General features: G+C 46.3%; 1 protein-coding gene and 1 long non-coding RNA gene across 10 annotated transcripts; one reads left to right on the top strand and one right to left on the bottom strand.

Moving 5' to 3' along the window:
* Positions 1–6,472: 6,472 nt before the first annotated feature.
* LOC143835717 (uncharacterized) lies at positions 6,473–31,595 on the top strand. The gene is made up of 3 exons (XR_013230325.1): positions 6,473–6,499; positions 7,572–7,673; positions 31,501–31,595. It is a non-coding gene; the product is annotated as an uncharacterized LOC143835717 (long non-coding RNA).
* FOXD2 (forkhead box D2) lies at positions 30,505–112,506 on the bottom strand. Of its 9 annotated transcripts, none has more exons than XR_013230321.1 (5): positions 107,481–108,069; positions 106,369–106,567; positions 63,978–64,055; positions 61,829–61,903; positions 44,278–44,551 (listed from the first exon to the last, which is right to left on the bottom strand). XR_013230321.1 is itself a non-coding variant. In XM_077333819.1 (5 exons), the coding sequence occupies exon 1, from the start codon at positions 112,110–112,112 to the stop codon at positions 110,772–110,774; it is 1,341 nt and encodes a 446-aa protein (XP_077189934.1). In that variant the 5' UTR covers positions 112,113–112,506; the 3' UTR covers positions 44,278–44,551; positions 61,829–61,903; positions 63,978–64,055; positions 106,369–106,567; positions 110,695–110,771. The 9 variants fall into 9 exon arrangements, 5 of the variants coding, with proteins under 5 accessions (XP_077189939.1, XP_077189934.1, XP_077189937.1 ...); XM_077333819.1 differs by lacking the exon at positions 107,481–108,069 and adding an exon at positions 110,695–112,506; XR_013230323.1 differs by lacking the exons at positions 106,369–106,567; positions 107,481–108,069 and adding an exon at positions 79,565–79,633.
* Between the last annotated feature and the right edge of the window lie 31,673 nt (positions 112,507–144,179).

Below are 144,179 nucleotides of genomic sequence, written 5' to 3' on the forward strand. Positions count from 1 at the left end.
TATAAGTTCTGCATGAAGACATGATATACTTTGATTTTGTTACAGTTCACTGATGAAGTAAAATAAGAAAATGAGGTTTTATACCTAGGAACCCGTTCTGTTGTTTGAATAAAATTTTTGCCATTGCCAGCTTGAAATTTTTTTTTTTTGTCTACTTATCTGGGAAGTTGTAGCAGATTTCTACATAGTTATGTTTAAAGTTAGTTCCTAAATACTGTATATTTATAAATCTTCTTCTGAGCCTGGCCCCAGAGGGTGGATGAAAGCATCTGTAACCGCTCTGCAAGAGCAGTATAAATAAAGTGCTAAGGGCCCTTGGGGTGGGCCCTGTCCATGATGGGGAAGGGCGCCCATTGGCTCCTTGCCCCCTGACTGACAAACAGAGGGCCCAGATTGGGCCCTCTGCTTGTCAGTTCCTGGACAGACAAGTCAGGAGGCGCAAAGCACCTCCCGACCCGCCCACCCCCCAACCTCAGCTGCCTTTGGCCAACAGCTGCCATTATGCGGCTGTCCGCCAATGAGGCAGGTAGGCAGATGGCCGCCCTAACCTGCCATGCAGCCCTGGGGGGGGGGCTCGGAGCAACCAGAGGACCCTTTGTCTCCCCCCACCCTCCCTTATGTCTGTCTCTCAATCTGCTCTGCGCCCACACTCTGCCACCGCTTTTCTCCCCCAAACATGCCCTCAAACACTCTGCTTTCCCGCCACCCACCCTTCTCTCCTCCCAACTCTTTCCCCATGGCATCCCCTCACTATTTAACCCAGCAATCCACCCCCGCTTTGCCCCCACACTCCGCCGCAACTTTCCCGCCCCCAAACAGGCAGCCACCCAGCCTTCTCTTCCCCAAACTCTTTCCCCGTGCCCCCCCAACTCGCTATTCAACTCTGCTGCCACAGCTTCACCCACGCGCTCCACTGCCACTTTCCTGCCCCAAAACACACAGCCGCCCACCCTTCTCTCCCCCAAACTCTTTCCCTGAGGCCCCCCACCTCGCTATTCAACTCCGCCACTGCCTCTTCGCCCCCATGCTCCGCCATCGCTTTCCCACCCTCAAACACGCTGCCACCCACCCTTCTCTCCCCCAAACTCTTTCCCCGTGGGACCCCCTCGCAACTCGACCCCCACACACCCGCCCCATGGACCCTTCCCTCCTTCCATCCCCCTGCCCCCTCCACCTTTCATTGCACCTCCCTGCCTGACTCCCTGCCTGGCTGCCTGCCTTCCTTCCTGCTTATTCTCCTTTCCCCCCTTCTCGCTCTCTCACTTTCTCTCCTTCTCTCTCTCACGCTTTCTCCATTTCTCAATGCCTGCCTGCCTGCCTGCCTTCCCTCTGGCCTGGGGGGGGGGTCTCCCCCATCCACCCACTACCTGCTAACGCCCGCTGTATTTTTCATACAGCGGGCTTAATTTCTAGTCTGTACAATAAATCTACAATGGCACTGTATTCTGCTAAAGAGGTCTACACTATCTGGACCAGCAATTTCCATAAGCTACACTTTTCTTTCCTTTTATTTAGTTTGTTTATTAGATATGATGGATAGTTTTTTATATAAAGATCTAAGGCAACATCTCTCCCTGTTATAATAGATATTAACCAACGTCTGGTTATTTTAACAATATAAAATATCCAAACTTTTATATCTGCAATAAAAAACGTATATGGAAATACTATATGGAAATATTTTTAGAAACACAAGAGCAAAAAGACTAATGGCAACTGGACTATACGAACAAAACAAAATGAAGGTAGAAGAAACTGATAAAGATCAAAAAATGAAAACTGATAAAGAAAAAAATGAAATTAGCTTTTGCTAATGTTGCTGAATTAAATACAGCCATTTGAGAGAGAAATTCAGAAGAACATTCAAAGCCTTGAATAAAAAGGTATGAGGAAGTAGATTTTGAACTAATATATATTGTTTTTTATTATGACATGTATAAAAGATTTTCTTTTGAACTTGGGTGTACTAAAATAGCCATAACTGCTTTCCAGAGATGACAAGAGATGTAATGTAGAATATGTGGTGACAATAAGCTTAATAATATAGTTGTAGAGTGCATCAGTTGTGAAGTTTGCAGCTTGGAGTGTTTGAGGTGAGGACTGGTTTATTTTATGGAGAATGTTATGGAGATTGTAATTAAAGGGATTTTTAGGAGAGGTTTTTTTCTGTTCTATACACTAGGTTATTGATGTATATGTCTCATTTTATGATCCTTTTTCTTCTGTATCCCTTTTGTTCCATTGTCTTGTTTTTCAAAAAAGAAAATGAGCAAAAATACATGATTGAACAATTGAGTGATGTACATGAATGTGTGAATCAGTTCTGGGTTCCATTCATTGTTTCATATGCAGACCAATTACTCTACTTTCTTTGGAGAGGGATAATGGAGCAAATATTATATATGGAATAATTGACCCTGTGAAAAATTTCTGTGATGGAAGACTAAAAGCTTTCCTATCCTTAATTCTCAAGTACAATTATTGTGTTGTTTCCTTCATAGTATTCAACTCATCCCTGTTCAATCTGCTCCAGAACAAAATTTTGAGAATTTTGACCACAGATTAAAGGGTCCACCAACACTATACTGCCTTCCACTGTGTAAACAGTGTAAAGAAATCTCTGAGGCCACAGAATGTGAGGGAAGGGTATTTTGATCCTCCCCCTCAAACAAACCCTCTTAGCAGCCAGGTTCACCTCAACTCTTCTTATTCCCTGGCCTATTGTCAGGTACCTCCTTTTATACACTTCCCCTTCCTACCCCTTAACTTCCCTTGCTTCCAATTGGCCCTCCCCCTCTTTATATCTGGCTTGGTAGCTTGTTATTAACAGTGTGCCATAACACCTGCCTATGCTTCGTCCTTTCAATGGGTTGTGCTCTTCCTGACATGAACTCCCAGCTGTGGGAGAGAGCACAGTCAGCTGCTTTGCTTTGAACTGATGGGGAGTTCACCCACCTTCCTTTCTACCAGACTGTCTGTTGAGCTGGGTGCCGTTAGTGTGGGAAGGAGACAGCCTTCTCCTCCCTGGGGCTTTTTTGGGAGATAACTGGCCAAAGAGGTTTCTTCAAATACTTCTGCTAACCTTGTCTGTGTCCTTGGTTTCTCCAGCAGCTTCCCAGATTGCTGCACCATTGAGACAGTTACTATCGGGTTGGTTCTTTCTTGCTTTCTTGTGGTCTGCTGATATTTCCCTTCTAATTGTCTTACTCTTGAGGTTTTTGGTGAACTGAGCCATGCCTCATGGTTCCCACAGTCAATGTGACTGTCAGAGCCTTCAGCAGAATTTCTGACATTTCCTCTCCACATCCAGGTAAGTGGAATTTGTCCAGGAGTTGGTGCTTTGTTGGGATGGGGTTTGGAGTTGTTCTGAGACCCTCTCATGATGCAGGGAATTACCTCTGACCCTGGACAGCTATAAAAAGGTTTTATGGCCTCTTTCTTTCCTTTGAATAATCAGTATCTGCATGTGAAGGGTCAATGTCATCAAACAAGGAGTCTATGTGTGAAGCAGTGATCCTTGACTACCATATTGCATACTTAACAGCTGAAAGGCAATTGTTATACAACCTGAGAGGATTGTGTTTAGCAATCTGAGTTTATTGTCATTTCTTCAATGAAGATTCAACACTTTCCAGATATTTTACCTTGTGGGGAGAATAGTAGATATTTGATAGAGAAATTAGAGCTCCTAAGTTCAAGGGCATGTTTACTGTTTCCACCAGAGTGTACATATTTTACACAAATAACAAACTACGTCTCTGAAAAGAAAGGAAAAAAGAAAACACTTTATTCAGAAATGAATATACCCCAAGGTCATGTAAAATAATATAGATGAAATTTGTACAGTAGTTCAACACATTAAAGGCCTAAGGAAACAGGTTACTGAGAGCCCTCCAAACCTCATATACTTTAATAACTTACAACAGAGAAGGATGCAGTAGCTTTGTCTGTTAAGCTCTGATCTCGTGAGGTATAGCAGGTACCTGCCTACCCTTTCTGACAGTTGTGGAGCCTTTTCAACTTGCCTCAAAGGGAGAAGATGGTCTGATAAACAGCTATGATGTTCTAACACAAACATTTTCCCATCACCAGCACAAATATAAACAGGATTTGTTTGTGTGTGTTTTTTTGCATGTCATAAAATCAAGAAATGCATTTGACCTGATGTTATGGCTCCCAGGGACAACATGCAGCAAAAATGACAACAATATTGTGATTACATGGTAGCTGGACAATGCATTCCCACCAGCATTTTAGCACTGGTTCTCTAGAGAAGTTCTTCCACTGTAGCAGGCCTCTTACCAAATTCAGTGGCATCTGAATTCAGTTTTTCCCTTCTCTGAAGATCACAGAACCAAGTTAGAAACATTCTGAAATTACTTCTCATCATTGGCAACATTGCGGGCCGTTCCGCATTCGTCCAAAATAGCACAATGGTTACTAATTGAAATCACTACAGTTTTGCCGTTATGCACAACGTCGTTGACAATCTGCAACACTCCTGAAACCGATCCGCAAAAAGCGCTTCGTTGTAGCGCTTTCAGGGAAATCCCAAAAAGTGGATTCACCCTCCGGAAAGCGCTACACTCCTGCAACCAATCTGCAACACTAGCGGGAAAGTTCTGTGCATTACCATTTTTGCGGTTTCTGCCAAGTCCCTCCCCCTGGCTCTCTCCTCTGATCTTCCAGCGAAGCGATCGCCATTTTTTTTTCTCCGAGCGAGCAGAGATCAACGCACTGGCAAGCCTTCATTTACCTAGTGAGGCTTCCCCGGCTGCAGTCCCTCTGTTTAAAGTCACCAAGCACAAGCATCGCAGAGGTCCGTTTGCTGGTTTATTTTCACTTTATTTTTCACACTGTTTTCGGCCGAAAATCACGCCCGTGATGTGGGGGGGGGTTTCACTTGGGGGGAGCGTGGCAACAATGAAACGGCAGCTCAAACATCACCTGCTAGCTGGATGGGTCTCTCCGTTGCAACGAATCAACGCATATTCGTTGCAACAGGTGTTTTTTTTTTTTAACCTTCCTTAAAGGGAAAGGGGCTGTTTGGGAGCATGATAACAGCCGCCCATTGGCTGGTTGACGGCCAGGGGCGGGACACAGCTCAGCAATAGCGCTTCCTTTCTAGCGATTTTTGCCGAGACCGGAACCCTGTGGGAAACGATAGAAACGCAACTGGATTCCACTACAAAGGAAGGTATGCATAACGACGAATTCTTCCTATCCTCTTATAGTCAGCTATGAAAGCACAGTAAAATATCTGTCCTCACATTTTCTTCAGTTTACATTTTATTCCAATACTCAATAAATCCCTTCATTGTTCACATAATCTCTTTGTGTAAGAGATCTGCTTTCTTAACACATGCCAGTTTTGTCCACCAGCATACTAAATCATCACATTCTGAGCCAAAGTTGTACTGAAGATACTCAGGAGGCGTTTATATCTAAGTATTTCCATAAAAGCATTCTTGCTGCCAGAAGAAGCCCCGAAGACTCACCGAAGGGGCCTTTGCTGCCACGGGTGAGAGAGCGGCAGAGGACGCTGGCTGGGGGAAAGAACTCCCAGTCCCAGCACCCCTTGTGTGGCACGCTTGGTGCAACACAGAAGGGGGCGGGGCCAAACGAGCGGGCTAAAAGGAGCGGCCTGAGGCGTTTCGGCCTCTTCCCGCTCCTTTGGCCCCAGAGAATGCGAAACCCTCCCACTCTCCCTGTTTTTGGTTGAAATACACTTATGTTTAAAAGAAAAGAAAAGAAAAGGGACAGGAGGGGAAGAGTGGATATGTTATATTATTGTTGTGTTGCAATTTATTGTCACAGCCGGCGGAATTGGGGCATGGGAAATGGTCAAGGATGGGGCGGCTAAGCTTGCGCGCTGGCCTCCCCTAGGTTTGGGGGTTCCCTTAAGGAACTGTGTGGATGCTAAAGCCTGATTGAAGGATAGCATTTCTGGGAGGCAGGATAACCCAACAGAGGCGGACGCCCAGTAGGGTTATTCCATTTTGCCTCCTCCCAATTTCAGCCTGCCATCGTGTCTGGACCATGTGGCCTGCAGGGCCAAGGTGTCCTGTGGAGGGGCAGGCTGCATCGGGCTGCCTTGTGGTCGGCTGACCACAAGAGGAATAGACCTTTTCCATGCTTGCCATGCTCACATTGTGAATAAAGGCTGTGGTCAAAATTTAATGACAAGTTATGTGTCAGTGTCCTTATTAAGCAATCTAAAACCCTGCAAAGCAACAAAATTTCTCAACCAGTATGTTTCTTTTTCGAGTTGTCTTCTGTTTGCTAGAACAAAGTCAGCATTGAATGGCAAGTTATCTTATTTTTCACAATCTTGTGGATAATATCACAAATCTCCTGCTAGTACCTTATTTTAACTTTTGACTTCTGGTTGAACTAAGAGGAAACTCTTTTCTTTTTTTTTTGTCTAACATTGATTTTCTGTTCTTTTGCAGACTGTGCCACTTCATATGCATCATTAACCAAGTCTCTGTGACCTGCAGTAAGTATTTTTAATATCACAAGTACAGTCAAGAAAATTTCAAATTATGATAAAGAAGATGCCAAATTGTGCAATATGTTTTGCATTTGTATAGTTGTAAATGTAAAGAGCCCCGTCTTATCCCCACACAAACACACACAATCCCCACTTGGATATGTATAATTTGAAAAGACATTTTGTGTGGTTGGGAGGTGGGAAATCCCTCCTTTAATCGGGATCAAAATGGGGAAAGCTGGGCTGCACTTGAAGTGCCATTTCAGAAAAGTGGGCATGAATGGTCTGCTTTGTGTCCTTAGCTTTGATAGATCAGTTTCTACACTGATAGACTTGTTAATCTTTCCAGTGTTGCTTTTTCAAAAAAGACAAACAGAATGGATAAATGCAGAAGGCCAACCACATCCCCTCCCATAGGAAGTCTCCCCGCATGGGCAGTTCTTCCAGTTAAAGAAAACAGCAATCTTTATTTACAGGGTAAATCATTTTGACTTATCTAGAAAGGGTTGCTCATAGCTGAGTGACAGTTTCCCCCTGTTGCACAGTAAATGGCTGACTGGGAAAATGTTTTCTTTCCCACCATGCAGAAACAACCAACCAAAAGGGGAGAGGGGGAGGGATAGACTACATTTTTATAATAGACTGTTAATGTGCTCCAAACTGACAATTATAAAGACCTGTGTTTGCCACTCCAGGCAGGCAACCCATTGCAAGAAATCTGAAGCTCTACAGGGATTACTGGCTAAGTACATTGACTAGACTTTAGATCTTTCCATTTTAAAGAGTACAGGACCCTTTAAGGCTATTGCCCATGAAACTGTGCTGTTCCATTAAAACCAAAAAACACACAGCTATTATGTACAGGATTTCTTTCCACAACCACATCCAGTTGTGTCAGTTTTTAGCTTAAGAAATTGTTATGGAGTGAGAGCTTATTAAATATCCTAAAATACCAGAGCAAATACATATATTTCCATACTTACTAATGTGATGGCTGCTTAATCCATCAGATCCATTAAAAACAGTGTAACCTGAATCTGGGTTGACTAGGGACTTAAAACTTTATTTTTATTGTCAGGGCTCAGTCCAGAGCATATGAAGCCAGCATTCACATTAGAAGGAGGATATGGCAAATACTGTCTGTCTCTTCCATCTACCCATCTTCCAACTTACCATTTTGGTAAGTAGCACTGCTACTAATCAGACCTCTTCCTTGTGTCTCTCCTGGCATATGTCCAGACTATGCTACAAACTGAGGAGCTAAATGGAGTTAAGGGCTTTATATAATAGGCAGCAAAGGATATGTACTGCAACCATTAACACAAAGAGAAAGAAGCAGACGAGAGCCAGCCAGATGAGATGCAAAGATCAGTAATGAGGGAAGATCTGATTTTGTGGGGAAGAGAAAAAAACTGCTGGAGCAGAACAAAGTAGAGCATGGGAGGGGACAGAGTTTAGCCTGTATATGCCATTAAAAAAATAGAACCTTACACTCTACCTTAGACATGAACCAGTAGATTCATACATAAAGATGTCCATATCTATTTTATTCATGTCCATTACTTTATTTTTTGCATTACCAACCATTTATTGTGATTGGTAGCATAACCAGGTTATATTGACCAGGGCTTGTGCCCTGGGTGCCACTTGGGAGGGTGCAGGAGAATTCCCCATGCCTTCAACTGGCTGTTGACACTGGCTGTCTCCAGCGCCTGTCATCACTGGCTGTCATCACTGGCTGTCATCATCATCAATGCCATTGAGCAACAGCCAGTCACCCTGGGAAATGGTGGGCCACTGTTATCACATAGGCAGCAGGGGTTTCTCCCAACTCATGGCCTCCCTTGGGTAGTCAGCGCTCCAAGTGCCTGCTGCAGGGTTGGCTGGCAAGTGCAGGACCACTCTGTGCCCATCTCTGAGGAGGAGGGAGAACCAGTGAGCAGGCTCCCTCATGACAGGCCAATCAGGTCTCCTTCCCTATCAGAATTGTGGAGACAGAAATAAGTGGCACATTATCCCAGAAATCAGAGGTAAGGCATGCCCCCAGTCCTGCCCTCTGCATCACCAAGCCCTGCCCACCTGCCCCAGGTGTCCAATAGACTAGGTTACTGTGTGTGATCAGTCCATAAATGGGAATTCTTAAAGCTTCTGTCTGTGTGAAATTTGATTGACAGGACAGAACCCTTTGGAGAAAGGATACAATAGTAATGATTATTTTTATTTGATTTTATTATTGAATGTATAGACCGCCACTCTGAATGCAGCCGGCTTGTGGCAGTTTACATAAGATATAAAAACAGCTTAAAACCCGGTTATCTTAACTGGAAGGGGATGGGGTGGCAAATGTAGTTCACTGATCAACAAGGTAAGTCTGCTTCCTGGCAAGTCATATCAAATGGATAATTAATTTCAATATTTGTCATATATGTTTCCGGCTTTTTCTCTACCTTTCTTCCAAAGAGTCTTGCAGTTTATCTCATTATACCTTCATAGCAAACCTTAGGACAGACTGGTGGTGGTGGAGGCTGATGAGACAGCAATGTTGAAAGACAGTGACAGCTAAGGTTGCAAACTCTGTGTCGCAAAATTCCTGGAGATTTGGAGGTGGAGGCTAAAAAGAGTGTGGTATGGGGAGGGGCTTCAGTCCACGATCCAAAGCAGCCGTTTTCTCCATGGGAATTGATCTGTATTGCCTGGAGACCAGTTGTCATTCCAGGAAATTTTCAAGCTCCACCCTACGGTTGGCAAGTGTAGCGCCAGCTCAGACTTGTCCCTGACTTTCTTACAAACTCAGTATACATCACTGCCTGTATTGCTGCTCCATTAACATACTGACAAGCCACTTTCAATGATGACTACAAGTCCCCAAATGAAAAGACTATCTCACTAGTATGTAGTTCAATAAGTAGTTCCTCCTTCAATGGCAATGGAGCTGTGATAAACTCATTTGATAGAGCTGCACAACATCTACAACAAATATATATCTTAATAATTTAACTTCCCATTCAAACAAATGTTTCCAGAAACAGTTCTGATTTCTAAAATGCAGGTCAAACATATAAGTGTTAATGGGCTTCTCTGTGGGTTTTTCTGCAATTTCACCTCTGGTCAGGTATGTGCACAGGTGGGTTTTTTTATTAGAAAAAGCCTAATGGAATTCCCATAATCTTTAAACCGCCCGTGGCGCCATGGGCGCCACGGACTAAATAATTCGTTAAGGCCTGCCGAGGCGGGATGTGTCCGTGATGAGGAAGGGTCCGGATTGGACCCTTCCTCACGACAGACAATCGGAGGGACCAATCGGCAGGCGCAAAGCGCCTGCCGATTGGTCCCTCCGAGTCCCAGCTCCAGGAACTGCGAGCCGCGCGCAGCGCGGCTCGCAGTTCCTCCCGGCCACCGACCCAGTTCCTCCCGGCCACCGACCCAGGGAGCCCCCGGCAGTCGCGCGAAGCGCGGCTGCCGGGGGTTCCTTGCCTGGCGGCCTGGCGCGGTGAGAGGCGCGAAGCGCCTCTCGCCGCGTCAGCCCGCCGCCAATAATAGAACCTCGCCAGCCAACCAACCAACCCTCCCCAGACCCCTTCCCAACCCGCCGCCGCTTCCCGAGACAACAAAACCCACCCAGCCACACACTCCAACACCCACCCGCCGCCACCCAACCACCCAACCCTCCCCAGACCCCTTCCCAACCCGCCGCCGCTTCCTGAGACAACAAAACCCACCCAGCCACACACTCCAACACCCACCCGCCGCCACCCAACCCCCCAAACCCTCCCCAGACCCCTGCGCTACCTCCCGCCGCTTCCCAACAAAAAACAACCCACCCCGCCTCCCACCCGCAGCCCGCTCACCCGCCCACCCTCCGCAAACCCCTTCCCGACACGCCACAACGCCCCAAAAACCATCTGCCGCCTCTACCCCAGCCCCTGTCCCCACACTTCTTAACCCCACACCAACTCACCCTTCCCCCGGCCGCTCCCTGCTCCGCACTCACCTTCTGCCGGGCCTCCTGCTCCCTCTCCCTTTCTTCCCTTTGTCCTGCTCGCCACGCCGCCAGCCAGCGCGGCTTGCCCGCTGGCCGGCAGCCCACGTGAATGAACCAGGCATGCGCGGACTCACGCGCATGCCTGGTTGCTTGCCCCGACGCGCCGCCCCTGCCCCTAGCTCCAGCACGCATGCCCAGACTCCCGAGCATGCGTGCTTCCCTTCCCCATCGCCTGCACCACCGGACCTCCAAACCGCGCCGCTTACCAGCCTGTCCCCACCAGCTGCTCTGCGAGCTCCCAGGTACGGAGCCCTGGCACTATGCCTGCTCTCTGCCCATTTTTATAAATGGGCTTTTTTTTCTAGTTTTATAATAACAAAGTAACAGGATGAAATTTGAGACATGGGCCCTTCCTACAGATCTCTACAACAGGTAAGAAAATAAACTGGAATCTGTTTGAATTTTTTTAAATGATTTTGCTTTGACCAGCAATGGTGTAATTTCTGTTAGTAGTCAATCCTGTAAGGACAACCCATTAAAGGTGTTAGAAGCTGCAAGTTTTACTGTCACATTTGGTTGGACTATGAAGAATTACAGAAGCATGTTGGTACTAATTAAATGTGTTCAATGGAAAAGTGTTTTATGTATGCTTCCACTTTCATTTTTTCCTATGTTGCTTTTTTGCAATAGTCACTTAAGGACCTATATGCCCAGGCTAATTTCTAGACATTGGCTGTGATCCAGTGAAAAGCTATGCAGGTGGAGGAGATGACCAGCCATCTAGCCAACTTCTTCAGCTTTATTCAACCATTCCCATTGTCAAAGAGGCAGGCAGTTACCAAAGATATTTGTCTCATTAGCAGTGGAGTCACTACAGCAGACACAGCAGGCCTAATTCTGCCTGCAAACATGATTCTCCACAAAGGTCATCTAGCTTGCCTTTGGATGCCCTGATAAACACAGTTCAAGGTCATCCCATCTACCAAGCTTCTTTCTCTATGCCAATCAGATGGCTAGATATTTTATATAATCTTTAAATACTTTAATCTGGTAATTGAAGCTGAGAACAGACAAAGCAGATCTTTGTACAAACCTGAAAAGGGCCCCAGATAAACGTGAAACAAAAAAATGGGGCAGAGTTTTAAAAGTTGAACATTATTTTTTTTTAAAGCATCTGTAGTTTTCAGTAATAAATTCCAGGTGGGGATCACCCAGATTAAAACTGCTCTCCAAATGACATAGATCAGTTTCCCCAGAGAAAATGGCTGCTTTGGAGGATAGACTGTATAGTATTATACCCTGCTGAGGTATCTTCTCTCCGCCTTCCCAAGGCTCCACCCCCAAATCTCCAAGAATTTCCCAACCTGGGGCTGGCAACCCTAATGGGGGAATTAATCTTTATAGCTGGGAGATCTGTTGTGATTCCAGACATTTCCAGGCCCTAAATACAGTTTGGCAACCCTAGAAGGGGATAAGGAAGCAGGAAAGGGGGAGGAATTATGGCATTTTAGAAAAAGGAAAGAGGAAATGGGGGGGGGAGAGAAATGAGATGCCTCTCACAAATCCTTGCAGGTTCCCATTTGTATTAGATATAATAGTCCTGGGGATTGTGGAGAGACACCAGCATTCATTCTTCCCATACCCAAACAGATGTCTGGCATTGTCAAAATTGAATGCAACAACCATCTGTTAGAGGTGGTATGCATGGCATTGATCCAACAAGGATGCCCCAGTCAACAATCCCAAAAGCTTAGCACATGATTCTTTAATCCTGAAGATTCCTTAATGTTCATTTATTTCAGACAGACCAGCAAAGTGTCTTCTAGAACCATATAACTAACCATTTTATTACATGGCATAAAATTTTCATGAGTCAGATGCATATAGTGGGACACAACTGACAGTCTGAAATATATGTAGGTTAAAAAATTGTCCATGTGAAGGGTAATAAAATTAGAAAATCAAGCAACACAGAAAATAGATATTACTATGTAGAGCAGTGGTCCGCAACCTTCTTGAGGCTGCGGACCACGCGGCGGGGAGGACGATCAAATGGGAGAAGCATTAAGACTTCTGTTCTAACAGCCTTTGATGGAATGATTGGCTGTTAAGTGGTCAAGGAATCTGCGTTTTCTGGCTCTTCGAAGGTGGTGAAAGTAAAAGACATTCTCAGCATACTATTTTGTTTTTTTAATATAGCATGTACTATTTTTATTTATGAAGAATTTATTTTATTTTGTACCACATTAGTAATGTATAAACATTAGTGAATATTTCTTTAAATGCATGCTGTACCTTGATAGCCTTCATAAACATCCGCTTGCTTGCTTGAAAACAATGTCAAAAAAGGTGTTTGATCTGAAGTCATAAGCACTGCAAAAAATGGAATTACAAAATTTAGGAAACAGTATAGTGAGACCAAGATCACATTTAAAAATAGTGTTAGATTACAGCCCTTTATAAAGCCATCCTGTGCTCCATTATATTACAACCTTATTCCCTTTATGGATATGCAATCATATATCCCAGGATCAAGATTAAATAATTCCTTAATTGTTTTTCAAAGTGGTTAAGCAAGTGTGCAGAATTGAGCACTAACTGGAATCAGTCTGTGCAATCTTACTTTTGACACAGGTCTTCTGCTTTAGGTGGATTTCAAATGAGATGGGGCCCAAAGGAATTTGCATCATGTTCAGGACTGCAGCTCCAACCTAGACATGCACTATTAGGTCCTGATGGGGCTCTGTCTTGAACTGCTGTTTCAGTTGCTGCTGTCAGACACACAAGCACTCACCACAGCAAAACATGCTTTGTGGGCTGCATCATCCCAAGAGTAGTTGGCGAGAATCTATACAGAAACCACTCAGCCTTAGCAAAGACAAATATACACTGTAACTGGCTGTGTGCTGGCTACCCTGGGTAAACTCCATGGAAAAACAGTCCTTATGCGGATGTTAATTCCCTTCCTAACCTCTTCCTTTTGTTGAAATATTAAACAAAAATAGCTTCTTTTATGTCTGAGCCAGTAGGAGCAGATTCATTGCCAACAGAGTTCTACAGGCATGAATCAGGTGATGGAAAGATCAGGTTAGCCTAAGGCTGAGAATGCACTAGCAGAACTCCCTCACAGATCTTTGTGTTTTCTTTCCATTAGCTTGGTCCTTTGTTTACCATATGCTTCACACACCTATCATTGTTCATCCTCTTTTATATTATATAAATATATTTGCCACCAAGTTGCAGCTGACCTATGGTGACCCTGTAAGCTTTTGAAGGCAAGAGACATTCAGTGGTGGTAGCCTCTGTATAGCCACCCTGGTATTCCTCTGTGGCCTCCCATCCAAATACTGGCTAGGGCTGACCCTGCTGACCTTCTGAAAACTGGACAAGATCAGGCTAGCCTTACTTATGGACTTTTCCTTCTGGGCATTTCTCTTTAATTGGAAAAAAGTCAGCCAACTGCAAACTAGATGTATCATATTTGTGTGAACTTTTCTATATATTGCTAATTTCCAAAGGTACACAACATCTGGAAAAATCATTATAATCTCTAAGTTGTGATATTACACATGTTGTACTCATACCTTGGACACCAACAAAATTTTCAAGATATAAGTCAACGCTGAGAGTCAACGCTGCTTCTAAGTAAAAGTTATGAGTCTCAAAAGCTTATTATCCCCAAATCTTGTTGGTCTCTAAGGTGCTGCTGAACCTGAATCTAGCTCTTCAACCACAGACTAAGATGCCTGAAACTCTTTTGCCCTTAGATTGCTCAGAAATAGGTGCAAATAGTGCTTTGAAAAGTATGTTTGGTTTTGTTTTGTGGGACAACACATTGCCTTTGTCCTGGAGACTACTTGACTCTTTGAGCTGTATTTGGAACACATCTTCCTACAGGGAGGCCAAATTTTGAAAGAGGGAACTTTGACGGCAGATAAATGGGAACTTCCCATAATAAAGTCTGGAAGCTACTGAACTCTGTGAGTTTCACGGAAGATGCATTTTATGTGCCATATTAGACTGCATGCCAATCAATTACAGCATGGCCTGTATAAACACATCATGTGAATTTTGACAAGGAGCTGGGGTGAAGCAGGGTGTCAGGGTAAAACAGAGGATAATAAAACCACTTTAAGATTTATTTCTCTAAATTGGAAACTTCATGCTTACACCTGACTAAATCATCAGCCTGAAACTTTAGCTTGACTCCCACAGCAAAAGTCTGAAACTTTATCCCATCTTTGTTTAACAGAGGCCAATCAAGGCAGCCTAATGAATTCTGCAGATGGCAACCCCAGGCCTCATTTGGCGGTGTAAATTCTACTGGGCTTTATCAGACTTGTCTTAGAATGTACCCATCTTATTTTTAAGTCCTCCTGGAGGAACTTAAAGGTCTAACTCACATATATATATTTTCACCTTCCAGCCTGGCAGTAACTGCAGCATCTTGCTTGTCAAAGCTTCATGTGGAACTGCAGACATGGTGTTTGTTATTCTCCATTAGCTGCAGCCTTCATAAATTCTGACAAATATTAAACAAGCATGGCAGGTGGTCAACAAATGGGCTGTGTAGACAGCAAATTGCTTTTCTGGAAGCTGCAGCACACCCTCTTGAAACTCCATCACTAGGCCTTGTCTTATTTTTGTCAGGATAATCCCAATTGTCATTTTACCAAGAGTCAGCAATTCTCCTCCTGAAGTGCAAGTTGTCTTTTTTCTCTCTCCTATCTCTTTAAAGTGTACCATAAGGAGTTGGTTAAAACACAATAAATCAACAGTGAAATGTGGGTAACAACCTTCTCAGAAAAATCAACATGAATTGCGTTCCTGTTGGGAGTCTTCTGACAGCCCTGTTGAAGTCTTAGTACTTGTAGCCAGATTTCTACAAGCAGCAGGGAGCACCCCCCCCCTCTTATTTTCCTTTCTCTCTTCCTTTTCTTTGCTGTTTTGCTATGCTTGAAAATCAGTAAGCAGGGCCTTGACCCTGCCATAACTTTTAGGTATCATTCACAAGCCCTTTGAATCTCTTTCACTCTAAGTCTTTTAAAACACACACAAAACACTCTGCAGGGGAAAAAACAATCTTGATTCAAGATGTGTTAAACTTGTTTCCAACAATATTCCCTGACAGGCAAAATCAAATTAAAAGATGAATGTGTGGCGTGTGTAGAGTTTGCAGCTCTGGAGACTGCAGAAAATGTAAGGGAGTTGGGGTTAGCTGAGGTAGAAGTGAAGCAGGAAATACTTAAAAAGAAACCATCTGGTGCAAGAAGGTGCTAGAGATTAATTTGTGAAATTACATTCATGTAGAAATAATTAATAAACAAAACTGTTTCCCAGGGTTTTTTTTTTTTTTTTTGGCTGTGCTATAATTTTTCCCTTTTGGCTCTTGTTTTCAAGCACTAGGCTGTTTTGTGCAGTCCTTTTTGTGCTACAGGTTTTCCCTTCAACTGACTCCTCAGGCTGTCTAAATTGGGTGATTAAAATTTCGGACGGCCTCCAGTTTCCCCTCAGGACTGTATTTAATATCTGTAAAACTGCCACTTTGTCTTGCCAAGGTAAACATCATCGCATTCAGTTCAAAGGTGAGCAGGCTTAAATGTTTCCCTTTGCCTGAAAGGAATCTGTCTTGGGACTCTGCACACCAGGCCTGAGGGAGGCGAGGGAGCGGACCAGCTCCACAGCATGGTGGCCAGCGCTGCATCTGTGTACACAATGCTCACTTCTCCCACACAAATACTAAAAATTTCTCATTAAAAATTATTGCTATGTCAACATGTGGGGCCACCAGCCCCTGATCTGGAAAAGAAGTTCTGGGGTTGGATGGATGGGTGTTCTCCTCCCCTTCTTTCCCTTTTGTTCCTTCTCTGGGAAAGCAGCTCAGTAGGAGGGAAGAAAAAAGGATGTAAGACTGTGGATCTCTCCCCCTTCATGCAGGATAATATTCCACCCCACTTACTTGTTATTATTCATTTATTTTAAAAGCTTGTACCCCAAACAGTTCCAAACACATAGAAATACAAAGAATCAATATCAAACAAATGTCAGAGGCCCGGGATAAGTAAAAAATACAATCAAATTGGAAAATATCCATTATAGTCAAAAAAAGTGAACATGGGAATCCTCCAAAAGATGGAAATTTAAAAGATACGTCTAGAAGCAAGGACACATGGTACCAAACTGGCCTCCAGCACAGTCTCTGTCCGGCTGCTGAAAAGGCCCTGGTCCCCATGTCCCTTGTACTTTGTACATCAGAGAAATATGGATTATGGCATCCATAGAAGATCTTAATAAGCAGATGGTTATAATAACTTGAGGCATTTTTAATCTCATGCATAAATATTAAATGTTTATTTTTTTCATGTTTTATCATTTGTCTTAATCAAAATAAGGTAAATAAAGGCCTACAGGCCTCATGGCAACCCCAGTTTATTCCAACTCCTTGCCACAATAGCTAACAGACATAGGGCCTTTTCGCACAGGGATCTTTGTTGCAAATTGTTTGCGGAATGAAAAATCGCCATTTAAAATAGTGGAATTCGTCGTTATGCATACCTGCCTTTGTAGTGGAATCAGTTGCGTTTTTTAGCGTTTCCCACAGGCTTCCGGTCTCGGCAGAAATCGCTAGAAAGGAAGCGCTATTGCCAAGCTCGTCCCGCCCCTGGCCGTCAAGCAGCCAATGGGCAGCCGTTAGCATGCTCCCAAACAGCCCCTTTCCCTTTAAGAAAGGTTTTTTTTTTAAAAAAAACGACCCATAGCAATGAATCTAGGTAGATTCGTTGCTACAGAGAGACCCATCCAGCTGCCTAATGTGAGCTGTCGTTTGATTGTATGATCATTTGCACGCTGCCTCGAGTGATAAAAAAAAAAATCCCCCCCCCTCTCACGGGCACGATTTTCGGCTGAATTTATTTGTAAAAAATAAAGGGACTTTATTTCAGCAAACGGGCTTTTCAGTTGTTTGTGCTTAGTGACTAAAGGTGAAGGACTGAAGCCAGGGAAGCCTCTAAACAGAAAGAGGCTCGCCGGTGCGTTTATCCCCGCTCGCTCAGAGAAAAAAAAATGGCGATCGCTTCGCCGGAAGTTTGGAGGAGAGAGCCAGGGGGAGGGACTTTGAAGAACCAGCAACAATGGTAACGCACAGATCTTTAGCGCTACTGTTGCAGATTGGTTGCAGGAGTGTATCGCTATCCGGAGGGTGAATCCACTTTTCTGGATTCCCCTGAAAGCGCCACAACGAAGCGCTTTTTGCTGATTGGTTTCAGGATTGTTGCAGATTGTCTACGACGTCGTGGGTTATGTCAAATTAGTAGCGTTTCCAAATAGCAACCATTCTGCTACTTTGAAGCCGTGCGAAATGGCCCATAGTTTTAACTGTTATGAGGCTTTGAAAGCATAATGATCTATCTTCGAGCAAACCTCTCTAAAACAAAATAATCTAGTCATGATGGTGATTATGATGATGTAGTTCCCATGTTTTTAAAGAAAACAAGATGAAATTTGTTGAATTTTTTTACTTGGCAGTTTTGCTTAAAACAGGTACCTAATCCTGCACAAATTATCTTCTCTTGCCCTGACTGTGAGAAGGTTGTATGCAATGAGACAGTGTCATGAAATAGCCATCATCACTGACAGAACTAAGCTTAGCTTGCAAACATACTGAGCCAAATGACACTGTTGTTGTTTTTACTCAGCTTGCTTTCCACACAACAGCTGTAGTAATGTCATATTAAAAGCCTGTAGGGGGCAATTCATTTCATGCCATTGTCTCAAGCTGAATCAGGCCCTTGCAAACTTTTAAAATGACATTCCACACAGCTGCCATGTGGCTGCGGGAAAAGTTAGTAGGATTCAGGAAAACAAAACATATTATAGTCTTGAGTCAGTTCAGCCAGTTAGTTCCTATCCTCTTTGCCATGACCAATAGATTGAACTGCAAATATAACATTTTCAAGTTTGAACTGCAAATATAACATTTTCAAGTTAAAATTATAGTCCTTCTGACAGAGACAAATCAATTTGGTATGAAAGCTGATTTATCACTGTAGGGTCTGTTAGAATCTGGGAGATAAAATAGCCTGCCACACTATTAAAATATTAAAGATGTAACCATCAGCTGATATGCAGTACATTTTAATTTACCTGATTTCTGATCCATCTAAATATGTTTATCAGAAGTTCACACCTGCCCACAGGAGAGATCAAGTGTAGACTCATTTCCAGATGACACATGGAATCTACTTGCCTGACACCTGGATACATCATGTACATTGTACTAGTTCCTGTATAGCTTTCTGCCATTATGTTTCCCCTGTAAAAGTAGTTGATTGCAGTGTCTGTTGTGGGGAGAGGAATGGGAAGGCAACAGTAAGCTGCTTTGAGCCTCCTTCGGGTAGGGAAAAGCGGCGTATAAGAACCAACTCTTCTTCTTCTTCTTCTACAATTTAATATTGTAGAAGAAAGGGTCAAACATTCCCACCTTCAAAGCCATGGCCACTTCCCCAGCTGCTGCTGCTCATCCTTTAACATGATCTGCTCATCCCTTAACATGATCTGTTCATAGATCTCTCTGTTTCACCAGTCATTAATGGATGACTATAATTATAAACTTTTGTGTGGAGAAATGCACTCTGCTTTGGGCTATATCACACTACATCGCATGCCCACATTTATTCCAACAAGATTAATGTTTGGACAGGAAATATGACAGCAGTTAGTTCTAAGCACCCACAATCCATTGATGGCTCTCACAAGCATACAGTACTTATGGCTTAGTTTATTTCTAACCAGCAGAGAGCAAATAAAGGACCTTTATACCCAGATAGGGATGTGACAACTGGGAGGTAACCAAGGTTTGGAAATGCCAAATGTTAGATTATATCACTTCCTGGAAACGACAGGAAGGGAAGAGTTGACCCATGGTGGCAGAAAGCCAGAGGATTAAATTCCCTGGATATGAGGGGGGGGGAGTCCATTTTAAAAAGTCTGTTCTGAAGGAGCTCTCACACTTGGACTCCATCTTGATGGCTGTCATTAGCATGGGGAATTAACATAGACAGTCCAGATAAACACTCATGGTAATGAATGCCTGATAGAATGCTGTAAGAGTAAAAAGCCTACCCTAGAATAACAATAGTAAGGCTTTGTTTTGCAAAGAATAGAAGATTGCATATATGCATTTTTACTTTGTAATCTCGCTTGATCCATTGCTGCACAAGAATGTGTGTGTCTTATTATTTTGAATGCTGGAAGGAAGGTGGTTTGTCAACAGATCACCTGGGAGTGCACAAATGAGGTTAATATCTCTTAAGGCTAGTCAGAGCAAAAGCATGAGGCATATGCACTAGGTAAAGCCTAGAATGCTGGGAGTGCCAGTCCTCTTAACATGAAATACTCTAATCTACCAGCTAGTGACTGGACAGATACTCAGAGAGAAGTAAAGTGCCCTTCTGGCAGTTGGGTCACTGCTGAACAGAGACCCAAAATGAGCACTGAGTGTCTGTACCACCTGGGACATCTAACCTAGAGGCATTTTTGTTTCCTACACCCTAGACTCTGATGTAGTACTATATTAATTGGGTGAAAATAATACCCAGAAATGTTTTCAGACTTGTAAAATAAAATTCCATTTAACATTTTTCCCCAGACTGGATTTTTTTTTCATTTCCCCATAATTGATGGAACTGAGCTGAATATTTTCTATTTAAAAAAATCAGCTATTTAAAGGCATGTTACTGTGCCAGAGCTAAGGGATGGGAAGGGCTCTGGAAAGACAAATGGGAATGTTCAGAGTGGTGAATAGTAGCTGCTTATACTTGGAGTTATCTCAAAAGATAGCTTCATTGTGGGAGGTCAATTACATCATTAAATGTTCGTTTGATCCATTATACCTCCATTCCATGATGCTGTGAGCTCGTTCCAGGTAACATAAAATTTGAATGATCTTGATGTAATATAATATGTCAATAAGTTACAAAAAAACTTAACTTACTTTGAGGTCAGGGTCTCACACAGAGTTAAATTCAAATAGTGGATATTTAATCCAAATTATAGGCCTTTGCAACAGCTGGGTTTATGCCTCTAATACCTTTTAAGTGCCACTTTTACTGTACCTTTTATTAGCAAAAGTTAAACATATATAAACTTCACAAACACAGAAATAAATAAATATGTCTCTAACCTACATGTAGACCATTATTCTCATATGCTAAGGAACAGAATAGAATGTTTGAATATAATAACATATGCCAATATATTTTTTTCTGAGATCACAGTATTACTCTTTCAACACCCATATTAATGATTTCCAAAGGAAAGACCACTGTGAAAATACATTCCTGGCTGCCTTATATACCATACATCTCCTGTATAACAGGAGCCACTGGAAAAACCCAGCGTGGAAAGACCACACATTTCTAATCCAATACTTAAACTTATGTCTACACATGATCCGGAGCATGCTCACGCACACATTCTCCTTCAGTCCTACATTGTGTGTTTCCACATGTGTATCTGTAAATTATATAATCCCTTTTCTTCCCTGAAATAGTATATGAAGCTGTGCAGCCAATTCTTTTAACATCTTGAAAGGCTTAACAAACATTTTTTCTAAATGCCAAAAGATTCGGGGCAAACCAAACCACCTTTAGCAGACTATTCTATAGAGCAGGAGTGGCCAAACTGTAGGTCTTCAGATACTGGCATGGGTTCATGGGAATTGTAGTCCATGAACATCTGGAGAGCCACAGTTTGACCATATCTGCTATCGAGTCATGACTGTCACCAAAAATGCCTGATATCAGGCAGTGGCAGTTTGTGCCATCCAGCATAAAATGATAAGAAAGTCTTGCTGAGAGGAATGAAGAGGATACATGGTTTCATACTGGGTCTTTCAGATAGGTTGACCTGGACCATAACTGGTAAAAAAAAAAACAGTCTAAATTTAATCCAGAAAGAATTTAAGCAAAGGTGATTTACCCCAGTCAAAAAATGACCAGCCATGTTTTGGACTAGTTGTAGTTTTCAGATAAACTTCAAAGGTAGCCCTGGATAAAACAGGTTACAACAGTCCACTCTTGAAGTTAAGGGTCAACTTAAATAGAACTGCTTACTGCAAAGATAGAGGGGGGGAAAGAATCCAGAAACTGGCTGCTATCTAATGCACAGGACAGAAAGGCCAGGCTGGCAGCAGCAGGGCAGCAGGGCTAATCCCTGCATGCACACAATGACACCATCCTGGGCCCCTCCTGACCCAGGCCAAATTCAGGGCCTTGGATGGCCCACAGCAAGGGAACATGGATTCCTCCACGTTCCCTTTGTTGCCATGGTCGCCATCAGAGGCTAGTACGGGGCGGGCCCGTGCACACAGGAAAAGCCTGGCTTGGAAGGCCCAGTTCCTCACAATGCTATGGTGGCCTGGGAGGGACCTGATCAGCCCCACCTGGCTCTGCAGCATTGCATGGTGCCATGGAGTCGACTGGGGCTTTGTGCTCACTTTTGCAGGAACTTGGGATCACAGTCTCCCTCAACCCCACCTTCCTGTAAAATGAACCCCCGCGGCCACCACCACCACCTCGCAGTGGAACCATTCCACTATGGTGGTGTTCCCCAATGGAAAATTTTTTTTGGCGTGGGGCTGGTCTGTCACCAAAGCAGCACACCAATGTGCGCCACTTTATTGTGTACCCCATAAACACCGCCATTGCTGTGCATAATCAGTGTAATGTCTAGCTGATGAGAGCAATTAAACTCTTGGCAAGCTGGCTTAATGTTGGAGCAGGAAACGGGATTTTAGAGTAAACAAAGGTTTAGGATGAGATTGAGAAAAGTCTGCAGCCACTATTTAGCAATACAATGATTGGGAGGGGGAGAATGTCAGGAAGGGTGGATGGTCATTGTCTCGATGAAGATTTGTGTGTGACGCACAGTTTCCATGTAAAAAGGCATATTCTCGGAACTGAGTCAGTTGGCTACTGGTACTCCCAGAGTGCCCTGGGGTGGTGTCCAGCTTCCCTTGCCTAGACCAGTGTGGGTATCAGTGGCAGGACACATAGCACCAGTCCATCCATGTAGGCTCTTGCCCATGATAACATTCCTTCCTGTTTTAACTATTGCTTTTGTTTTCTACTAAATTTTTCAAAAGCTTGTTCTATTGTTTTTGATTGCTTGCCATTTTGAGGATCTTCAGCTGGGTACAAAGGCAACATAAAAATATTTTAAATGCATAAATATGAGGATTTGAGACTAAAGAACCAGGAGCAGAGGTTCCCACTTGGTGAAATGTCCCTAATGAAGAGTTCCTGTTATGTCATCAGTCTGATTCCACTCCATATTCCCATATGCAGAAACAAGATAAATGCTACACTGATCACTCTCAACTCGATGATCTCAAGGATTGGGCAATGTAAATATAATCCTGTACCCTTAACACATTCTTCAGTGGAAATCCTTGATAATCCCTCTGAAATCAGTGGTACAACAGATACACATAGACAGCTGTGTTAGGTCAGCACTTAGAAATGGAAATATTTCTGCTCCTAAGAGCAGTTGAAAATGTATTTGTATTATAAATATAGGGAGGTACAGTTTCAATCTGAATTTTATGGGGAACTGGCTTTGAATGGCTGCATTTTCATGGTTGGACAAACAGAAATTAAATACCATTGAGGCTGAAAAGCTGTTTAAAAATGACTATAGAGAGTTGCTTCATGTTTATATATAGTGAACTGCAGTATGAATGGAACATGGGTAATATCTAGACAAACAACAATATGCAAAACATTGGCAGAAGATCGGGTTTGGTGCTAGAAGTAAAAAAGAAACATACCTTCAATTCAGAAATATGTAAACAGTGTTTAGGAAATATTTTTCTAGATAACAGTATTATTTTTATTTATTTATTTTGCATTTATGTTGTTGTTAGGTATGAAGTAGTGTTCGACCCATCGCGACCCCATGGACAATGATCCTCCAGGCCTTCCTGTCCTCTACCTTTCCTCAAAGTCCATTTAATTTTGCACCTACTGCTTCAGTAGTTAGACTAAAAGATGTGCATTTGTCTATAAATGTTATCTGTGCCTTGAACATCAACGACATCTAAGTATCTCCAGAGAATATTATCTGCTGTCTCTTCTCAGTTAAGTCTTCCAGGAGCAAATTAATATACATAGTACCTACCATATATAGAAAATAGCATAAACCAGGGCTCCTAAACGTGGTGCCTGTAGATGCCAACTAACACTTTATTCTGGGTTCACCAAGTATTTTTAGAAAAATGGGCAGGGCTAGGTAAAACTTTGGCCAAGCTAGGCTCATAATTGAGCATTAAAGGCTTGATGGTCTTGGCACATTTTTAATATGTTGCTTTGGATGCTGCTGCTGCCATAGTAAAAGGAACTTTGCTGTGTGATTAGAGGTTAACTGCAGCAGCCATTTTGTGGCTGTGCCTACCACTATATCAGAATTCCAAAAGTGCCTGCAGGCTCAAAAAGGTTGTGGACCCCTGGTCTGCATTTTTGCAAGTTAGCATTCTGAGATCCCTTAGAGTAGCTCCACTAATCATCTATCACGCTTGCCAACTCTGGGCAGGGAAATTTCTGGAGATTTGGGGTAGAGTTTGGGAAGAGCAGAGTTTGGGGACTAGGACTAGTTTGGGGAATAGAGGCTAGTAGGGCTGTGGAGGATGAGGAGATTCTTATATGTCGCTTTTCTCTACCCAAAGGAGTCTCCAAGCAGCTTACAGTCGCCTTCCCTTTCCTCTCCCCACAGCAGACACCCTGTGAGTTATGTGAGACTGCGAGAAACCACTACACCGAGCAGAGCTCTTCTGCCAGGCATTTGATTGAGGCAAGGCCAGGGAGATCTGGTCCCTCCCTGTATAGGCCCAGTAGGCACATGCCTGTCATCTGTGGATGGTCACCTTTCCTGAGGACAATGGTGGTTTTTCTGTGGATTTCTGGGGCCTGTTGTCATCGGCCAGAGCTGAGTGGGGGAAAGAAAATAGTTTAGGTCTTCCACCATTATTGTTGATGGCTATTGTTTCTTGTGTTCTATGTGATTTTATGTATTTACTAGGGGCAAAGCCCGTTGTATCCAGGAATACAACGGGCGCTAGAGCTTGGCGGTGGGAAAAGGAAGGGGAGGAGTTGCCCAGTCCGTAAGGGCATGGGGTTGAATATGAGTGTTGTGTGTGGAGAGATGGGTGTCAAGAACTTGTGGTTTGGAATGTTTGTTGAATGTGGGAAAGGACTGACCTTTGGAAATTGTGGCATAGTGGTTACAGATGAGCTTTCCAGAGCCATATCTTCAGATATGTAAAGGGAAAATCAGACTGGAGACTCTTCTTAGGGGGAAATTACATGGCAACCAATTCCTCCCAATTCTGCATTCAATGTCATTTCCCTTCTTGTGTGAATTAGGCCACAGACACTGAAATGTACCCCTACCCTAATCCACATGGGGTAGTCACAGTACACAAGTGTACGCCCTGCTTCTTCTGTCTCAATTTTTTTACTGTTGATAAAATGTTATGTGCCCACATGCTTCTTTCATGGTTGCTCCTTAGAAGAAGAGCTGGATTTTTGTACACTGCCATAGTACCCAAAGGAGTCTCAAAGTGGTTTACAAACACCTTTTCCCTTTGTCTCCCCACAATAGACAATCTGTGAGGGATATGGGGCTGTGAGAATACTGGAAATGGCCCGCAGTCACCCATTAGACCTCAGGTGTCTCAAAGCATTTTCTAATTACCTTCCCTTCCTCTCCCCGTAGCAGACTCCCTGTGATGGATGTGGGGTAGAGAGCCTCACTTGGAAGATGCAACCCTAAGAGGAAGTCTCTTTGTGCACAGCAGTCTTGACCTTAGGTTTATGCACACCTAGGTAATGTAGAATTCCAGAACATACACCTACACCAATCTGGAAACCTTACCTCCTCTCTGCAATGATTTCTTGACCTGAAATAGGTCAGAAGGTGCTAGGTGGCTGTGGGGGCATTGTATCCCAATGAGGTTTAGGGATGCCAGCCTCCAGGTGGGGTCTGAGTAGCCCCTGGAAGTACAGCTCATCTCCAGGAAGTTTTGCTTTATTACAACTAACAAAACATTTTAAAATTCTCAATAAGATTAAAAATAGTTTCAGAAAATTTCAAAAGCTCATTCTACCCCTTTCCACTCCCCCCCCGCCCACCCTTAACTCTTAATGCCAAATGCCTGGAAAAAAATTAAAATATATATTCACAAGTTCTGTAAATTTAGAGAAGCTGAAGAAGCAGTTCTACAAATGATGTAAGGCCACAGAGAATGTCTTGCCCCTACCCGCCTCACTTAAGAGGGTGGGGAACATGCAACTGAGGTTGATTTTAATTCTTGGATAGGTTCCTACAGGAGGAGGCAGTTCTTAAACTACTGTGGCCCAAACCATTGAGGGCTTTTAAAATGTTCTCTTATATACAGGGATCTTGCTGAAATTTCTAGTTATCAAATGGTTCTCAGTCACAGCAAGTGCAATATTATAATGGATACGTTCACAACACAAAGTGTGCATATGTCAACATTACAAGCCATACCAGAACTCTCAGAACACAAGGGTTGTTTTTTAAAATGCTTAGCATAAAAACTCATAAGTGCCAAGCCACTTTTGAATCAAGCTGAGGTACCTTTGTTGTCCTAGAAATGCTTCTAGTCTAAACTGAAAGAAAAATGTGTTTAAAAAAACAGACTGCTGTTCTCCCATCCCTTGTGTTAAATTAGATTTCTATCACTGCCCACGTCTCTTATATAGCCACTGGGACAATATTGCAGATGCCATTACAGTGTTCAGGAATCATCTAAGTACGCAAGGACAGGGTGCACTCTGAAACAGCCCCCTCCCATTTGATGATCTAGGCTAGGGGTGGCCAAACTGGCTCTCCAGATGTCTATGGACTACAATTTCTATGAGCCCCTGCCAGCACTGGAGAGCCACAGTTTGGTGACCACTACTGCTAACACCATTTGATCCTCAGAAAATGTATTTTTTTTAAAAAATTCCTATGCATGCACATTCATTTCACTGGTTGGTGAGGGTTACCTTTAGAACAGTGGTACGATTTTATTGGGGGGGAGAAGTCGCATCTTTATAATTTTTGGTGCAGTGTCCTGGTGCATTCTGCAAAAGAACTGCTGAATAACATTGTTAATATATTTAATAGAACCCAGCAAACCCTACATTTTTCTGCAGATCTTTTTATATATTCCATCTTAAAATCTGAATTGACTTTTTCTTCCCCACTATTCCATCTCTGAAACAAAACATTTGTAATTGTTTCATAACTTTGGACTTTGTTCAAAAGGCTTCTCTCCAGTTGAAGGTGTCAATGTTGCTTTGTTAAGCCCTTTGCCATAAATTAAGTTCACTCTGGTGTCTTTCTGATATGATCTTCTTTCTACGAATCATTTTTATCTTGGTCCAGTCCAATTTCCAATTGACAGCTTGGTGCATTGAGGAACAGGCATGAATTATTAATGGTGACAAGTCTCTTTTATCCAACAAGTTATCATTTGTTTCATTTCCTATTATTTTCTACCCCACTGGCTACTTTGGGAGGCTGAATCAAGAATGCAGTAACCTATATAAACAGAACTTACATGGAGTCATTATGAATCCATTCTGGATCTTTTCCTTATTCTCCTGCTTAGATTGTTATATGTATGCTGTACTCATACTAAGCAAACTACTAAGAAAATTACTTATTGAAGATTAAATACAGTATATCCGTGGTAGACAGCCAAGTCCTGACAAAATGAAATTAGAAGTCCATATTTTTGCATAGCTGCAGGGTGATGCAAGTTAATGAGGTTAACTTACCATCAGTTCTGGGGGAGAAAGTTAGCAAAGCTAAAACTGCTGTCCTGCGATTGAGACACCAGCAAAATGATCCAGAAGAAAACAATTGTGAAGTCTTTCATCTGCTCCATGGCAGTGTTATCCTGTAATTTTTGGCTTCCTTTTTCTCACTTCTCAAAAACCCGTGAGCATATTTCCCAAGCTAGGGGGGCATTAAATTTGTCTTTTGCAATACTGCCAAAAGTGATTCAGAAGGGGGGGGGGAGCAAGATAAGAGTTCCTCAAAAGGGTACTTAGTTCTTTCTTGTTCTTTGCTCCCCTCTTTTATTGTCAGCACCCAAGCTCTCTTCTTTTCATCATCTCCCATCTCGTTGGTCTGCACTAGGACTACACCAGAAGCCACACTTTGGCTATGAAAAGTTTTACCATGCACTGTTTCATGCCATGTTCTGAAAAATAAGTATACTGTAAGTTGCATATGTGTCTTCTGCCTGTAGGTAGCAAACAAAGTTAAGTGCTGTGAAGTACAATTAGACCATTTCCACACTAGCAATATTGCTAGAATTTGCATTTTTAAAGGGCCAACTTTTCCATCTACTTCTGCACAGAAATCTACCTTTCCAGGCACAGTCCCAAGTTGTCCTCTGACTTAACGTGTGCCTTGGAAAATCCTGGTTAAAGCAATTTTATATTTCAAGGCAGAATCTAATTGAGGGCTGCCCAATGGGGAAATGCATGCTTCCAGGCTTTTTTCCATGCCTGCCATTATGGTGCCATAATGGTGTACTGATTAGGAGTGCGAACTTCTAATCTGGAAAGCCAGGTTCGATTCCGTGCTCCCCCACATGCAGCCAGCGGGTTGATCTTGGGCTCGCCACAGCACTGATAAAGCTGTTCTGACCGAGCAATGATATCAGGGCTCTCTCAGTCTCACAAGGACACATTATGCATGGCTGCCAGGCATTGAGCTGGCATTGTCTACTTACATGGGAGGGAATCCCTCAGAGTATGTGGGCTGCCCTGGTGTAGCGCACGCACACACGCCAAACGCCAGGGCTGGAAAGCCTGGCACACTGCCTGGAGGCAGCAGCAGGGGGGAGTGGGGGAATGGGGGCCCCACTGCAAAATGGCAGGGAGTGGCATGCCGCTCTCCCACCAAGTTGGGGGTGGTGGACTCCCCAGCAAGCTCTGTGGCTCCATGGAGCTGACAGGGGCATACGGTGTCCCTGCAGGGACACTGTAGGTCAGGGGAAGGGCCAGGCCAAAAGGCCCAGCTCTGCCGATTATGCATGGCACTGGCCCGACCCAGCCCCCACAGCATCCCAGGGAACATGGGAAATTCCGCGTTCCCTTGCTGCAGGTCTTCCAGGGCGCTGCACCGGGCCAGGGCTGGGATAGTGGCAGCATCATACATAATTGGGGTTGCTCTGACGCCACCATCCTGGATTTCCTACCCCATGCATAATCAGAAAGGGAAGGTGATTGTAAGCTGCTTTGAGACTCCTTCGGGGAGAGAAAAACAGCATTTAAGAACCAAGTCTTCTTCTTCTTCATACCCTTTTCCTAATTCTCATCCTCTCTCTCTTCCTCCCCCCTTTCCTCTGTTCTGAAAAATCTACCTTTTAAAAAGGGGGTTGATTGCATTACAATGCTGTTTCTAAGGATATTTTTAAAACAGTCTTGCATTGCAGCATTGTAATGCGATAAACTAGACTTTTTAAAAAAACATTCAGTACACTTGGGAGGGAGGCAATCAAGAGTGCAAAATGATGGAATTATGGGGTGCGATGAAAAGAAAGTTGCAAGTAGGCAGCATTTTGCAAAAAAAATGACAAGAGCAAAGTATGATGGGAGATTGCAGAATGCAGACTCAATGCAGACTCGATGCAGAAAGCCTGGGAAATGAGGTTAGTAAAGCCCAAATGTGGAAAGCACAGAGTTGACTTGCAGTATCCAAAAGAAATTCAAAAGAAGCTAAAACAAGTCATGTCCCTTAATTTGGAAATGGTCTGAGTTAAAATAACACATATTATACTCCAGAAATTCACTTGTTTGCTGCCTATAAATAATTCCCCAAGGAAGAACAAATATGAAAACTTCTGAGTGAAAACTTCAATGAATACACATTTTTTTCTTTGTTCATGAGATATACCTTTTCATCTACATATATAATTTGCATAAGATAGGATCTGCCTCTATGCAGGGTATAGGATGACCAAATAGATCTTTTTAACTCTGCAGTTCTATGATACAGTATATAGTCATTAAACTGTTTGGTTGCATCCCCTATATTCTCCACTCCACTTCAGTAGGTTTGACATCTTCCCTTGTTTTCTCCATCAGCAGCCTTTCCCATAGCTTCTTTTTATACAAGAATCTTAGAGATGAAGTAAGTATATTTGCTTACAAAAACCATTAATACAACAATTTCTCATTAAATTGAATCCTGGGGGAACATTGGTGTAATTCAAGGATTTTTTTTTCAAGAACTGATCTGGTTCTAAGAACAGAGAGGCAGATGTGTGAATAAGTAACCCTATAATGCAAGTATAGGGACCCACAGGGTATCATATAACTTTATTGTCAAACACTGAAATAACAAGGCTGAGTAATAAAATCACACAATAGAGTTTCTTTTAATTAAAATCAAGAATATTTTATCTACCTCACTTTAGCTTTAAACTGGAACAGTTCAGAAATCACTGCTGAGTCATGTAAACACAGCAGGGGATACTGTCCATAAACATAGTTACAAGGTATAGCTTGCTGAGCTAGGTCTGGAAATCACAAAAGTTTCCAAATACAGAACAAAGTCCTGAACCTTTTGGTTTTTGTTGTGTGTGTGTGTGTGTTTATTTTTACTGTGGACCAAATATTTAATTCCCATTATGTTTGTGGTTTCAGAGAACAGATAGATGCATTAATGGGGAAGTATAAACATTGCTTATAATTGTTAACAAACAATAAGGGGTATGTCATACAGAAAAGAAAACTAGGTCTGAGTAAAAGTACTGCCATATTAAGATGAACAGTACAAGTTATATGTAGATGGAAAGGCAGATTGTAGATCCACCAGATCTACATTTGTAACTTACAGTAAAAGATGATGAAGAATAAGGGCCAAACTGGTGGGTAGTAGAAAGAGTCCATTTCTGCACAAGGAATTTGCCCTGCCCAGTCTCTCGTTGTTTGTGGGTTTTAATGCTGTTTCCTTGTGACATCAGCAGCAGCCCATAGCTCTCCAGTGGTTGGCGCAAGTTTTCATCCCCATTGTCCCGCAATGAGGAAATGTGGGAGAATCCACTTTCTCTTTCTTGTCTGAAAGAAGAAACATGCAATGGTCTCACTAGCGTTTTGCCTGGCCTCACACCTGCTCTCTCCCCTCTCCATTTCTGGATTGCTAAAAAAAAATTAATGGCACGGTCTGCATTGCTACAGGACGACAAAGCGACTTGCCCATGTATCATCAGTAGAAATAAAATGTACTGCTGTGTTCTCTTCAGTGTGCATAATAATATTGGGAACAGACAGCAACCCTATCTAAAGCACATTCTTGTTTTTGCTTTCTGGTGATAAGGCATGAAAGGGGAAGGGGGGGGCATGTGATGAAGCAGACCTCTCCCTGTTAGAATGGCATCCATGTTCTGTATTTTTAACCTTTATTGTGAACACACAATCATCAGGGTCCAATTACCATAGCCTACCTATCATAAATCTAACTGAACATAAATCAAGACCACTATACAAAGAATCCTGAAAAGAAATGTTGAAAAATGTTTTATTGTTGTTGTATGATCCTGTAGCAATGCAGAAGTGTATTTTTTGAATTAATTTCCAGACTAGGGGAGGGGGGGAGAAGCTTGAATCCCCAAAATCACCACTGCGTGGGGATTGGTAGCTTGCATTGATTGACAACCCAAGGAGCTTGTGAGAAACTGCAGGTTGTCCATGCTTCCATCTTCTCTGCCACCTCATTGGGAAGGGAAAAGCTGCGATAAGATGGTAGGATAATGCGGGAGGTGTCTCCCATCAGGAAGCAGCCAAACACGTGGCTTACAATAACACGTTTGCAAGCAAGAGGCAGAGCATATTGTCCACCTCCATGTGGAAATGGTCAGGAGGATCCTTGACTGCATCTTCCCAGCGTTCCAAAATGAAAATAGCAGCCATTAACTCTTCTCACTCGTGTGGTTTTGTTGCAGGACAGCCAACTACAGGCTGGGAGATTTCTGGAGTCTTGGAGATGGATTCAGGAGTCCGAGTTCAAAGGGGATTTGAGTCCACCTTCCAAAGCCATCGTTTTCTGCAGGGAAACTAGTTGCTGCAGTCTGGTGATCAGTTGTAATTCCAGGACAGCTCCAGGCCCTGCCTCAAAATTGGCAAGCCTACTTTGGTGACTATGTTGAAACCAACCACCTTATACCATTATTATCCGGAAAGAGGAAAAGATCAGCTAAGAGAAAGGTGCCGGTCTTTTATTCCCTTCCAGGACTAATAACAGCTGCGGGAACTCTGTTTGATTAGCAAAACAGCTTGGGAGCAAGTTAAATGCACTATGCCACAGACCCAATCCAAATTACAAGCCCCACCACTGCTATTTTTCTTTTAAAGTGCCAAAAATATTTGTTTAAACATTTCCCTAGAATCACCTTAAATTACATGGAGTCCATCATGGCTATTAAAATATAATAACTAATGCAAGATCCAAGGTCATAGCTGGGTCCATCTATGGGATCCAGGAACAGCATTAGGGAGCAAAGATTAAAAACAAGATGAAATTCATCATAGTGGGAAGCTAGAGCTGAGAATCTAAACAAATTATCAGAGGGATGGTTGCTTAGGTAAATGCTGATCTTGCATGTTGGTGGCATTGCATAGCAAAGGTCAGGCAGGCCTGGTAACTCCATACAGCAAAGGATACAAGTCTGAAAAATCAACACTCCTGTAACCTAGGATCCTGAGCCAGCAGCCCCAGTCTCAGTCCCATACATACCAGCTCCATAAACATCCTGGCAGACAGCAGCAAAGCAGGCTGGCCAAGAGGTGCCAGTAACAACTGAGAACCCAGCAAAAGAGGAGATTTCTCCAGACAGCCTCAGGACAAAGCAGAGGCCACAGCAGCTATCACATCCATGGGAGGTGCAGCAGGAACAGACAGTCCTAGGGAGATGGAGGGGCAAGAGCCTGCATGGAACAAGCACACAGCCCTTTGAAGTGAACAGAAAGAAGGGTGGGGCAGGAGGCACAGAGGCCCTGGGGGGAGGCACTGGCACTGGGCACTGTGCTTCCTTTTAGGTTTGGCAGAGCCTAGGGCCAGCCCACCTCCAAGCAGGCAGCCCTTTAAAAAGCTATCTAAGGGTGGGCTATGGAGGAATAGTCAAACCTCTCCTCTGGTTTGTAGGGAGAGAAGAGTAGCTCCAGAGAGGGGCCCAAGACTGAAATTGAACCTCTGGCCTCTCACTCTTCTGAGGCTCCTACTAGACCAATGCCAGCAAAGAGGCTGGAGGGCCAGCCACTCACAGGCCCTGACCTCTCAATGGCGAGTGACAGATAGATTTCTCTATGAAACCTCACAGGGTAGGAAATAATTTCTGCACGTCCACTGTTTCTCAAGCAGGAGGCCCACAAGGGGCGGAGCATGTTTTCCCCTCAGGAGAGGAGTGAGAAATGGTGCCTTGAACAAGCCTCCCTGTGCCTTGCTGCTGAAGGTGGGCAGTGGTCTGCAGTCCCATCTCAATGTCTGAGCTCTGTCAATGTAGCAGGCAGGTATTGGGGAAAGCAGCATTGCAAAGAAGAGAGGCTGCAACAGAGTGGAAGGGGATGCGGTGGGAGGAAGGGAAGGGAAGGGAAAGAGGAAAAATTAATGCTAAACAACTGTACTCCTTCCCTGGCTGCCCAGGCATTGACTGGCAATCTTCTGGCACTGCAGAAATAAGCCCAACCTGCTGCAAATGCACAGCAAGGGGATCTGCAACTGGTGAACTGCTGGCTGTCAAAGTAAAGAAATCAGTTTGTTTTTGTTGTTGTTCGTGTGTGTGTGTGTGTGTGTTTAAAGGCAATGATTAGAGTTACCAGCTCTGGGCTGGTAAATACCTTGAGGTTTTGGGGATGGAGCCTCAGAATGGGGAGGGGAGGATTTCAGTAGGGTATAATGCTATAGAAGAGCTTCTTGTGGCACAGAGTGGTAAGGCAGCAGACATGCAGTCTGCCCATGAGATTGGGAGTTCGATCCCAGCAGCCGGCTCAAGGTTGACTCAGCCTTCCAGCCTTCTGAGGTCGGTAAAATGAGTACCCAGCTTGCTGGGGGGTAAATGGTAATGACTGGGGAAGGCACTGGCAAACCACCCCATATTGAGTCTGCCATGAAAACGCTAGAGGACATCACCCCAAGGGTCAGACATGACTCGGTGCTTGCACAGGGGATACCTTTACCTTTTTATAATGCTATAGACTTAAATGGGGCATGATGCCATAGAGTCCTCCCCAGGCTACACCTCCCAAGCTCCAGGACTTTCCCAATTTTTATCTGGCAAGCTCACCAAGCCTCATCCCCCTAAGGGAGCTTTCATGGCACGTAAAGATTTAAACTTGAGTTTTCCAGATTGTCGTATAACTGCAGCACCACACTGGCTGTCTCTGTTGTCTGGAGCTTGGCTTAAATTCTGAGAGATCTTCAAGCCCTTCCTGGAGGTTGGCAACTCTACAAACCACCCCTTCTTCAAATTCCAGACTTTGCTTCTTGAGAAGAACCTTTGCCACTTCTGCAGCTTCCCCACTTGAGAGGCCAAAGAGGGAGGCTTTCTGAGATTTTCTGCCTGCAGTAGAGATCTTCCCTGCCCCCCCCCCCCCGCCCAGGACAGTCTCCTGTACCTGCTTTGAGCCAAAACATGATGTCTTTCTAGGCCAAGACACTGCAAGGCAGCTGGAGTGGCCTTGGTAGAAAACTCTGGCTGCATCTGAACAGGTGCCCTAAAGCCCGGGAGCTCTTTAAGGAGGAAGGGAGGGACATCTGGCCATGAAGTTTTCATATAACATCTTATGTGATGATCCAATTCTTACACCATTTTTTAATGTATATCTGTTTAGATTTTATTATGTAAGATTACCTGAATTTTGGAGAAGGTGGGATGCAAGTTTTTAATTAAGGAAATAAGCGATAGCTTCAGAATTGAGTTATAACAAACTGCATCCCTTAAGAGCCCTTTGAAAGTTGTTTGCTTTCTAGTATTTTGTCTGATGGTAGGGTTTTCTGGTTACCAAATTTGGCAACATATTGTAAGCACCAAATTCCAGACTCCCCACACCTCTTCCAACAATATTTGAATGCATGTGTTAATGTTGAGTTAAAGGGGAGTATCTCCAAGAACAAAGAGGAAAGATAAAACAGACAGGAAAGGGATGAGTGAAATCCTTCCAAGTGAAAGAAACAAAACTATATTTTTCAAACAAAGAATATGGGTCCTTGATCATCAGATTAATAATACTCAGTGTTTTTATAACTATCAAGACCAGGGGATGCCTAATTAAAGCCAATAATAACAATAATTGTTATCATTAGTTACTTAAGCTACTTTTGTTCTTCCTTCCAAATTTTATTTTCCTCTTGTTAATAATTCAAATTCAAATAATCCAAATAAATCAATGCAATGTAATATGATCATTTGGCAGGTCTGGATTTTGCTTTCCATTATTGTTCAGGAAAGTTGTGACTTCATTTCAGTTCATCCAAATCAACAGGGTGGAAACATTAAAGAACGAGTTGTTGTACCATTTCTGCCATCAGTTCATTTTAATGGAGTGTGTGTCTGCTCCTGAGTATTAAATAGTCAAGGTATACCCTTAACTTTCTTCAGTTTTATGAATACAGCACATTATCTTGCTGAGTACAATGGATACAAGTTTGAAAAAAAAAACACTGGAGTGTTGGAATGTTTTATTTAGTATTATTTAATTATTTGTAATGTGTCTTTCTCACTGAAACTTAAGGTGTAACTCTATGCAGTCAATAGGATGTGACAACTAATAAGCAATATAAGTAGAAGATAATTCACGGGGAAGGATAATACATACAGCAAACCAATCTTTTTTGGTATATTGACCCACAAGTCTAAATGTACTTGGTATGGGGACCTGCTTGGACAAAACAGAGTGCTCATATATCACTAAACCTGCAAACGCCTGGGATTCACTTTCCCAGGCTTCATGACTCACATTTAAGATAGGAGGCCAGATCACAGGTTAGGAAACTGCTATATGCAGTAGTACAGTTCACAGGCCCAGTCCCTTTATTAAAGCACCCTCCTGAACCATTCGGCTACAATTTAGCTATATTCCCTTTATAAAAATGGCCCCCTGAACAGTGCTGTTTTACATAGTTTGCAGAATGACAGTAGCACGGGAGTCTTCTTGATCTCAGGCAGCCCACAACAAATAATGCATGTGTGCAGGCAATGGTTTATCTTACTCATTTGAAGGGTAACACCTGCAAAACACTTCTTAAACAAAGCTGTAGTGACAGGGCACAGGAGGAGATGAGGTCTTATAGACATTTTATTTACGTATTCATTCATTCATCTATTGCCACTCATAGGCTTTGTATTCCCCTTGGGCTGAATTCAAGAACTGGTGATCACTCCATGCACTGAATGCAGAATGGGTGAGGTATGCCTACTCTGCTGAAGTTCCTGATAATAGCTGAGCTGCAGCATTCTGTACCAGTTGGAGTCTCTGAGTTAACTTCAAGGGCAGATACAAAAGTCTAGTCCTAATGTTACTATATAATGAATCCAGGTGGCCAGATTGGCTGAGTCAAGGAAGAGGGGCATCTTTCCAGCTAAATTAAGTTAGAAGAAAGCGGTTTTGCAGCTGCATTGCTTCTCCTGTAGGATTGTTGGGTCCCAGGGGTAGTCAACCTGTAGTCCTTCAGATGTCCATGGACTACAATTCCCATGAGCCCCTGCCAGAGTTTGCTGGCAGGGGCTCATGGGAATTGTAGTCCATTGACATGGACATCTGGAGGACCACAGATTGACTACCCCTGCATAACCACCGGGCTATTAACCTAGGCAGAGTCTGCACTTACTTTTTTTATTCCATTGTCAATCCTGTTGAATTCAGATCACTTTGAACTCGGGTCTTCCTCTTCCCCTCCCTCCCCATTGAAACAGGAAAGTCTTCTGCACGTGGTTAAGGAGGCTCAGAAGAGGGGGGGGGAGGCAAATGGAGACTCTTTCTCTGTTTTCTTGAAGGGGGGAGAGGATCCAAGAAGTCAGAGGAGGGAGGAAAAAATCCTTTCTTTTCTTGAAGGGAGGAGAGGATCCAAGAAGTCAGAGGAGGGAAGAAAAAATCCTTTCTTTTCTTGAAGGGGGGGGGACGAAGAAGGCACAAAAAAAAATCCAAGGCCAACAGAAGTTGAGAGTAATTAGGGGCTTCTCCTTTGAGGCAGGCTTGTCACATGACCACCTGTAGCCAATCACGGGTCTTCTACCACGGAGGAGAGCCCAGATTCAAAACAATGCGATTTTCTGAATATATTCAGGATTAGCAGCAGTCTGAGATATCCCACAATAAAGGTAGGGTCACTCCGGATCAATCCTTCTTGCTGCAGAATTTAAATAGCCCAAAATCCAAACGGAAATCGCATTCTGTGTAGGGGGCAGGGACTAAATCGACCTGGGGTTGGAATAAGAGCTCTGTGCAGTTTACACCCTAGTCAGGAAGATGCAACTAAACCCCATAGAATGTGGGAAATACAATGTTCTTCAAGACATTAGACTTCCCAGCCAGGATCCTGCCTTGTCAGGATTCAATTCAATTTGTTCACCACTTGCCATTTAACCACAGCAGTTAGTAAAGGGCTCAAGACCTCTCCTGCATCATCAGGAGATTTGTAGAGAAAATTTCAAAGGTAGAATCATCAGCATACTGATAGCATCCAGTTCCCAAACTACAAATGAGACTGAATAGCATGAAGGATATGACTGTGCCCTGGGGAATCACACAGGGCAAATCCTACACTGTTAATAACTGGTCTGCCTCATGAGGAGTTGGTTTTATACTCTTTGTACTCCAAACAAACACAGCTCTGCACCAAATTACTGATCCTAGAGTAGGGACAGTCACCTCTTGTAATGTTAACAGAGATGCTACTCTTTAGATAGTTCTCTCTGATTCTATTGGTTTTCAATTCTGAATGCTTTGCCCATATGTGTTGGCTAATTCAGCATTTCCATTCCCCTACCACTCTTCCCCATTCTCATCCTCTAGTCCCATCCCCAGTAGGAAATAATCTCAGTTTACAAAGAAGTTATCTTGGATGTTGTGATCCTGCTTTGAGGGAGCTATGTGGCTTGTCTCTAATGTTCTTCTTACCTTGCCCATTTTTCTTCCCTCCCTGACTCCAAAACCAAACACAGTATTTTGCGTTATTGAATTTTCTGTACTAATTGGAGGGAGGGGTGTGGTTCAGAGGTAGAGCATTGCAATCTAATAAATTTAAAATTCAGACATTCTACCTAACTCATTTGCCTAGCCATCTTCTGCTCATTGGGCAGAAAAAGGGGGAACAGATAGTAGTACCAATAGCATTTGATTAGATGTAATTCAGTATTTAGTTGGTTAGATAGGGAGGTCAGCAGAATTTTAGGTGTTAGTTTTCTGTGGCTAACCACAGGCCCAGTGGAACAGCTCTGCAGAACTGTCCAAGGTCCCTCAGGGCTCTGATGTAACCCAGAAGAGCATTCCACCATGCCGTGGCCGGGACAGGAAAAGCTCTGGCCCTGGTTGAGGCTAATTTAATTTCCTTATGGCCAGGGATCCTCAGCAGATTCTGGTCATTATATTTTAGTGTCCTTTAGGGGAACATAATGGGAGAGGTGATCCCATAGATACAAACCAGAACCTTAAACCTGATTTGGTCCGAGCTAGTAAATCTGGAAAAGCAGAAAACTCTCAGGCCCATTCCGCACCAGGATCAATGTGGCAAATTGATCACGGAAAGAAAAAATGCAATTTAAAATAGTGGAATACCTGCCTTTGTAGTGGAATCCAGTTGCGTTTCAATCGTTTCCCACAGGTTTCCGGTCTCGGCAAAAATCGCTAAGAAGGAAGCAATATTTGCCAAGCTTTGTCCTGCCCCTGGCCATCAATCAAATAAGCAGCCAATGGGCGGCCGTTATCATGCTCCCGAAAAGCCCCTTTCCATTTAAGGCAGGTTTAAAAAACACACACACACGTTGCAACGAATCTGCGTTGATTCGTTGCAACGGAGAGACACATCTAGCTGGCAGGTGGCGTGTTAGCTGCTGTTTCATCGTTGCCACACTCCCCGGGTGAAAAAGAAATCCCCCCCCCCCCGTGCATGGGCGCGATTTTCAGCTGAAAATAAAGGGAACCACCAAACGGGGCTGTGTGGTGCTTGGTGACTTAAAACAGCTCTGTGTAGGGACTGCAGCCGCGGAAGCCTCGCTGGGTGAATGAAGGCTCGCCGGTTCGTTGCTCTCTGCTCGCTCTGAGAAAAAAAAATGGCAATCGCTTCGCCAGAAGATCAGAGGAGAGAGCCAGGGGGAGTGACTTTGCTGAAACTGCAACAATGGTAACGCACAGAACTTTTTCACTAGTGTTGCAGATTGGTTGCAAGAGTGTAGCGCTTTCTAGAGGATGAATCCACTTTTTGGGATTTCCCTGGAAGCGCTACAACGACGCGCTTCTAGCGGGACTGTTTCAGGAGTGTGGCAGATTGTGTACGATGTTGTGCATAACTGCATTTTAGTAGTGATTACAATTTGCCACACTCCTGCTACAATGAATCTGTGCAGAATGGGCCTCATGTTCTTATATAGTGCAATAAAGAGGGAGGCATGTGCCCATTTCTCCATCCACATTCCAGTCCCTCATGCCACATGGGTATTTTGTTCACTAGGGTCCCCTGACCATCCGTATCAGAGAAGGCTGCTAAGGAAATGTGGGGAAGACCTTATGCTGTAGGATACAGCCTATTAAGGCACTGGTCAAGGGGGGTTACAGATGGGAACAATTACACCATTTGAGCAGTAACAGGTGTTATATTTCATTCTGTAGTTATATGCATAGTTGTATGGACATACCCAAGCAGCAAAAATGTCTGTCCCCCTCATATTGAGCATACTTACCACGCCTACATAAAGGATTTGCTTCCCCATTTTTCAGCTGTCAGAACTACTCTATAGCTTGCTGTTCTGTATTCCCTCCTCTTGAGCCTCCCCTAGGCTGACAGTAATCTGAAGGGAAAAAATCCAGACACTTCCCCAGTCCATAGTGCAAGTTCTTCAAACTGACCCCTATTAAGAAAATGATGCCCTTCTGTTCCCTGCATACCAAACTCCCATTTTTATGCCTCTTTTTCATTTCCTCCATATACAATGTGATGGAAAGAATAATCTGAAATGAGTTTTCATTTTTTAAAAAAAACCTGCCTTTCCATCATGTGCATTGTAAAATGCAACTTACTAAGCATCTAGTCAACATTTGTGATTGTGCTGAATGTGGGAGGTCCTTGGCAAAAAGGAACTTTGATATTTATGTGCCTCTTCTGTTTACAATCATGCAGAAGAACTTTTCAGATTTCTTCCTCCACAGTGTCATGCCTGAAAGAAACCCATATAATTTCAGTGTTTTCATGGTAGAAAGAATCCACTAAATTTGTCCTCTGCCATTAGTGCTACATTATCTTAGGAACAGAATAGTCATCCCTGAGCACTTCTCTGAAAATTCACACAGTTTTGGCTGCATGAACTTCTAGCCTTGGGGCCTTAGGTGCAATACCGCCTTGAGTGCCCAAGAATTTGGATTGGCACTGGTCTTCCCCCATGACCCTCTTGCCTCCCCTTGTTTGCTAAGGGTATGGCTAAATTAAAAACATTCTTTTCTAGGTAAATTGCTGGGATCTGTGTGGTCTTCTGTGGGGTTCACAGAATTTCAGATGTAAAAGTTCAGCACATATAAAGTATGGGTAATACTTTCCTTCTCAAATGCATACATCTATATAGAACGTTTTCATTTGCTCTCAGTTACCTCAGAACAAAGCTAAGGGGGATTTTGTTAAAACGTGCTGAAAAGTAAATTGCTTTGGGAACCAGATCAGGCATGGAAAAGTTGAGCCTGAAGATGAATGTTTTGAGAAGTTAGAACTGAGCAAAAAACTGGAGTTTATTTTGTTAAAAACTCCTTTGGATCTGCTCCAGATCTGCTTCAAGGTTCCATTGCATCAGGGTAAGCTAGGGTGTACCATTGAGCCTGTTCTGCCCTACTGACCTCATGAGGGACAACTGAAGCACTCAACTAGCACTATGCAATGAAATGAATTTCTGGAAACTATCCAGTTCCTGGATGCCTGCAGCATCTGGGATCCAAGCCACCTTTGCCCTGTCCTCTCTGCTTTCTTGGGCTTTGCCAAGCTCAACTTGGCCACAGCCCAAAACTGAGGCCACTCTTCTCACAATATATCTGGATAACAACTGAGTTGCAAGGAATATGAATGAGGTAGCCAAGCCCATGTGGTCATTCAGTGGCAGAGCTTAGCTTAGGCTTTACCCTTCTCTGTTTCCTCACCCACAGTTCATTTATCTCCAAGACCACCCAGCTGCCTTTCAGACCACACCGCCTCTGTGAAATGTGTGGAAATTTGCAGGCATTTTCTCTGATTTTTACAGGGATTTCTTTTTCGCCACACTTGACTCACAGCTGTTTGCCAAAATCAAATTGTGGAGGTGTTTCTGCCTTTTAAAACTCTGTAAACAGACACTTGTTCCAATAAAGTCAGCCAAGTGCAGCAAGACTTAGAGGGATTCACTGTAGCTGCTATGGCAAAGCTGCAAACAGGAAACCTGAGATTTGGGGAGGGGGGTGTACATTGGCATGGCATAGTCATAGAGGACAAATTCAGAACAAAGACCCTCATAACCCAGAATGTCTAGCAAATGCTGGATATAAAGGATAACAAAAGGTCCAGGTGGGGAGTTCTCCTCAGTGACACTACATAGCTCTGTAGGTGGACATTCCACATTTTGAACATGGGAAGTTAGTGGGTGGACGTGCTCTTGGAAATGTTTGCCTTTGGGCTCATGATGTGAAATCTGGAAGTAATAAGTAAGTACATGGAGAAAAAAATGCCCTGTGATCCCAGTCCCTGCTACCACATGTGGATCAGGCCCTCTGTAAACAACTGAAGCATGAAAATAGGGTTTGTTTATACAGTCTGTACCCTGGATACAGATTGCACACAGGGACCTTTTCCACATTAGGAATTTGGCCCAACTCACCGCTCCTCTAGTCGTGGGCCAAATCCCCACTTCCACATGACATCAGCACCAGTCTGGGGCATCGGAATACAGAGTACCTTTATTGGCCTAATGCTGAGACCATCCCAGGCCTGGTCTGACTCAGGCCCTCATTTGCCCTACAGCAATCTGCATTCCCTTTTTTGTCTGCGGCATCAATGGGGCCTGTGTTGTGCCTGGGCCGTGTGGCTGTGGAAGAGTCGGGCCATCCTGGCCTGGTTCCTCCCCACCCAGACCCAAGTACAGCATCCCAGAAGGGACATAAATGCCTCAGGTGGCTCCACTGCACTGCGCAGCATGGCGGAGTCACCTGGGGTATTTTCTTTTATTATTTGTAATAAAATGGTATCATGTTGGTACGCAATACCACAGTCTTAATGTGTTTATTTTTTAATCAACCTTCCCAACCCAGCTGCCATGCAGGAGCACAGATCCAGGGTCCAGCAGGCCAAATGCTCCCCCAGGAGCAGGAAGAGGCAGGGCAACCCGCTCCTGACCAATCACCAGGCAGCAACCCCGAGTGACATCTTCTGTGTGGTGAAGGACAGGGAGTCCACTAGTTCATGCAAGTCAGGATCAAAGCCAGCTGATAAAACCCTGTTCTCCACCCATGCCTTGATTAGCCCCAAATTTCATGTCTAGTCCTATGGGAGAGAGGCAGTTTAGAAAGTTAATAATGTAATCCTTTCTGGGCTTCTGTAGCCATTTTACACTAGATATAATTCCTTGCTTGCCACATTGTTTGCTGGCCTCAGATGGTTTCATTGTAGTTGTGATTGATGGTTATGTATGCCTTTCTGCACACATTTTTGGTTTTGAAATCTATTCAGAAAGTCTTTTTTGCACTTGCAGCATCTTTGTGCTTGCTCAGCAGTCAGCACATATCCCCCATCTGGTTAATGTGCATGTTCCAAGTGAGATTTCCTTCCTGTTGCATACACCTGTTTCCAAGACCTCCTTGGATAGTGATTTTTTTTTTCACTCTGATCCAGCAAGCAAAGATAGCTGTAGGGTAGATCAAGAAAAACAGATTTCAAACAGCAGTGCCCAAGCCAGGCAAGAGATATTGTGGCCACTAGGGAAGCATATGTTTTCCAGATTACTTAATCCACAGCATCCCACGAATGTTTCCCTGGTAAACGGAAGGTTAAACAAATAAAATGCGAGTGACAGATCACATTGTCCAGATGCTACAGGATCACAGCTAGTTATGTTCCTCCTTCCCAGCTGTATAGGTTCAAAGAACTATTTTAGATTTCATACTATATGTCCAAAATTCAGAGAATGTCAACATTCACATACAAGTGAGAATTATATAGCCACTCTTATGTTCTACATATAGTAGAAAGGGTGCTGATTCACTTCACCATGAGGGTAGTGAGAAAAGCTAAATGAAGAGAAGGGAAAAGAAACAAAAAAACCCTACAGGTATGAAATTACATTGACTTTAGCTGTTTTGAGTATGCCCAAGACCAAACTCTGTTGTGGTCAAAAAGGTTTAACAGCTATTGAGCAAACCTGTGTAATACTTGATTTACTCAACCTCTTGCACACACACTATCAAAGGGATACTGCCAAAACCAGCATATTCTTTTGGGATGCCGGCTCTGGGTTTGGAAATAACCTGGAGATTTTTTTGGGGGGGGTACCAGTAGCAGGTGGAATTTGGGGTGAGGAGGGACCTCAGTATTGTGTAATGCTATGGAGTTCACCCTCCATAACAGCCATTTTCTCCAAGGGAACTGATGTCTTTAGTCTGGACCTGTAATTCTGGGGAATCTCCAGAATACTCCCTGTCACCACAGTCACATTTGTGACTCATCCTCACTATGTATTGTTCCAAGTCACATGGCAAAGCTGGTAAACATCCAAGAAGGGAGGTGAGAACTTGTCATGGAAGGAAGGCAGCCTGAAGCACACTAGCAATGGACTGGCCATTTCCTTGTCAAAGGGGCTTTCAGGCCAATGCTGTGTTGAGGGCGTGTCTGATTGCTAGGTTTAGTTGCCTATAGGGGAACAGCTCATGGTGGATGCAACTAAGCAAGAAGTATTAGGCATGAAGAAGCTGCACATGAAGCTGCCCTAGAGTTAATCAAGCTGTACATCCACCTAGCTTAGTATTGACACAGTGACAAGCAGATCTCGAATGTCTTTGAAAGAAGGTTTTCACAATCCCTGCTACCTGCTCCTTTAACTGGTATTGCCAGAGATTGAACCTGGATCCTTTTGCATGCACAGCAGTTGCTCTATCACTGATTTATAGCCCTCCCTCCCCAAAGGATGTCTGCAGTACAGTTGAAAAAAATGTGAATCCAACAGCACCTTTAAGACCAACTACCTTTAAGCTTTCATGTGAAGTAGGTGAGGCTGAGAGAGCTCTGAGAGAACTATTACCCAGCTGGATGCATTTCAGGAAGGAGTGAGGAATCAAATCCAGTTTTCCAAATTAGAGACTGCTGCTTTTAACCACTGCACCAAGCTGGCTCGCACATTCAACATACTACACATGCACAAGCATGGTTTTAAAACCTCCGGAGCATGTTGTTAATTTTAATGTTTATGTATTGGAGTTTTATTTTTTATTTGTAACCTGCCACAAGATAATTTTTGAGAGCAGCAGGTAAAAAATCAGACAGACAGACAAATCTAAGCAGTGTTCTTGATTCTGGTGATTGGTTTATTATTACTATTTCTTATTGTTAATTTTTTCTTCTATGACAGAGACCTCCCGTCAGGTGTTGTAGATTAGATTGGTGCTTCTTTTGCCAAGATTATTTCAATGAAATTAAAATCACCTTTACTCTTAATGAACATTTATTGTTTGTCTAAAGTGATTATTGGATCCAGCTGCTGCATTTGGAGGTTTATGTGAGCAGAGGTGATTTGTCTTCACTGTGGGATTTCAATTCTCCCTGTGCGCTCTCTCTCTTTGAAAATCCTAATAAAAAAAAAGAAGTGAATAGAGTTATTATACAAGTTAGATGGCTCTAGCCTTTATGAGACATAAGTTCACACAACAAATCCATGCTCCGTGCAAATGTGCAGGGCTGAACATGGCTTCTTTTCAAAAGAACATGAATAATAGTGTTTCTTCTCATGCATCTGTTAAATTACCTTGTCAAATATTTCTTCTCTCTTTCAATTAAAAGATTAATGTGCAAAACTGTCATAGTATATCATTATGACCACTAAATTCAATGGCTTTTTGAAGGAGGGGGGACAAATTAATGGAGAATAATTATATCAGTGTTTAAGAACAAGAGAATAATACAGACGCACTGGGAAACCAATATGGCAATAAAATATCCAAACTGGACTTATATAGAGTCATCTCTATTCAGTTTTAGTAATTCTTTTATTCTTATTTCACTCAAGTACCAACACGTTTCGCCTTACAGCTTTTTCAAGGGATGGTTTTTATATTTAAGGACCAACTTAGCTTGTAGCGTCTGAAGCACCACAAGCTACGTTTAGCTATTGTATGACCTTATACTCTGTCAAGAGATTCCTTTATAAGTTGAAGTTCATTATTTTTGCTAAGAACAAGAGAAGCCATGTTGAATGAGGCCAATGGCCTCTCCAGTCAAACACTCTGTCCCACAGAGGCCAAAATCCAGGTGCCATCAGGAGGTCTACCAGCAGGGCCAGAAGTCCAGAAACCTTATCACGGTTGTCCCCCCTCCAAGCACCAAGAATACAGAGCATCTTTGCCCAAGATATAACATTCCATTTACGTTTATTTTTTAGTTATTTTTAGACTTCTATACTGCCCCCTCATGACTGGTCACCTCAGGGCAGTGTACAACAATAAACTTGGTAACAATTCACATAGAAACCAAAGTACATAAATTATCACTAGAAGCAACACTAAAACTTTAACATTATATAAATAGATTAAAAGTAATTACTTACATTCCATGAACAGCAAAAGTAACAACCAAGGAAATACTAGAATGCATAAAACCTGATATATCACTGGAAGGCAAAATCATCAGCTCCCTTACTTTGGTGATATCATGTAATGCAGCTCATTGGAGAAAGCAATTATGCTAGGACTAGTCAGTAGTGAAAGAAAATGAGACCAACAAAGAACATGAATGGTTAAACAGAATCAAAATGGACACTGGCCATAACGTTATAAAACTAAGAGAAGTGGTGCAAAATCGTAAGATGTGGAGACAGCTGAGCCATAGGATTGCCAAGAGTCAGACACAACTGAATGGCTAGCATCAACATCAATTACTTTAAACTGCTAGCCCCACAAGGGGCAAGGGAGAGGGAAGGAGGAGGAGGAGGGAGGCCTGGGTCAGATGTTCTCATTTTTTTCCACTGGCTTCAACCTTAAGTTTGGCAGAAGCAGGGATGGTTTATTCATGTAGCACATGAAGCATGTGCTACAGGCCCTGCACTTCCAGGGGTCCTGCACTGTGCCTTCCCCCTATGGATCAGGGCTGTAATTTCTCTCCTCCCCCCCTTTTCCCTCTTCAAGGACACTTGGAGTGACACCCCTTTCCACTATGGGAGGCCCCTCCGCCCCGAGTCTGGCTGCTCCCAAAACAATTGTACTCTGCGAGGGTCCTGCATAGAATTGTCATGAGCTTAAAACAGAGAAGAGAAACCCAGTGTAGGCACCTTGGGTCCCCATTGGGAGAAAGATGGGATATAAATAAAGCTAATATTAATACTAATAGGGGAAATGTTCCACCCCTTAATCATTTTAATTGCCCTTTTCTACACTTTGTCCAGTACTATAATATCCTTTTGGAGGTGCAGTATCCAGAACTGTACACAGTGTTCCAAACAAGGTTGCACCATAGATTTATTCAGGGACATTATGATATTGACTTTGCAATCCCTTTTCTAAAAATCCCCAGCATACGATTTGCCTTTTACTTATAGTACCATTCTAAGCGGATTTACACTCTGCTAAACCCATTGACTGCAATGTACTTGTAAGGCATTTTAGCATTATTTAATTTAGAGATGTATCACTATCTGAGGCCCTAAATTGAAGCTTAATTAGCTAGTGCATAAACCAAGCTAGCCTCTGTTAGAAACAAATTATGGGCTACTTGGAACATTGGGCAAGTAGCTTTTCTTGTGTTAGCACTGATTTTGTTCATTAACTCCCTTTTTCAATTACACTTAAGAGTAATCCAACTAGTATGTGCAGAATACAGCTGAGTGCCTTGGTGCCATTCAGCACAAGGTAAGGCTTCCCCATTTGTCCAGTTCCCAATTTTTCTTGCCCTTAGCACATCTCCACTGATCCCACTTGTAACAACCTGACAGCAGTGGCAAATTTCACTAAAATAATTAACATATCCATCCATCCTAGAGTTGTCAGCATCTAGGTGGGGTGATCTCCCAGAATTACAACTGATCTCCAAACTACATAGATACGTTCCCCTTGGGGAAAAGTTAAGGTGACCAGATTTTAAGATTGCTAAAGAGGGACACCATTGACCGGGGGGGGGGGGTGTTCTATATGGAGCAACATAATTTCTCATAGAACGCAAAAATAGTATTGTAATTTCTTTTAATTTCAACAATTAACGATTAAGTACAATTAACAAATATAAAACATTACAAAAAACTTATGTATAGTATTTTATTCTTTGCCATATTTCTCACTCAAGTGAATTTTTTTTTTTGTAGATTGCTGTCATTGCTTCAAAGGTGCTTTGTGAGATGAGGGGCAGATGGCAGCGATAATGTGACAGTTATGGTGATGAACAAGGTAGATGCATCCCAAAGACTGGCACAGCATGGGAACGATACACTTCGCTGGGTAGAGAGCATAGTTTACAACCCAAAGGTAAAAACATGCCATCTCTTTGAGGTGTTAACATCCCTTGTTGACTGTCCTGCTTCTGGCAGGCTTGAACTCTGGCTCCTAGTGCCAGATTGGCCAATGCCCTATCAGTCCATGTGGGAGGGGGATCTAAAAAGGGGAGCTGTTCCTTTGCTTGGGGTTCAGAGAGACAGACAGACAAAAAAAAGAAAGTCCAGTGTGAATGATGAAGGAGGATGGTGCTTGTAAATACAGTCCTGGGGAGAGGTTCCCTATGCCAGCGGTCCGGGGGTGGGGGAGAGCCAGCGGCCCGGCTGCCGCAGTTGCTCAAAACGCGCACGTGTGGAACTGCCGCACGTGCGCGTTTTGGCCACCAGGTGGCGCTTACACGCATGTGCAGAGTTGCCGCGCATGCGTGTTTTGGCCACCAGGGGATGCGCGGCAGTTCCGCGCGTGCGTGTTAGCGTTGCTGGCGCGCCGGCTGCCGTGCTGGCCTCTTCCCCCCCCCTCACTGCAGGGGGGAGGCAGGTGCGGCCGCTGGCGGCCCACTCCGATGGCCTTTGTGGCCCGGTACCGGGCCGCGGACCAGGGGTTGGGGACCCCTGCCCTATGCAACAGTAAGCCTCCCTTTGAGGCTGCACCAGATGTTGAAGGATTGTAAGTTAACTAACAAGTGAGCTTCCTTCCATTTATTTTTATTTTGCTTAGCCCTACCTGGAACTGTCTTGCTGTTTGTGCCTTGTAGTTAGTCCCAGTGAGTTTGTGCCTTGTCGTTACTACAGTTATTCAGCGGAGGAGCCTTGCACATTCCTTGCCCCTGGGCTTGGCTGCTTGACAGCACTATTGTAAGATCCCTCTTGGGTATACGATCCCCTTCTGGTTAATGCCTAGTGAGAGGGGTAGTTAACTCAGGGGCACTGGTGATATGAGAGCCCCAGAGTAAATTTTTGCCTTCAGTATGCCAGCGAGGGGAAGTCTGTTGGAGAAAGCATTTGACACCCTACATGGTGATAATAAAATGTTTTTACTAAAGTTGCCATTCCATCTCTGTTTCAGTTTGTTTTTAAATCTTTTACATATAAGTTGGTCTTGCAATAAGCATTTCTATGCCCTTGTTCTTTGATGCAGACTAAAATTCAAGGCATATCAATCAAAAAGCCTGTAGTCAGCATGAGGACTAATAATAGAAGAAAAATTGTTTTTACTGAAAACAATTAAAGGATGCCATAATTAAAATGAAGGGTACTTCCCTATCTTGAAAAATATGTGCTGAAAGGGAGAGATTACCCAGAGAAGGGGAAATTAACTGTAAAAAGGGTTTGAGATAGTTATAAGGCAGGGTAGATCTCAGGAGGAGAACCCCAGAATATCATATGCACACACACATATATACACAAAGCAATAAGCAGGCACACAAAAGGCACCCGGGAGAAAATTGGGAAGGTTAGGCCACGAGCTCCAAAGAGAAGGCAGCCAGGGAGGAACTTTAGTGTGGTGGCGGAGAAGACAAAGCCCACCCCCCCTTTCCCTGGCTCACCTCGTTTGCTTGCTTGCCCCACCCACTCACTTCCCCAGCTCACCTCATTTGCTTGCCTGCCCCACCTGCTCACTTCCCAGGCTCACCTCGTTTTCTCGCTCGCCTCTGGGCTGAAGTTGCACATGCTGCCGTGCACCTTCCCTTCCCTCGCAGGTCCCACCTGTGAAGAAGGCGGGGTCCAGGCAGGTGTCGTACGTGGCGTGGCGGTGGTGCTTGAGCTTGGCAAAGGCTGGGCAGCCAGGCTGCGCAGAGCCATGCTATGTCCTCACTTTGCAGCTGGGCGTGGGACTTTCTAAATACCTGGCGGGAGGTGGGACTATTTTGCCAAAGGCGGGAGAGTCCCGTGAAAAGAGACACTAATGGTCACCTTAGGAAAAGTGGCAGTTTCCCATCCACAAACTCTGCCCTGCCTTTCCAGCAAACTCTTCCAGGTGCCACTTGGCTTGATCAAATCAAACACATGCTTAACACAACCATTTGGTGGCCCAGAGTCCAGCTGTGACAAGTGTATTTAAGTTAGCCTAGACGTGGGGAAATCAACAGGATCCATAAGGCTTCAGTATAAAATCTCTGTGTTAACTATAAATATTAGAGTAAGTTTTTTCCTTGTAGCCACAGCCTAAATTCTCAGGTGATATCTGAAGACACAGATGTAGGAATGTAGGACTCTGGGAATTAGTGGGCAGCATTGAATTTTCTGTTTTCAGCCTTTCTAAAGTTTCTAGAGACTGAGATGCCAAAGCCGCTGGAAGTACTGAGGATCTGTACTAGTCCAGAAAACAATGCTACACAATCAGATGCTGGGGGGCCTGGCTGCATGAACAACAGTCCCTTCCACATGACTCAGATTTTTCCTCCATTATTCCATCTATTTCCTGGAGCACTGTAGGCATTTGCCACTGAACAGAGTAGGATGGTTTCAAATATTGCCCTTGATAACAATTTTGAACTAGGAACTTGTGCAATCTGTGAAGAATAACATTATAAGCCTGTGTTGCCAATACTACAACAAACCCCCATGGTCAACAGACTAACTTACTTACTATATTTATAGCCTGCCTCTCTTCTTGAGACTCCGGGTGAATAAGAGCACAAAAATAATGTCATGTGAACAATGCAAATGGACTTGGAGTACAGAATCAGTAGACAATGAAAACTACAACTGCCTAGCCCTAGGCAAAGTACAGTAGAGTTACAAACACAGAAGATAATGCAGCAAGAGCAACATTCTACCTAGGATAATTATTGGAGTGGACTACAGTCCTGATCCATTCTGGGCTGTTCTGTTCTGCTACAGTTCTATAAAAATACCTTCCTGAATCTTTGCTTTGCACATTCTACAATGTGATAGGCGTGTGGAAGCATCCCTGATCTTCTCCAACGGGTCATTCCCCAAGGTGGGAGCCACCACAGAGAATGTGTATGATTAGACAGTTGCCATTCTTACCCATTTGCAGGGTGGCACCTTCAAAAAGATTTGCATTGATAAGCAAAGCTGTCACAGCAGACCATAGCAGGAACGGTATGTGGGTCCAAGGCTTTATAGCTGATAAACCTCGGTAATCATCTCTGCAATGTCCCAAACAGAACTGCCAGCATCCCAAACCTTGAGATGCACTGGGTAGGGCCTGATGATGTCATAATCAAAATTATCTGGCTTCGAAGCAATGGACAAAAAAGGATAGTAATACATGATCCTCCACAACACCTATAATTAGTGATAACAAAGGATTATTTATTTTATTTATTATTATATTTATATACCGCCCTCCCTTTCAACTCAAGGTGGTTTACATTATAACTTTCATATGCAGTATAGTACAATGAACATTCATTTAAATGAATTTATTTAACAGTACAACTTGTATCAAACAGTATAATATAACAATGGTGCTTAATAACAACAACAGCAAACAGTGTGATGTAACAACAGTACTCGTATGACAACATCTTGGTCTGTCTGCACTGTGGTCCATTTTTCTGTTAGTGCAGATTATGGGGCTTCTGGTTGGTGGTTAGCAGCTTGTTCACTTGTCTTGGCCAAATGCCTGGTGAAAAAGCACCTTTTTGCAGGCCCTGTGGAATTATTTTAGCTCTGGCAGGGCCCTGATGCCCTCTGGGAGCTCGTTCCACCTGGTGAGGGCCAAGATTGAGAAAACCCTGGCTCTAGTGGTCCAGGAATCACCAGTTTATTGGTGTTGGAGGAGTGTAAAGCTCTTTGGGAGTATAGGTGGAGAGGCGGTTTCTCAGATACTCATGGCCCAGGCTGCATATGGCCTTGAAGGTAATTACCAGAACCTTAATCCTGATCCAGTAGACAACTGGTAGCCAGTGCAGCTATTGAAGTGCAGACCAGATATGGGCCCTCTAAGGTGTTCCCGTAAGAACCCTGGCTGCCACATTCTTCACCACAACAAAATCAGAGTCCAGTAGCACCTTTAAGACCAACAAAGATATATTCAAGGCATGAGCTTTCGAATGCAAGCAGTCTTCCAGGTCAGGGATAAGGGTAGGTCTGTGTAGAGCGAGTTGCAGAAATCTAGCCTAGATCACTGTGACTAGGTGTTCTGGGGCCAGGTAAGACATGAGTAGCTTGGCTTGGCGTAAGTAGAAGAATGCCAACTGGGCTACTTTTGCCAACTGTTCCTCCATGGAAAGGGAGGTATCAAAGATTACACCCAGGTTCCTGGCCAAGTATGCAACTAAGGGCCTTTTTGCACGGGGATCTTTGTTGCAAATTGGTCACTGAATGAAAAATCGCCATTTAAAATAGTGGAATTCGTCGTTATGCATACCTGCCTTTGTAGTGGAATCAGTTGCGTTTTTTAGCGTTTCCCACAGGCTTCCGGTCTCGGCAGAAATCGCTAGAAAGGAAGCGCTATTGCCAAGCTCGTCCCGCCCCTGGCCGTCAAGCAGCCAATGGGCAGCCGTTAGCATGCTCCCGAACAGCCCCTTTCCCTTTAAGGAAGGTTTAAAAAAAAAAAAACAGACCCATTGTAACGAATCTGGGTAGATTCATTGCAACGGAGAGACCCATCCAGCTGCCTGGGGTGTTTGAGCTGTCGTTTGATCGTTTGATCGTTAACACGCTGCCTCAGAGTGAAAAAAAAAATCCCCCCCCCTCTCACGGGCCCGATTTTCGGCTGAATGGAATGTGTGAAATGTGTGTGCTTAGTGACTGAAGGGGAGGGACTGAAGCCGGGAAGCCTCTGTTTGAGCTGTCATTTGATCGTGGCCACGCTGCCTCCGAGTGGAAAAAAAAAATCCTCCCCCCCCCTCACGGGCGCGATTTTCAGCCGAAACAGTGTGAAAAATAAAGGGAAAATACATCAGCAAACGGGCTTCTGCGGGCTTCTTGTGCTTAGTGACTGTAAACAGCTCTGAGGAGGGACTGCAGCCTGGGAAGCCTCACTGGCTAAACGGAGGCTCGCCGGTGCGTTGATCTCCACTCGCTCGGGGGAAAAAAAATGGCGATCGCTTCGCCGGAAGTTTGGAGGACAGGCTCAGGAGGAGGGACTCTGAAGAAACCGCAACAATGTTAACGCACAGGTCTTTATCGCTATTGTTGCAGATTGGTTGCAGGAGTGTATCGCTTTCCGGAGGGTGAATCCACTTTTTGGGATTCCCCTGAAAGCGCTACAACGAAGAGCTTTTTGCGGGTCGGTTTCAGGAGTGTTGCAGATTGTCTACGACGTCGTGGGTTATTCCAAATTAGTAGCGTTTTCAATTAGCAACCATTGTGCTATTTTGAAGCCGTGCAAAATGGCCCTGACAGTTACACCCCATCCAGGTTGGGCAGTTGCACTTCCTCACTGATGAGTTATGTTAAATAATTGAATACCTAAGAAGACAGCAAATTTGTCAGACTTGATGAGCTTCAGGCATTTGCTATCAAATCTACTGATAAATCCCAACTAGAATCTCCCAATGAAGTTCTTTTATTGCAAAATACTGACTTTCAGGACAACAGTATTATGTCCTAAAATATCCAATTAAATCATTACTCACAAATGTTTCTTTCTTTTTTCTGCATGTTTGGACTTTGGGACACTGACCCCCTGAAATGTAGGTGTGGCTCCAGCAATCCTGAGCCTGAGCCCCACCATTTGCAGGGCCCCCTCCAAAGCTGTTGCTCCCAAGGCTCACCAATAGTTGCTGCAGTGCAAAGCTGGGTGGGCTGCCTGATGGAGGCCCTGCCACTTGCTTCCAGCCCATCAGGAAAGAAGAGGACAGTGATGATTTAACGCCCTCCCTTCCCATTCTAAGATCTCAGAGCTCACAAGTGAAAGGGCAGAAGGTGGCAGGTGCCTGGAGGGGCAGGACACTAAACCTGAATCTTATTGACTGAGCATTCACGCATCTGACAAGGTGGCTCAAGCACACAAGAGCATATAGAACAATAGATTTGTCAGTGGTTGATGTGCCATGAGATCGTTCTTTCGTTTTTGCCACAGCAAACTGGCAGGGCTATATGAAATGGCACATTCATTCGGGCATATGCTGAGGGTCTTCTTAAGTAAATACTTTACAACTTTATTCAGTGTAAGCAGAGATAGGAACAGAAGGTCTGCCAAAGTCCTCCACAGTAGCTTGGCTGGCCAGCTTACCATAAGCCATAGGTAAATGCCGGTCTGGATATACTCCAGGTTCTGGTAGCAAAGAATTATAATAAAGCATGTAATTGACCCATGAATATTACAGGCTAACCTACCCGAACAGGTATTGAATTCACTCCCATTCTAATACAAAACAAATAATTCATACTAGAGTAATCCAACCATGGAATGATCCCATGGATTTCAATGATAATAAGATTTCAATAAAAGTAAATGGCCTGTGGCCTGTATATGGCCTCGTGCTTTGCACATATATACAAGAGCTAAGGCAGTGAGACTCTGTCTGGTTTTTCCTTGAGTGCATTCACGCCTCCCCCCCCCAGCTATACTTTGAATCTCTTTCACTCCAAATAAAGCTCTCCTTTTAAAGCACTGCTTTCAAGGCTTGGATGGATTAATGTATCCCTCCCTCCTTCTGCAGTGCCACTAATGTATCCAGCATTACCTGTTATTACAGTCGCTGTTATCTCCCTCAGCTAGCTCTATAATTTCCCTCAAGAGCCAGGTAGTATAATGAGAGGATTCTTTTGTTAACCTTGCAGCTCACAGTGCTTTTCAGTTAAGTTTGCCCATTCAGCTCTCCAGTGCTGGAGGAGCCGGAGGATTATTTTCTATGCATTAATATCGCATTCAGTTAAGCTAGTACAATCCAGGCCTGCAAAGAAAGAAGAGAAAGGTCTGCTTTTCACACAGCATTCCACTGTACCCTACTTAAATATCACTGCCATGTATAATTATCACAAAGTCAAACGTACCAATCAAACATTATAAAATGCCTAGTTTCAAAATAAGTGGACTGTGCCACACAGATATGTGCCAGATACATGTAACAGATACTGGAGTAAGGAACAGGGTTGAGGGAAATCCTCTTTTACAGGGAATTTCCATTCATATTTCAAGACTTTACAGCAACGAAGGAGGAGGGAGACTGTAATCCTTTGTCTGCTTAGTTGGGAGTAAGGCCCGTTGAGCCCCCTGACACTTTTACGTAGTTAGTAAACATGCACAGGATCAAGCTGTTCTTCTCTATCTCAGTCTTGTTTAGATGCAATAATATTGCATGTGTAATATTTGAGCCAGTGATTCAGATTAGGGACAGAGGCCAAAGGGATGTTCTCCTGCACAGACTTCACAATGACCAGGAGATGCAAAGATGTCACCTGAAGCAAACCCAGACACCAACAGTGCAGAAAAAGCTAAACTACATGATCAAGGACAGTTTTCTTGGTGAAAGATTTCCCAGTAGCTCAGGAAGGTAAGCCCCAAAAGATCACAAGAGGGTTCAGACAAGCATAGTACATGGATGGTTGGAGGGGAAGTCCATAGCTCTCTCCTTTGCCCCCTGCAGGGTGACCAAGGCTAGAGACTAGAACTGTTTCTTGGGCAGAATGTAATAAGGCACAGCAATTTCTGTGCAGTCCCTCTGCTTGAGTGGACACTGCATTAAGAAAGAGTTTCCATATTCCAGGGGAAAATTCAGAGTAGTTCCTAGTGTAGGTACAAGGGCTAAAATGAAGAGTAGTCTTATCACACTGTTCACAACCATAATCCTCTCTGAAGCCTGAGTCAAAGGCTTGTTTCCAACAGGCAAAGGAATCCAAGTCAAATTCTTCTTATCTCAAATAATTTAACAGATGGGGATTTGGATTGCCATTCAGAATTGACTTTGCTAGCAGATTTTTTTCCACCTGGGAGAGTTCATAACTTAAGCCTAAAATGGGTTTGCTGGCTATGCTCACTTCTAGCTGTCACATATCTCTTGCACCTAACCAGGGTCCAGAGTAATAATACCAGACAAGTGCCGTGCGGGAGGGGCACACAACTAGACAATCTCATGTGAGAGCCGATATAAACTTGGGGAAAAGCAAAGCTGTTTGTTTGAAAATGGATTTCTGTATAGCAATGAAGTCAGATGCTTCCTCCTCAGATACAGGAAGCATCAGGCTCCTGCCAATCAAGTACCTCTGTTAAAACCTTGGCCAGCATAGTTGTCAGTTCTTGAAACATACACAATACTTTTGTGGTGATGTGCACAATTTAAAAAAATGATTCAGTCATTTTCAGTTTCTCTTATTCTTTGATATTTATCATTTTCCTTATTGTAGCCAGGGCACTGTTTGGGATTTTTCATCCATTACTCATTTTCATTCATTTATGTGGAAAGTATTTCCATCTGTAACCTTGTTTTTGTTTTCCATGCATCTTGGAATAAAATTTCAGGGACTGCACTTCTTTCTGGAAGACTTGATATAAATTAAAAGTCTCACTTACACAGCAGGTATAGGAAACCAGACATGTTGGCCAACTATACAATCATCCATAAATTCTACAGAGTGAGACTTTCCGTTTTCTCCTTGCAAGCAAGCAAGGAAAACTAATACCTGCCCTTCATATCCATTGCTGAGCTCTGTTGATTTTAGCATTTGTCTCCCAGGGATCTAGGAAAGATGGGCAAAATTTTTTTCAATGAATGAAAACTGGGCCGGGGGGAGAGAGAGATAACTGGAGACTCCTTTCCTCCCTTGTAGCAGTCCTTCACAGAACTAACACAAAGAGTGCTTTTTAAGGTGTATTTCCCAGATACATGAAGCTATGCCCTTCATTGCAGAAAAGGACATCTCACCTGCACACTCCATTTCATTTAATAGTGTACACACATATGCACATACTTGCCATGCTTTATTTACATGTGGACAAACAGCTTCTGCTACACTGACTGATGGGATGTTAAAATGCTATACACAGAAACACAATGAGTGAACTGGAACAAACCAGTGTGGTACAGTCTGCTAAGTGTTCTGGTTGGACATTGACACAGTCAGGCACATATCAGCTCATTCACTCTCGCCTTGTTGCTCCTCATATCTCTTGGAGAAATGAAACTGAGCCATGAGGTGCCAGAATAATGGTCACAGCCAAACCCTACCATTATTAAAAGTTGATTGGAATTACTATGGTTGTAAATTATTACAGCTATTTTTAAATATTGTAAAGAGTTGTGAGCCTCTTGTGGCGCAGAGTGGTAAGGCAGCCGTCTGAAAGCTTTGCCCATGAGGTTGGGAGTTCGATCCCAGCAGCCGGCTCAAGGTCAACTCAGCCTTCCATCCTTCCGAGGTCGGTAAAATGAGTACCCAGCTTGCTGGGAGGTAAACGGTCATGACTGGGGAAGGCACTGGCAAACCACCCCGTATTGAGTCTGCCATGAAAACGCTAGAGGGCGTCACCCCAAGGGTCAGACATGACTCGGTGCTTGCACAGGGGATACCTTTACCTTTTTACCTTTAAAGAGTTGTCTCAGATTTTTATTCCTATTCTTACATCAAGTGGCTTTCAGTGGACCTAGGTTCAATCACAAGATGGAGGCAGCTGTTTCCAAATGCATTTTCCCTACAGACACAAAGATAATGCCTCCAGGGCTTGTTTGAAGCATCCTGCTCCAACGAACTGGGGAAAAGCAAAGATTGGCTCCTTGCTTTGGGGAAAAGGTGAGTATGTACCAGAAAACACATTAGTGGGTGTCATGATGAACTTGGGCACTACCTTGCTAATGTGTGGTATATCATGTCTTCTTTGACATTTTATGAAAAAATAAAACTAGATTTTCATTATTTGTTTTAAATATATGATTTTGTGGTGTGAGTATGAGGGATGTAGAACTGGCCACAACCAAGGCACCATTTTATGGGTGGAAGAACCTCACCTTTCAAGCTTTTTAGCACACAAGTTTCTTTCCTTCAAAGATTCAGTGACACGTGGTAGCATAGAGCTCCAAAACTAAGAGGCAAATATCCTTATCTTTTCCCCTCTAACCAATATTTTTGAGAAGTTGAATCAAAATTATTCATGTTCCAGGTATTCTATTCCAGAACAAGTATATTACAGAATAAGTTCAATATGCCAACCACCTATATCTTGACATCTTTCATGCTCATACATGTGATATGCAAATTATACTAATTGCTTGAGCATAAGTTCAAGTAGTTTCCGCTCTTGGATTTGTGATACATTTTAACTGTGGCCTTCTTCGCTGAACCCTGCTACAAGTAGCAATTATTTGTTATCAGAACAGAATAGCAATACAGACAGAATAGCAGAAGATACAGAGTACCCTGTTATTAATGCTGACTATGTAGCAAGCTTTCATATAATTTTCACATCTTTTTTGTTGTTGTTGTTGGTCAGGCAAAATGTCTAACAGCATTTTGTGGCCATACATATGTCCCTAGAAAGCTCACATGATTGCAACAACTGCTCAAGATAGCTAATATCTATTTTTAAGCAGGGACTGTGACTTAGTAGTAGAGCCTCTTCTTTGTATGCAGAAAGTCCCAGGTTCAGTCCCCAGCATCTCCACTTAAAGGCCTATTATGCACGGCCACTGAAACGGTGGCATGGAGAACGTGGAGGAGGAAGAAGCAAAGCAAACCAATTACGCACGGGATGGAACGCAATGGTGGCAAAACCCAGAGTATCTGATTATGCACGCGGCTACTCCGGAGCCACTTCTGGTTGCGCCCTGGTCCCGGGAAACTCCACTTTCTTCCGCATCTCGCTAACGCAGCTTTTTCGGCAGCATACGTTGACTCTGCACCCAGTTGCTGCCTGCAGCGTGTATAATTGGTGATTTTAGCCACCACCGTTCCACCCCGAATGCAGACCTTCCACTCTGTGCATAATGGGCCAAAATGAAGAAGAGTTGATTTCTATATCCTACTTTTCTCTACCCAAAGGAGTCTCACAGCAGCTTATAATCATCTTCCCTTCTCCACTTAAAAGGGTCCAAGTGGTAATATGAAATACCTCTGCCTGAAACCCTGGAGAGCCCCTCCCAGTCTGAGTAGACAATCCTGACCATGATTAGCCAAGGGTCTGATTCAGTATAAGGTAGCTTCATCTATGTTTCAAATAGTTCTCAGCATCAGATAACCAATGGTGCGGAACACTTTATTTCCATTTTTAGTTAGTGTGGCCATGAGCCATTGATAGACAATATGCTCCATGAATTTGATTAATCCTTTTCAGAGGTTGCTAGTGGACATCATAACCCTTCTATACAAAATAATTCCCTAGGTTTTTATAATGGTCCACAGAGTGTTCATTCTTATTGTTTCTTTAAAGCATAATGTTCTGTTACATGTCTAGATTTCTGTGATAAGCCCAAATGTGACCTCAAAACAAATGTGATTTCGCTGAGCTGCTCTTCTAGACACCTGCCATACTCATTTGTGCCACGATATTTGGCTGCTTATTTCAGTTTTTCTTACATAGTATACTTTTGGGAAAGGGTTGGAGATACACATCGTCATAAAGACCACATCAGGTTTAAGATTATCTTGTCTGGTTAGCTTGCTACCCTATTCATATTCAGTAACAATTGTTTAATATCTCATAGTAACCAAACTTGTCATTAAAATCCTAATGCGGGACCAACAAATTTCATCCCCCAAAGCTAGTAATTTCCAAGTATTGCTAAATTTTCCCAGCCTACCAAGGCATCAGTGCTGCAGTTACTTCAAAAATATTTTGCTCATGAAGTTCCTTCCTCCATTGAGACTAGCAATGTTCTTATTCAAGTCAACAGCCTTATTGCCTGAGCTCCTTGTGGGTGGTCTGATTTTCAGCCTTGAAATGTCATTAATAGCTTGCAATTTCTGTAGGAAAGTCATTCTAAGGCAACTGTTACCTCTAATCTGGATAGTTTGATCATCACTGATACCTTATGAAGAAAAAGTATCATTCCATAGGCAAAACTGAAAGGGGTTATGGGATTATTTACTTAGCAAGATGGGAGATCATATGATGAGTTGCCTCTAAGGCAATGGTTCTCAACCTGGAGGTCAGGACCCCTTTGGGAGTCAAACACCCCTTTCACAGGGGTCATGACAAGGCAAGCAGCTTGGCCGGGAGGGTGTCATCCACAGCCTTGTGTGGTAGATCAAGATAGAGTATTTGTCTGTCTGGAGCAGCGGAAAAGAGCGAGATCAGTATGGTGAGACAAGAGGCAGAGCTGAACTGAGAAACTGAGAAACCCCGGGGGTTTCATACAATTATGAACAATGGATCTTCATGCCATTGGTCAGTTTCGGTTTATTTTCTGTGAAAGAACACTTGTATGATTTTATGGTTGGGGGTCACCACAACATGAGGAACTGTGTTAAAGTGTTGCAGCATTAGGAAGGTTGAGAACCACTGCTCTAAGGAACAAGTATTTAGGACCCAAAGATGTGGGGAGAAAAATGCACACTTTCCCAGGAGCAAACACAAGAGCCTGGCTGAAAATCAATATAATCTATTTATGTCATTTCAGAAACTGAATAGATTTCAACTGGAATCAGGGGAGATGAGTTGTGAGTTTGTATCATGCTTAGAGAAATTACACTTCAGCCTTTCCAGTACCAGAAGGCACAACTATAAGTTGACTTTGCAATGGAGCTGATTTTTGCATGCATTCAAAGACTTTCAACTTCCAACTCTGCAATCAGAATGTCAAAATTCTGTTATGTTTTAGCAAAGAAAACTGCAGTCCATTTATCCAATTGCTCATTTTCTTCCCTTCCTTCTTCAGTACCCATCTTCCAACACTCATGTTCTTAATTTGAAACACATGTTTCAAGCAACTGAGCAGATGACTGTATACATGTACATCACTGGATGGCCAATACAGAAAACAAATAGATTACATAATTAGAAGTAGAAGATGGAGAAGTTTGGTTTTCTCTGATAAAACAAGACCTGTAGCTGATCGTGGTACACATCATAAATTGTTAATATCATAAATTAAAATGAAGCTGAAGAAAAATGCCACAACACTCATAATGCCAAAATACAATCTAAATAATATTACTGAAGAGTTTAAGGACCATATAACTTGACAAATTTACTTTGTTAAGTTCAAGTGAACACCATCCCAAAGAACTGTGGGTTGAAATCAGAGATATAATGAAGGAAGCATGCACAAAGACTATACTTGTGGCTAAAAGAAATAAAAATCCTCAGTGGATGACTGCTGAAACTTTTTAAATTGATCAAGAAAGACAAAATGTAAAAGGTTACAAAAACAGAATCAGAAATCTAAATGCAGCATTCCAGCAACTTGCATATAGAGATAAAAAGCTCTATTATAATAACCAATGTAAAGAGATGAGAACAATAAAAAAGAAGAGCAAGATATCACAAGACCCAATAAATCAAAGAGACCACTGTTAGGACAACATATGAAGAAAGAGAATGGCAATGGGCAAAAGAGTTAGACAAGGATGTATTTTATTTCCCTGTCTCTTCAGTCTATATGAAGAATGTATCATAAGGGAAATGGATTAGATTTAGATGAAGAGGATGTGACAATTGGTGGAAGGAACATTAACAATTTGAGATATGCAGATGACACCAAATTATTGGCAGAAAACAGTATAGACTTGGGGGATTTTCTGCTTACCTTTTGTTGCCATTATATTCCGGCCCCTCCATATGACATAGCCAACATGCAGCATCTGGGCAGTAAACGGCCAGCTACATCCTCCATTTTAAAGCGTTAGTGGATTCACCAACCTAGGTAGCGCTATCTAATTGAGAGCAGCCTGCAGCCCACCACCCAAAGAAAAGTATGGAGGCAAAGAAGCACTATGTCCAACTCCAAAGTCCCGCCTTCCCACCTGCCTCCCTCTCCCTTCTCCCAGGGACATTTTTTAAGAGAGAGAGAGAGAGAGAGAGAGTGAGAGAGAGAATTGCCTGGAGCAATGAGGAGGTATAAAAGTGTGCAGGCAAAGCCAAAGATTATTTTTCCTAAAAAGTGTCACACAAAGCATGCCCCTTGAAGTCCCCCCCCCAAAAAATCTGGAACGAGATTTGTTTTTTTTAAGTATCAAGGCTTGCGATTCCATGGAGTAGTGTTGAATAAAAAAAAAATTTAGCGTGCATCGTGGGCCCTTTAAAACATTGAGAAAGGAAACTGGTTGCCTGGCTTGATTGACAGGAAGAAGAAAGTCATGTGTAAAGTGCGTTGCTCTCTTCCACCATTTCAAGCAGGCATGTGGAGGGTGAGAAGCATGAAAAGGCAACAGAGAAGAGCAAGGCTGGAAAAAGGTGAGGAGGGGCCAGGAGGTGCGATTATATTTAGCATTACGCCATGCGGCTGGCATAATGCTATTTTTACAGATGTGTGGAAATGCCCTTGGAATGGCTAATGGTGAAACTTAAAGTAGAAAGTGCCAAATCAGGATTACAGCTGAACATCAAGAAGAAAAAAGTATTGTCCACTGAGAATCATACCACTTTAAGATGGATGATGAAACATATTGTTCAAGATTTTCAGTTCCTTGGCTCCATCATCAACCAAATGGGAGACTGCAATCAAGAAATCAGAAGAAGGTTGAGATTCACAGGAGGTGATGGTACTACTTTACTCTGCTCTGGTTCAGCCTCACTTGGAGTACTGTATTCAGTTTTGGGCACCCCAGTTGAAGAAGGATGTAGACAAACTAGAGCAGTGATCCCCAACCTTTTTATCACCGAGGACCGGTCAATGCTTGACAATTTTACTGAGGCCTGAGGAGGATAGTCTTTTGCCGAGGGACGTCGCTGCCGCCACCTGAGCCCCTGCTCCACTTGCTTTACCGATGGCGCCCCTGACGTCCCGCCACCCGCTGGGGGACACTGCCAGCAGCAGCTGCGCAGTGCCACACCAAGGGGAGCCCCAGCCATGGTGGCCGGTGGAGAGCACCAAAGCTGAGCCGGTGGCAGAGTGGCAGGGCAGCCCCCGAGGCAGCAGCCGGGGAGGAGGACAAGGAGGAGCTGCAGCCCAGTACCGAATGATCCATGGACCAGTCCCAGTGAAGGTTCAAGGGGGTAGCAGGTTACAGTAGATGAGTGATTGGGATGTGAGTGTCCTGCATAGTGCAGGGGGTTGGACTCGATGACCCATGAGGTCCCTTCCAACTCTATGAATCTATGGAATAGTTCATCTGCTACCTCTGAGTCTTTGCTGTTGCCGTTGAGGAAATTTTGATAAAGCCTCTTGTTCAGATTGCTCCAGTCTGAAATACACCCTTTCTGACATCCTCGATGAATGTAAAACTGCCTGAACCCTTTAGCTTTATCAACGAACAAATAAAACCCAAGTAAACGTTGTAAGTTTAATAAAATGAGCTGGGAACTATTTGAACCCAGAAAGCTACTTAAGAGCCCTTCTAAATATGATAGGTGTCCCTGGGTGCCCTGGGAGACACCACCATTTTAAAAACTGGGTTCCCAGACAGAAACTCCTTTAAACTGTGCTGTAGGAGCCCAAGTCTGGTCAGGACCACCATGGTGTGGTGGAGGACGGATCCTGCCCTCCTCTGTGCCATTTTTCCTTCCTGGAGCTGGAGATCTTCTGGAATTACAGTTAATCTCCATACCACATAGGTTGTTTGTTTATTTTTATAAAACATATTCTACTTTTCTTAGAAAAAATGGCTGCTTTAGAAGATGGATCATATGGTTTTGTAGCCTTCTGAGGTCCCTTTCCTCCCAAAACTCTCCTGTATTCCATCCTCAATCTGGAGTTGGCAACCTTACCAGGGGGAGCATGTGACTCAGTAATACCCCTGGGTATTTTTTCCTAGGTAGGAAAAGCAGCCCTGGGGGGGAGGATGTAGGATCCCCTTCTTCCTCCCCCTGACCACAACTGGGCCCACATGTCACACTGTAAAGGGGTTCCTGCCTGGGATATTTTAAAAATGATGGCTCATCCCTCAGGTGAACCCAAGGACACCCACCGCATCTAGAAGGGCCTCAGACACACTCAAGTGTACTACCAATAGGACTTTCCCCCCTTGAACAACAGATGCCTCTTGTCCCAAGTTTCAAAGTGGCTTTTTGTATATCAACAGAACAGATTTGACAATGCTGTTTCTGCCTAACTTGAAAAAGATCTGATTCAGAGGGCTTTCTAGTTTCTTGATCTGAATTTTTGTCCAAGAGTTCTGTTCCCTCTGATGTGATTATGATCAAGAGCTAGGTAGAATACTGGGACTTGGGGATGATTTGTAAAGCACCTTATTTCCATTTTTTTAAACAAAACCCTCCAAATGAGAGAGTCATTTTAATGAGATTCCCATCCTTTTGAGGGAAAATAAGGCAATCCCTCTTGTTCCTTCTTGACTTTCCTATAGAAGGCCTAAAACTGACCTTCTACCAATCCACTTTTCTGACTAATGTCTTCAACACTTAAAACACCACAGCATGCACATTCCAGTCACTGACCCCTTACACACGTAAATATTTGGCTTTAAGCTTCCATCTGAGAAAGTGCTGAGCCATCCCTTGTCACAACCGTGGCACTGCCTCCATGAACCTTACCAGTCCCATCTATCCCCAGAGATGGATTCCTTAACTACTATCGCCCCTGCACTGACACACATGCTATTTATTCACTTACCCTCATCTTCTGTACCTTTTCATCCTCCATGGAATGATCCAGAGGTGCAGAAGGGAGCAGTTTAGAAATCTGGAGTAACTGGCAGACAAAATAATGATCCATTCAGAATGATGTCTTCCTCCCTCACATTCCTTTGTCTTAACAGCTTGTCTTCCCCCTCCCTACTTTCATACACAAATATTGACTTGCCTGATACTCCCCACCTTTTGAGGTTGTATAAAGAAGCAGTAGCATTAATCTTCGACTGGCTTGATTGTTATTTGAACCTTTATTATACACCATGGTTATTTTCAAATTGTAGGGATGGGCAAGGACTGTATAGATATGTGTGCTGTAGCAGAGGTGTTTTCCTCTGCTACAGCAGTTGCCTAACAGAAAATATAGATTTAAATGGGAAGCCGTGTTGGTCTGAAGTAGTAGCACAATAAAATCAAAGTCCATTAGCACCTATAAGACCAACAAAGATTTATTCAGGGTGTGAGCTTTCGAGTGCAAGCACTCTTCCTCAGACTAAGAACTCCCTACAATCTTTGAACAACCTTCCAGAGAAGATCATTTTAGCCACCATGGATGTGGAATCCCTGTATACCAACATTCCATTCAGAGATGGATTACAAACCATTAGGAATACAATTTCTAACAACACCATAGCTGACTCAGCCACTAAACTGTGCCAATTTGTTCTCACCCATAGCCACTTCAGATTATTAGGCAATTTTCTGCTGTGAAATGTTTTTTTTTCTTGCTATCTGTTTTATCTGACCACAGTGCTGTATTAAAAAATAAATTTGAATTTGAACCACTTCAGATTTGGTGATGACTTGTTCCTTCAGATCAATGGTACAGCCATGGGCATCCACATGGTGCCTCAATATACAAATATCTTCATGGCAGACCTGGAGCAACGTTTCCTGAATGCTCACCCACTCACACCTCTCGTATACCTGCCATTCATTTATGACCTTTTTATCATCTGGACACATGGTAACGAATCCCTGGATACTTTCCACTAGGCATACAATGACTTTCACCCCACAATCAACCTGACAATGAACCAGTCTACACAAGAAATACATTTTCTGGACACTGCTGTAAAAATAAACAATGGATGCATAGATACCACCTTATACCGAAAGCCGACTGACCGACATACATACCTGCATGCCTATAGCTACCATCCTAAACATACCAAACAATCCATTGTATACAGCCAGGCCCTACGTTACAATCCCACGGTTTGCTCCAATCCCACACATAGAGATTCCCACAAATTATCTAGATCACTTGAGGGTTTGCCAGTACTGCTTACTATTGGGCAGGCAATAGTAAGGAAGGTTCTAATTTCAAAAGGAAACTACTATAGACACAATCACAGACAATTTTCTTAAGAAGGAAAACTGGGTGGAACCTAAAGAAACCAGGGTGGCTCCATAAACAGCTAACAAAAGAATGAATTTAAAAAGACTCATTTAGGAAATGGAAGAAGGACCTTATAACCAAGGAGAAATATAAACAAATTACTAATGCTTGTAGGGAGAGTGTTAGAAAAGCTAAAGCTCAGAATTAGCCTAGGCTAGCAAGAAATGCTAAAAACCAAAAAAGGGGGTTCTTTAGTTATATTCAAAGTAAGAAAAAGAACAGGGACATGGTAGGATCATTGTGGGGACCAAAACGTGGCACAGGATCAGGGGATGAAGAGAGAACTGAACTGCTTAATTCCTACTCCTCTTGAGAGGGGAATCATGCTCAACATAGCAAAATCATTTCATGTTATGAGAGATGGAAGTTGTAGCCTAGGATCAATATAGGAGTAGTCCATAAACACCTAGTTTCTTTAAATGAAACCAAATCCTCTGGGCCAGATAAATTGCATCCAAGGGTACTAAAATAACGTGTAGATGTAATTTCTGAGCCTCTGTCCATTATTTTTTAAGATTCTTGCAGAACAGGTGAAGTGTCAAAAGACTGGAGGCAGGCAAATGTTGTCTCCATCTTCAAGAAAGGGGAAAAGGAAGATCTGTGAGCTTGACATCTATAGCTGGCAAAATTGTAGAACAAATCATCAAACTGTTGGTCCTTGAGCAACTAGAGCAGATGGCTGTAATTATTAAGAGTCAGCTTGGCTTTCTCAAGATCAAGTCATATCAGACTAACCATATCTCTTTTGTTGAGAAAGTAACTACCTTACTAGATCATGGGAATGCTGTTTACCTTAATTTCAGTATGGCTTTTGATACAATTCCACATGATATTCTTATTGACACACTGGTAAAATGTGGTATGGAACCTATTACTGTTATGTGGATCAAAAGCTGGTTGACACATCGTACCGAAAGGTTACTTGTAAATGGTTTGTCATCTTCTTGGAGAACAGTGAGGAGTGGAGTGCCTCAGTGATCTTTTCTGGGCCCTGTGTTGTTCAACAGTTTTTGATAGTGTTACACCATTTTGCTAGCGTAATGCTATTTTTTTCAATGTGCAGAATGGCCCAGCCTCCAAAGCAGCCATTTTTGCCTGGGGAGCTAATCTTTATAGTCTGAAGATAAGCAGCAATGGCAGAGACAAAGGACAGCCTGCAGGCCGAGGTGGAGCCGGAATGGCATAGGTGTGTCCCACCTGTCCAATGGGCTCTGGGCAGCCCTTTTCAACAACAGTTTTTTAGAGCCTATTGTGTGTGTGTGCGTATGCACAATTGGCTTTATTGTTTATAATCAACCCAGAAAATGACCTCCTGAGAATATTTGATGGAAATTTTCTGAATTTATTTAGAATATTTAATCAAAATGTTCTCACATATCAAAGGAATGTAGTTTGTTTGCAAATATACATAGTGATCTATATTATATTTATAAGTAGGGCTGAGCAACAGTGATTAGCCCAGGAGATCCAGACAGATATTTGTCTAATGAGGAACCTCTACCTAGCAATACAATCTTGAGCAGTTACACCCATTGACTTCTTCCTATAACTGATGTCTGGTGTGTCCAACATTTTCTTCTTGTTTAGAGCTGAAAATAGAACTTGAACTGTCATCCGCATACCAAGTCATTGTTTTATCTAATAGGCAAGATTTCTCTATTGCATCTAGTCAACCAGTCACTCATTATTAATCGTCCCATATTTTGCTTTTGAGAGTCTGAGAGAACTGTATCCTTCTAGAAATAAGAAGTGGAAAGATCAAAAATCATTCAAAATCATGTTTCCATTTTGGAAAGAAATAAAGCTTTTTTTTAAAAATCAGAATCTTTGTGCAGGAAAAAATTTCAAGGGTTTTTTGGCAAGATTTCTTGGACTGGGATGCCCTTGCCATGTGCACACAAAAGAACTTCTCATAAGGTTCTAATTTCCTGTTCATTTTTATGTGGTCATTAATAAGATTCATAGCCTTAATGTACCATATACATTTTAGTAAAAAATCAGGAGAATGAACATAGTGCAACTTAACTCTTAAACTGCTGTTGGCTTCTGCTCACAATGCTGTGGGGTTTGTAATCCTTTAAGTTATGCTGAAGCAGTATGCTTTGGCTCTACCTAGTGGTACCTGACACTTCCTCAGCCAGTTAATACACATAAATTGGTTGCTCAATAAGATATCAAAAAAATGTTCAGGCTATCCTGTGATGTCAACTACAGGTATTAAAATATGAAGACCATGTGTTTCCCTATAAACTATCATCCTTCACAGAGAGAAGAGGTGTGCTGTTATTGATATGATCAGCATACTACTCAAGGCTTAGAAGGTGCATTAAGGACTCCACATTACACCAAAGTGTTATGAAATCTCTTTTAAATGTATTTAGTACACCTTTATCATTTCTTTCTTCCAGAGAGTTCAGGATGGTGTTCTTACCTCCTCAATTTTATTCTCACAGCAGTCCTGTGAGATCGGTTAGGCTTAAAGAGAATGACTAGGCCAGTGGTCCCCAACCATTTTATCACCAGGGACCGGTCAATGCTTGACAATTTTACTGAGGCCCGGGGAGGGTAGTCTTTTGCCAAGGGATGTCACCACCACCTGAGCCCCTGCTCCACTTGCTTTCCCGCCGGCACCACTGACTTACCGCCACCCACTGGGGGGTGCTGCCAGCAGCAGCTGCGCAGTGCCATGCCGAGGGGGAGCCCCAGCCATGGCAGCCACTGGAGATCACCAAAGGTGAGCCAACGGCAGAGTAGCAGGGCAGCCCCCAAGGCAACAGCTGGGGAGGAGGAGTGTGGCCCGGTACCAACTGATCCACGGACCAGGACCAGTCCCCAGACTGGGGGTTGGGGACCACTGGACTAGACCACAGATCATGGTCTTGCGATTTACCAGCTCAGCATTCCATCACATTCTGTGGCAGCTGTAAATCAATTTTAGGCTACCTTTACGGCAAGGTAGATCAGTGTTATGAGCTCCACCCCAACCTTTTTGAAAGGGGTAAAAGAAGATGGGCTGTAGGACGGTTTAAACCATTCACATTCTGAACCACTTCATGCCATCTTTTAAAATTAGTATGAAGGGCTGTGACTCAGAAAGTGCTGTGACATCTGCTTGGAATACAGAAGGTCCCAGTTTCAGTCTCTGGCAGTAGGTGATATAAAAGACCGCAACCTGAGATCCTGGAGAAACACTACCAATCTGAGTAGATAATACTGACTTGGATGGACCAAAGGTCTGATTCAGTATGAGGCACCTTCATGTGTTCAAGCAGAACAAGGATTTAGACGGGTTTCCAGGGTCCTGACTCACTTTTTCCCTCTGATCTACTCCTTGAATATGTAAACAAATTGATGGATTGATGCAAGTTCAAGGCCGTTATCACAAGGTCAAGCAATGTTATATCTCTTAAAATGCCAGTAAATTAGCAAGAGAATATAGCTTCTCAAGAAACACTGAGCATCAGTTACTAATGCTGGAAATATCAACATTAATTCCAAATGAATTCCTAAGAGTGATACCTTGGTGATGAGAGACTGCTCAAGAAGGATACGGGGCACCATCCCACATATACACACACCCTTGAATTTCTGACCAACTGACATATTCATTAAATGCCATTGTATTTCTGGCCAATCCACTGGTTTTGCACACTGTGTGCTTTTGGTTATAAACAATATAACATTGGTTTAGGTAGTAGTGCTGCATGCCAAAGACCGAAGTGATTGAACAAGCTGAACAACAACAACAAAACAGAGAGAGAGAGAGAGAGAGAGAGAGAGACTGCAGTTATTGTTAAATTCATAGGAGAAAAGGTAGAGCATGGAAGAAAAGCAGAACACCAGCATTCTGTGTATGTACCCTCCATCAAGATACACCCCCTCCTCCTCCTAAACTCAGATGTATAACATCTAGACCTAAAAACACTCTAAAACATGAGGGCATATGCACGCACACTAAACATTTAATTACATTTTAAAGGCATCGCCACGACCTTCTCAAAAAGCAAGAGAAGGACAATATTTCACCAGAGGCAAGGAAGGGTAAATAGAGTCTACCCCTTTATCTGTGCCATGATGGCATTTTTTAAAGAAGACTTTTTCAAGGTGAATCAGCAGTTGGTGGACCTTATCCTTCGCTGTAACAGTAAAGGCCCCTCTGAAACACTGGAGCTGTCAATTTGACCCAGCGTATTGTGATTAGAAATGAGTATTCAAGAAAAGTGTAATATGCCAGCAGGAGTTATAATCTCTTCAGGATAGCAAGATTCCATAAGATACCTTTCTGGATTCTTTCACAATTATCATAGTAATAATAATAATAATATTTATTATTATTAATAATAATAATTATTATTATTATTATTATATTTATATTTATATTTATACCCCACCTCCCCCCGAAGGCTCGAGGCGGCTTACATAACCCCGTCCCCTAAAACCATAAAATGACAATAATAACCAATAATTTACAGTAATTGTAACAGCAATGGCGTAATCTACTCATTTGCTCTCCGCATCCTCATCTACGGCGGGGGGTGACGCTCTCTACCGCCAGTTTGTGAGGGGGGGGCTGATCTTCTTTCCGCCCGGCCTCAGTTATAAGCCTGGCGGAAGAGCTCCGTCTTACAGGCCCTGCGGAATGCTGGTAATTCCCGCAGGGCCCTCAGCTCTTCCGGGAGCTCATTCCACCAGGTTGGGGCCAGGACCGAAAAGGCCCTGGCCCTAGTCGAGGTCAGGCGGGCTTCCTTGGGGCCGGGAACGACCAGTAGGTTAGCCCCCGCAGAGCGTAAAGCCCTGCGGGGGATATAGGGCAAAAGGCGGTCCCTCATATATGCTGGGCCTATACCACAGATGGCATTGAAGGTCAAAACCAAAACCTTGAACCTGATCCGGAAGGCGACCGGTAACCAATGCAGCTGCCTCAGAACTGGCTGGATGTGAGCCCTCCATGGTGTAGCTGTGAGGACTCTAGCAGCCGCATTTTGGACGAGTTGCAGTTTCCGGATCAAGCCCAGAGGCAGGCCGGTGTAGAGCGAGTTACAGAAATCTAGTCTAGAGGTGACCGTCGCATGGATCACTGTGGCCAGGTGTTCGGAGGACAGATAGGGCGCTAGTAGCCGAGCCTGGCGAAGATGGAAAAATGCCCGGCTAGCTACCTGTTTAACCTGTGCCTCGAGTGTTAGTGAGGCATCAATGGTCACCCCTAAATTCCTGGCCTGAGATGCGATATTAAGTTGCGTCCCGGCCAGAAAGGGTAAGCGCGCTTCCTGATCTGCCCCCCTACGGCCCAACTACAGAACCTCCGTCTTGGAGGGGTTGAGTTTCAGGCGACTCTGCTCGAGACATCCAGCTACGGCTTCCAAACATCTGGCAAATGGATCTGGGGGGGAGTCCGGGTGGCCATCCATGAGGAGAAAGAGCTGGGTGTCATCAGCGTACTGGTGGCAACCCAGCCCATAGCTCCGTACCAGTTGAGCCAGAGGGTGCATAAAGATGTTAAATAATGTAGGAGAGAGCACCGAGCCCTGTGGGACCCCACAAGAGAGCCGGTAAGGGCCCGATACTTCCTCTCCCACGGCTACCCTCTGTGTCCGGTTTTGGAGGAAGGAGCATATCCAGCGTAACGCTGTACCCCTTATCCCCGTACCGGCAAGGCGGCTCGCTAGCAGCTCGTGATCGACCACGTCAAACGCGGCCGACAGATCTAAAAGAACTAGCACAGCGGAGCCACCTCGGTCAAGCTGGTGACGGAGGTCATCCAACAAGGAGACCAACACAGTCTCCACCCCATGACCAGGGCGGAAGCCAGACTGGTATGGATCGAGTGCCGAAGTATTTTCCAGGAACGCTAGGAGCTGGTCCGCCACAGCCCTTTCCACCACCTTACCCAGGAACGCTAGATGCGCTACTGGGCGGTAGCTTGCAGGGTCATGTGGGTCCAGGGATGGCTTCTTGAGGAGAGGGCACACCATCGCCTCCTTCAGCACCTCAGGAAACTCCCCCAACTGGAGAGAGCAGTTAACAATATCCCTGAGCTGCTCACCTATCCGTCCATTCCTCCCCTTAAGGAGCCAAGACGGACAGGGATCAAGGGGGCAGGTGGTTGCCCTCATCCTCCCCAGCAACCCGTCCACTTCGGATAATGTTCTTTATGGGGAAAAGGATTGCAGAAAGCCTGATATTTGGTTTTCTTTGTTGTTGTTGTTGTTGTTCAGCTAGTTCAACCACTCTTCCAGCGCCATGGTGCCGCCGCTGCAACCCCCCAGAAAAGGCTGAATGACCTCTTGAGAGGTCACGACCCCCATATTGAGAACCGCTGGCATAGGTGATAGACCGCCAGCCATGCTACTCTTGTGATCTGTGCCTCCATGGAGAGGGAGGCATCCAGGATCACATCCAAGTTCCTGGTGGAGTCAGCCATAGATACTTGTAAGCCATCCAGGTTGGGCAATCGAACTTCCTCATTTGGACCCTTCCTGCCCATCCACAGAACCTCTGTCTTTGAAGTGTTGAGCTTCAGACAACTCTGCTTGAGCCACCTCATCATTGCTTCCAGACATATGGTTAAGGCTAAGGCTTCTGGCTCATTACTGATTTGTGTTAATTTTTATTATTTCACTTTTAAATTTTTAGCCAACTTCCTCTAGGAAATTCACAGTGAAATAGTATTAAAAGTAAAAAAAAATTTTAATAATCAGCTAGATTAACATACACAGCTAAATTGCTAGATTATTCCTGCAGTCAAGTGCATCTATGAATATAGACAGTTAATCCTACACCCAGCATTCCAATGTAAAGACAAAAAAATCAAATAAAAGATGTAAGGCAATATTTCATTCCATCAAACTCCATATGCCCTAGCTCCTGAAATATGGAAATAATTTAGTTTATGCTAGTTTCTTAAAAAACAAGGAGAATAATGCATCTCCCCAATAGAATGAAAACCTCAATAATAGCAATGTTTTTTCTCAGCTGGATGGAGCTTTGGAATCCAGCGAACTTTTGCTAGAGGTCAGCCAATTCAAGATCAGAATGTGCAAATCTGATCCAAATGTAACAGCAAAGGGTGGGGGCTATCAAAGTGTTCATGTTCCTTGTACATTTATTCTGTTAAACTTGACACTATATATATACACACTTCATACACATAGAAAGGCTATTTGCCTGCTCACATGAGCAAGGGAATACAGGTAGAATGTCTGCAGCAAAGAATGAGAACATAAAAAGAGCTCTGCTGGATCAGATCAATAGTCCTAGTCCAGCATCCTGTCTCACACAGTGACAAGCCTGTTCTTATGGAGGGCCAACAACAGGGCATAGAGGCTGAGACCTTCTCCCGACTATGCCTCCTGGCTCTGGGATGCCTCTGATGGTGGATTTTCACCTCAGTTGACATGGCTAGTAGCCACAGATAGATTTAGCCTCCATGGATCTATCTAATCCCCTTTTGAAGGTGTTTATTCCTGTGGCTATCACTACATTGTCTAGCAGTGAATTCCACATCACTCACTGTGTAAATCAGTATATCATGACCCTACTGCCTATCAGTTTCATTGTATGCCCTCAAGTTCTAGTATTTTGGGTGAGAGGGTTCACTATTTCCACCTCCTACATAATTTTATAAACCTCTATCATGTACTCTCCCTTTGTTGTCTCTTTTCTAAACTGAAAATTCCCAGACTGTTCAGCCTTTCCTCATAGGGAAGGTGCTCCAACCCCCACTCATCTTGCTTGCCCTCCTCTGCATTTTTTCCAGCTCCTTCTGGAGATACAGGGTGTTACCAAACACACACACATGTCCAAGACACATGTACATTGCAGTGGGGACTTGCTTTGCTAGAGGTTGATAATGTAGTGAATGGACCGTTTGCCACTGTTTACGAGGTAATTGAACTCTATGGCACTCAAGGCAGACAACAAGTAGTTATAGTAAAATAATGAACAATCTTTATTAAAGAAAATAATAAAAAGAAATAGACAAACACATATCAGGAACACTAACAGAAAATCGGGTAGGAATTCAAAGAGGGAAAAGGGTTGCAGTAGGTATATTTACCAATCTTGAAGAGCGTAGCAGCAGAGAGGCGACATGACCAGCCAGCAGTGTGAAGAGTGATCTGAGTGGATTCAGATCAGGTGCACATTTTGGCTTGGCAAAGCTGGCATTTTTAAATCTTTTTGAGAGGAAGGGGTTGTGCTTAGCTCATGATGGGGGTGTGATAGGGGTATGGTGAGTGCATGGTGGAATTTTCCACGGGTGAGAAGTTGGGAAATGTCTGGCCGGGACCAGAGATGGGTGCTTAAGAGCTCAAAGAAAGGGAACCATCGTGTCTCAATAGGTCTAGCTGTTGGGGTGGAGGCACAGTTTCCCCTGGCAGAGTCAGGGTAATGAGTCAGAGGTGGGTGGCAAACTTGACTCTGCCAGCCATTCGATCAGCAATACAATGGAGGGGGGGGGGGAAGAGGAAGGCAACACATGATTCAAGCTGCAGCTGTCATGTTGAATCTGTGGGTTGGAACAAGCTAGGAGATAGAGTCTGGCCCAACAGTGTCTTGGCAGACTTTAGTAGTGTCTGGCTTTGGCATAAATCTGGACCGTTGAGGGATACCACTGGTTGCTGGGGACAATATGCCAGTCCACAAAGCAGGGCCCTGCCACACATAACAGGGGACCAGAACCATACACAGTATTCCAAATGAGGCCATACCATAGATCTATGCAGGGAGATTACAAGATCTGACAGTATGATGATGCACAATCAAACACACTTAAATTCTAACCTCTACTGCTAGAGGACAAGTTTAAAATATGCCAGTAATTACCACAAAACTGGAAAGAGTTTGCACTTATTTATTAGTCACATTTGTATCTTATTCTTTTGTGGAGCTTGATGTGGCAAAATAGGTCCTGCTGGCATCTCATTTATCATGGGAGGAAGTATTCATTTATTTAGAATTTATTCAGTTGGCCTTGATCTTAAGCTGCCTAACCTCAATGAGTACTTTACCTCTTTAGCTTTATTCCAGATACATACACACACTGCAACATTCACAGAATTCCTTTCTGCTGCCACCAGCAGGTTAAGACTTAGAACTATGTTCATGTACTAATCCAGAACTTATATTTCTGTCTATTTGTTTGTTTGCTTTTTGAAAAATCATAAGCTATCCTTTGTTCTGACCAAGTCTGGACCCAAGGCAGGTGACACTGAAGAAGAAGAAACCCAGCCATGCATGTTAAGGTAGTTTCCTAACTTCTCCTTCATTCCCACCCCCACCCCCTTCTCCTTCATCTGGCAAGAATTGCACTAGAAAGTTTCCAGTTCATCAAAGAAAGAAGGCTGAATTTAGGCAATTAATTATGGAGGCACCAAAGTTGAGAGGAAGCAAGAGTAGAAAATTTTCAGAACATGAAGTTCATATAACTCTGAATGGCTAAACTGCACTCTTAGTCCTCCTAAGTCATAACTGCCTACCTGATAAACTGTTTGGAAACATTTATCACAAAGTACAGGCATGTGTAAGGATGCCACGGAGGAATGTCTGTCATGGAGGAATGCCTAAGAAAGTTCTTGACTCGTAAGGATAAGTCAGTGGTGAGAAAATTGATAAGCAGCCGGTGAGCCCAATGTAAAGTGGAGGAAGTCCAAGGCCTACCCCAGTGAATGAGTCCCAAGAAAGGGCAGAACTTGACTCTAGAGCAGGGTGACCAACGGTACTGGGGGAAAATCTTGTCCCGTTAATAGATGCCTGATTTGGATATCTGAAGCTTTTTGTGACTTGTAGGCAAATAACATAACTCTGGTTAAACTGCTGTTAAATGGACAACACAACACATTATTTTCTCCAGACAGCCAGAACTCTTGCTGACAAACACGAGTGAGATCATCAAACAGTACTTGTCCTATTAATGTAGCATATAAATTATTTGATTTAACCTGTCTCATTTATTAGTAAATAATGAAACATGGATTTGGTCTGGCTTGCTGAGCTTCTTGGACTGTCCAATCAACTTGGGACACAGATCAAGATAAAGATGCCTGCTATTGTATAATTTGTCCATAGACAAGTCTGTTAACAGGCTCAGCACTGAAGGGGAAAGTGCTAATGTCACAAAGTAAATTTCCCCCCTGAAAATATGTTTTGTACAACAGCAATGGGGGATCCTGATGCTGCCTTGTGCCAGGGTTCAAATCTTTCAGCTGATTTATCCACACCACCACCAACACCCATCTGCACAGTGCTATAGATGAATTAATCACCCATCGTTTCTACTTGCCAGTACCTTGATTTTGAGAATGTGGTCCCTGGACATTTCAAGTCCAGCAGTGAATTTGCAGGTGCTGGGGATGTAAATGGCAAAAGCCATTTGACAGCAAGCAGTCCATACAATACAGAGCACTCATGATAAACCAAGGTATTTGCATGAAAGCAGCAACAACAAAGAACTGGAGAACACAAGCTTGTTTACCCCCACAGCAGACAAATTAGTGAGGCTCAAGTAGGTCACTTTTTGGGGGTAGGAGTTCCAACTTAGAAAGTGAGGCAGGAAAAGGAACTGTACTTTGATTTGGGGGTCATGGGAGACTTTAGCAAAATAATCCTGGAAGGGGGGGTAGGTTACCCAGCTTCTGTAGGAAAACATACTTGAGTTCAGTAAGACATTAATGACTTATCAAGCTTATCCTTCGCAAACATTATTTCAGAGTGGGGGGGGGGGTAGAGTCTCTCATTTTGTCCAAGAATATTGCTTGATCATCCTTCTTGAAAATAAATTACCATAAAAAGCTTTTTTTAGTTTTTAAAAGAAAAAAACCTCAAGCTTATTTCCTTTTCAAGATAGCTGTGTTGCTTAGAATAAACTCTTCTGGAAGAATTACTTATCAGTAAATATTCATCTGACCAGCCTCCAAAGAAAAATTTGCTATGGGGAGGTAGAAAATTATTTATTTTTGCATCCAGAAACATTATTAGGTGAAAGAAACAAAAATAATATTCTTTGCTCTCACCAAAGAAGAAGATAAAACTCTTTGTGTCAGGAAATTTGCTTCACAAATTATCTCCAGCTAGTTGCTGGAGGGAGGGTGGGTTAGATACTGGCTTTCATGAAGCTGCAGTATTTTTTGCACCTTACAGTTTGTCCACTCAGGAAGCCTTTTAACAGGGCTAGAATCATGCTGCGTGTGTATTTGGGTAAATATAATACCAACATGAGTCAATGGAAGTATAATAGAGTAAGACATTTTACTCCTTCCTGTGTCTCCTCCTTTCATGGTAGTTGGTAGAATTTGAGAAGGTTGTTCGTTATACTCTCAGACTTTTTTCCTGTTTCTTCTCTAAAAATAAAAACCAATGATCAATTCAATCCCATTCAATCTTTTGCAATACATGCTGGGGAGACCCTTAGGAGTCTCCTCAGTACAACTCAGCCATCTGGGGCAGAAAGGCAGGGTATAAATGTACCTTTTTAAAAAAAACCCTGTTGCCACTCCTTCCTGTCTCTGGGTATCCATGTAGACCTGTGTTTGTCTCCCCCATCTCCACCCAACCTTCAATTTTGCCTCAATGGAGTTAAAGGTAAAGGTACAGGTATCCCCTGTGCAAGCACCAGGTCATGTCTGACCCTTGGGGTGACACCCCCCAGCGTTTTCATGAGAGACTCAATATGGGGTGGTTTGCCAGTCATTACCATTTACCCCCCAGCAAGCTGGGTACTCATGGGCTGTTTACCCCTATAAAATATAAGCTACCTGATTCTTATAGCCCATCCCTGAATCATACTTACATAGAAATGTCCTACTGAACCTAGTAAAACATACTTCCAGGTAACTGCATGCAATTGCATCCTTTATCTGCCAAGTTTCCAAAAATCCACCTTAGACAGATATTTTGTCATTAATGCTTTTGAATCTAATAGATCACAATACTAAATCAAACAGATGCTATTTCCCATTATTTTAGTCGTCTACAGTTGCAGGGAAGGGTTAGGATTGGGAATAAGTGAATTTGAACTGTAACATGACTACAAAATTTCAAGTTTGATACACATCCCACTCACCCTGCCCCCACCCTATACACATGATCTGCTCCTACAATCTACTCAAGAGTCATGGGAGAAAAACAACTGTTTTATTTCAAACATAAATTCCTGACAGAAACAGATAAGCAGAAGGGTTGCAGAGTCCTGGGATCTGCTTAAGTGTGCTGGTCTCTCCGCTACTTCCATGCTTACAATTTGTTCTGGACTAAGACATATCTACTTCTGTTTGAATCATGGACGTGGTTGTTTTCTATGGGAACTGATTCAAGTGGGTTGCTATGTTGGCTTGAAGTAGCACAACAAAAAATGGAGTCCAGTGGCACCTTTAAGACTAACAAAGATTTATTCAAGGCATGAACTTTCGAGTGCAAGAACTATGGGAACTGGTTGACTTTAGCTGGATTTTTATAATTCAGCTACGCCAGACTTCTTGTAGTTGCCACTTGTAGTTACAAAAAAAAATCATCTTGAAGTACTTGGATTTTAGTAACTCGGATTCATTCCTAACTGAGTAGGACAATATAGGCCCTCAGCTTCAGACATAACCTGGTCTGTTTGCCTGGTGCTACTGAGCATCCCAGCCAGCTCTGCTGCCGAGAGGGAAGTACGGTGTCAGTCTTCTACTGGATTCTGTATTTTCTTGGCTTTTCATAGCCAGAGAAGAAAAGGAAATCCTTGCATTAAGTTTCTGTGAGTTGTGAAAGGCCAATTTTAAAATCTTTGATTTGGGAGGGGGTACAGCAATGGCCTAGAATGTATTATTATTATTTATTTATTACGGTCATTGACCAGCATCAACCTAGAATGTATCAGATGCATTGATCTAAGGAAAGGGTCCAGTAACATTTTAAATGAGAAAGCTGGCCCCATTCTTTTATGGAATGTTGTCCTCCCAGTCATCATTGTTCTGTTTGGCTTTGGAGCCTGTACTTCTTTGGCTTCAGTCTTTGTGTTTTTCCTAGCAGGGCTGAAGTACTTCTAACTGTTGCATGACCAGCAGGAATCCCACAGAGGAGATGTTCCTAGCAGTGGGGGGAGTGGCACCTGTTAAGCTCCTGCAATTGCAATGTTGCAGTTGTCCCTCCCCCCCAAAAAAAACCCCCTAAGGATTTAAATCCTGCAGGACCCCCTTCTTTTCCAGGTGATGTTCACAAAGGGTTCCATCATTTGTGTTAAATTTGTGTTAAATAGTTTTTTAACAACACAGTGTTTGTTTCTAAAATATTTGGGCACCTTTTGGGACTCAAGCAAAAGATTCTTACCCTGAAGAACCAGTGTAAAGGAGTGGGGGGGGCACCAAGGTGTAATGAGGTGGCTTTGTTGTTAGCGCCCATCGGGCAAGACTGCATGTGAAGGCTGTCTATTGGAATAACCTCCTTCGCCTTTCAGCTCTGCTCAGCCCTTCCGGGTCCTCTTCAGGCTTGGCGGACCGCTCGGCTGCAGCGAGCTCAGCGCAAGCACGAATGGCCGTTCTCCCGCCCTCAAGCGACAGGCCTGCCCGACCGTTCCCTTCTACCTGCTGCTTCAGCTTCCTCCGGCGCCGAGCTCTCTCCGGCGGGGCCTGGCTGATCCATCAGGCTTTTGTCCAAGGAGCGGGAAGAGCTCCCGAAGGGAAGGCGGCGGACTCGGGCAACGACGGGCAGGGCGCCGCCAGGGGGCCTCTGCCCCGCCTCCCCCCTCCTCTCCTCCCCTCCCGTCCGCGGCGAGAGACTCGTGGCGAGCGCGGAGGGGGGAAGGCAGGTGCCATTCATCCCGCGGGGAGGGCCCAGGGCCCGAGGGCCGCGAGGCGCAGGAGAGCTGCTCCGAGGGGGGCTGCCTTCCTCCCAAGGGGCCGGGCTGACGTGGCGACGGCTCTGCCTTCCCCCGAGGACAACCACGGCCCCGAGTCCGTGCGTGGCGATCGGACGAGACACTGGTGCAGTCGGCAGAAAAGGGTGGTCGTTATTGTGGGGGGGAAGGACGAGCCCCGAGGGCCGCCCGCGGCCTTTGCAGGAGGCAGAGGTCCCCGCGGCAATGGCAGGGGCGGCTCCATACGGCTGCAGGAAGCCTAAGGCCGCCTCCTACCCTGTCGGCACGCAGATCCTGGGGGGAGGGGGGCCACCCCAAGCACACACACGCACACCCTCACCCGCTCGGCCCGACGGCTCCGGAGTGGGGCTGACTGGAACAAGAGCCCTTTCCCACGCGGGCAGGCATGTTAGGGGAGAATGTGCTCTAGCAGAAAACGCTGCCCCGGTTCCTCCTCCGGATGGAGGGAGGGAGGGTTCCTGAGTGTCCCCGTCTCCGTCCCAGTCAAGGACGGGCAGAAGGGCGCACGTTGAAGTGGGTCGGGTGAGCATCGGGGATCACCTAGTTCCTAATCTGACAAAGGGAACTCCCGATCCGGGGCCCAGTTGGGATAGGTCAGTTGTGTCAAGAGACAAACGCGTATCTGTGGTCTCTGAAAAGTCACGGCTGCCAGGTGGCAGCGGGCACTCCAGTGACCTTCCGAGTGAAGAGCAGGCATAAGTCAAAGGGTTGCCCCCCCCATTAAGCATAACTCTTTCGCCAACCCGATGCCCGAAAAACAGGACTGTATACACGTGTTTCTGGGTACCAAAAAATCAAGCACGTGTTTGTTCAGATTTCCTCTGCAGAAAAAAGAAAAGAAACAACTCTCTCCAGTGTTTTTTGTATGTGTTTAAGAGCTGGACTCCGCTAGAAAGCCCCCCCCCCTTCTTATCGCAAGGTTAATGGTTCGTGTTTGGAGAGAATAATTCAAACACCTGACAAGGTGCTGCTCGACTCTGTTCTGGACATAATTCAGCGCCACTGTCCTGTCTGGGACAAGCCAAGGCATCCCTTGACCCTTGGGAGTCTTGGGCACGAAAGGGCGGCCTATATATTCTCCCTTCCTCCTGGGCGTTTGTAGTCGAGGACCACAAGGTCCTAGAGGGGCTGGCAACAATGAAATTAATTTAAAAACCTCCTCAGCCCTAGGAAGCAAGCAACCCTTAACCTGTAGCTGTTCTCCGGTTTTTAAAAACTAAAATACCAGGCCATTTGCAACTACACTGAAGACATTTTCACCGAGTTCGACAGGCTGCTCCTTGAGGGGAGGCAAGACCCACGGATGTCCCTGCCAGGGAGAGCCGAGAGGGCTGCAGCCTTAAGTCCGTTTGGGGGTAGGGGGGCAGTCATACAAAGTGATGCAAGTATGATCTGGAGCAGCATAAATAAAGGTTTTGACTTGTGGCCTGGGCTTCCCTGGGGCTCTCTTGGTGGGAGAATGTAGACGGCCTCTTAACGGGAAGATCTGGATTTCAGGCTGCACTCCCGAGAATAGTTTCCTGAGTTGAAATGGACCTTAATTCCGAGTAGGCCCTGTTTAGGACAGCTCCCATCCTCATCCTAAGGTCTTCAGAAAGGTGCTCAGTGTTAGGCCTTGCAAACCGAGCTGCGCCCTGGTCTTCTGGCGCGTTAGAGGACTGGAAATGACTCCTGTACGCTTTATTCTCAGCATGTGCAGCTTTGTTCTTTGTTTCCGACCTGTAAGAGGGTGGCCAATTGCTCCGTAAGCAGGAGCCCTTGTATCCAGTGGGCGGTCCGCTCAGCGAAGTATGCAGAAGGCGGAAGCCTGGTTACTTAAATTCCCAGCAAGGGTTTGCTGACTGACGCTCCTGGAAGCTTCCTCCGGTGTATCCGCGAACCGGGCCCGGCAGCGATCGGGGTCGAGCGATGGGGCCCATGAAAGCTTTTCCAAGGAGTCAAATGTGTGGGGAGCCCTGTTGATCTGAAGCAGGGGGGCGGAGTTTGAGTCCAGGGCACCTTTAAGTCGGCTCAGTTTTATTCAGGTTGCTCAGGGTGGCACTTGAAGCCTCCTTGCTGCCTTCGGCTCTCTGGCCGCCGGCCGGGCATTCTCTGGGCTTCCACGAACCAGGGATGACCGAGTCGCTTACGGCTAAAGGGAAACGGCCCACAGCCTTGCCCGGCCGCGGTCTTCTCAGGTGGCTTCTCCGTGGCCCCCGTGAAATGCCGTCTGCTTCTCGGCCTGTTTTTCGCTCCGCTATTGAAACGTCGTTTGTCTGCTTTCGCCAGAAACCTAAATCGTGTGCAACAAGCCTTCCACAGCCCCCCCCCTCCACACACACACACACACTTCTTCCCAGCAGTTCTCCCTTCCTTGCTCTGCCTGCCTATGTCAAGGGAAGACAAAGCAGAGCCCTGGAGCAAGCGGCCTGCTGTCGGCGGGAGGAGCCGGGCGGGGAGGCCGCTGGGAGCAGCCTGGCTGGGATCTTTCCCGTCCGCCTCTTCAATCTAACCGGGCGGGCGGGGGGGGGGAGCCAAGCGCTTAGGCCGCTCTTTCCAAAGCGCCTCCTCCCGCGGAGTCCATTGCAAAGTTCAGCGCCCGCCGCGCCCTTCCGCCGCCCCGCCGCAGCCCCTAGGAGGCGCTCGCCCGAGCCAATGTGGCCGAGGCCCTGGCAATACAACAGGGGACACGGTGCACCTGGCCAGCCAGACAGGTAGACTGCAATGGGCAGAGAAGCTCAGTCTCTGCATTCGTGGTTTTGGTCTGTTCGTTTGTTTTTGGGAATGATCTTCCGTCCCCCCCCCCCACCCGCACGATATTTTGAAATGAATCTGAAGTCCCAGAAGCGATCGCCCTTAAGTGAAAAGGGGGCGCTGCAGACATGGAAGCCAATCGGTCCCTCCCCCCCCCCCCCCGCGATGCTTCTCCTCCTCTTCCTGCGAGGGCGAAGGAGCTCCCCAAGGACAGGCTTGCATCCAGATTCTTGCTTCTTACTCTAGAGCGCTACCGCGGAGTAGTCCACTCGAAGCTTGGGAAAGGGCCTGCGGGATCAAGCCATCTAGAAGAGCGATCCTAAGCAGGCAGTCTTAAGAAGGCCTTCCTGGGAGGAAATCCCAGTTGGTTTTCCTCCCAGCAAGGCCTTCTTAAGATTGCCCTGGCAGCCCCAAGGGGGGGGGGGATTGGGGCTCAGTGGTAGAGCCTCCACTTTGCATGCAGAAGGTCCAAGCTGAATCCCTGGAAGGTGGTGATGTGAAAGACTCTGGAGCTTCACTGCCAGTCTGAGTAGACCATCCTGCCCTCAGTGGACCAAAGGTCTAGTTCAGGAGAAGGCAGCTTCAGGTGACTGCCCTTCCCTACCGCAAGTATACCTGAGCCGCCGCAAGTATACCAGCCCTTGGAGGAAGGGCTGGTATGTCCTGCTGGATTATTCTGCCACTCCAGCCACTGAGAATGGTGGCACTTCCTTTCTGTTGTTGCTATTGCCTATTTACTCGTCTCTACCCCAACCCACACTCCTCCTGTGGGCAACCTGGTGGTCCAGGGTCACACTCAGCCAGCTGCCACAGGCAGAGTAGGGAGATCCACCTGGGCCTCTCAGACATTCCCACTGCTGTCCCAGGCAGGATGAAGTCTGACAGGTTTTCAGCTTGTCTACTGTACAATGTCTCCCAAAAGAAAGTGAGTCGCTCCTTTGGTCAGCCAGCCCCTTTTGCTGGATCCACCTTCCCGCAGTGGTTTGTGTGGCCCAGCAGCCCAGCAAAGCTCCTGGTTTCATTGCCGTTGGAAGGCATCAGTGAAATCAGACTCCTTTGAGGTATGAGGAGGTTAATATTAGGACCTAAGGTGAAGTGGCCCTTTGGCTGAGCATCAAGCAAGCCACAAGTGCTGGCAGGCCAGTCCCCAGCCCCACCAGCCCAACGACCATGCAGGGCTGAGTCCCCCAGGCTTGCTTTGCCAAAGCCTGCAGCTTGATTCACTCTGAATTTGTGGCCTGGGGCGGGTCAGGAATCCCGAGTGGGTTAGGTTTCCCCCCACACACACCTCAGTTATGGCCTTGTTTATACACATAACAATGTCAAGCGGGTCTAATGGAGGCTTTGCACAGAAGAAAGGCCTGGCTTCGGCCTTTAGAAGCTGACAAAAAAGACGGCCTGGGACACCCACAGGGCCCTTGTTCTTCCAGCCCCTACACTTTCTTTTTCACCATTCTGTCCTTAGCGCAGCCAGCGGCTTCTAATGCAGAACATGTGGCTGGGCTTGTAATGTGGTTTGTGGGGGGAGGCAATCTGATCACCCCCCCCCCAAAGATTAAGACACCACTCCGCTTCTCTTTCCCCTCCCTCTCCCTTTGCCACAGTCACAAGGACTGAGGCAAGGCTCCCTCAGGTGACAGGCAACCCTGCGTGGGGCGAGGGGTATGGCAAAGGCCTCTGGCGGCCTTCATTCAAAGAAGGAATGAGCTGGAAGACCTTGGGAGCCGGTCGGTGGCAAAGGAGACATGGGAGCTAAGCTGTCCCAGAGCATTACACTGGGCCTTCATGCTAGTCCCAACGGGAAGGAACCCATTGGTTCAAAGAGGGAAACAACAGATGTGACTTGCCTGTCATTTCTTCTGATTACTGTCAAGTTCGGTCACAATTTTCCAAAAGGAAATGATTACATTAAATAAATAATGTGGACAACATTATTTTATGTCTAAATCCAGTGCAAGTGAATTTTGCATTTCCTAAAATGGCCCTTCAGCGGACCAACAAATATAAAGGGCGGACACACCCAGGAGAGGCAGGTGGAGACAAAGCCGAGAATTAATTGATGGTCCACCTACTATTATCTTGGGCTCCAGGTCGGGGTACCTTACATTGTACCAAGGGAGTAGGCTTAATTATTTAAAGTTACCACTATAGATTTTGAACCGATAGATTGCCACCTTAGAATCTGCATAAATCAAGCAAAAAATCATCTGAAAAATTCTACTCATTACAATGGTTTTAAAAACAAAACATCTCAATAGCCTCGGGATAAACTCCAGCAAAATTTTTCCCTAGTTTTATTGTTTATTTTGTTTCTGTTTGTTTGTTTGCCACTGGTGCATCTACCATCCTACCTATGCATGGAGTAGCCCATAAGTTTTAACTCATATTCAAGGGGAAAGGCCACTGTTTCATAGTATAATATTTTTTTCCAAGAAGCACGTAAACCTGGTTCCTTGGAGTTCCAAAAACTGCCACAAAACTACCCACAGAACTGAAGCTAGCAACATGAAAGCTCTCCTATATGGGCGCATCTTCTATTGCTTGATGTAGAAAGCAAGATTCCTGGGGCAGGACTCTCCCAAGGAAACGGCAGTTCCACAGTTTGTGAAGGGAGGGGGGACTGAAGCCCCTCCCTGGCCTCATTGCCAGTCCCACGAGAGACAGCGAGGCCACAAAACTCGGTCCTCCCCTCAGCAGTTGTTTCAAATAAAAGCCATCCTCTGAAATGTTTCGTGAAAAAAATATGATCCAGTTGTAGATGCATTGGCAGACACTTTGAAGAAACAACCATGGAGAACTCTGCCTTTAAGAAGAGCTGAATAAATGACTTTTGTTGCTATACCCTTGGAAGAAACTTGAAAGGCGGTGGACCCTTCGGTGCCCTTTCTATTTTGCTCACTTCCTCCTCCATTTGACAGACAGCTGCTGTGCTTTGAAAAGCAGAATCACAGGATTGCTTTCCCTCCCCCTGAAGTTGAACTGAGGTTTCTGCACTGGGAACTTCCCTGCCCCCGCTTCTATGCGGGAACACAAATCCTGGGCAGGAGGTACACCAAGCCAAATGCTTCCCCCTGCAGGAGCAGGAAGAGACGGGGCAACCTGCCCGGACTCAAACTCCAGCCTTCAGTCCAGCACAAAGCCTCCAGTACAGAAACATTTGAAACTCATTTTGAAGCAAGACAGTTCAAAACACCTTAGACCTGATCCAGCTGCAATCCCATCTGGAATCTGGATACAAGATGACTCTGTAGTAAATGCCATTAAATCACATGGAAATGAGACTGCAGTCCTGAAGGTACATTCCTGAGAATAAACCCCTCTGGATAACACAGGACTTACTTCTGAGTAGAATTATTCCCTTAATCTCAAGGAAATGAACCACTTTTGACCCAACTAATTTTAATGGCCTGCAGCCTAACTTTCTGAGTAGGATGTTTAATCTGGCATGGGTCACACCAAAAAAAAGGTCACACCAAAATTAGTCTAGGTCCCTAAACTTATTTCATTGAATCAAGTCCTCCTGGTCTCAGTAGACCATATTTTCAGTTAACTGAACTACCTTACAGGGTTGTAAAAAATCACCGAACATGAATGAAATTAAGTCCTTGGAAGATGCTGTGTTCTACATAAATTTAGGCATAGATTTATCACCTGAACCTTACCTTAAAGCCAGAAATCTGTGTGGTTCTGTTGGGATAGGGGAGGGTTCCACACATTGCCTGCAGTGTTTTAATAAACAGCAACCCACCCCCACAGGCGTTCCCTTGCTGCCATGCAACTATACTGACCCGCAGGTCGTCTTACTATTTCCAACCTGCACCTGAGAAGGGGAGGGTCGAGGAAAAGTCCGAACTGGCCACACACAGAGAGACACACGAGCAAAGCCCTCTGCCAGGCCTATGGCTCAATGCTTTCTCTGTCGACTCCTGTGAAGAGGTTTCTGAAAACAGATAAAGCTTGCCTAGCCGATGGCAGATCCTGTGTGATCCTAGGACTTCAGGACAAAAGGAGGCCTGGCTGCTGCCCCTCCCTGCTTCCCTCTCTTCAAAGTGCCGATCCACTTTGGAAGGCTTTTCCCGCACCCACAAAGCATTCGCAAATACAGGAACGAAAGATGCTTCATCACGATCGTTACCATCCTCCCTGCCTGCCAGTCTGCGGATGCGTTTGGGTTGGGGGGCTACTTCAGACAAACCTGGTCCCACCCATCCCAACAACCCCCCTCCTCCCCGACCCCCTTTTCCAGAGAAAAGTTATGCCCGAAGGGGGCTGGTCCCCCCCCCCTTCCCCAGGCGTCCTTTTGCTGCCCGCAGGCGTTTGCTAGGCGAGGTCTGCAAAAGCCATTAAGGCTCTGGCACAGGGGCACAGGCAAAGCAAGGCAGACACCACTCACTTTTCTAAATAAACATTAGTCTTTAAAAGTTTGCACTATTGACCCCCGCAGATCTGATTACTTGTAATTCTCTGAACCATATTTAAAGACACACAACTTGTTCCACACACACACAGACACACACACACTCGGGAGAGGGCAAGAGAGGGGGGATCTAAATGAAGCCAATGCTCCCCTTCACCCTCATCCGTGGACGGTAGGGAGGATAGTAAGCAAAAGTGGAAAACAGAAGACAGAGAGTAGCTCGTGCCTGAGGGCGGGCCAAGGCTGGCCTGCTTACTCGGGAGTAAGCCAAATGCTATTCCTTGACTCGTATTCTCAGATCGGTGTGTACAGGGTTTATATCCTTCGCAGTCCTGTGGGATTTCATGGCTGGGAGTTAACAGATTTCAGATGGGAATCGCATTGCACTTATCACAGCTATTCTTGTTTAAGCCGAAGGAAATCCTAACATGTTCAAGCTGGTTCACTTCCAAATCCGTCAAGTGCAGCCTTGCTTGCGTTCGGGTTCGTGTCAGTCGCTACCGCCTGGCTAGGAAGGACCCCGAATACAGGAAGAGGATCATCTCGCTCCCTGCGGTTGCTCCGCAAGAGTTGAGTCCGTTTTACCTTCTGTTGATCCCCCCATGTTTATGTTCGTTAAACAATTCCCAGCCCCAGCACTATTGGGATGGGGTGGATCCGAGACTGAAACCAGCTCTACAGTTTCTCTGGCAAGGTGTTTAGAAATCCCTTTGAAAATATGGTCTTCATTTGAACTGCTGCATATGTAAAAGAAAGTTGAGTCAGGGGCACCTTCAAGACCTTTATTCTGGGGAGAAGCTTTCGTGTGCCGGCACACCTCTTCAGATACACTGAAGCGGAATTCACCAGGTTACGGGCGAGGAGGTTGTAATACTTGTCACATTAATTTATTACATTTAAAATGATCAAATTAATTGTGTACCGTTTTGCTCCTCTTTAACCACGGGGTCTCCAGAACTACAGAATGCTTACTAATCTTGAACATAAGCCCTTTTCTCAGTTACTTACTGAGAGTGAAATATATGCTGAATTTTGTAACGATTTTATAACGATTCCGGTTCGAAGGGGCAGAAATTGAGGGGCCGCCCCATCCTCCAACAAAGGCGAGGAGTGGATTCTAATCCGTTTCCATGTGCTCTTTACAGGTTTGTTGCTGGAGATAAACAATACGGTTATCTGCACTTGGGTAGTCACAGAACATAGAAAGCAACCCTAAGGCCAAATCCTCCTCAAGACTTTCCCATGAGACTTACTCCCAGGAAAGCACCTTTAGGGGAGCCGGAGAAGCTCCCAGGCCGGGATGCTGGACACAAACGCCGGTGTTCCGGGTGGTTCTTCAGTTCCATCTGGTCTCCGGACGCTGGCGGCATTGCGGCCTACAGCCTTCCCTACGCAAAGTGGAGCCTCCACTCCCTGAACCCAGGACGTTCTTTCAGGCTTGTCCTCGAGGAAGCGCAAGCGCAGATTCCGAGGCAGGATGCAGGAAAGTTTCCGCATATGTTTCCGAGACATTCCAAAACAGAAAGAAACATGAAATGGTGCCCTTCCCCCAGATGCTCTGGCAGTGGAGGGTGCTTCTTCCAGAAGAGGGGTAGGTGGATGCTGGGCAGTAGCACGAAGAGCATAAAAAGAGTCCTGACGGGTCATTGTTATTTATTGACTTCATTTATCACCCTGTCTTTCTCCCCACTGGGGACCCCAAAAGGTTCACATGGCTTATCTTCACAACCATCCTGTGAGGGAGGCTAGACCGTGCGATTGGCCTCCAGAGGTCTGGGTATTTGAACCGGAACCCGGCTAGCTCAAATAAAGAGCAGTATAAAAAGGATCAAAGCATGTTGTTGTTGTGTCCAGCAACCAATATTTAGAGGTACACTGCCCCGATCAAGGAGGTTCCCGTGATCTAGCATGACTAACATACTTTGATCATGGACCCGTCTTCTTCGATTTGCTGTGCTTCCCATTTAAGGTCTTCCAAACTACCGGCCATCGGTACATCTTGCTAGTTAACTGCACTGCATACTTTAAAATGCTCCCCTCCTTTTATAGTCTCGCTCCTGCCGCTTTTCTGGGTATTTATATTCCGGTATCCCATTCCTTCTTGTTGCCTCTGGCTGCCTGCTTGACAACCGGGGCCCCAGCCGGTCCGTGCCACCCCCTCCCTTCGTCGTTTCCTCCTCGTCGCGCTCGCAGAACCAACATTTTTGCAGCGATGCGGAGGCAGCTGCGCCAATGTATCATCAGCCTAATTGGAGAGGTCACATGTTAAACCCTCGCTGTTGTTCGAGCTAATATATATGTGTCCCTCTGCTGCCCATTTGCCGATTTCCCTTAAACCAATCATTGTTGCCAGGTTCGCTCCTAGAGCAATGATCCAATGGGTTGCCAAGGCAACTATAATGACATTAAAATGGAGACAACCCACCCACACCTTCTCAGCGATGGTCCCCCCCCCCTCCTAACGCACGCATGCAGGACGGGAAGAGAGAGCGAGGAACTACGATGCGTTTCCCGGCGCTGTTAAGGGCTAGTAAAAGAGGGGAAACGCTGAATCACCAGATCCGCAAGACCGTTAAGCAGGAACTCTGATACTAGACGTCATTTGCCACCCAAAGCCCCCAGAGTTTATTTCGAAGTGCTTGGCTTAAGAGCAGGAGTTAGATCCTACGCTGCAGCCAGGAGCATGCCAACTTAAGTGGCTTGTGACTCGCAGTCTCGGTGCTCCTGGGGATGGGAGAGAGAACCGGCCTTTAACGTCATCAAAATGGCTTTAAACTGGAGCTCGATTTAACTGGCGACAGTAAGGCTCGTTTCCTAAGCGCATGCCCATGCAAAGCAGTCCTCGCTGAACTGAAAGCAAATGTCTTGGGATCTATGGTTGTTGAGGCACGCTACAAAACCGAAGTGGGCATGCCTTTGCCCCGTGTCGACTTCAGCCCTTCTTGGAGGAGAATTCGGTTTTAAATGTAGGAAAGCCCCATCTGTGTGTTCCTTTTCAATTTAGGTTATCATTCATAGGTACCGACAACCCCCCCCCCCCCCCCCGCGAGTCGCTGGCTGGATTGCAGCCCAAGTGCTGAGTGCGTCTAAAAGGTATGCTTGTGTTGAACCATGCATAATTGTGAGAGTTCAGGAGAGAATTCGAATGTGGAACCGAAGAGAGAAACTCAAAGTGTGTTCTTCTCACCTCTCGCCTCCCCAGAAAGACATGTGGAATCAGCTAAACGCAACCACACGGCCAGTTAGGCCCCACACACGCGCGCACACACGCACACACACACACACAAGCTCTGCACTGCATCCGGCCCGGGATTATAACGCAATCTTTTAACTCCGATCCTTTAACTCCGGCCAAAGAGAAAGGCGGCTGCTTCTCCCCCTCCGCCCCCCCCTTTTTTAATGTACCCACTGTCTAAACACAAGGGGCGACACAGCGGGACGAGGAGAAGGGTGATGCCCAAAATCTGTTAGTGGCATAAAGGCAGCAGGGTTGGAGAAGAGCCCTCTCACATACAGAAGAGTGACAAAAATCCCTTTCGCTGGAGCGTCCGGACCTTCCAAGTTCTCTAGGGCTCTTGAAGAAGGCGATTCCAGCCCAGCAGCCCGTTAAAGAGCAAAGATTCGCGTCTCTGGGGAAAGGGAGCTTTGACTCTCCAAAGCTTCTCCCGGGAAATCTCGGTCTCTAAGGTGCCGCAGGGCTCCCGTCTCGGTAGAGGCGGCTACTCCCCTGAAATGACGGCGCTCTTGCAAGGCGGTGATAGTTTCTGGACCCCTCGAAGACTAGCAGCCTCCTTGGTTACCTGACCATGAGAGACGCTCCCTCTCCGTTTGTTCCAGCAAACAAGACATTGCAGACCAGCGGATCTGACGGCGCCAACCTTTGGCGGAGCGCAGGCTGGGATAAACGTGTGCATCCAACTTCACTCAAAGCCCTGGGGAGCGGGTCTCTGTTCAAAGCAGGGACAGTCTTGGGATCTCCGGGCTACACCCATGCCACACCACCAATAAAAAATCCCCCCCCCCCCAGTCTCAGGGGAAACATGGTGAGGATCTAGATTGCAGGAAACAAGAAGGTGAAAGGGTGGGAGAGGGTGCAGTCCTGTGAACACTGATGGGGAAAACAATCCTATACTTTTCGGTGGGACATGCACAAAATACAGTGTCTTGACTTGGAAGAAAGCGCCGCTGAATTACTTCCATGTAAAGTGTTCTTGGGACTTCAGCTCCCTAGACAAATAAGGGCTACTCAACTGAAGGTGGCTTGCACACCTACTCTAGAAGTTAGTCGCTTTGGTCTACCGCTAGTTTCGAGTCCGGCACCCTCAAGATTTCTGGAAAAGTCAAAGCTCCTTTCGCCAGAGTGCTTGTTCCGTGGGGGAGCAGTTTAGAGTGTGGGACGCAAAGAGCCAGAGTCCCATAGGAGCTGAAAGGCTATCAAAAAGACTATCCGGCATTGTGGGGGTAGACTAGATGACCCAGGAGTACCCTTCCAGCTCTGTTAGTATGTGATTCTATGAATGGCAGGGAAGGAGCACTCCTGAGTCAAAGCCCAGACTGTTGCGGTCAGTGTTGGACTAAGATCTGGGAGGCCCCGACTGGAATCCACCCACTGGGCCATGGGAGCTTCCCGAGCTACTTTGGCCCAGCTGAACCTTCCACACAGGGTTATTGTGAGGATAAAATTGAGGAGATTATAACCATGGGAACGGCTTTGGGTCTCTATGGGAGAGAAGTGTGGGAGAGAGAGAGATATGCTTTGCTTTGTTTGTTTGTTGTTGTTAGGTGCGAAGTCGTGTCCGACCCATCCCGACCCCATGGACAATGATCCTCCAGGCCTTCCTGTCCTCTACCATTCCCCGGAGTCCGTTTGCACCTACTGCTTCAGTGACTCCATCCAGCCACCTCATTCTCTGACGGCCCCTTCTTCTTTTGCCCTCAATTGCTCCCAGCATTAGGCATTTCTCCAGGGAGTCCTTCCTTCTCATGAGGTGGCCAAAGTATTTGAGTTTCAAATGCATATGAAGACTGCAGCAAAGAAATGCTGATGTTGCAGAGTCATAAACGTCAGGAGGATTACAGTTCCGAAGTGGTGGGAAACTGCAGGAGCATCTTTTCTGAGCCTCACCAGAACATGGATTCTGTGACCTGAAAGTCCCCCGAACTGCTACTTCCAGATAAATCTGCCCACCTAAAGTGCTCACGATCAGATGCCAAGCATATGTTGCACTGTGTGCAGACAGGTATCTACACCCGTCAACACACTTGAACACATATCTGCAAAATATGCATTCTGTACTAACCCCCCTCCCCCCAATCTCTCAAGACAGCGGCAGCTCAGCCACCACAAAGTGAGAACTGGGGACTGGGTCCCCAATGGGACCCACGCAGGGCTCGATGCTGCCCTTTCTTCCTTGGCGATGGGGGGAACTGCCCTCCGTGGGGTTTCCGAGGCAGGAGCGGTTCAGAGGGGGCTTGCTTCCGAGACCTGATGAGACCCAGCGAGCCTTGTGTGCAAGCAAAACATCTAAATGTTGCTCTCGTTCGAGAAAAGGTTCACTCACCGCAGCGCCCCCCCCCCCGCCCCCGCTTCATCGGTGTACTTGCGATGGACAGCTCTTCCAATGGGCATTGCCGCCAAACGGGGCAGCAGTCCTGGCCTTTTGTCCTTGTAAGCTGAGCGTTACGAAATCCCCCCCCCCCCACACACACACACACACACATACACTTTTGCGGTGGACAACATCAGGCGTCATCCTAATCTGGGTCTCTATCCGCCTGCGGTTCAACGGAGGAGGATTTGCAAGTGAGATGCGCTTTTAACGTTGGAGTGCTGAGACCGGACCTCCTTGCGTGGGGGGGGGGATGCCCCATTCCCCAGGAAGCGTCATTCCCTGGTCTCCTTTTCTATGTGGCCGCCTGTCGCGGTCCTTTTTCTTCTCCGACCCCTCTGAAAGGGAGCCCACCGCTGTTTGAAACTTATACCTCCTCTCTAGTAAGTTCAGACCTTCTCCTCTTACAAATTATGAAGGATTTAGGTTGAAGGAGAGGAAAAAGTCGAATGATCCACTCCTGGGTGTGTGTGGGGGGGGGGTTAGGGTGTCAGCGTAACAGACATATGATAGACATCTAATGAGCATCAATGCGCAGCTGCCTCACTCAACCTTGCAAAAGTTTCTATCAGCCTCATTTGGAGTGCCCCCCCCCCTTAAACGGGCTTCCCTGGCAAAACGGTTCAGAACAGAAGCATCAAGGGTTAAAGATCTCCGTGCAATAAAAAGTGCTACAAAAGTGACCGATAAGCAGGGAGGGCGCTAGAATGGAATCAAGATCCTGCCACTCAGATCCCCCTTAACAATTGAAGAGCGTTTTTTCCCCCTTGCCTTTTATATTTATTTTATGCACTCAGGATGGGTAGGAAGAACCTGAGACTAATCTAAGGGACCGAAAAGGTCTGAACTTGCAGCACACCTTTCTGGTCCTCTTTCTTCCTTACAAAGGCCACAATCCACGCCTTAGCTATTGCAGAGAACTCCCAGTGATTCAAAAAGATTTGGTTTGTGGGGCACCAGTGGAGCCAACTTAACAAAGCTCCTTCCTAGTGTGCTGCACTAACCACTTGACGACACAACCCCCCCCCCAATCCTCCCCGTTTTAGTTTCCCCTAAGAACTGGATTCCGTGACCTTTCAGCCTGCTTAACAGAGGAAGTAGGGGGGACGCCTGGTAGTGGACCGAAAGTCTTAAAACCAAATTTTCAAATAAGGAAGAGATTCTGGCTTTGTGGGCTGATTATTTATTTGGATGCAGTTGCAGTTTTTTGCAGTCAGGAAGTCCCCTCCAAGCAAGGCATCTGGCAGCCGTAAGAGGAGACTCCCTCAGCGGCTCTGCTCCTCTGGACAGGGTCTTCAACAGGGTCTTCCGCAGCTGCTAATCTGCACATGGGCAAAATCCTCTGTGGTCCCCACGTTGTGGAATGAACAGCCTCCCTAAACCTCCCTCCCACTCTCCTGGTTTCCCTCAAAGGAAGCAAAACTGATTGTTTAAAAGGGGTTTTGTATTATATCTGGAAGTACACATTGCAAAGTTACTGAAATAAATTATAAGGGGATCTGGTATAGACTGCTATTTGCCATGAACTGTAAGTAGGAACTTGCAAGGTAATCATTGCATGGTTTAATGTGTTATGTTCATATTTATGCTTTCCTTCAGTCCTGTCACTTGTTGAATGCCCCATTTTGTATTGACTGGCTGTGTAATCCGCCTCGACTCCCTGTGAGAAAGGCGGACTATAAATATTGTTAGCAGCGTCACGTGAAAATTGGGCAGTAAACCAAATTAGCGATTCCCTGCAGATCGATAGCCTCCTGATTAGAGGTGCATTAGCAGTCTGTATGAAATTGAGCTCATTTTCTTCAGCTAGGGGCAGAAGGGGTATGAGAAATCATCACCTGGCAACGCGCCTGGAGTGTTCTATGTCCGCCGACGGTTCAGAGTTCCGGCTTGAGTAACTTTGAAATACTTGTAACGTTGAAATGTCGAGACTTGACCGAAAGGGACTTTCCTTTCGGCGCCAAGACTCGGAAAGCCCAGTCCCTTCGCTCTACCGGCGACGAGCGAAAATGTGAACGCGACCAAAATTATAACGGCGAGGCTGGCGTTCGCCTTCGTCCGCCCTGGGCAGCGCGGCTGTCCCGCAGATGCTCTCGGGAACCGCCACAACGCGCAGAACACACCGGCCGGGGGCGGATGTGGAGTTTCGGGGAGCGGGGAGGTCTCTCCAAGGACGCAAAGCACCACCTTGTGCCCTCCCCCTCCCGGGGAAGCCGAAATAGTGGGGGAGGGGGATTCCCTTTCCCGGGAACACAGGGCGGGATTCCTCAAAGGAAACCTGAAAGATCCATTTTCTTTCAATGTGGTTGTTAACTTTAAGCAATAACTTTTGCTTGGTTTAAAATGGAATCACGAACTTGCTTGTCTGGTGGACTTACGAAAGGCTGCGCTTATTTGTAAAACTTTGTAAAACTTCGGAGGAAACTGTGCTTAATGCGGGCGGGGGGGGGGGGGAGCAGGGAAGGCACCTCCTCAAGTGTCCTCCACGGATCCTTGCGGACGACCTTTCCCCTCCCGCTCTGTGCCGAGCAACCACCGGAGTGCTGCAGTTGGCTCCACGGCGGCGTGAAGATGGACCCAGCAGTGTGGCTGCGCCCTCCTCGGCGAAGGCAGATCGCCCATCTGTTCCGCTCCCGGTGGCTGAGGGGAGAAAGTGACCCTGGGCAAAAGCCAAGAGGACCGACCGACTGAGGCAGAGCGCGACAGAGGAAGGAAGAAGCACCTTCTGAGCCTTGGCTTCAATCCCCGCGCCCTCCTGTGAAGAAAAAAAAGGGGGGGTGGGAGGGAGGCTACATCATGGCTACAGATTGGAAAAGAGATTCTATTGGGGGAGGCAATTTCTTATATACTTTTCTGCAGTAGCAATAGTGTTACCTTAAATGCTTAGAACTGGATCTCTCTAAAGGCGTGTGAAGGCTCTATTAAATGTTTGATAACTGGAGTAAACTATTTTGCATGCATTCTCCTCTACGTAGTGTCTAAATAGTGGAAATATTTGGCTTGTCTGTTGTTTTTCCTCTTATAAGTTCACTGTGCTGAAATTGAGAAAGTTTCACTTTCGCCTAGAAATCATTACCTTTGTTATTGTTCAATAAAATCAGAATCCAGGAGCACCTTTAAGACCAGTCTGAGGAAGAGTGCTTGTACTCCAAAGCCTGGAATAAATTTTTGTTGGTCTTAAAGGTGCCACTGGACTCTGATTTTATTGTGCTACTTCAGACCAACAGGACTACTCATTTGAATCCTTGCTATTGTTGTTATTCAAGGGTAGCGAGAGAGGCACTTTGCATATGCTCGAAGGCATTCATTAGTGTGGAACCGAATGAGGGATTTGCCAAGTCATTCAGGCTTGGGGACATAGGCGGTGAATCTAGAGAAGTGTCAAGCAGAAGGCAAATGTGCCAGGAGGATCCGGATGGGTCCAGAAAGGCATTCTATTCTGTGGACTGCATAGTGAGGAAGCGCAACGGCACAGGTTTGTGCAGGAGGCCTTCTGTTTTGGATGGGTTTAGACCCCAAAGTTACTAGGAAGGAAGCAGGACCCCAAGCTGTTCAGTTGTAGAGCTATGTCCAAATGTAACCCTCATTACTTCACCAGCCTTTACCTGCGAGTCTCAAGGTCTGAAGAATGGGCCAAAGCGAATCCACCTTACGCGTTCTGCACATGGTGGGCAATGCACTTCCAGGAGCTTTAAAAATAGATTTTCCTGTTTTGCAAGGAAAACCCAGCAGCTAAAGCACATTTACCACCAGGACCGACTCGAATGCGACTTCTGTGCCCCCGAGAAGCCAGGCGCCTGCTCCTCCTCACCGTTGCTACAAAGAGTGAACGACTCCTTTTAAACATTGTATGGTTCTGTTTATTGTTGTGAGCTCCGCCGCCTTGGAATGCGCTGGAAAGGCGCAGCCTATAAATGCTCCTTACAAATATACCAATAAACAACTTCCCTAACTTTTTATCGGACACGAGCCTCTGCGAGGTACCCGGAAATAGACTGTATAAAGGCTCTCTCTCCCTTCACCCAAATCGGAGCCGAGCCGGAAGTGTTCGATGCCTGGGGGGAGGGCGAGGGGGAGGGACATTGCTTAGGCGCTGGGTGACCAACAGGCGGCCGTCTTACCTTCTTCATTTTGCATCCAGAGGTCAGGATGTATTTATACTTCAAACCGATGCCTGATTTCCCCCAGTTTAACTGTCCCCAGCGGATCCTGGGAGTGCTCCACCGGGACAAGCTTGCTCCCTGCCCTTCCCATTGCAATCCCAGAGTCTATAGGGAAGGAGACTGTTTCACCCCGATCTTAAGCCTGCTTACTCTCAAGAAAGCCCCGCTAAGTTTATGGACTTTCTCTCAAATGACCGCGCAGGCTCCGCCCGTAGTCCAGGTGTGTCTTTGGCGCTAAAGCCCCACCCTGTTCACTGGCTTGGTTCTTTTGCAGTTCCGGGGACCGGCTGTCATTTCTCTCTCCTAGTCGACGCAGAAAGTGCACGATGCTGCAGAGCGTTTTCAGCCCACCTCCCCGCCAGGCCTTCCGAGCGTTAGAGGGAGAGGGAGGCTACCGTGAGGGGAAGGCGCCATTGCGAAAAGGGCCCAGTTTCCCACCCCGGGCTTCCGTGTCTTGGTTCAAGGGAGCGGGGTCTGCTCTTGGGCTCCAGAAGACAGAACCGGCGAAATTGGCCCCGCCAGCCTTCCGGCGCCTGTCCTCCGACGGCGCCGCCATCGACAGGTCCTCCCAACGCAGCCCGGAGAGGTTAAGCGCCCAGAAGATCCGGGGCTGGATTTTTGAATAGTTGCCAGGCATATTTCTCAAGTTTCTGCCCGGGTTTAAAATACCAGCGTTCTTCCGTTCGCCCCGCAACTGATCCAGGAATGCTTACCAAGTAGTTGCAGCCGATGCACAGACCGAGTCCGTTTGGGAGCTCAGCCAAATCTCCAGCCACGCGGACCTGGCAGCAGCCCGAAGTCCCACTGCAGCCAGATGCTCCCTTCGGAGGGCCTCCTTATCCGTCCCGTCCCCCAAGGGGCTCAGGGCCCCAGCTTCAGTTCTCCCCATCTCCCCCAGCTTGTCATGGCTAACAACTCCCCATACACGCACCTGCGAGTTTCGTGGGAGTGTGGGGACCATACAACTGGCCCACGGAGAGAAAAATCCCCATCTTTTTAACAGGGGCTTAAAGGGAAGGGATTTACCTTCACACCTTGAAAAGTTTACACTGCCAGTATCTTCAGGATATCTCTGTTAAAGAGACAGCATATTTTTGTTCCAGGCTGTTGGCAACCTGATTTGAGCCAGGGTCTCCCAGGTCTTGTCTGACGGTCTAAGCACCACACTTACACTAGCAGGACAGTCCTGCGCAGAATTACTCCAGTCCAGTCCTGACCTGGAAAGCCCAGGCAAGCCGGATCCTGTGAGATCTTGGAAGCTAAGCAGGGCTAACCCTGACTAGTATTTGGATAGGAGACCTCCCGGGATTTGGGTGGTCGTTTCTCCAAGGACTACTAGGGGTCATGAGTGGCAATGGCCTCTGAACATCCTTTGGTCGGCTGCCAGACAACCCTCTCGGATCTCCTGGCAAATACCAAACACATGCTGTACATTAATGAATATATAGACCCGACTCTAACCCTCTCCGGATCAGTGGTTTTAGCCTCGTGCCACCGTGCATAGGATTGCACAGTCGCTCCCTCCCGACTTGACAGCCTGCCGACTCAGAAGCAAGGCACTACCTGCTGGAGTGTGGCTTAGACGGAAATACGACTGTAATAAAAGATGTCAACTTCTTCCTTGGGGAAATCAATCCCCTGGGCCTGGTTGCCCAGTAAACCTGCTTCAGTGCACTTTCTTCCCACGCACCTATAAATCTTGGAAGCCGACCTGACTTCCGCCCAAGTCAGTGGGTCCAGGATCGAGGTGGCAGGAGGGGAACCGCTTCAGGCAGCGAAGCTCGACCCGCGGAGGGTTCGGAGACTCCTGCCCGTAGAATGGGGGATGGCAGGAAGGGGGACGCCCCCTAAGCTCAGCTCGATCTTCCCAGGAAATTATTTATGCTTTTATTTAGAGATATTCGGAGCACCAGAGCCAGAGAAGAAAGAACAACAGAAATCTCGCTTTCCCTTGATTTCCATCTTATTGCTGGATGTGAGATACTGCAGAATGAATGCAGGGAGAGTCCAGGGCTCAGTGGTAGAGCACCTGCTTGGCCTGCCGGCTCAGTCCCCGGTATTTCCAGTTAGAAGGACCAGGTTATGAGCCACCCCTCTGCTTGAGAGCCCTGCCAGTCTGAGTCAGCAGCACTGACTTGGATGGAGCAAAGGGTACGGCAGCCTTATCCCTCCAATCAGTTTGCTGGCCTACTTCCACCCTTTGACCAGGGACGCCGGCGATGCGGGAGGATTGAAACACACTCCCCTCTAATCCTAAATAGGCTCCTCGGGAGCGCCATTGAGCGGAGGGGGACTCACTTCGGAAGAGTGAGACACCGGCTGGGTCGGCAAGTGAACCTTACCCAGGAACAGCCGGCGGCGAGGAAATCCATGTCCTTGTGCCAGGCCTTCCCGGGGGATGCAGCAAGCGCAATCCCCATGGTGCCTCCTGAGACGTGCTTGCCACTGGATTCAGGGCTCCGGGGGCATGAGAATTGCTTCCAACCCGCGCCTGTCGGAGCGTAGGGCGGAAACCGGGATGGTGGGGCGGGCGGGCGGGGAGCTTCTTCTTCTCTGCTCGTCGGCTCAGTCCCGTCTGGGTGCGGCTGGGCTGAAGGCGGGCCTTCCCACCAGGCTGGCTCCCCTTCCCTCGCGCCCCCATCTTATGATCCCGGCAAGAGCCGGGAGGGGAGTCACGAGAGGGAGATTTACACCGAGAAGGCCTTGGCCGCGTGATCCTTTCGGTTTGCCGAGACCTGTGGCGAAAGGATAAGGCTCGGGACGGCCCCTGTTGGCCACCAATACTCAAGGCCGGGGTCCGATCGCTTCGCCCGCCAGTCTTGACATTAAGGGCATGCCAACTCAGGCAAGACAAACGGGGGAAATGCGAACACAACATGCGTTCTTCCACGGCCTCGACGCCCACGAGTGGGAATTACAGCAGGGTTCTTCTGCCAGACCCATTTGGGCCGCGTTTCCAGGACGCAATCCTAGGGCACAGAGCCGGGGCAGCCAGACGCACCGCGCTTTCAGAGGCACAAGAGAAAGCCGAGGGGTCTCCCAGTGCAGCCGGAGGTGAGACCCGGACTTGAGCTCTACTTCCGCCCTGCGGAAGCAGCTAATGCTTGTTACTGGGGAAAGAGGTCAGCACGGAGGGGAACTCGAAAGAGGGCAAGAGCGTGGCCGTGAACATTCACCGTTTATAAACACGCCTAATAGAAGATGGCCAAAGGCGGGGAAGGGGAGGTCGGAGCTAAGAGGCCAGAGCTGTCAAAGTTGTACGGGGTGATTCACCAGGAGTCGGTGAGCACTGCAAGAACAGCCAAGGGATTCGTAGCCCTTGGGGATCCGGAGAATCGTCACCCCCCCCCCTTCCCTGCCTACCAGGTTCGCCTTCATCTCCTCTCTGCTGAGGAGGAGGAAGGGGGACTGCCCTGCCTTCTTTGGGCTTGCGGTTCTTTGGGCTTGCAGGCGCCTCGGAATTGGCCCAGCGATTCGCCGCTTGTCCTTCTGCCCCTCCCACTGGCAGGCATTGAAAGGGGCCTAATCCAGTTAAATATTAGATTACTCTTTCCAAAGAACCCTTGCGCCAACATCCCGAATACACAAGAGAGGAAGACTTTGCCTGTGGTTTCAGTGGGACCTTCCTAGACCTAATTAAGGGGGGGGCAAGGTTTAAGAAGCTGAAGGGAACGAAAGTGGATTGAATCCTTTGATAACTCAACTGAAAGCGAATAAAGATACTCTAGCATTGCGACAATCCTTCTTGAGCCTGTAAAGACTACAAAGTTGTCCGAGAGTAAACTTGCTGAAATATACCAATACATGAGAAAGGATGCCTTAAAAACAACAAAAAGAGAGATTTCTCTGGGGAAAAGGCAGCCATAACTTGTGGTAATATTGACCAGTTCTCACCGGCGACAGATTACAGTTACAGTAACAGTTACAGATTGCAGTTAGCTTTGCCAAAGGAGAGCTAAATAGAACCTCCGGGTGGGAAGGTGTCTGGGTAGACGGGAGCAGCCAGGGCTCGGGACCCACCGTGCTGCAGGTGTCCAGCTGGAAACAGGCTGCTAGATTGGCTGCTAGATTGGAGGGATTCTTAGTCGGATCCAGCAGGACTTATTTTCGAGTTATTTGGAAGGATTGGGTAATGACTCTTGATTCACGGTAGGTGGGAGAGGAGGGCTGGGCTAGGGGGAAAGGGAAACTGATTGCCCTTCCACAGTGGGGCTTCTGAATTGATTCCTCTAAGAAGAGAAGATTAACTGTTGTGTTTTTTTTTTGTACCCCACATTTTACTATGGGAAGGAGGCTCTCCCTACAACAGAAGGGAGGGGTAGGTGAGGTAGGTGAGACTGAGAGAGCTCTGAGAGAACTGTGACTGGGCCAGAGTCACTCAGCTGGCTGCAGGTGGAGAAGTGGATACTCCAACCCAGTTCTCCATATTAGAGGTGGCTGCTCTTAACCACTACACTGATATTGCTCAAATTGTTCGTTTTACATTTTAAAGGATAGACTTTGTCAGATACAAAAACAGGGCGTTGGTTGAGAAGTCACCTTAAATAGATATATTTTTCAAGCTGAAGGGTGCGTGTGAATGTCTTGCCAAAATAAGCGCAATCAGGAAGCTAAGGCCACTGCTAAGGCTAACAAACACTATTCGAGAGTCCGTGTGTGGCTTCGGCTGCTTTCTTCCTCCATTTCCCCCCTCCGGCAGTCAAGCAGCTCCCTGGCTAAATTATTTGATCGATAGTTGTTCTCTCTCGTGGATTCCCCCCCCCCCTCGGTCGATCAGGAGCCATTAGTTTTTGCATTTGAATTAGGCTAGAAGATCAAAAGCTTCCTTCCTCTTGGCACCTGTTGCTGCAGCTACGTGATACAAATATTAAAAAGCGAAGGTGCTTAAGCCGCCACTGGTGCTTGTATCCTGCTAAAAGGAGACCAATCCAAGGACTTGGACCCGGGCTCTGCAGTGTGAAAGCCTGGATATTTCCTGCCCTGCGATCCACCCCAACACTTCAATCACAATAAAAAAAAAAAAAACCCCACGTCCGTGGAAGTCCAACTCTAGCCCTCCTAAGCAGAGCTGCACCCTTCTCTAAGCCCACTCGCTGACTTCAAAGCATCTGGAAAGGCGTGAGCCTGCCTACAATGGCTGCCGTGAGTCCCCGAAGGTGGCAGTGGAGACGCTGTGAACACGAACTTGCTGAAAGGCCTTGGAGAAACGTCTCGGGTAGCAAAGCAGAATTCTCATGTCCTTGCGCCACCTGACCAAGACAAGACAGGCAACTCCTGGAGCCTTTTGTACATTTAATATCATACCGGTTCCGACCACATTCACGGTTCACATTTAAAGTAGTTGGGGGGGGGGAGAGGGGGGGGAGACTGCCATTCTGTTGGGCGCTTGCATTGCCTAGAACACCCCGCTGCCTTTACAGAGAGATAGTTAAATAAAATCAGAGTCTAGCGGCACCTTTAAGACCAACAAAGTTTTATTCAGGGCGTGAGCTTTCAAGTGCAAGCACTCTTCGTCAGACAAAGAGCAGGAGAATGTCTGCACTCGAAAGCTCACGCCCTGAATAAATCGTTGTTGGTCTTAAAAGTTCTACAGGACTCTGATTTGATTGTGCTACTTCAGGCCAACAGGGCTACCCACTTGAATCTAGCGATAGTTAGCAAGAGACTTTAACTGGAAGACTTGTTGTTTCAGCAGGTTTCAAGATAGCTTGAGGTTTCCAGCGCACACCTAGGGTGCAGAGTGGACCACCGGACTGCCCTCTTCCAGAGGTCGGTATTCTATGGCGGGGATGGGCCTTTACTCTGTCCCACAGGAAAAGGGCTATTTATCAACTCCCTTCTGGAGACCACCGGCATGGAGCCCAGCCCTGGGAGGTCCTCAGCCGTCAACATCCCCCTACCCCTCCCAGGCAGGGCTGGAGCCGTCCAGAAGGCGTGTACGTTCTTAAGCCCATTCCACGTTTGAAGCCGCGCTTTTAATAATTAGATTCACATGTTCGACAGCTCAAATTCCATCCAAACAGAAGCATTTCGAAGACAGCCTCTTTGATTCCATTAACTTCAATGGGACAAAAAACAGCTTACATCCAAAAGCTTCAGTTCAATTGAGCTTGTGGCTCAACAGCCTACGCTGAAGTCAAGAAGAGAAAGAGCAGGAGAATGTCAGTGAAGCAACACAGAGAAGGAAACTCTATTTACTTTAATAACGTCAATTAATTTGGTCTTAAACGACATCAAAAGCTCCCCTCTGACTCCAATAGAGAGGGAGAGAAAATCAAAGCGCCACCTACTTCCCAGGCCCTGGTCCTACCCAAGCTACTTCCTTGAGAGTAAGTTTCTCGGCTTTGATTCCAAGGGGGCGCCTTTGGGATCCTGTCATTTATGGCCGAACCTGTTAACTTTACTTCGGTTTAAGTCCGTAGATTTCAAGTTCGTTTAACTCCCTAGTAAGCAAACGATCTGAACAAATATTTCTTTCCCCTCCCAAATCTGTACCACTACCTGGCTGTTGCCTTGAAAGCGCTGGAAGACGGAAAGTTTTCCTAACCCTTTTTTGTTTTGTTTTTTAAGACTGTAAAAATAGTTCCCCCCACCACCACCACCCCCACCATTAGGAGTCAAGCAAAGATTGAAGAGTCTGAGCAGCATTAGGGGAAAGAAACACGAGCCCTATGCCCGTCTGCTAGTGCAAATGTCACCGGAAGTGGGTGGCTCCTTTGAAGAGGTTTCAGTCCGCAAACCACTCGCTGGGAATTGGCCAGTTGGGTGTGGGCACTACCGGGCAGTTGGTGGGGTAGGGAGAGTCAGAGGCAAAGATAACTTTGGCCGGGGTAGGGTTGTGCCAGATCTGCATGAGCACAAACTCATCGCCCCCTTCCCCACCCCCAGAGGCCTGGCAGTCACTTCACTACAGCCAGAGGTCTTCCTTGCAAATGTCGGCTCCTTCACCCTTAAGACCAACAAGGATTCATTCAGGGCGTGAGCTTTCGAGTGCAAGCACTCTTTGTCAGACTGTGTCTTGCACTCGAAAGCTCACACCCTGAATAAATCTCTGTTGGTCTTAAAGGTGCTACTGGACTCTGATTTTATTATGCTACTTGAGGCCAACACGGCTACCCATTTGAATCTTTGGCTTCTTCCCTGGTCATCCAAGCCGAGGCCGAAAGGGCAGTGGGCTACTTAGCCCTGGTGAATTCCTGAAACCCAACGGTGGACGTGGCCCCAACTGTTCAGCTGCCGGGAATTCTTTGTCCCCTCTAAAGCGAACGCGCCACTTAGTTCCTCTGCGGATGCAAGAAGTTTTCTGTTGTGTTTTGCGCCGGACCAGGGAAAGGAGCCAGCAGAACAGTTTCGCGGACAGAAGGACTATGGCGACCCTCCCCCCTCACCAGCAAACCTACCTCTCTTTCCCTCCATGCTGTGGTGGGGGGGGGGGTTCCCCCAGCAACAGCATTTTCAGGCATTTTGAGGAAGCTGTAGCAGAGGAAGGGACCCAACTCCACCCGCGTGGGGTGGGGGGATGATACGTTTCCATTTCCGCTCTCAGTGGGTTCAGTACCTTGGGCCTCCCCTACTCGGCTTTAATCCTGGCACTTCTTCTTTGGCACTCGAAACCACCTGTGCCAGACTGCCACCAGCCTCTTGGTTTGAAAGAGCTTCTTCGATTCCCCGCAGGTTTGCTCTGAAGCCTCCTGACTGCCGCAGCTTCCTTCTGTTTCCAGCCAGGTTGGCCTCTGGCACCCGCTCCCCCTTGCCCGGAGAGAAAAGATGCTCTGGGAAAGCTTCCACCTCCAGCCGTCCCCTCCGCGCTCGCCCGTGGCCATTGTTTGCCTTCAATAGCGCTTCCCCATCTCCGCCGCCTCCTGCATGGAGAGGCCCGGAGCGCCTATTCTTCCCTGTCGGGACGACCTGCATCGGGAGCGGCCCCCTCAAAGCCGCCTTCCGAAGATGGGCCCGGGTTTCAAGGCCGCTAAGCAGGGTAACAAGCGGGCGGTCCCTCTGGCACCCCTTGCCGAGCCTTCTGACAAGACTCCTTACATGTGGGGAAAGACAGGCGGGGGAGAAGAGGCTTTTGAGGACCAGAACTCTAGATTTTAAAAAAAATTAAAAAGAAGACGCAGAAAAGGCGGGGGAGTCTCTAGAGAGGAAGGCAGTGGGTGGTCGCTGGCCATGCCTTCCAGCCCCAGGCCTTGACTGTTTCATACATTTCTGGTGGTGGTGGTGGGGACCCATAGTACCAACAGCCAATCTACACTCCGCTGAAGACAAAGTTCTTCTCACTGCAGCAACTGAATGGCTGATCCGGCTAAAGCAACCCTATAAATGTCAGGAGCACTTCATATTTCCCATAAGACTATGAGAAAGTATCAGATTTTGGATCCCAGCCTTTAATCTGAAGAATGCCAACCCCCAACACAGGCGTTGGCACACCCTTTTACGTTCAACTAATCTTATCAGCTTATTAGTTGCGGCTTTAAAAACAATACAGGCAAAAATCCAAACATGACTAATATGACTTAAAAAAAAACAACTGCAAAATTGCCACAGTCGGGAATCTGAAAGGCATTATTGGTGGGAGTCCTTAAAAGTACTCAAACGAATACCGTTTAGGGGTGAAAGTAAAAAAAAACCCAACAGTGTATTTTTATAAAGGTTTGGAGGGGGTATGTAGAGTTTACCTAATACAGTCTTTCAAACACGGAGCGCTTATTCATGATTAAAGTTCCCCCTTCAAACAGCTGCTGTATCCAAGTGTCTCTTCTAAGGAGGGCTTTGCTGGTAGGAAAGAAAACATCCCACTCTTGCCTTGCTTTGTAAGAGTCCCGGGACTGTGGGCTTTCAAGATGCAATGAAACGGCCACGATAATTAGGGCCTTAAATTTACCGTGAAGATTTTGCCCATTATAGCTGAAGAAGGGATATCTGGGCTTTAAACAAAGTATGCCCTGCACAGCTTTCTATACACGCAACCGAATTCACGCTCCAAATATTTTTGGGACTCTGGTTGGAAACAAAAGGTACAGTCAGAGAGGGGAGGGGTTGCGATCCTGACCTCCCTAATTCCTAAATCACTTTCAAACGCGCCTGCAGGCTTCTGGTGGTGACAATAATGGGAACCAGAAGAGGCCAAAAGATGATCCACTTAGGAAAGAGAAGGACTTGATTGTGAAGGGAAAAGACCGGGACGGATCCCAGCGCCAGGAAGAAACCGCCTTTCTCTCCCGCTCCTGGATTATTAACCCCCCCCTCACCATGCCCCCCCCTCCCCTTAAAGGCCAGGCCTCGGCACAAGGACCTTCTCTCGCACTTCCAGAGTGGAGACAAGGCGCTACGTCGGCACACTTTTCAAACCTCGCTGGACCACACTCATCCTTCGCAGGCGCCTATTGCTCCCTCCAGTTAAGGAAGAAAAGCGACGGGCCGTCTGGGGCCGCGTTTGAAAGAGACGGCCGCTGCGAGCATCCCGGCCTCGTCCATTTCCCTTCCGCAGTCGCCTCCCGCCCACACGTTCCCCGCAGAGACGGCGTTATAGACGCTGTACAAAAATCAATCACCAACACTGCAGTAAAAGGCATTTCGAAACCTATCGGGTATCAGAAGGCAGCGAACAAGACATTTTTGTTTGACAGTCGGGGAGAGCATGAGGTCTAAATCCGCTCCTGCTATTCATCCTCTGCTAAAACGTTTACGGGAATCGGGTCCCTTTCAAGAAGCGTGGCCTTCTGAAATGCAGTTTGGCAGCTGTAGGCCGCTTATTGGTTTCAGGCAATACCGGAGCACATTTAGCAACAGAAAAGAGCGAGAGGCCAGGAGCACTTTAAAGACAAACAATATTTGTGGCAAGGTCTGGGCTTTCCTTCACCCCAGCCACGCACCGGTCTTAAAGGCATTCCTGGACTCCCGCCCTTTTCGGTTGCTACAGGCAGACTAACACGGCTGCCCATCTTGATTCAGCAACAAAACAAGAAGTCATGCACGTCAGAACTCTATTGGAAAGGAAACCGCCGGCATCCAGATCACCAAAGGACTTTCCTGACGGTAAACTTTCCAGGCTCCTCTCTGTTCTATGGCCAATGAAGCTTTTGCACAAACCGGAAGGCAGGAGAAGAAATGCCTGCGGAAGGCCCACTGCCACCAAGCCGCCCACCCGCCCGCCCTGCCAGGCGTAGAGCCCCTCGTGCGCAGCCATGGCGTGCCGTACCTTGAGAGAAGGGACTTCTCCGGGGCTCACTGGGCGCCTCCTTCTTAAACCCCGGCCCGGAACCCTCCGAGAAAGGGAGAAACGGAGGTTCGTGTGCGGGCTGCGGGAGAGAAGACTTCCTTGGCGATCTTCAGGTCGCCAATAAAACCACAAGGGCCTGTCGAGGAAGAGCATTTGCGCCGGGCACATGTGCGCTGATCTAAAGAAATTTAAACAGAGACCATTAAGGGAGACGGGGTGGGGGTGGGGGTGGGGGTGGGGGTGGGGGTGGGGGTGGGGGTGGGGACCAGCTGGACTTAAATTATTCCCCCGAAAAAGTCCTTCCAAGGGATGCTTTTTTCGAGGTGGTGCACTTCTTACTGGGGTACGGCTAGTACTGAGGAGAGTCGGGTGGATTGGTTTGGAAGCCCGTGTCCCTCCCGTGAAAGATGGTACCCCGCACGGGGTGGGGGTGGGGGTGGGGGTGGGGGTGGGGTGGGGGTGGGGGTGGGAAGCAGGCTCGGGAACCTTTTCACCAAGTGCCCAGCTGACCCTCCCAGAGAGCTGTTTAACTACCAAACTCTAGCTGGGAAAAAAAAGTAAAGGCATAAAGCGACACCCCTCCCCCCGCACACAGGCACACACACACTCATCCCCTAATCCGATGCCTCCCTATTTTCCGACCCACCGCGCGGGTTTCCCGGGGAGCGCGAGATGTGCGGGGACGGGGGCTTCTAGCTCCCCTCGCGGGAGACTCGTCGCCTCCCTCCGTCTCAGGCCAAGGGCTCGGCAGGGCCGCAGTCAATTTTCAGGCCACTTACTTTGCAATTGTTCCTCCGAGGCTCTGGCTCTGGCCTAAGCTGCTTAGGCATTACAACCTTTAACCCCTGAACTCCAAGTCCTGTCCCGGCCTCCCATTTTGTGCACAATTCAGTTTTCCCGGCAGCTGCTGAAGAGGCCAACTCTTCGCTTCCTTAGCTCGCCACCGAAACCTGCGGGGCTACTTCGGAATTCCATCGCTAAAGAGAAATGGTTGGCCTCCGGACGCCCCAATTTAACTGAGGGGCTTGGGTGTGAGGAACGAAACGGTATAAAGAAGGCCAGCCTTAGGCTGCCTTTCTAGGAACACTTACGTGGAAGAAGGTCTCCCTGAATTCAGAGGGGCTAACTCCCAAGTAAATGTGGAGGGTCGTCTTGCGCTGCGGGTCTCACCCAGCTCAACAGAATTAGTTTGCAAGCGTGCCTAAACAGAGCAATTGGAACGTATTAATTGGAATTTATTTGCCAGCGAACTCGTTTAGAATCTTAATGTCAATCAGCATGAAGCCGAGACCTGCGAGGGAAGTGGTGTGGCCCATGCTACTCGTCCCCCTAATCCCCAAGAAAAATCTTCAGATGGGTCCTAAAATTGATTTCACATGCCTGATCAATCCCATTTAATCCAAACTGCATCTTCGGAGCCAACTGCTTGCTACCAAATCATCGACCGAGTGAAATAGCTTTCTTTCCTATTGGGAGCCAGGGAGGAGTTTGCATGCACAACTTTGGAACACACAACTCCCCCCCCCCACAAACACACATGCTCGCCTTTTCTCCTCAGCACTTTACAACCACGGAGTTACTCAGTTGCCGCAAAAGCGAGCGGAGAGGGAACTTGTTCCCCGCTTCGAGGCTAAGGGAATCAAAGGCCACCAGTGGGAATGGGCCGACCACCCTTCTAGGGACGAGCTTCTCACAGCAGTCAAACAATTTGGACTAAAGAGAAGGTAGCAGGTCGTGGGGGTGGGGGGAAGGGGGAAGGGGGAAGGGGGAGAAAGGTGGCAGAAAGAGCTTCGACTCTCCCTCCCATTTGTAACCATGTGCTCAGCAATCTGGAAAATAGAACCGTTGGCCTCCCTCTGCTCTCCTCCCCCCCCCCCCCACCTCGCTTTCCATGTCCTGCCTTGTAGTCTCTTTTGTGGGCAGTGGACATGAAAGGGGACGACCAAGTGTCTGACAGGGGATCGCTTTTCAAAAGCAAATGTGGGCCACAGGGAGACGCGAAGACCACTCGCTGGGCCTGCGGGGAGGGCAAGACTCTTTTCAAACAACAACATCAACAAACTGGGGCTGAAGGCTTGCAGGGAGGCTGTATTGAAAGACAGATGGAAAATGCTACAAGAATCCGTCTTTCTTTTTTATACCCTCCCTCCCCCCATCCTCATAGACCCATCTCTATGAGAGAGTCCATTAGAGGCGAGTAAAAGCTAGTAAATGAATATTTTAGAAGGGGGGCTTTGACTTGATTCATTCACTTATCCCTCCTTTCAAGGTCGTTTAATTGAGAAATTGACAAGGCAACCGCTAGGCGAGAGATTAAGGGAATATATTTAAACCGACCATTTTCAAATTTGTCTGCAAATATAGACATTTCAGAGCAGGGGCTGCACAAGGAAGGATGTCTGTTTACTTTGTAGCCCCCCTTTCCCCGCACAAATTAAGGCAGGGCTCTCAGATTTCAGATGGTCAATCCAATCCTTCAGGCTCAGGAGTAAAACCCTTCCATGTCTTGCCTCCCCCTCCCCCTTGCTTCCATGTGTCAACATTTCCAACCAAAACAAAACGGGGAGTGGGAGTATAACTTTTCCTCCTTTAGGAACTGCCCGGCAACTTCGAGTATTTTCTGAAAACAAGCATTTAATTGGTTGCCAAGCATAATCTCCAGGACATAATCTCCAGAGGAGTATGATGACTGATATTTAAAAAGTCAGTTCAAGAGCTTTCGACTTGAAACTACTGGCTTGAAAGAGAAACAGTCAGCCTCTCTACATCTGAAAGAACAGCCTCTCTACATCTGAAACCCTGACCAGAATGAATCTCAGCGCTCTAATTAGTAGAGAAGGAAGCTAAAGTCTGATTTCTAGTAATAGGCAGCCTTTCCCACCGACAGTAAACCCAGACCTCAGTAAGGTTGAGTTTAGTTTACATCCCGAGCATTGGGTTCAAGCTAAGGACTCAGGGACCACCGCCGAAGTTGATCTACTTAATGCAGAGATCCAACTTTAACTGAATTGTGGGTTGTCACCAAACACCACGATTATTAGTTTAGTTCAACTTATTTTTAAAATATCCTCCATTAAGCCTTGGCTGAAAGCCCTTTCGAAACTGGAGTGCTTGGGCCTCTACATTGCCCAATTTTGAGCACCTCCACCTTAGTTACTGTTTTTTAGTTTTTATTTATCCAACGGAATATTTTCCATTTAAATTTAGGACTTTAATAGGCTGCTAGTAAAGTGAACTGCTCCCTCCCTCTTTTTCCGCCCTCCCTCTAATTAAGACAGCCAATAGCAAAACCGACTGGGTTTCTTTTAAAAGAATTCACAAACATTTATTAATTTACACCAAAGGTGGACGGGAAAAAAAATCACGTTGCCTTTTCCACATCAAATTATTCACAATTCTTTCAATAAAATAGGAAGGGTGCACAGCTGTTGGGGGAGGGGGTTACGCAGATTCTGGCGCACAATATATACACACAAATCAGTCCAGATACACAAGAAACACACACGTTGGAGGGGCGGAGAGGGGGCGGATGATGGCGGGGAACAGAGGGCTTTCTGATCGCGCACCACCGTTTAAGACTCACGAATCTAGATCCTGACTACCCCTCTTTAGGGAACCCTGACTTCCAATCCTAATTTTCCCCATCGATAGGCAAAGGAAGTACCCTGACCTTAAACAAACCTTTTCAGAATAAGAAAAAGGGAGCCGCAAAAGAAAAAGAAGCATCAGCCTCGCCACTTTTCTCGTGAAGGGCGGTCCGGTCCACCAGTTCTCCATGCCAGGGCCTAAGGCTACGGTTCTTGGGAGTCGGGCTCCGTGAATTCAGCGGGACTTGCTTCCGAGCAAACATGTGTCGGGGGTGCTGCAAGCAGACTGGACGAGGAAGCGGAGAGAAGGAACACGCTATCTCTGCAGATATGCAAGCACAAGATACCGGTTTTTTTATGGAGGAGTTCTGGGAAACATTATGGGGCTTTCCCAGAAGCTACAGCCAGGATTTCCAAGTTTTGGAGAATCAGAGATTTTTTATCGGGCTCGCAGGATCCTAAACACTTTCACGGAAGCAAGACCCAATGAATCCCCTGGACAATAATTCCATGTGGAGAGTTTAGGATTCCGGTATAGACAACTATCCCTAGCTGACTCTTTGAAGTGGCCAGAATCCACCCCCACCCCGGTATTTTCAAAGAGGTTCTATAGGTGAAATCTTTCCCACTCGCTAAAAACCCAACTTCAGTTAGGCAGGCGGAAAGACCCCAAACCGATCCCAATTCGAAACAGTCTCAAAAAAGAAAGCGTTCCTACCTTTGAACCCACAATGGGGAGAGGGGAGGGGAGGGGGGGGCTGGTGAAAGGGGGGCATGGTGGCGGTGGGTGGCCTTTTAAAAGGGGCAGCTGTTGAGGTTTGTGAGTTTACTGGAAAAGTTCTGTCCTGCGAGGGAGTCGTGGGCGAGGTTCAAGTGGTTCGGGAGGGGCGTCAGGGCCGGAGAGAGCATAGCCAGGACTTGCGCCTGGCCGCCGCCTTGGCCCGCCGGGAAAGGCGAGGCGGGCGTGCTGCTGCTGGTGCTACCGGGCGGTGGGGGAGCGGCGCCGCCGCCACCGATGATGTTGTCTATGGAAAAGGAGGGCCTGGTGCCGGCGCCCTGGTCCGTCTTAAGGCTCTGCAGGAGGGAGGCGGTGGGGCTGAGCTGGCCGGCCGGGTAGAACGCTTTCCTGCAGCTCAGTTCGCCGCCCAGGAAGGACGAGAGGCCGCCGGGGAAAACGGACGGGGCCGCCGCCGAGGCTGCGGGGCCCGCCGGTGCGGGCAGGGCGCAAGGCGGGGGCTGGAAGGGGAAAGTCCCCACCGCCGCCGCCGCCCCGCCTCCCGCCACAGGGTGATGGTGGTGGTGATGGTGGTGGTGGAAGCTCTGCAGCTGGAGCCCGTAGTTGTAGCCGTAAGGTCCGTAGGCGAAGCCTGGGAGGAAGGCGGCTGGGTCGGCGGCGGCGCGCAGGAGGAGGTCGGGCGGCTGCGGGTGGAGCTGCTGCTGCTGCTGCCGCTTGAAGCGCTTCCTGCGGCGCAGGAAGGAGCCGTTGTCGAACATGTCGGCCGACTCCGGGTCCAGGGTCCAGTAGTTGCCCTTGCCCGGGTTGCCCGGCTCGCGGGGGATCTTGACGAAGCAGTCGTTGAGCGACAGGTTGTGGCGGATGGAGTTCTGCCAGGCGGGGAACTTCTCGCGGTAGTAGGGGAAGCGGCCGCTGATGAACTCGCAGATCTCGCTCAGCGTCAGCCGCTTCTTGGGGCTCTGCAGGATGGCCATGGTGATGAGCGCGATGTACGAGTAGGGCGGCTTCACCAGCGGGTTCTTGCCGCCCCCGCCCCCGCCGGCAGCGCCGCCCGACGACGACGAGGCCGCTGGCACGCCTGGAGGCACCGCGCTGGGCACGGCGGGCGAGTGGCTGTCTCCCGGAGCGTGCTCCTGGCCACCCGGAACCGGCGAGAGTTTCCCCCGGGCGGGGGGCTTGGGCAGGAGGCGCAGGTCCTCTTCCTCTTCCTCCTCGCCCTCCTCCTCTTCCTCGCCGTCGCTGAACTTGGCGGGGCCATGGTCGTGGGTGGGACCCACCACGTCGATGTCTCCGTCCTCCACGTCGGAGAGCACCTCGTCGTCGTCCTCCTCCTCCTGGGGCGAGGGCGCCGCCAACAAGGCGCACGGTCTGCTGCTCCCGCTGCTGCAGCCCAGGGTCATGGTCCCGCCGCTGCTGGTGCCGCAGCCTCTGCCGTTCTCTCTCGCCGGCCGCTGCCGCCGCCGCCGCTTCGGGCGCCTCCGCTTGGCCACCCCCTAGTGGCGGAGCGAGGGAGGAGTCCCAGGAGGCGGCGCTGCCGCCGCCGCCCCCTGGCCCGGGCCGAGGAGGGCAAGGAGCGCCCCACGCGAAGTCCCTCCCCTCGGGCGGCGGGACCAGGGAGGGGCGGGGGCTGCGGGGAGGCGCGGGGGAAGGGAAGGGAGGGGGAGAGGTTGCTGCCCTCGCCGCGCAGCTCTGGCCCGCCGGACCTGCTCACTTGCACTGAGGCGCTTTTGCAGCGCCAGGAGCCTTTATAGCGCTGCGGGCGCATCACGTGCTTATGCGCAGGCAGACCCCCGCACGCCCTCCCAGCCGGTGCCAGCAGGGCCTGTGCTCAGCGCACACCCCCCCCCCCCGTCCACTCCTCCTGCCCTGCCGGCCGCGCCATCTTGTGCGTTCCCTCTCCCGGCGACAGGTGGTTGCTTAACGGGGGGGGGGGGCGGCGGGGGGGGGGCGGGGAGACTTTCCTCCAGGAACCAGCAGGGGCTCTCCGGCCTCTGGGCGGGGCCGTACAGCCACCAGACCCGGCGCCCCCCCCCCCAGTCCGACACTCGCCGAGCCCCTCCCGCTGCCGCTCCGTCGGGCTCCGCACCTGGGCCGCCGCAGCTCACGCCACCGGCCGCTCCGGAAAGCCCCGCGGCAGCCGCCGCCCGCCTGGCCCTGGTGCCGCCCCCCCATCCCCCGGCAGTCCCCGGCAGGAGCGGGGCGTGTCCCCAGGAGGAAGGCGGGGCCGGCCCGGCCTTGCAGCAGGGAAGGGCTTCCCCGCGGCCTCTCGGCGGCGCCGGCGACCGGCCCACTGAGGGCCCGAACACCAGCCACGCTCCCGCCCTGCTCTCCACGGGCCTCCCCGCCGCCCCCTCCCCGCCTTCCGGAGCAATCCTCGGGAGAGTCCGCGGCACCGCCAGGGCCGATTTCAAAGCGAGAGACGAGCGCCGCCTGCCCGCCTGCCCACGGCCCGACCCTGCGCCGCTGCCCACCTCCGAGGCGGTGGCGCTGGCCGGGCCCGTCCCAGTCAGGGAAGGCGAGCGGCGGCGGACCCCGTCGGGAGGCCAGGCCTTCGCCCCAGTGCCCTGGCCGCCGCCTCTCCTCAGCACTGGCGTGGGCCGCGATGAACACCCTGGCGGGAACTGGCAGCCCCAACAAACAGGACCGGCTTCAGAGCAGAGACGTTTCCCAGGCATTTCCCCCTAGCTCACCCAGAAGGAGAAGAAACAACTGCGGGGATGTCCTGCGCCCGCACTGGAAATGCTCGTGCTCAGGGGAGACACTTCCGCTGATTTCCTCCGAACGTGTTTCCTTGTGAGTCCATCTCCTCCGAGAGAACGGCTTCCTCGGGGAAAGCCTGCTTGAAGACTGCACCACAAACGTTCCGAATAAGCGTGAAGAGAAGCAGAAAGAGCAACTGTTGTGTTAGGGGAAGCTAGCCCTTCGCCCCCTCGAACTCAGGGATTCCCACAGGCCCAATACGCAGAGCAGGGGCATGGGAATGCTTCGCTTCCTACACGTTAGATAAGCCGCATCTTAGCACATGCCTCGCCCCACAGCCCGATCCTGACAACGGTGACTCTCAAATGCATTTATTTAGGATGGCAGCCAGTATCGAATTGCAGCTGGAGGAAAGGTCGACCACACACGCGGCCACCTGTCTGCTGCTTTTCTCCGACAGACGTTTTGCCAAGCGGCGAAGAGAAACCGACGGGTGGCTGAAATCCAAACGGCCTTCTTCCTTGAGCACCTCTTTCGCCCCCTTCTCCGAAATCTGTCGGATTGGGACGTGTAGGCACCCCCCTCCCCCCACAGGGCTCTCTTATTTTCTTGGAGGCCAAACGACTCTGAAATAAAGCAACAGCACTGAGCAGGATTTGCGGGAGCCCGCTAAATGGTCCAGGCTGGCGGGACAGAACATACCCCATCCGCGCTTCTCCCGGTGCCTGAATGGTGTACTGGTTAAAAATAGTGGATTGTAAATCTAGAGAAGCGGGTTGGATTCCCCACTCCTCCTCCATAGGCAGGCAGCAGGGCGAGCTTTGGCCAGTTACAGTTCTCATTGGGATGCTTTTGCAGAGCAGTTCTCTCGGAGCTCTCTCCGCCACACCTGCCTCATTGGGTTGTTGTGCAAAGAACAGCTGTGAGAAGCGGGGTATAAAAAAGAGTTCTTCTTAGGGCCGATCTAGTGGCCAGGCGTCCAGGCCAGCTGGAAGGAGGCCTCCGGAGGGTACACAAAACAACCAACACGAAGCTATAAAAACAGAAACTGTCTTTAAGCAGCGCCCAATTCCCTGCAAATTTATTTGTTTATTTATTTGCTTGCTTATTTATTTACTGCCCTTCTGGCGAACTGACTCAGGGCCGTGAACAACATCATAACTGGTATTCCTAATAATGTATTACAGCTTACAACGCCAACTTGACCCCTCCTCCCTTTTGCAATCGGGTGGCCAGTTGAGCTCTCGAAATTGGGTGATTTGCCAGTGGCACCGGCTGGAGGCCAAGCGTGGCAGACCAGTGGTTTGAATAGATCTTTGCCTCCCCGCCCCCCACCCTCACAGAAGCTGTCTTGAGTGGCTCTCGCCGTTGGACCGGGCAATCTTAGATGTAGCTATACGAAGTACGCCCCCCCGGAAATCAGACAAGTATCAGCGGGTAAAGCCTGAAGATTTTGGGGAAGCTGCGCGGGGGCGGGGAGGGGCAGAGAGGTAAAGGGGAAGTCAGACAAGACATCTCCGTAGTGGCACACCCTACAAACGCACTTCCTACACCTCAGTGGACGCAGCGCCCTTCCCCCTCCCCCATTAATTTCCCGGAAAGTATGAGCGCTGCTCTTTCCAGTCAAATCTCCCAAACACCCGATAGAACACCCTAAAGTCACCCACACCCTAAAACCGCGATGAGAGGATTTTATCTTCAGGTAACACGATTTCATTGAGAACTAAGCACGTGGGTCCCTTTGACACGGAAACGCCACTTCGGTTGACTGGTGCGCAGGGCTTCCAAAGGAACCTTTACGTTTACAAGAGCATATTTACCCACGGAGAAAGTCCCACTGAATCCAATAGGATTTATTCCTAAATTAACGCTCACGTGGAAATAGATCAAGATGGGCAGCCGCGATAGTCTGTCCTTCGCAGCAGAAAAGAACCAAAGTCCAGTAGCCCCTTAAAGACGGACAAAATTTGTGGCAGGGTCTGAACTTTCCTGTCACTGCTGTCCGAAGCTACCCGAAGAAGTGACCAGTGACCGGTCACAAATATTGTTAGTCTTTAAGGCACTCCTGAACTCCTGCTGTTTCCTACTCACGCCCACATGATTGCTACCCAAGTAATGATGCCCGCATTTAGAGGAGGGCGGCCACGAAGTCTCGCATGGGTTCGAACTTGCCGACAATGTGGATGCCCAAGGAGTTCTGCGAAAGTCCCTGGATAGGGGAGAGGGAAAGCAGCCGCATCACTTGCCCAGTGAGCGCTTGCAAGCAGCTGGGGAAGGCGGAGGGCAGAGAAGAAGAAGAGGCTAATGACAGATACTCATTAGCCAGCGTGGAGAAGGAGATCCTCCTCGGGAGAGGCAACATATCACGAATGCATTGTTTTTATTATGATCCGCCTTGAGTCTTCCGGATAGGTAGACAACGCATGATAGGACACAGACAGGGAAGGATTAACTAAACCGTTTTGGTCCCCTTTTCCCTTCACCTCTTTGTAATGAAATCAGAACTCCTGCCGACGCCACACTTGCGGTTACATCATATAACTCTGGTGATCTCTGTCCATGCGAAATGTTTGAGAGGAAGGAAGGAGATCCTTCGATTTCTGGTTTTATTTTGTGTCCCTAGGGAAATGGTAGGCGCACCCCAACGGAGGGAAAGGAACCAATGGTTCTCCCTGAAGGGGGGCAGAACAAAGAGGCGCTGCAGGCGTGACGGAGGATTTGGGCTCGAATGCGAAAGAACTTTTGCTGGAATTAAATCATGTTCAGAACAAACTAGGTAGGTCGTATTCTACACGTTAGAAATCTCGGTCATCGTTCACGTTTCCGCTTCCAGGAATCCCTGGAGCGGGGTGGCTTGGACAAAGGAAACCCCCCTCAGCTATTCAACGGAGCTGACTCGAGAGGAGAGGAGAGGAGAGGAGAGGAGAGGAGAGGAGAGGAGAGGAGAGGAGAGGAGAGGAGAGGAGAGGAGAGGAGGGTGCCCCCCCCCCCCATTCGGGCTTGGCATCACTGAGCCCGAGTCAGCGCTTATGCTTCAGCAGCAGAAAGACCCGTGGACAGAAGGGCTCTGGCTGAGCTCGTGTGGAGCGGCGCTGCCCGGCAGGCGAGGCGGCAGGCGAGAAGGAGCGGCGGGGTGAGCACTAGAGCGGGGCTGGGCGGCGGGGGATCCCTGAGGACGGCGGCAGCTCCCGAGGAAGAAGAGTGTGCTGTATTCTGAACGGGCGCCGGGTGGTTGGTGGTGCCAGCGGTGGGAGTGGTCTTCATGGAAACGTTGTGACGTCCTGTCATTTCCAAAGGGGAAGGGGCTTTGGAAACAAAATAAAGACGCAGGAGTTGCCTTTCAAATGGCCCGCAATCAGGATTTTAACCAGTTGATTCCCGAGGCTAAAATAAAAGGCTTCCCTTCCTGAGGCAGCACGGCACACCCCCCCCCCAAAAAAAAAAGATTTAACTCTTCTCTCCACCCTGACACAGGGGATGCGGACAGCCGCGCGACGAACTTGGCCAGTTGGGAGCTCTATATCTCAGTTTCAGAAGCTCGTGCAAGGCATGATTGGACGGGGGGCGTTTCGGAAGGAGTTCTGCTTCGCTACGGCGGTCGGCTTCCCCATCCCCAAATCCTTGAAGCCGATTGACACGAACCGTCTTAAAAGGCAAGGCCAGTCATTTAGTGGTAATGCGAACGGTGCAGAACATTCTCCCGAGCCACAGGGATGGCATTATTTCTACGAGCCCTCGCCCACAACCACGGGAAAGGTGGGCTGAAATTTTCCCAATGGCCTCCGTGGGAGACGATTTCGAAAGGCCCCGCCCCCTTCGCAGCCCCCCCCCCCAACTACTGGAGTGTGTCAATCGCTGATCTGTTTCATCCGTAAAACAAACGCCCTTCTCCTGCGGGCACTGTGAGAAAGCCAATGATGAATGGCTGCTGGCTGCTGCTCGACGGCTGCCGCTGCCGAACAGGTGCGGGCATTTGGCGAGCAAATCTCCATCCCTAAAGCGGCCGGCCAAGGAGGGCCAAGGCAGCTGCAAAAGCGCCCTCCCAAATACCAGGAAAGCGGCAGGACTCCCGGGCAGGTCTCGAAGGAGAATAAGAACCCTGCAGCAAGTCCAGACCACCCCCCCCCCCTCGCTTTTCAGCGTACCAGCAGCCCGCAGTTTGCAAGGGGAGCTTTCCCAGTCAGCGCGCTTGTTGTCACTGTGTGTGTGTTTCCAGGGACTATCGTAATCTCTGGTACAAATGCAAGCAACCATTCTCACTCTGGCCAAGTCCCAAGTCAACCTCCACCCCCCACCCCAACCCCTACGTTTCAATGAAGCCTCCGACAAGGTCTCCCCAAGAGCTTGCTTTGAAGGCGGAAGGGACCGCGAGGCCTCTTGTCCAGGAAGAAGGTTCCGCCGAATGGCCGCTCGGGCGACCTCTTTGCGCGAGATTCCGCAGAGGCTCGGACGGCAGGCCCACGGAGATCAAAGGGGTCTGCTTCCCTTCATGGCTCGCCCAAGTGCCTCGGAGGGGAGAGAGGACTTCTCCGCCCGTCTGTGTGGAGCGGGTCCTTGGGGCTGTCTTCAGGAAGGGAGGCCGGTTCTGTCCCCGTCTCCCCCACTACGGCTTTCGTTGCCTCGCCTCTCTGGCTAACCGGAAGGGCAGTCAAGCGCAGTGGTGGCCCGTGGAAGCGGGTGGGCGAGCAGAAAGCCCCCCTTAGGCACTGCCAGGGTGCAAAAGGATCGCTTGGCCTCTCCGCATCACAAACGTCCCAGGCAGCTGCTCCAGGCAGCCGGCGATTCCCGAGTCCGACCACACGCAGGAGGCGCGGGATCGGATTTCCACCTCGTACATTGCCAGATTCCTGCCGCCCGGACGGCCCTTGCGCTCTTCCCAGCTCGGGAGGCGGGAAAGGTCACGGTGGGAAAGTGCCCCGCGTTGCTTCGTCGGAGCCCCCCGAGCGGTGGCCGAGTGAGTCGAGCGAGAGGCAAAAGGAGCGCGGGGTCTCCTCCGATTCCGGAAGGGCAGATTTGCTCTGGCCCCGGCTCTCGATGCCCGGAGCCCCCCTTGCGCCCCAAGAGAGAGTCGATGTCAGAATCCCTCGGTCCCTCCGGGTGGCTCCAGAAGGCATCTCTCCGGGCTTGTTCTGAAAGCTCGCCGGAAAATGCCGAACAGTCCCAACGGCTGCCCTTAATACGCTCCCAGAGTCTGTGAAATGCAGAAGAGGCCAGGCCAAGAACCCAAAGCACCCCAATGCGTCGGCAAGCGGAAGACGGGGCCAGCTCCGCATGTCTCCGGGAGGTGGGGGGGCAAATAGCGCGGCGGCCCATAGGGCTCGGCCTTGCCAGCCTCCTCCCGGGCCGCCCCTCTCCCCAGACAGCTGCTGCAAACTTCGATAAATCCCAACCTTCTGTAATCGGCTAAGGACGCTTGGAGACGAGCCAAGGCTCTGCGAGGGTTTCTCCCGATCCCACCGGGTGGGCGAGGGAAAGCCGGGCGACCTGGGGGCTTCCAGGAGACCAATGGCCACCCCCCACCCACCCACCCACCCACCCACCACCAGCCGCCCAGCACGGTGGAGCTCTTTCCTCGCAGCCGGAGCCTCAGCGCAACATGCCTCGTCTCCCCGTGCGCGACTGCGACAGAGGCCGAGGAAGCTGGCCGCTCCGGGTCGTGTGTCTCTTGCCCTCGCTCACCAAGCCAGACACGGAAGACTCCTCGAGGCTGTGGGAAACCTCGCGGTCCAGAAGGCTATTGCAGCACTCGGTTCAGGTCCTGCGACCTCGCCCTTCAGCGACCAGGGAGGCTGCCCTTGAGGCCTATAAGAACCCTCTTTCCTTCTTGAGTCAGGAGACTGGCAACGTGGCCCTAGGCATGTTTACTCAGAAGTAAGTCCTATTTTTTGCAAAGAATGTTGGATTATACAGCCCACTGTCTGATCTGACAACACTTCTGTGTTCTTGGACAAGAGTGCAGGTAACCTCACACAGATATACTCTTGGGTTGAAAAACGCATAGCCTAGTGGTGAACACAGGGGTTTTAGGAAGACGAAATACCAGGTATAATCCAAGCCTGCCCTAATTCAAATCTAAAGAAACCTAAGTGGCATTCCAGAATCCTGCTTGTAAAGTGTCCAGCTCTCTCCCTCTTTGCTTCAGATGAAGCAGCCCTAATAGCATACTAAACAGACAGCACAGAAGCAAGACAGTCCAATCAGTGGGGAGATTATATTGTCCCTGCAAATTGTGTTAATTATCATCTTTGGCATTTGCAAGAGATTTTGTTTTGGGAGAGAAAAAGTGTAAGGCAATAAAGACTTTCCTGCAAGCTTCAGGGGGTTCGACTAGATGACCTTGGAGGTCCCTTCTGAAGGATATCAAGCATTGATAAAGTATTAATATCCAGAAAGTTAGCAGAGTGCCTTAGTATGGCAAGTAATGCAGCATGAGGCAGAGTGCATGTGGTCAAAAAACAACAAACAAAGAAAGGCACGTTCACCAAAGTAATAGAAGAACTATTTAATAAAGAACATAATACTACATAGAGGAAAAGATAAGGTTCCTATTCTAATCTAAATAGCTGGATGGAGAGGGATGCTTGAGGCATCTCGCTCCCATCATGTTGCAGGCTTGAGAGATGGAGGAGAAGAGGGAAGAGACTGGGAAAACAGGAAATTACTAGGGACAGGTCAGTGAGACAAAAGTGAGCGGTCAGTGTCCTTGTCTATGTCACTAACTCTATGGTGAAGAGAGTTCCTGTTGACAGTCTCACAGATCAGGAGACATTGCACAGAGAGCTGTTTCCAACACCTTCCAGCTCTATGATTCTAGGAGCACCATAGGCCTCCCTACTGCTGAGGGTGTTCCCTCATGATTCTATGGGTGGTCCTGATTTAGTTCAGATTGAACTGCCCCTGTGCCAGACACAACTCTTCATTTATCCAACAGAGGCTTCCATAGAGTAAACATTCTACCCTGTCGCTGAAAATTTGAGGCAGGGTGCAGAGTTAGACCTTAACTGGTTAACCCCCCAAAAATTGCATTCTTCACGTGGAACTGCCCGAATTTCTACAGTAGGTACAAACGCCTATTGGTCAGCGTAGGGTTTTGCAGTGTTGTATGTATTCTTTATTCAGGATCATTGTCAGTTTAATGACAGACCTTTCTATAAAGCCCCAATGGTAGATTTCGCTGTGTGTTTTTTCAGCAGTGTCATTAGTAATCCATGTCTGACAAGCTCTAAAAATGCACGTGCTGTTTTCTCAGTACCAGAGGTGTACTTTTCCACACAAAGCAAATGTCCATGGCAGTCTTTCCAAAACTCTTGCAGTTAATTTCATCCCCATAATAATGGGAATTTCCATTCAAGAATAATGACAAAGAAGCCATGTTTTTAAAGTATAGTTTATTTGTGGCCTGTGACACTGGAATACTTATGGCAACAACAAGAAAAAAAGCAGCGAGAACCCCCAAAATATTGTCCTTCTCATGGCTTATGTTTGAATTCCTGAGAGTTTCCACTTAAGAGCTGCCAGCCGTGTAAGTATCATGACACTCATGCACTTAAGAGGACTTCTCAGAGAGCAGTCTCATACCATCCCTTCAAGAGAAAACAACTTTCAGATGACAAAGAATTCTCAAGGACAGTTTATGAAATGGTTTGCGGGGAGGGAAATCTCATAGTACACACCCAGGAATGTGGAGCTGCTGAAAGTAGCTCTTTGGATTCCGACCAGCGGCTTCACTAAGGAAGTCCATCCCCTGGGATGCTTCCCATGAGTCAGGAGTCATCCAGCTGCGCTACTTTTGCCCTAGAACCCAAAAGAATCCATTTCTTTTAAACAGAATTCAAATAGTTGCTCCATGCTTGGCATCAAAGGAAAAGTCAGTTTGCTCTCCTCTGAAGCCAAGGAGGAAGTGACACTGGCACATCCTGATTAGAGTGGCAGGCTGGTGGAGAGAGCAGCAGAAGCCACCAAGTCTGTGACCAACCGGTTCCTGTGCTTGATTAACTATGGGTCACCTCTGATTTTTAAAACATGCTCTGCCACCAGAGGGCAATAAGACCCTGGGGTGGCTAGAATAGTAGCACCCTTGATGCTGTTATTGAGAGGGTGTTTGCTCTAGTGCATGGAGCATGCCTGGCAGGCACCAGAGCTTTCCAGAGGAAGCGCAGGACCAGTGCGATAGAATCACATACAGGGTCTGTCCTTAAATGGCAACTTCCTCCACAGCTGGCCTGTCATTTGGACTAGGCTGGAGTCTCACGCGCCTTGCAGATGTTAGGCAAAACTTCTCCATCTTAACAAGTTGTGTTACAGGTGCCTTTCTACAGCCTCTGAAGTTGGTGATAAAGAAAACTTCACCTTTCAGGAAACTTAAAAGCCACCTGTCTCCCCCACAAATACAATATAATGATCAGCCACAAGTCTGGCAATGATTCTGAAGCTGAAATGGAAATAAATGTGCTTTTAAATCATTCTAAATATGTATCTGATCAGCCTGAAAATTATGTATTGATTTTGCTTAAAAAAATAAGCTTGAGGAACCATAGTCAGGCCTTCCTCAAAACCAAAAGATGCAGGAGGAGTTTGCTGCAGCCCTGCCATAACTGGAGAGACAGGTGAGTCATCACAACACTTAAAAAAGGGCTCCAACTCCACACCATGCAAGCAGCCAGGCAGGAAGAAACAGGCTGAGGTAGTCTAGGAAGGTAATCATAGCAGGTAGAGACAAGGCAAGACCAGAGCATCCCACCAGAGCAGCCCAGATAACAACCTGGTTATACTTAAAAGACAGTCTACAGGTTTTTAACTGACCAGGCTGGGTACATAAACCAGAAAACAGCAGATGGAATAAAGTGAGGTTGTTGGTATATAAGCAAGCAAGGACATCAGACTGCAGTTACTGGGTTCCATTCAGCAAAGGCAGTACCAGTTTTGAGGCCCACAGTTTCTCTGTTTTATGGTATGTATGTACCTAAGGTCAAGGATAATTATGCACTGTAGGATAATTTTTCCCTATCCTGTTCTTGATCTTATTTATACAATCCAGTCTCGTTTCTTACAACATGCTGTTCTCTGGATCAAAAAAAAAAGGTGTTATAAACCTGATTCCTAGCTCACTGGCAGATATACTGCGCTTTTTGGCTGTTCTCCACAAGTCAATTAAGTCAGAGGTTGAAATCCATGTGGTACTTAAGTTGGCTTTGCTCCATTGACTTCATGCAGCTTAAATTACCGGTGAAACTCCACTGTCAAAGGTTGCAGGTGGACTCAGTAGAACAGCTATCATAATTCTTTTCTTGTTATAAGGGTCTTTCCAGAATTTTGCTATATAGTTCCTCAAATTTCTGTGAAGAATTGTTTGTCCACCTAGGTGGTGGAGTGGAACTTGGTGATCTCAACTCATAAATAGCCATGTGTAATTTTTTTTTTTTGAATGAGCCTTGGCCTGCTCTCTCTCTCTGCCACTAAAAACATGTTAGCCAAACAGCACAAGGCCAATTATGACTTGGCGCTCCCACCTCCACATAGGCATACGAAAGCCTGGGAACTTCACCTACCGCTAAAAGAAAATAATCTTGGGAACATAAACTGGTTAAAATGATTATTTTATGTCCCAAAATAAAATTAGAAAATCAGGCAATATTTTCCAAATCTAAGCAATTAAATTTGGACTCCTAAGTAAATGGGCTGATTTTCTTTCCTGCCCTCAAATACACTGCACACTGTAATTCACTCGACAAGTTGGCAACACTGATCAACAACTTACAATGAGAGTTATATAAGTTTGGTATATGCAGGCATCTGAGATCCTTCCTGTGCGGTCACAAAGCAGCTAACTGTACAAAAATGGGTATAGTCGTGATCCTGCTGAAGTCAAAATCCCCACAGAATTCAGTGACTAGATTTTAATGCTGTATGTGGTTCTTACTTAATAGTTACGCTGCCTCTCCAAAACTCACATTGACTGACAGAATAAGTCAATTAAGATCCTAAGCAATTCATATGACCTAAATCAATCAGATCCACTTTGTGCAACTTGCACATGAATACTAGTTATGATACCCAGATATGAGCATCTCAGTCCTGAAAACACTTGAACTGTGGACTACAATTCTGTGACAGCAAGACTCCAAAATCTACAATCAGAACATTTTACACAAATAGGTAAACCTGCATGCATAAAATCAACATGCTTTATTTATATACTAGGGGCCAAGCATTCAGGAATACAATGGGCCCTAGACTGGGGGGTGGGATGAAAGAACTTTGGATGGCCTCTCCCTTCCCCCAGGACCTGGAAAGACTGCAGGCTGGAGGCTCCATGCAGGGAACTCGGCAGGGGTAGCTCTCATGCAGCAGAGATCTGCAACCTGCAAGCCTCTGAGGGAAGTGGAAGGAGGAGGGGGTGGTCAGGGGTGGTTGACTGGCCACTGGACAGATAGGCAAGCTGGTTGGAGGAGGAAGCACTCAGGGGCCGGACAGCCACCCTGAGTGGGTGTTAAGTGCTGAGTGGCACTTAAGCCATGAGACACACTCCTCCTCCAAGGCCTTACCAGAAATATATTATGTGGAATAGATAGCCAGGGATTAGAGTGGGAAAGGGATTAACAACATGGAGTGATAGAAAGAAGTCCTGTTCTTTAAGCTCGAGGACACAACACAAGTCCTTCTTTGTTCCAACAGGAAATTATCATGTATCCCCATGCCTCAGACTTCTTCATCCCAACCAGCAGGGACAGGGACAGAAATTTCCTGATTCAAAAAGAGTGGAGGGAGAGAAGGAAATGAATAGAAAGGACTTCATTGCAGCAATTGAGGAACAGGAGCAAAGTAGCATTTTGTCAATTTGTGTAATTAATTCATGCCTCATTCTTAGTACAGTCTAGAAGACTGCATCTCTCATTGTTAAGTCCAAGTTTCCAGTCCTCATGAGTGCATCCCCAGGGAATATATTTTAAAGAGGTCAGAAAGCAATCAGCTTTTCAATCCAGTCATTTTATTCTGCTCTGATGACACTTAGATATTCAACTGCATTTTTAAAAGCAGCACTGCAATCGGGACTACTTTAAAGCCGCTGCACTACCAAGTGAAAAGTAACATTACAACAAGAACATTTCCTGCCTTCTGTAATGTGTTATTGCAAAACTCCTATTTCACCAATTTGTTCAACTTTACCATCTGATATTTACCATTTGTTCAACATTTCCTGCCTTCTGTAATGTATTATTGCATACTTTCTATTTCACCAATTTGTTCAACTTTACCATCTGAGGTTGGGGATCACCAACCTGTTTAAATTTGCAGAGTGTAATGCTCTGCGAGGGGCATAGGGAGTCAGATGGTCCCTTGGGTACACTGGGCCCAGACCATGAATGGCCATGAAGGTCAAAACCAAAACCTTAAACTTGATCCAGAATACAGATGGCAACCAATGCAGCTGTCACAGCACTGGCTAAATGTGGGCTCTCCATGGAGTTCCTGTAAAAATCCTCACAGCTGTATTTTGTACCAGTTGCAATTTCTAAGTCAGAGATAAGGGCAGGCTCACATAAGAGTGAGTTACAGAAGTTTAGCCTGGAGGTGACTGTTATGTGGATCACTGTTATCGGGTGCTCCAGGGCCAGATAGGGTACTAGTAGCCATGCTTGGTGCAGATGGGAAAATGCCAGCTTGGCTTCCTTTGTGGCCTAAGCCTTCATAAAAAGGGAGGCATCAGAGGTTACCCCTAAGTTTCTGGCTGAGGGTGAGATCTCCAACTGCATCCTGTCCAGGCAAGGGAAGCACACTTCCTGATCTGTTACTTTCCTGCCCAGCCACAGAACCTCCATCTTGGAAGGGTTGAGTTTCAGGTAGCTTTGCTTGAGCCAGACCATCACTGCTTCCAAACAAATGGCAAATGAATCCAGAGGGGAATTGGCCCAGATGTCCATTAGGAGACAGAGCTGGGTGTCTTCCAAAATATTGGTGACAGCCCAGGCTGAAACTCCAGATCAGCTAGGCCAGAGGGTGCATGTAGATGCTGAACATTGTGGGAGAGAGGATCGCCCTTTGAGAGACTCTACACAGAAGTTGGTAATGGCATGATTGCTCTTACCCTTCTACGTGTGGTTCTGGAGAAAAGAGATCAGCCATTGTAAGGCTGTTCCTCATATTCTGGTCCCAGCAAGGCAGTAGACTAGCAACTCTTGGTTGATGACATCAAGTTCCACCAACAGATCTAGCAGCACGAGGAGTGCTGTCCTGCCTCTATCCAGCTGGTGCTGGAAATCATCCACAAAGGCAACCAGCACCATCTCCATCCCATGGCCATGTTGGAAGAGACAGGAATACATCAAACCCCAAAGTTCCCTCCAAGTATGCCAGAAGCTGATCCACAGTGGTCCTTTCAATCACCTTCCCCAGAAATGCAAGGAGCAAGACAGGATGGTAACTGGCCAGGTCCAGGGGATCAAGTGCTGTTTTTCTTTTCTTTTCTTTTCTTTTCTTTTCTTTTCTTTTCTTTTCTTTTCTTTTCTTTTCTTTTCTTTTGGTAGTGGGCAAACCACAGTTTTCAATTTTGACCATCAAAATCGTGTTGGAAAGACGGATGAGTAATTCAAGATGCAAGAACACCCTGATTTCTCTTTCAAGGCTACATGCTATAAATATACCCTTCTGCCTCTTCATTTGCAAGGGAGGAATAATTATCTGCTGCACTGTCTTTGGGTGCAAGGCTGCATTTGGCATCACATTTTCCCACTGCACAAGAATAGCAAAGTCATCTCCTCCTGTTCCACTGACATCATCGGTTCATTAGGAGTTCTTTCAATCTGGTGGTAATCACACTGGTTTGCCACCAAAGACGTTTCTGCCCACACAAGAATTCCTGGATAATATCCCAGAATGTATCTTTGCTCCCCAAGGATCAGAGAGAAGAGAAGCAGCTTACAGCTATTGGCAGGCCATGATTGCTGGAAGGACTGATTATAGGAAGTGTGGTCAAAATGGGGATTTTTATGCTCTACTAGTAGTTATGACAAGACAGGGAGGTGTGGTCAAGACTTCTTGAATTTTCTATAGCATACCCAGAGCAGTAGCAATGTGACAAAATATTGTGTTTGTCTTATAGTGGTGACCAGCAATAGTTTGGAACTCAAACAAGGCACCAACATTTTTTAATGAATAAATTAAAATGTCCTCCCTTAAAGGGGTTCATATAACATAGGGGTTCCCAAAGTGGGCAGTACACCCACTTTGGGCAGTACACCCCCTCCAGTGAGTACACCCCCTCCATTAAGGGACAGCAGTCTGGCTCTTCTTGCTGTAGCTGTGTTTTCCTAGCGTGAGACATTGCCTGCCTCTGGATAGCAGTGACCCTGGACGTCCTTGGTGGTCTCCCCTCCCAGTGCTGACCAGGGCCAACCCTGCTTGGCTTCCTGAAGAAAATGACAGCTTCAGAAGGTGGGCTGGATGGGGTCATATTCCTGCTGAGCTCCTCCCCCTCCTCAGACTCTGTCCTTCCCAGGCCCCACCCCTGAGCTCCAGGAATTTATTAACCCAGGGTTGGCAATTCTTCCCCAAAGGTCTCCATCTTTGGGAGGCTGGAATAGCCTACCCTTGCTTGCTCCTGGCCATGGGATATTTCACTGCTTGCATCTCCCTTTCTTCCCCCTTCTGTCTTTCTCCCCAATGAAGTCTGAAAGTGGCTTTGACAAATGATTTTTACGAAGAGCTTATATATTTTTCCCAGACTAAAATATTGCTGCTGCACAACCACCAAAAAAAGAAGTGTAGGCAATACAGTGTGTTTTGAACTTGTAGTGGACCTAACACCAGGAAAGTGGTGTGTGTTCATATGGCATGTACACGGGGGGGGGGGGCACTAGTGATGTGGCTTAGGAGCCCAGGGGGTGGCAACCAAAAAACGTTTGGGAATCACTGATATAACAGGATGAAATCATGCTGACACTCCAAATGAGAGCAGCCAACCACTTTCTGACTTGCCTTTGTGATGTCAAATGTAGCAAAATCTGACTGGTCACATGGTGCCACACCATCATCATGCTGCCTCTATGATTTTGCCCACATGGATCAGCCAGTTCCCACACGTACACGCAAATCACCATTTATTAAAAATGATGATGCTGAGGCAGCAGTCAAGAAGGTCAATAAACAATAGCAAAATGGCATGGGAAAAGCAAAGCCTGGCCTTTAGGAGAACACCAGAGGATAAATCCCTATGCCTCAATATTTTATACTGATTTTTTTGTACTCTTGAAAACTTGGCTTTGCACTACAACAGCTGTACTCAGGAGTCAAAAAAAAATATTGGAGGAACCCTATGATTTCCACTTGTGTTAGTTTTGTGTGTGTCATCCCAGGGAGGATTCGCCCTGAAGGGTACCATAAAAAGTGGCATGGGGCTGGCTGGGCAGGCTCTTTCCCCCTCTCTCTTTTGGAGGCCCTTTTCCAAGACTGTCCACCCAGGTCTGCTTTTGCGTAACACAAACATGTACAAGAGTTGATGACAAGGAAGGATCTATGAGCCTGACCATACATTGGATACTAACCATTTGGTTTCTCAGAAGCAATCGATGATGTGCCCTGTAAATATGGCCTCCAATACTTCTTTTCACACATCCCTCGCCATTATCATCCAGTTTATCAAGTGAAACCAGAAACCAGATGTCACCAACAACAGTTGCTACAGAGTCCACCTCCAGGGACAATCACAGTCATTGCAGGAACAGGGCCAGAGACTAAAATCTAGTGGGGCTATTGGCCCTTGGTACAGTAGCATGAAAGAGAAGGTCCTAGTAGCAGAACACAGCAGGGAAAAGCAAAGGAAAGTCTACAACCATCAGAGATGGAAAGCAAGAATTCTGCAGAGGGGAAAGCATAAGAAAGCAGGCATGTGGGAGCCACCTAGGAAAGGGGGTGAGAGTTCTGGGACAGAGGGGACAATGTTGGGGATACCTCATACAGATAGACAGGACACCGAAGACCTAGAAGACAGCAGACAAACAAGACCAGGAATCAAAAAACATAGTGAGGACAAGGACCTCAGGACCAACAAGCTTCCTGATGAACCAGCAGTTAATCATCTTGAGTTACCCAACAGGACGAGGAATAATGAAAGATTAGGAGCTTTAGTATAATCAGTACTTGAGGAGATCTTCCTTTTAAAACAGCCTGGGCTTGGAAACTGGTGGTGGGAGAGAAGGCTTTAAAACAACCCTCCTTGAACTGAATTGAGGAGGATATCAAGGCATTAGCAGCCAGACAGTCATGGACAGCCTAAAGTCTTCTTGGGCATATTTATGTTAAAACACTCAGAATCTTTGCTCTTATGTTCAATGCAGGGTTTGTTTTAAAAGCCTACACAAGTTGATTCCTCAAATGTTGTAAGGGAAGAGACTTGAGAAATAAGGGTCGCATACAAACACTGTGTACTTTAAGGAACACAATGGCACCCACTTAGCCATCTGAGATTCAATGGGTGCCAACCAGAGAAAGGGCTTTTTCGTTTTTGCACCCAAGCCCTGGGACTTCCTCTCCAGGAAGATTTGTCTGGTGAAGACTTTTGGGGGGAGGTTTAGTTTAGTGTTCCCCTCCTAACTGTCTCTGTCTTTCCTCCTTTTCTGTATATCCATGTTTATGTGTTTTATTTATGTTGGTCTGATTGTTTGTAGCCTGGAGGACCCTTGTGTTGAAAGGCAACATCAAAACAAAATCTGCCTCCCTACTTACAATACGGTCTCACAGGTATAGATTAGCCTTGCTTCTGAGCTTCTAACAGCAGCCCAATATGCAGAATACAGCAAGTGCATTTGGGAAGGCAGGGGAGGACGCAGTGGGAGGATGATAAAAGCTTCATTGGCTAAACTTGTGCCTCAGATATTGCTAAAGTCATTGAAACAGGACCTGTGCAAGTTTCCATGGGATTTACGAGCCAGCATGTTTGTACTTTTGCCACTTCAGTTCCACAGGTTAAAAGACAAGCAGCCTTATCTCATTTGTTATTTAATGTAATTACTTAAACAATACGCATCCTGTCTGTGATGGTGCTTTCTCCCAGGTAGGGAAGCATGTGATAGCAGCCTTATGCAATATGTAGTAGTGGGCTGATGGGCATGTTAATCGAAGGGGCTTGAGGTAGGCGTCTTATTCCCTACACCCCCAGTAGTTCTTCTTTCCCTGCCCTGAAAGCTCCTTTTTCTGCTTTCTTCTGTCCTTTTAGGGCTGCCAATCCCCAGGTGGGGCTGAGGGATCTCAGCAGCTAGGTCTAGATGTGTCATGCATGTCAGGTAGCATCAAGTCTCCAAGCTTCAAGTTGCCAGTCTCTATGGAGGAAAACTATGGCCCAGTTGTGTGGTGCTGGCCACTTGTCCAGGCCCACATGCAGGACTTGGGAGGTGGCACCTCATTTTCCCATTTCCCCCTCTCCACACTATGCCCCTTTTCTCTCCTCCTGGCAGCCAACATTTTGTCTTCCCATTGCTTGCCTTTCTCTCCTTCTCAGCCCCTCACCAATCTGCCTTTTGTCTGCTTCCCATCTTTAGATGTATTTAGTATATATTTCCTTCATTTATACCCCACCTTCCTCAACCATGTGCATCGAAGTGGCTTACATTATTATCCTCTCCTCCTTTTTATCCAAATAACAACCCTGTGAGGTAAGTTAGGCTGAAAGTATGTGACTAGTCCAAAAACATCCAGTCATCTTCTACAGCAAGATGGGGATTCGAGTCTGGTTCCCCCTGACCCTGCTCTGAAGCTCCAACTGCTAGACTACATGGACAGTCATCAGGTGGCTTCTGTTGAACAGTGGCAGCAAGCAGCCAGGCCTAGCTCAGTCACGCAAGTTGGGGGCTATCAAGTCATGCAGAGGTTGCTTCCACCTTTAGGGCTGCCAACCTCTCAGAATCTCCTGGAATTACAACTGAACACAAATGGAGAAAATGACTGCTTTGGAGGGGGAGTCTGGCAATATATTTGGCTGAGGCCTCTCCTCCCCAAACCCTGCTCTCCTTGGACTCCACTACAAAATCTCCAGTACAAATCCCTAGTACCAAGGCCTGGCCCCAGTGAGCCCTCCCTCAAAGGCCAAATATAGGCCTGGAAAGGACCCTGTCTTCTCCCCCTATTTTTTTTTTTTTTTTTGTTACTCAGGGGAAACCAGCCTGGAATACTGTTGAGTCACTGAGGAAACCCACTGCCTAAAACTACAGGCATCTATTATTTCCAGAGTTTTTTTTTTTTTTAAGGAACCTTAATTTTCAGATTTCACACTTTTGTGTAAACTTGAGGCTCTTTTCAAGTTTGTAGAAAGATCTGTCTTGCCTGGTCACAGCTCCAGTCACCAGATCTAAGTATCCAAATATTTGGCTGACTTCACTATTAGCATACGGATATGAGCAATATATACCTCCAAAATCCATTTTCATTTTTGGTTTAATTCCCTTTAAAAAAAAAAAAACTGGAATCAGTTTTGTTAAATGTATTATTAAACAGTATATTCATTTTAGTTACTCTGTTGAAATTCCCATTAATTTCAATGGGAAATCCATTCCTAAGCTCCCCCTTCAGCCATGTGGCCTGAAATGTTCAAGAAATTTCTCCCTCACCCAAGGGATCCCGCTTGCACGCTTTCCGAATGACAGGTGAGAGTGTCACTGCTTTGAAGGCTGGAGCTGACATGGGGGGTAGCTGATAATGCCAGTGAGGAGGAGTGGACAGGCAAAGCCTTCAGCAGGAATCCAGGGCCCTTATCTGCCGGGAACCGGGCCCAGTGAGCCTTGTGTACCCTCTGGGACACTGGGAATGTGAAGATGTGGGCCAAACTTATATCTGGTATGGGGACTTGGTCACCATTTAAAACATCAAATGGGCAATGAAGAATTCCTCAAAGGCCTGATCCTGATTGTGTCAGCAGCCCAACGAGATGAGGTATACTTTCCCCCCTTCTTCTCTCCAATTCTGTCATTTTCCTTGACAGAAGAGTGTGTTTTCCCAGGGCAATGCACTCCTACGCTGCCACCTTGTGGCCATGTGCATCAACTGCAGATTACTAAAGACGGACAATTGGCCTGAATATCTTGTTGCTGAGAGAGAACAAACACACAAGGTAACCAAGTTCCCGGGAGCAGCTGTCTTGTTCAGAAAAATGTAGTCAAGTAAGCAACGTAGAATAAGCTGAAACTGAGTACAGAAGAGAGGGCGGTGATGTCTGCAGAATAAGCAGATGCCCTCAAGAGGATTGATTTATCAGTTTCAGTTAGTCCAGAAAGGGGCTGCAACCAACATACCGGATTTGACATAATGCCCATAAACACCAGCACCGAAATAATTGCAGCAGCTTCTTGCTTGGTTGGTCCCATTCAAGATAGTGGTTCTTACCTTGAAAACTCTCCCCAACCTAGGACTGCCTGTTCCTGTTGCTCCTCACAGCAGTTTCCCCCGCCACAGCATGTTCTCCTGTGTGTCTGCTCCTGGACCTTTTTACTTTGCACTCCTGGGATGGGCTGCCAGAGGGAGAAGAGTTTGGAAGGCACCAGCATTGATAACCTGCCCTGATGCCTGGGGAACCTTTTTCGGAGGGCTTTCTAGAGAAGTCAGGCTTCAATCGGGGGCATTTTTCTTTCAAAGATTTATGATTTTATAGTGTACATTTGTATTATTTTGACTGCATTTTGCCCATGATCATATTTGTACACCACCATGGACTAGAACAAGAAAGGTGGGATATTAAAGGAACAAATACAGTTAAGCAGACACGTTGTTGACAGAAGGTGAATAAGTAGAGAGAGCAGAGCACCAGACTGCTTAAAGAATAAAATAGTTTTTATTTATGAATAGAAAAAGAGAGATTGAAACCTAGCTGTGGTCATTCTTTTGTTCAACTACTGTTCTGGAGGCAAGCAGGGAGGAAGGGTGCTCAACAAGCAGGAAGTCTCCTGTTGAGCCAATCATGTCACTGGAGGATATCATTTGAAAACCATCAGGAAATTTCTATGTCATTTATACTAAATATACATCTCCTCTGGCACCTCATGCAGGTCAATCTTTATATTCTGCTCAATTATGCACAGTGCAGATCTTGCATATTCCAGCGCATTTTGTGTCACGGAAAATAGAGTCCAAATATTGCACTTAGCATGTTCACCAAATTGATTGAATCCTATTTTTTTAAACGGTAATGACTGGGGAAGGCACTGGCAAACTACCCCGTATTGAGTCTGCCATGAAAACGCTAGAGGGCGTCACCCCAAGGGTCAGACATGACCCGGTGCTTGCACAGGGGATACCTTTATCTTTACCTTTATTTACAAAAAGTGTAATCCCTTTTTAAAAATAAAAGTAAAGGTAAAGGTATCCCCTGTGCAAGCACCGGGTCATGTCTGACCCTTGGGGTGACGCCCTCTAGTATTTTCATGGCAGACTCAATACAGGGTGGTTTGCCAGTGCCTTCCCCAGTCATTACCGTTTACCCCCCCCCCCCCGCAAGCTGGGTACTCATTTTACCGACCTCGGAAGGATGGAAGGCCGAGTCAACCTTGAGCCGGCTGCTGGGATCAAACTCCCAGCCTCATGGGCAGAACTTCAGACTGCATGTCTGCTCCTTTACCACTCTGCACCACAAGAGGCTCTTATCTTATTGGATAGATGTAAAAAAAAATTGGAAAACGGATTGGATTATTCAGTTGTGCTTTTTCATTATGGGGGTATAACTAAGTTCATTAGGAATGATCATATGGTTTCAATTTTTGTACAACAGAAACTGTTAATTGCTTCCTGGATTGTTAGTTAATATTGGAAACAATAGATAATTCCAGGAATACTGCAAAGAGTATGGAATGCAACATTAATGAATAAGCTGATGTTGTAAAAACATATGTGGGATGGGAAAATACATACAAGGGATTTATTCTGATGACATTGGCAATCATTTATCACATTTTGGAATAGGAGAAACCCACCAGAAAATGTGAAATATCAAGGCTTAGCATTGATTTGAATATGAATATAATTATAAACTTTTTCATTTTGTATGCAACTTAAATATAATGTAACAAAATTCAAGTCTCAGAGCACCTTAAAGCCCAACATAATTTTCCAGGGTATAAGTTACCATGAGTCAAAGATCTCATCAAGAGCTTTGTCTCATGCAAGCTTACATCCTGGAAAATTTTGTTGGACTTTAAGGTGCTCCTGGACTTAAATTTTGTAGGCTGCAGACTAAACAGCTGACTATTTGAATAAAATGGAAAATGTATGTTTTTGTAATTGTTATTGTTGTTGTTTTTAATTTAACTTTCAAACGCTTTCTCGCTCTCTTTTCTTCCTTCTCCTAAGTCAGTCTTCCAAGTATGGAACTGTTCCCCTAGCAATATTCCAGAAATTGCCCAGCGAACAGCTTTACCTGGTTATCTTTTGCTTTGAAATAAAATATGCCTCAAAAGAGCACTGGAACTGCAGTTAGTTGCTTAAGAGAGTAGTGTGTTTCCAAATTAATAAAAAGAGGTAATATGCATTTAGCATCTTTCTCCAGAGAATTTGTTCATCAGACTGTGGTGAGAGTTTGTTATAAATTAGCACCATCTGCTGGATATTAGAGGAAGACTAAAGGGTCTTCTTTGAAAATGATCAGCAGGAGGCAAACATCTTCTGCAATCTGAAAAAGAGGAAAATGAAGGTTTTATACGGAACAGAGTTGAAAAACCTTTACCAAGGCTGACCTGCAACTATAAAAACTGGTGATAGTGCCAGGTGGAGTGCCAGAGGCTCCCCCTAGCTAGGGTTACAAAACTTTCTAAAACTCAAGTTCCAAGGCCTACTACTTGCATGAAATATAAGAACCAGGGAATAGAGATTGTTGTTGTTGTTGTTGTTGTTATTTAACTTATTCCCTGCCACTCCTGAAGCCAGCTTGCGCCAGGTTACAAACATCTGATAAAAATCCCATTAAAACCCCTATTAAAAAGGACCCAGAGCACAGTGGACACAAAAACACATTGAACAGACAACATGGCAGAAAACCACCCCCCACCCAATTCTATTGCTTAGAGGGGAGAGGAAGGATGGTCAGGATAACTCACATTGCTACTTAACATCAGGGATGGGAGGGGGGCCATCGATCTTCCTCACTGCCCCCAGCCTCAACCGTAGACCTGGCAGAAGAGCTCCATTTTGCAGGCCCTGCGGAACACCAAAAGCTCCTACTGAGACTGCAGCTCATTCTATCAGGTCTATGTAAACCCCCCAGAGCTGTATGGAAAGGCGGTATAAAAATCGCAATAAATAAATAACTAACATCCAAAAGGAATGGAATAATCAGGGTGCATAATAATCAGGGTGCACTGTTCACTGGATGCAGGATTGGTGCCACTGTGAGATGGTGGTCAGGAGTGTTGGACATATCTGGGAGACTTAGGTTCAAATTCCCACTTGTGCTATGGAAGCTCATTGTGTGACCTTGGGCCACTCACACTCTTTCAACCTAACCTACTTCACAAGGTTGTGCTGAGGATAAAATGGAGAAATGAGAACGCTGTAAGCCGTTTTGGAGAAAGGCAGTGTACAAATGAATTAAAGTTGTGGTTGTGAGGGAAAGTACTGCCAAGTCACAGCCAAGTTAGGGTGATCCTGTGGGGTTTTTCATGGCAAGAGAGATTCAGAGGTAGCCACTGCCTGACTCTGTATCACAACCCTGGACTTCCTTGGTAGTGTTCCATCCGCATGCTATCAAGGGCCAACCCTGTGTAGCTTCCAAGGTCTTGACAAGATCAGGCTAGCCTGGGCCATCCAGGCCAGGGCAAATTAAATGAAAGAACGAAATATTTGGTAATCCTTGGCACCTTAATCATTGTATAGGAAAGGGCTAAACATGGCAGAGTGTGATACTGTTAACTTTGCACCGGGATTCTAAACACAGTTAAAAATAAACCCTGTGTACTAAGGATCATGGTTCTATTTGTTACAAAATCCACATTAAAGAGTTCTGTTGGATCCTCTTCACACAACCATACCATTAAAGAACTGGATTTGGAACCAACTTTGAACTATCAGATGTTTACCCCTTGAAGGTACAAAACCCATAAAGACATTCCACTAATAAAACTATTGCATAGAGTAGTTGCAAACCACTGGTTTAAATGCTTCTTAGATTTATATATTTGGCTGTGTTTAGTCAAGCAGGCAGCCAACATAGACAAACAGGACATGAGAAGCTGTAACAAATCTTCGAAAATGTGACAATTTGAAAATATGGGATTAATGCGGAGAGTATAGCTATGCCTAGTTAAAGTCATGTTCACTGTACTCCACGGAACTCTGACTGGAACAACAGGGCTGCCATTAAACTAGGGTCCAGTTGGAAGGCTGATCCCGGACCTTAACAGGACCCTAACTCTAAGCAGAGTTACATCATTGAGGGCTTAGAAGAATAAAACTCTGTTCAAGATTACACTGTAGATAGACTTGTTCCGGCAGTACTTGGCCAGAAGTTCAAAAAGTACTGTGCATCCATAGCACCATCTAAAATGTGGCAAGCAGCATTGCACTCTGAAAGATATTAATTTAAGTACATAACTGCTGCCAAGTTGTAACTGACTTACAACAACTCCCACAAGGGTAAGTGCTCTCTAGGCAAGCAACAAGTACAGACAGTTTGCCACTGTCTTCCTCAGGCTTTCTCAACCAGGGTTTCGGGAAAGCCTGAGGTTTCTCAGTGGCTCCAGAAGGGTATTGCCAATAGGGCTGGAGTTAATTGATTTGTTAATATGTTTTAAATTAAATATATTTATTGGATGATATGACCATACCAAGTGACCAATGATGGGACTTGGAGGGGTAGGAAGGGGTGGGGGCCCAGTCATAAAAATCCTTGCTGGGTGAGGCTCGTAGTATGTGGTAGCAACTGGAGTCCAGAGATGTTAAGTACTCTCATTTTAACTTAACTACATGGGGGGGGGGGAGGTGGAGTGCAGGGGGCGATAGAGCAGCAAATACCTGCCCCAGTCTACCCAGTGGAGTAGACTGCTGGACGGTTTCTGATATGGGGGGGGGGAGCAGGAAGCAGAGCATGATGTCATATCCTGTGGGAGTGTCTGGGTGCTGTCACTTCTGGTGGCATGTGACTTCCAAAGTGTGGCAGAGAGGTGTCCCCTGCTGATATAACTTTTGGGGATTCTTGAAGCCGGAAGAATGTTTCAAGGGTTTCTCAGTGGTAAAAAGGTTGAGAAAGGGTGCTCTGGTGAGTTTTCCTTTATCCATCCAAATATCAGCTCTGCTTAGCTTCTGAGGTCTGGCAAGATCAGGCTATTCTATTCCACCTTTCCTCCCAGGTATTAATTTAACCAGTTACAAATCATTTAAGATAGTTCACAGAGCTACATTTTTAGGGCACAGGTTTAGGCCATTAAAGATACAATTCTAGCTTAATTAGCAGGCCTTTTAGCTCAATAAGTACATTTCAGTTGCAATAAACATAAACAACAAGCAGCACCATCTACAAAACAGTTTTGTAGATGCAATCTGATTCCATACTAAGAGAAGATTACTTTAATGGAATTTACTCCCAAGTAAGTATACATAGGATTACATCCTCAGAACAATTGACCTGTAAATAGGACTAATGTGTATAAACACATTTTTTAAAAATTTGAAATCATATGTGGTACAAAGTCAGAATACTGATCAAGAGAGAAATCCTTCAAACAAGATGTATTTCTCTTTACCCCACTTCAAGTGGAAACAGTGTTCAAACATTAACAATTAAATTTCCATGAAGTTTAGGAACAGCATTTGCCAGCACCCAAATTCATGAAATAATCTAGAATTCCCTTTTAATTTTTAGAAACAGAAACAATGTCTGAAGAAAATTACATTGCTGCTGCTATTCCTCTAGGCAACACTGGGGGCTGCTCTAGATCTGAGCTATATCAACAAACACAGAAGGTGGGCTTAAACATCAGTCCATTCTTCAGCATTTTAGTAAAGAAAGAGGCGGAGCAAAGTAAGAGGCAGATTGACAATACTGCAATTAATTACTGATCTTGTGCACTGAAGAAGTCAAAGCAATTCTCCTTCCAAATCAGTGGCAGGAAATTAATTTATGTTAATATGCAATTATGTTAATATGCCAGATGTTCATGCTCGATTCAGAAAAAGAAGAGGCACTAGAGATCATACTGCAAATTTATATTGGTTACTGGAGCATATGAGAGAATTTCAGAAGAAAATCAGCTTGTGTTTCATAGATTATAGCAAAGCTTTTGACTATGCGCGTCATGAAAGCTATGGTTGATTTTAAAAGAAATGAGTGTGCCACAACATCTGATTGTTTTGCTGGGCAACCTGTACGCTGGCTACTGTCAGGTGAGAATATGAAGAAAGTGAATGGCTTCCAATTGGCAAAGAGGTCAGGATTTATTTTATTTTCCTATCTTCAATCTATATGCAGAACATATAACAAAAAACTGGATTACGTTTTGATGAAGGTGGAGTGAAAATTGGTGAAAGGCACATTAACAATTTGAAATTGGAAGACACCACATTACTGGCAGCTAATAGTGAAGACGTGAAACAAATCCTAATGAAAGTTAAAGCAGAAAGTGCCAAAACAGGATTACAGTGCAACATCAAGAAAACAAAAGTAATAACTACTGGAAAATTATACTATTTTAAGATTAATGATGAAGAAACTGAAATTAATCAAGGTTTTCTAATCCTTGGCTTGATCATCAATGAAAATAACAAAGAACTCAGGAGACTGAGATTGGGAAGGGCAGCCATGAAGGAGCAAGAAAAGATCCTTAAGTGTAAGGATGTATCACGGACAGCCAAGGTGAAGGTAACTCATACTATAATATTCCCTTTACTGCGTATGGGTGTGAAAGTTAGACAATCAAGTAAGATGACAGAAGAAAGTTGATTCCTTTGAAATGTGGTGTTAGAGTTTTACAGATACTGTGGACTGCCAAAAAGACAAATAAGTGGGTTCTAAATCAAATCAACCTGAATTCTCCCTAGATGCTAAAATGATCAAACTGAGATTATTGTACTTTGATCCAATTATGAGAAGAAAAGAGTCACCGGCAAATATAATAATGCTAGGAAAAGTAGAAGGCCACAGGAAAATAGGAAAACCCAACATGAGATGGATTGGCTCAATCAAGGAAGCCATGGCCCTCAGTTTGCAAGACCTGAACAAGGCTGTTAAAGATAGAACAAAGTTTGAGTCCAGTGGCACTAGATTCCGACTTTCTTCTGCTGCTTCAGGCCAACACAGCTACTCACCTGAATCCATGTGTTACCCTAGAGGTAGCCCATAATGGAAGGGTGCCTCACACAGAGACACCTTCATGCACAGAAGCCCATGGCTGGACTCTGAGCAGGTGGCACACACAGAAACCAGCCTGGCAGAGACTGACTATGGAGTCAGTAGGGCCTCTCAACACACCTAGGAAGCCAGGCCAGGTCTCCATCTTGTTTGGGCTTCACTACATTATCTAAATCACCCCCCCCCCCCAGCCAAAGACCATTAGACTATCTACAGGAAAGGAATATCCCTTCCAGGTACTAACTGCAACTTCTTTTGTCTCTCGTGCCCAGTGTAATTTCTGCCTAGCGGCACCTCTTATCCCCAAATGTCTTCCCCATTCCTTCCTGATAAAACAAAGACAGGGCCATTAGCGACACATTACACCTAGCCAAGGTATTGTTCTACTTGATGAGATTACTCCACCCCACTCTAGTGACATCACAGTTCAAACTCAGGTACTCATAATCATAGAATCATAGAGTTGGAAGGGGCCATACAGGCCATCTAGTCCAACCCCCTGCTCAACGCAGGATCAGCCCTAAGCATCCTAAAGCATCCAAGAAAAGTGTGTATCCAACCTTTGCTTGAAGACTGCCAGTGAGGGGGAGTTCACCACCTCCTTAGGCAGCTTATTCCACTGCTGAACTATTCTGACTGTGAAAATTTTTTTCCTGATATCTAGCCTATATCGTTGTACTTGAAGTGTCCTCTCCTCTGCAGCCAACAGAAACAGCATCCTGCCCTCCTCCAAATGACAACCTTTCAAATACTTAAAGAGGGCTGTCATATCCCCTCTCAACCTCCTTTTCTCCAGGCTGAACATTCCCAAGTCCCTCAACCTATCTTCATAGGGCTTGGTCCCTTGGCCCTATATCATCTTTGTCGCTCTGCTCTGTACACTTTCAATTTTATCTAAATTTTAAATAAATCTACATCCTTCTTGAAGTGAGGCCTCCAGAACTGCACACATAATAATATCAGAGACCAATCATAATATCAGAGACCAATCAACAATCACGGACCTCCTAGTGGGCAGTCTCTGGGGCTGGCCTGGGAATTTCAAACACTATATCAAGCCTTGCACACACCCTGTGTGTGTGTTGTTGTCCACACCCGGCATCCTGTCCACCCCCTGATGTCGTCAACCCTGTGTCTGGGCTGCTTGGATCCAAGAAAGGTGCAGTATTTTGAACTTGTCCCCCTGTAGAACTTAGTGTAACTTGTCCCCCTGTAGAATTTAGTGTATGTATGGTTTTGCTTATGTGTGTGTTTTGAATGTACCCTGATATTTTCCCCAAATAAATCCCCTGAGTGTAAGCTTAATTGTCTTCTTCATTTAAGAAGGGGTTCTTCCAGGGAAAGGATCCCGTCAAAATTGGTAGTAAAAGATCCTGTGTTACCCTGCCTCTTGCTATATTCATGATTCCCCAGCAATTTGGGTAACACATGTTAATGATAGGATGGTTTGGAGGACATTAATTCATAGGGCCTCCATAGGTTGGAAATGACTTGATGGCACTTTAACCCACACAATATGTCCACTAGATGAGCATGAGTAAAACAACACTAAGAAATTATTTCTCTGTCCTTTATCATTGACTAGATATTAAGCCCACTGTGGGCAAAATACAGCGGGCCCTAGCATGATGGGTGGGTGGAGGGATGGGGCGAAGGAAGGAGGAAAAGGAGAGAGACAGAAAGACAGAAAGAAAGGGAGGAAGATAGAGACAGAAGAAGGGGGAGAGAAACAGGTAGCCAGAAAGAGGCAGATGGAAGAGAGGGAGGAAGGGAGAAAGGGAAAAACAAAGGGAATGCTGGGAGGAAGGAAAGGAGAAAGGGAATGCTGGGAGGAAGGGAGGAACAGAGTAAGGTAGGTGGGCTTGGGACCTTCTGCTGGGCCCAGGGGCAGTCTCGGCTGCTCCAGGGCCTGGCAGAAGGCTCGGGACTTCGGGAGTGGGATTTGTGGCCTTCTGCCGGGCCCGAGGGCAGGCGAACCTGCCCCAGGGCCCGGCAGAAGGCTCCCTGGGCGAGGGGAAGCTGGCCGGAGGACTTACCGCTGGGGAAGGATTCTTCCTCTGAGCGACAACTCCCTGGCCGGCCCAGGCGAGGCTGGGCCAACCAGCCAATGGGGAGCCGTGCTTTGCGCGGCTCCCCATTGGCTGCTTGGCGCTCGAGTGACACTCGGAGGGCCCAATCAGGAGCCGCTTCGCGGCTCCTGATTGGGCCCTCCGAGTTTTTATCCCGGACAGGGCCCGCCCTAACTCCTCCCCACTTGCCCTTACTCCTTTATTCCTCCCGCTCCTCCGGAGCGGGGGGAGGTTTAAAGATAGAACTGCAAATGAAGCTTCGTTTGTATTTATCAATAAACCCCAGGAGTAAATCCCCCACACACACACACACAATACTTACAAGCTCTCCTCACAACTGGTCCCCTAGTCTGTCAATACCGAACCAGACTCCTAATAACTACGTTAGTTAACCTTCTCACAAGCAATCAATTGCCACTCCAACCAGCTTCTCCTTGCAAATTGCTATTGTATGCATCTTCTTTGAAGACCGTGATTAACAGAAGAACAAGCCTCCACTGAAAACTAGTATCGTAGACTTACTGTACAAAACAGGCAAAGAGGAATTCCAGAGGAGTAGCTGTATGGCCCATTATGCATGGAGTGGAAGGTCCGCATTTGGGGTGGAATGGCAGTGGCTAAAATCACCAATTATGCACGCTGCAGACGGCAACTGGGCACAGAGTCAACGTATGTCGCCGAAAAAGCCGCATTAGCAAGATACGGAAGAAAGTGGAGTTTCCCGGGACCAGGGCGCAACCAGAAGTGGCTCCGGAGTAGCCGCGTGCATAATCGGATACTCTGGGTTTTGCCACCGTTGCGTTCCATCCCGTGCATAAGCAGTTTGCTTCGCTTCTTCCTCCTCCGCGTTCTCCATGCCGCCGTTTCAGCGGCCATGCATAATTTGCCTATTAGTCTGCTACAGTCAAAATAACAAAACATCATTCAACTGATGGAGTGGGCTTTGGCTCAGGAAAGCTTATGCAATAATAAATGTGTCAATCTTTAAGGCAGCACAAGAACTTTTTGTTATTTTATTGAAAAGAAACCTGCTTGGAAAACAGATACAATCAAATCCTTGGGAGACACAGATCAAAACATACATTCCCACTTAAACCAGTCAATTTTGATTAGGTTGCTGCTCTTAACCCTGGGGAGGAGGACAAAATTCCAACATAAGGAAGAGAGCTGAAGGGTATACCTTCACAAAGTCTTGGTGAACAGACTAATCCTCAAAGTTTTCAAAACATATTTCTCATGCACTCATCCACTGTGGTGTATGAGGATCAGTTATTTCCATTATGTATTTGCTTTAAGAGATTCCATATATAGCAGGGATGGCCAAACTGTGGTTCTCCATATGTCCATGGAATACAATTACCATAAACTCTTGCTGCTGGCAGGGGCTCATGGTAATTGTAGTCAGACATCTGGAAAGCCACAGTTTGGCCACCCCTGATATATAGTACCTCTCCAAAACCTCTCATTGTTTCTGCTAGGACAAATCTCCTTGCAGCATTTAAAGTTTAGAAATAATTGCAAAGTATCAGGCTCAGTTTCAATGTGAGGCATAAAGCTTTAGTCTGTAACACTGCATGAGCTCTCAATTTAAGCTATATTCCAACTGGCACAAAGCAACTATGCATGTTTAGCCTGCATGGCAGAGACCCACTGTACTGGCATTCTAAGTACATGGATGTACTCTGTATGGGTTGCAGTACACTTTAAACAAGATGCTGAGCTGATGCACATCTGCCTGGTTGGAGACATAATTTAAATCAGTCCTCAGTGCTGGCCTCTGACCACTAGCCCAAGCCACTTTTAATAGCTATCAAGGAAGAGGCACAAAACACCTTTAGGAAATCTGTCATTGCCTGTACTTAAAGCAAAGTTCAACCAATATACAATTACTTAAAACAAGCAGCACTGCCCAGTGATAGCTAAACAGAAGAACCACTAAAGGTTAAGAATTTGCTTTTGCTTGTTGGCAATAATGACTTTTGCTCCTTGGACTTTCACCTACCCAAAGCAGCACAGCCTTAGGGTGATACTATGGGAATTGCCAGGCACATGTAAACTTCCTTGCAGTCCAAATCCACCTTGGTCTTGCTAGGTTTATGCCCTTCATGACACTTTAATCCATCTCATTTGCTTGATTCACCCCAGCTATAAACAAGCTTTAGAAATGAAAGCTTAAAAGACTACCTGTGATACATTAAGTTAATCATGAAGATGCTTCCTATCTCAGTGAAAAGCCACTCAAAAATGTACTATGACCTTTCTTGTCTTCTGGTTCAAAAGAAAAAAATTACAGCTTTACACACTTCAGTTTCTACCCTTATCCAAAGTTCATCTGAAATCGGAAATGCATTGCTCCATTTATTCCAATGAATTTGGATCACCTCAAATCCCAGTGTGTGTGCCACAATCTTTCTAAATATTTTCAGACTGTAAATACAGCCAAGTAAATATTAGGTGCCATGTGCATTCATTGTTTCATTGAGCCTGAAATCCTAAAACACTTTCCTGGCATTAAACCATCCTGATTAAAACAGGTCTTACTTTTAAGTAGTTCTGCTTAGAAACATTGAATTATCCCTAAACATTGAATTATCTAAAGCAGTTTCCAGTTCTCCTTTATACTGAGCAGAATGCTAAAGGTTGCAATCCTCAAACGTATTTGGCTTTAAACCAGATTGATTCCAGTAAATTCATATGACTAAATTAACATCACTATAATGATTTAACTATTTTATGACCTATAATGAAACCTGTCTTTGTGGAAGGACCTACATGAGAATCAAGGAAGTTGCTGGTTAAAGATTTTTAACAAGCATCCTGCAAAGAAAATGACACATGTATGTATAAATAGGTATGTTAGAAACAAAATACTGAAAAATTCTGTAGCCACTAATGTGAGGAGCTTTCAAAGACAACTTCAAGTACACAAATGAAGAACCAACTAGAAGACACCAGCAAGCGATAAGGCAGCTCTTCAGACAACCTGAGCCTATCTGGCTCCAGGCATACTTCAACTGAAACCATAAACTAGAAAGATCTTCAAGAGCCATTTGAGAGGTTCCCAGACAGGCCCTGCTTCCAAGATTTTTTCCAAGGAATAAAGAAGTGGAAAGGGATTGAATATCTTAATTACCATTTTCCAAACAGAGGAATTTGGCAGACTTTTCTGCCTCTGAAAACAATATTCAATTCATCTATAGTGTTGGAGCTAAATGGTACATGAAGTACCATGGCTAAAATATTTAAGTGAAGCAACATTTGCTGCTGGATCTTTCAGGTATTTCGTCTACAGGAAAATGCTCATCTTATCTACCATCAACTACTGCCCCGCTCCCCTAGGTCTGCTAATTCTGCCGCTCTCCCTCTTATATCCTTAAACCAACACA

The sequence above is a fragment of the Paroedura picta genome, chromosome 4 (assembly GCF_049243985.1).
Source record: "Paroedura picta isolate Pp20150507F chromosome 4, Ppicta_v3.0, whole genome shotgun sequence".
Classification (NCBI taxonomy): Eukaryota; Metazoa; Chordata; class Lepidosauria; order Squamata; family Gekkonidae; genus Paroedura; species Paroedura picta.

What these genes read in the sequence shown, in the direction of transcription:
- FOXD2 (XM_077333824.1), bottom strand. Translation starts at nt 112,112, where the DNA reads ATGACCCTGGGCTGCAGCAGCGGGAGCAGCAGACCGTGCGCCTTGTTG.